The sequence below is a fragment of the Nannobrachium achirus genome, assembly GCF_963921795.1.
Source record: "Nannobrachium achirus genome assembly, chromosome: 18".
In the NCBI taxonomy this organism is placed as follows: Eukaryota; Metazoa; Chordata; class Actinopteri; order Myctophiformes; family Myctophidae; genus Nannobrachium; species Nannobrachium achirus.
Window position 1 is genome coordinate 38241202 of NC_137825.1, and position 144179 is coordinate 38385380.

Below are 144179 nucleotides of genomic sequence, written 5' to 3' on the forward strand. Positions count from 1 at the left end.
ATGAACTTAACATGATCCCTTCAATGGCATAAATTATTGAGGGCCTATTAGCGAATGAGAATGAAGGGAGATTGCGGGAGCTGAGTGTGGAGAACCAACGTGCTTGCCTAAACTTTGTGATGCATGCTCGTTAGCTCGTACCTTATGCACGTGTACACTGTGAATTCTCATTTTCGCCATACACAAAGCATCAAATTACCTAACGGCAGACTAATTGGTTGGGTTAAATGTAGTATTTTGACACCATCTGGTCTTCTATACATGGTTGTCCTTTCATATGTTTGCTTTATGCACTTATCTAGTCAGTGTGACAAAACTAGAACTAAGTAGTTTTTTGTCTACATAATAGCCTAGAACATAATTAGTGAGTGAAATAGTCACTCTTATGATTTTGAACACCAAGCCTCACTAAATCTGCATGTCCTACAAACTGAGGCAGTTGTCACGCTATTGTTTATTTCAGTGGTTCCCAAACTTTTTTAACCTGACTCGGCCAGATGGTTGCGGTATTGAGTTCACAAGTTAAGTTCACAATATTGTGAAGGTTGGTTAAAACTCTTTAGCTCGAGACCCAAAAGAAACAATTGGGACCAAAACTAGTAAAAATAGGCCTACTCTTAAACAACTTCAACTACGCGATCCATAAATATGTGTCAAAAAAATGGGTGACAAATGGGTCCCGACCCTATGGTCCCGACCCAGACCCACTGTTTGGGAACCAGTGGGTGATATCTAACATATAATTCACCAAATGTCTGAGTGAGTGTCTGAGTGAGTGTCTGAAACAGCGTTTCTCCTCAGTGGCTGGAGCAATTGATCTGAAATCGCATCACCATTAGCATATGAACACACCTGACACAACTGTGAAGCCCTTTTTTCACTTTCACAAATCGTTTAATTGATATTAATTTATTAGTGAATTAATTTTTCCCATTGACTTATAATGGGAATCGCAAAAACTCACATTCAATATTTTTTTTCTCGCAAACCATAGGGGCTACAGTTACAAAACTCTGAGAGGAGATTTATAATGATATCAAGGATTAAATAAAAAATAACTTTGTCAGTTGGCCTCATGGTGGCGCTATAACAGTCCACTTTACGTTTCGGCCTGTAACTCTTGAACCGTAGGTCGTAAAATTCTTTTTTCCCTGGATTCCTTGGGTCAATACGCATCTCCCCATATAGGCCCCGCCCATTTGCGTCAGGATAGATTTTCCGCCATTTTGAATTTTCTCCAAAACACACTTTTTGCTCCTTTTCCTACATATTTTCTTCAAATGTCACGAAAATGGATACACATGATCTCTGAACCCATGCAATGAACATAGTCAAGGGATATTTTGATAGTCCATACCGTTCGTTCGTAACGGGCTTCCAAAGTTAGCGGGAGGGGCCCGTTTTGCAAACAATAGCCATAAATCACAAACAAAACGTTGAGTCAACACTGAATTTCTGCCACAGGTTGCGGGTGGCTTACTCAACGAATCCCCAGAAGCATTTCCAATTCCACCCGTAGAGGGCGTCACAAACGCGCAAAACGTAACCGTTTCGTTCCAAAACGCGTTTTTCAGGCTGACCGACCCTCTCAAAAAGAAACACAGACTACTCTGCGGATGGTCTCACGGTCCAAACCGCTGCACACACACACACACACACACACACACACACACACACACACACACACACATAGCCATTAAACGAAACGGGTATTTCTTACATTGATGCTCCTACATATTATCATGCAAGTACCAGTTAAAGTTACTTTCCATCCCTCATATACCGTGTGCACAGTGCACATCCCATAACCCACACACTGCACATCATTTCGGAGCTCATATCTTTGAACGGGTAAGGACTAGTAGTGGTAATTCAGTGGTTCTCAAAGTGGATTCCAGGGACTCTGTGGGTTCCTTTATGGGGGGGTTTAAATTGACCCATACAAGTCTGTAACTCTGACAGTATACAAATGGAACCAAATGGACCCGATACATTTGTATAGTGTCAGAGTTAAGGGGAAACCTTGAAATGTGAAAGTTTGAGAAACACTGTAATGTAATTGACTGTGAGCATTGTCCTGAGTTATCTGCAGGGAGAGCGTTGGGCGTGGGTATCTGAGGCCGCCCCTCTCCTCCCTCACTGCAGCCCCAGATAAGAGAAAACAACGAGCAGCATGGTCACTAAACATTCTCACTCTCAGCTTTAGGGACACGCATGCACCGGCACAATGACTGACTCAAACTTGCCGTAAGTAACCACACTTTCAACATATTGTCAAGAAAAATGACAGATCAGTGCTTCTCAAAGTGGTTTCCAGGGACTCTCAGGGTTCATTGAGCGGGTTCCAAATGGACCCTTTTAGAGGTCTGTAGTAACTCTGAGGATGAACGGAACCAAATGAACCCGCATTTGGTCCATTGTGGGGGGGTCCATTCTCAGAGTTATGGGGGTCCTTATAATTAAAAGGTTTGAGAAGCATTGTTATAGATGATAGATCCATAAACAATTTTTGAAACACTAGGCGTGCAATCTAATTGCAATATTGATTAGTTAACAACATGAGTTGTTGGTATGAACTATCTTTAGTGATAAGAGTCTGACGGACGACAGCAGTGGGACGAAGAACACAAAGAAACCAAAGAAAGAATCTGCCTGGAGAAAAGAAGGACCACGAGACCCATTTGAGATGGTATGCATCTGTGTGTGTGTACCGGTATGTGTGTACTGTATGTGTGTGTGTGAGTGTGTTAGTGCGTGTGCACGTGTCTGTGAATAAAGGGCAGAATGGCACTTAACCTGACCAGGACTGTTTCCCCTAGGGGCCACCTGTAAGTAAGTAGCCTTAAGAATCAACGGTTCCTGAGCCATTTGACCTATAGGTCAGGAGCCTATCTCCTGTTTCTGTAGTGTGAGGCAGCTTGATGTGCTAGTACATACCCTGGACATGACACTAGTATGTCACAGGGTCTGACCCGCAGTCCAAAACTTGATGCCGAGTGCCAAGCAAACAAGCAGGGAGGCATTGAGTATACAATTTTACCAGTGTGGTATCAAGCACCGAAAATAGCCGACCTCCAAGCTCACAACACGTTGCGCTGAGCTTGGAGGTCTGCTGTTTTCAATATATGTTTTCTAGTACAGATGCCCCCCCAGCGCCTTCCTAGGAAGGTCCTCGATGCACGTCCCACTGGGAGGAGACCCCATGGCAGACCAAAGACCAGATGGAAGGATTATATCACCAAACTGGCTTGGGAACGCCTCTGTATACTCCCTGAGGGAGTGGAGGAAGTTGCTCGGGATAAGAAAATCTGGATGTCTCTCGCGAAACGATTCCGGATAAAGCGGTTGAAGATGGATGGATGGATGGACCCATACCCATTTCTCTTGCTGGGTACACACAACCCCAGCATCTGTTCTTGACTGCTATGCTTTACCTGCATTCTCTAACCATACCTTCCTCATGTGTTCTTATTCTGCACTAGCTGGGTAGTCTGCCTCAGGAGAAACAGCAGGAGATCCAGAAAGCCCTCCATCTCTTTGCGGCGGGCAACCTTCTGCCCAGAACTATGCAGGAGGCTGAAAGGCACACCTACCAGTTCTGGAGCACGCAACCTGTCCCTAAACTGGGTAAGGATCAACCACTGGGAGAAGGAGTATTAGTCTTTACATTAAAGTTAAGTTTGTGTTTCCTGACTTGACGATAACACATTTCTACAATCTCAGAATACAGGAGTTTGTGATCACATAATCTCATTGGCTAACCGACATGCCTGACTAACCACTTAAACCCTATATACTGTACTGTACGCGATAATGGAATCCATAGGATAGAGGCTGAATAAATTAGAATCTGGGGCTTGTGATTGACTGAATGGAGGTCAGAAGCGCTCCGCTGTGTTCACTTGGACCGCGCGGTGCCGCTCGATCGGCGGGTGTCTCGTGTGGCTCAAGGTCGCCTAAGACGGCGAGCCTCCGTCGTGGTCACCAAAAACAAGCGCTCCTTCCACAAGCGTCTCCTACGGATCCAAAATAGCAAACTGCACACTTGTAAACCAGGGTCTCCCAGGGCTCTATACTTTTTTCTTTGCCAAAAATAGCCAAATGTTCACGTGGTTAAACACACCAAACCCATACCTACATTTAACCACCTGTAAGATCGGCTTGGCTCCAGCTGTTCGTGCAATGCATCGTGGGTGTGCTCAAATTAATGGCGGTGCATGCTGGAATAATGCTCTAGTAGAAATGGGCCTACTCCAAAAGTTCTTGAATCAAAATGTCAGGATGGACTAAATATAGAAAAGACTCACCATACGTGTAGCCTCATCAACCTGTACCAATGTACATTTGGAAGTGTTGTCTGGTGTATTTCAGAGTTAGAAAATATGTCAGCATAGATGCTTTAATCTCCTTGATCAAACAAGACCTGGCTGGCTCTGTGTCCTCAGATGACAGTGATGTACTTAACTTTCCAATTTCCAATATCGGTACTTTTACTTCTACTCCACTTCATCTCTGATCCAAATATTGTACTTTTACTCAACTACAATGTTTTGAAAACTTTATTTACTAGTTACTTTGCAGGTATAAATTATAATGTTATAAAACATACATACACCACTTTAGCCCTATTTCATACCTTGGCTATTTGAAAATAGTGTCGTGATGCGACGTGTTGTGAGCTTGTAGATCTGCTTTTCTCAAACATTTTGTACTTTTACTTTTGGTACTTTAAGTACACTTTGATACCAACACTTTCATACTTTACTCAAGTACATTTTGAATTGTGGACTTTTACTTGTAACAGAGTACATCTACATCACAGTATTGATACTTTTACTGAAGTATAAAATGTGAGTACTTTTCCACCACTGCTCAGGTGACAGCATAACGTCCCATGGCCCCATAGAGGAGGGGAAGGCCAGTGTCCGCAAGGAGCCCTACTCTCTACCTGAAGGCTTCTCCTGGGACACGTTGGATCTGAGCAGCCCTGCTGTGGTGGGTTTACTGACAGTTAACCGTGACTCGTGTCACGGCAACCACACTTGCAAATGAATTATGTCCTTGTCCCCTTTATGTCCATATATGGAGATCCCTGATGGCATCAATATTAAGCCCCAATGTATTAGCCATATTAGTCTACAAGCTCATAATATCAGCTATTTAAAAAAGTGGTATAATTGATGAAAATCTTAACACAGATCTTCTTTTACTGTCCTCGGCCAAATACTGGGCTAAAAGAAATATGTTTTCATACTATCCCTACAGTCTGTCTGGCCCTCATCGGGCCATGATGAATTGTCAGACTATGTGACATTTATATTTTCTGATTTGTTCCTATCATCTTGTCCAAAGGCCATCTTCTACTACCTTTGGTGTAAAGACCGTTGACCTTCTTTCTTTCTTTATAACCTACAGTTCTTAGCCACTTAAACCCTCGATTCTTAGAGAAACGGACTTCAGTTACAACTTTACTTTTTCCATAGGTACAACAAATCTCTTCACCAAAAACAAACTACAAGCTCACAACGCTTTGTATAGATCTATTTTTGGCTAATGTTTCCCCTGGAATATGCTGGGGTTCAAGTGGTTAGTTCATTTGGAATACAACAAAATAGATGGCACAGTTTTTGTTTTCATGGCCATGTTGGTGATTTAATAGAACAGAGCCTACAGAGGTTACCAAACCTTTCCATGCAATGATCCCCAAATAGCATCTGGCTGCATATTTATTTGTTTTATTGAAAAATTTGAAAGAATACTGACATTTTGACAATAAAGACATGCCCTAGACTCCTGGCTTAACTTGGTTAAAGTGGCACAGTAATCTTGAATTGAAATTATCCTTTCCTTTTTCTTTTTATGATTTCTCTCTTTTCCATTCGGCCCCCCTGGCAGCACCCCTCTGCTCCCACCTTGAAGAGCACTGTTTTAGAACACCTGACGCAAGCGTCAATAGCCAGGATTAAAAAGACAAGGACCCATCTCAATGCTTCTCTTCCTCTGTCATTCAGTGCAACAACGTGCGTCAGTAGCACAGACAAGGAGCCATCTCAATGCCTCTCATCTTCTGTCTTTCAGCTGAAAGAGCTGTGCTCTCTACTGAATGAAAACTACATGGAAGAGGATGACAACACTATCAGATATGATTTCTCTCCTGAGTACCTGCAATGGTAAAATTCAAGCATTAACACTTTCTCTTTTTACAATTTACGATTTGGGCATTTAGCAGATTCAAAGTGACTCAAGTGCAAGAAAAAAATGCCACAAACCCTTATCAATATGACAGGGTAATGGGCACATGAATAGAGTGCAAAGAAAACTATTTTGTAGCCTATACTTCAAATAAACTTGTAAACATCAAACCTAGCATCTGTCTAATGAAGATGCTCTCTAAATAACATTCTTATGTTTGTGTGCACGCAAAGCAATCTAAATAACGTGCTAGGGGGTGAGGTGGAGTCTGAAGAGGAGGGTTTGTGGGATGAACACACTGTGTTAGCTGATCTAAGTGAGTGTTGGGTTGGATTATATCCTGAACGTAGGCTGGTGCCATGCCTTTGATTAGCTTGTAAAGCAACCAGACACTAGTGAAGGGAACGCAGAAGGATGAGACTTTTTGTATTTACTTTTCTTTTTTTCCTTTCAAAGGAAGGCTGCATGCTGCTTCAGCACCACACTAATATACTGTGTATATATATATATATATATATCCCTGTGGGGAGGGAGCAGCCTCCATAAGTCTTCCAAATGTCCCAATTTTTAATAACGGCACTGTTATGTCCTTTTGGTTACATTTGAGCATTTTACTGTTAATGAGATACGGTACAACCAGTCAACCACCAACTTTTTGAATGCAAAAACACTTCTAACTTATAGAACATTAACATTGTCTAACATTGTTCAAAGTGTTGTTGAATGTCAAACAATGATTTTGCCATCTCTTGAGACCGAATGGGTTTCCTCCAGATCAGGCCTATTGTGGCTCAAAGGCCCCACATCCCACTAAGACTTATTGAAGTTCTTAGGTCGCAGAAATTCATGAAAAATATATTTTGAAGGAAATGTTTCAAAATAAAGGGTGTGCATCTTGTAGAAATGACTGACAGACAATCTGAACAAAGATTTAGATATCAAAGTTGTGTGACCTAATCCCAGGAAGTAGCTAGTAGGCACAGATGTTTAGAAAAACGTATGGCAACATTACCTTTGTTCCCACCAGATGTTCATCAGCAAATCACCACTTAAGCCTATATCAGAGTCCAGGGTGAAGAGCTATTCACTTCACCGCTGTGTAGTTTTATAGCTATCACCTAAAAATACATAACAAAGCCTAGGTGATAGCTAGGAAACTACAACGAGGTGAAGTGAATAGCTCTTCACCCTGGACTCTGTGAGCCTTTAGACCCTCTATACTGAGTCCGCACTGTACGTAGCCTCTTTTTTCAATAGACTATGATGACTAAACTTAATCAAAGAAATTGCTGCCAAAACAAAGACTGCCTTCCTCTCCAGGGCTCTGCAGTCTCCTGGCTGGCTGGCCCAGTGGTACTGTGGGGTGAGAGTCAACAGCAACAAGAAGCTGGTGGGCTTCATCGCTGCCGTTCCTGCTAATGTCCGCATATATGAGACGTGAGTACTGAAGTCTGACGTCATTTACACATACTTGCAGTGGCGTAAAGTAACTAAGTACATTTACTTAAGTAATGTACTTAAGTACATAAACCACTGTAGCCCTATTTTATACGTTAGCAATTTGAAAATAGCAGATCTACAAGCTGTGAGCTTGTAGATCGGCTATTTTCAAACATATTGTACTTTTACTTTTGGTACTTTAGTTTAAGTACATTTTGATGCCAAAACTTTCGTACTTTTACTCAAGTACATTTTGAATATGAGACTTGTACTTGTAACAGAGTAGGCCTATATGTCTACACTGTGGCATTGCTACTTTTAAGTTCAGTATACAAAAACAATCAGAGTACTTCTTCCACCACTGTCCATGCAGTAGTACCCATAACAACAGGATGACAAAAATATGACAGTGACTGTTCCTGTGTAGTGCTTTCTGCTTGTAAATGCCTCAAAAACGTAAACCCCAGAGGCAGGTGTCCTGACAGAATGTGTTCTAGTCGTGTAAAGTAACTTAAAATTTTTAGGTATTTGTACTTTTTCAAATTTCCAATACTTGGATCAAAAATATTGTACTTTTACCCTACTACATTAGCTAATAGTTACTTTGTAGATTTATATGTTTTGTTACTAAACATACATACACTTCAAGCTCACAATGCGTTGCAAAGCGACGCATTGTGAGCTTGTAGACCTGCTTTTTTCAAAAGATTTTTATACATTTGAAAACGTCTGAAAAAGGACATTCTGCATAATGAGTACTTTCTACTTTTAGTACTTTAAGTAGCCTACATTCTTATACCAATACTTTTGTACTTCTACTCAAGTACATTTTGAATTCCTGACTTTTACTTGTAAAAGAGTATTTCTACATTGCAATATTGGTACTTTTACTTATACAAAACGTGAGTACATTTTCCCACCACTGATGCGTTGCCAGGGAGAGGAGAGTGGCACAGGTCAACTTCCTGTGCGTCCACAAGAAGCTGCGCATGAAGAGGATGAGTCCGGTCCTGATCCGAGAGCTCACCAGGCGGGTCAACCTGCAGGGCGTCTACCAGGCCGTCTACACAGCTGACGGAGTCCTGCCCTCACCAACGGCCACTGGCAGGTATAGGCAGGCTATTGCAGGGGTGCCATGACAGCAGTCCAGGGGTGCCGGGAGATCATTTGATAATATTTGGAATTTATTTGGACACTTGAAAAAATATTATTTAGTATAATTTTAAACTTGAAGTACAAAGTTATTTTCAGTCAGTTCTAAACAAAATGGCTATTATCTCAACGTTTTCCTCGCAACATAATCACTAAAATATCGTCATCGCGAGGTGTTGTGTGCTTGTAGATCTGCTGTACATTTGCTGTACATTTTATAGATGATAAATACAAAACGAACGGTTTTGGACATATAAGGTTTCCACCTGATGACGACGATATGCTATAAATATAAGGTACTGGGAGTGAAAATTATAATGTAGGGGTGCTTCGGATTAAAAAAAATATTTATGGTGTGCCCTGAGACAAAAAAGTTTGGGAACCCCTGGGCTGTACACAGGAACATCCTCTGTGTTCATTTCATTCAAAGCAGTGCATGGTCTCTGACCCATTTTCATGGGTCTCAAATAAATATCCACACATTTTTATATATTTTTTTTTGCATTTCGTAATTTATTTTTATATAAAAAGCTGACAACGCGACACGTTGTGAGATTGCACATCGGCTATTTTAAGGTTTACTGGGGTTTTTTGGGGTCTCAGATGAAACTGTTTGGGAATCAGTGATTTGATGCAATCCTTAACTTACCCGGGATTCAAACACGGGTCCCCATCCCCCTCGCAAGCGCTGACATTTGAGCTACTGTATGCAAAGCCTGTTTGTGCAGAGGATAAACTCGGGGGTCATCTAGCCTGGGATCCCTTCACTTTTTGGGATTTGATCCGGTCGGGACCGGAAACCACTCTACGTCATGTTGTAGTCCGAAACCACTCTACGTCATGTTGTAGTCCGAAACCACTCTACGTCATGTTGTAGTCCGAAACCACTCTACGTCATGTTGTAGTCCTAGACGGACTACACTTTGTCTAATGTCAAACATAGAATTTTGACAAAAATGTCAACCACAAGCCAACATGGCGATGACCCCTGGATAAACTGCACTTCGACCTTCATATAATACCACTTTTCAGCTATAGTATGGTCCTACCCGATCACAGGCTCAACATTTTTGAATAGAAGAGACCTAGGCCTACTACAAACACCACATTGGGGTTAACTGTATTATTTGTAGTAACATACTCTACCATGCAGGTTGGTTAAAATAACATTATATTTACCAAAATAACTGAATAAATGAACCATAATTATACAGTGAAGGAGCTGGTTCAAATCAGGAGGTTTGGAATGATTAGCATTCATTCATTCAGTTCAATCAAATCAAAGTGCAAACTGATACTGGAGTATCCAGAACTTTACACAGTGATTGAAAGAATAATAATGCATATTCTAATCATTCTGCTCATGGGTTTCAATTCCGCCGCTCTGCACCAAATTAAATATGAAAATAGCAAGAGTCCTTGTCCTAATGTGCATTTGGTTCGAGGTCGTTGACATACAAAAACGTATTTGGGATTCTCTGCAAAGCTTTATGAATAAATTGTAACCATTTCGACACCTTGTGCATGAACAGATGTCTATAGTGTACTAATTAGGCTGCATAGCCCAAAGAGCACTGTATTTGTGTGTGTGTGTGTGTGTGTGTGTGTGTGTGTGTGTGTGTGTGTGTGCGTGCGTGCGTGCGTGCGTGCGTGCGTGCGTGCGCGTAATTAGGCTACATAGCCCAAAGAGCACTAATCTGTGTCTTGTGTGTTTGTTTGTGTGTGTGTGTGTGTGTGTGTGTGTGTGTGTGTGTGTGTGTGTGTGTGTGTGTGTGTGTTTTAGATACTGCCTTCGTTCTCTGAACCCGCGTAAATTGATGGACGTAAACTACCCAGGTCAACCACAGACCATGGCCCTGCAGAGAGCTCTCAAACTCAACCGCTTGCCTGAGGTTTGCTTACAGTGCCACCTTGTGGCAAAATGCATTTCACTACACACAGGCATATCAGGCTTGTTCCTATTTGGTATCAAAGACAAGTAAAGTAAAACCATAGAGTTATAATAAGAAGAGTAAAATGCATACAATAACTGACAAATGGCGGAAATACTGAAGTAGACACCTACACAAATCATGGCAGTATAGATGTTTTTTGTCAAATCTACAGATTTTAGTTACTTTTTAGTTCATTTTTTTCTACAGGCATATTGACCAGGCCTTATTTACCTTCTTTTCCTATATGCTGCCTCGGTCGAAAGTCTAACTTTGTTTTTCTGTGTTTTTTTCAAATACCTCACAGTAAAAACATATCCGTGCCATGTTTGCGCTCCTCCTCTGACACAGGTGACCAAGACGCCGGGCCTGCGCTGCATGACGAGGCAGGATGCTCCTGGCGTACATTCTCTCCTCCAGGGAAACCTCCAGAAGTTCCACCTGAGTCCCATCTTGTCTCTGCAGGAAGTAGAGCACTGTTTTTTACCAAGGGAGAATGTGATTGACACCTATGTTGTGGAGGTTTGTCAGTGCCTTTGTTCAAATACACTGATTAAAAACCTAAACACAAGTGTCTAAAAGCCCCATTACGGGGCTATGAAGGTCCTTACTCCCAACTGGACCAGTTTGGTCTGGAATGATAATTGCTAATTGCCTAATTGCTAGACTAGAGGCAAGGCCCTGGGGTCAACTAAATCCATAGGCTTCATCCTCTGAGGAGCATGAAGGTAAACAGCCAATTCCATAGCAAAGCCAGAGGATTTAAGACAAGGGAGCAAAATGTGACAGACATACTGTAGCCATTCTTGGAGCCACGCCAAACAGATAGCTTGAAATTATTGCCTGCTCTGCTCTGGGTTTATAGTGTGGGTGGACTGAAATATTGGAATCCATAATCCAGCAACGGGGAAATATACAACTAACTAACTAACTAACTTACTAACTAACTAACTAACTAACTAACTAACTAACTAACTAACTAACTAACTAACTAACTAACTTACTAACTAACTAACTAACTACTATTAATTAGCATTTCTGTAAAACGCTCTAATGAGAGCTTGGGGAACATCTTGTGACATAATGTAGCTTTTGTTATTGACCAGTGGTGCTATATGTTTGCTACAATTACAATGCAAAGTTAAGCCATAATCTGGGATTTGAATTAAAGTGCTATTTTAACCAATCTGTATGGTAGGCCTATACAATAATACAATCCAATAACTCGCTGGTGTTGGGTAACACACCTTCTGTTTGACAATGTCAATACAATTATTTGAAGCAGACAGTGCACCGGATTGGTCTTGGACTTGGACCATGTTTATTGTAGTTCAGACATTGTTACGATTGCTTCTTTCTCTCTCTCCGAGAGAATCTGCATTCAAAGAAATTTGAATTTGAGGAACTCATTGAGACCTGGAAAACATTATTACGCATTATTACTTTAACCATTATTTTGTGCTTTAACTATAAAAAAAAAAAAAATCTTGACAATTTGTGCAGTCTTTGAATATATTTACCCGATTCTATAAATGTCTTCTAATTTCTTTTTGAAAAACTCATGTTTCTATCATCAGTGGCTCTCAAACCCTTTAGTGTCAAGGACCCCCAAAATTATAAGTAGCCTATTTGCCCATCTCAAAATATATTGTTCCACGGACCCCAGTAGCAAAGATTTGAGTTACAAATGGTTTGTTTTGAAAATGAAAAAATAAAAATAATAAGCTCAAGCTTGCAGCACGGCAGTCAGTGCCGCGCTGTGAGCTTGTAGATCTGCAGTCAGTGCCGCGCTGTGAGCTTGTAGATCTGCTATTTTTTAAGAGTTAAAGTATAAAACAATTCCAGGTCTAAAGGGTTCAATGCAAAAGCAAGGGGAAGGCAATTACCATCCACTGAGAATCCAAATAATGCCCCCTCCTCCTCCTCTCTCTCTCTGCTCCATGTGTCCAAACAGGGCAGTGATGGCATCCTGACAGACGTGGTGAGTTTCTACACTGAGTCCAGCACGGTGCTGAACCACCCGGTGCACAGCAGCCTGAAGGCAGCTCATCTCCTCTACTGGGTGTCCACTGCTACACCCCTGCTCAGTCTCATGGAGGACACACTGGTTCTGGCCAAAACTGTAAGTGTGTGTGTGTGTGTGTGTGTGTGTGTGTGTGTGTGTGTGTGCGCGCGTGCGTGCGTGCGTGCGTGCGTGCGTGCGTGCGTGCTTGCGTGCGTGCGTGCGTGTGTGTGTGCGCGCGCGTGCGTGCGGCAATTAATTCATCGAGCACATGATGATGATTCAAGGTTGTGAATGAATAAACCCATTTCAAGAAAGGCCATAGTAATGCAGCGTGCTTAAATAGCCGCTGTGTAAAGCATAACTGCACCCCTGCGTGTGATCACTGTAGACACTGATGCTGTGTAGCTGTACATGTACACAGTAAAATCCTCAGTGTTCAATTAACAGTATTGATTATACTGTACACCAGGGTTCCCCAATAGGCGGCCCACGGGCCATTTGTGGCCCGTGGGGGGCTACTTTCTGGCCCCCACCAACCCCAGTAATAATGGTGGTATAAGAGCAGCAACAACACTAGTATATCGTCATTGTCGGGTGGAAAACCTGTATCTCAAAATGTGTACGTTCTTTCGCAAAGTAAAGCTCTGCTTCATCACACAAGGCCGCCGCACAAAAGTAGTGATCTATTCTACACTAGCAGATCTACAAGCAGATCTACAGCAGATCTACAAGCACACAACGCCTCGCGGTGCGAGGCGTTTTCACTAGTTTAAATCATTTTTAAAACCAGTAAGGCTCCCTAATCGGGAGATAAGCGACCGTAGGTCACTTATCTCCACAAATAGGGCAAAAATGTGTTTTGCCAAAATCTTCCTGATCCATGTTAATGACATGAGTGTAGACATACTGTGTAGTGATTTTCGTGATTGTAGGGCAAAATCTGTAGGAGCAGTGTCCAAAAATGTGTTTTTAAAAATCGGCCTGGAGGTGGCGCTATATGGGACAGATTCATGTTGATGGGATGAGTGTAGACATACTGTGTACCGATTTGCGTGATTTTAGGGCGGAAATTGTAGGAGCAGTGTCCAAAAATGTGTTTTGCAAGAATCGGCCTCATGGTGGCGCTAGAAGAGGGCCATGTGAGAAATGAGGGGTGGGGTCTCCGCGCCGGCAAGGCGGACGAATAGGTACCGGCCCCGGCTGTCCCGGTCGCTCCTAGCCGGAGTTACGGCATTTTATGTGAGCTGCAGTGTAGGGGGTCCTCCACTGGGGGCGCCACCACTTTTGCATTTTGGACATACAAGATTTTCACCCGACAACGACGATATCTGAACTGTCACTGGAGTAGCGAGAACGCCACCGTTGCCCCCTGCAATGTTGTGGCCCTCGGCTTGGTACCCTAGACATAATTTGGCCCTTGGGGAAAACTAATTGGGGAACCCTGCTGTACACTAATACACATGGGAAGGCAATAGAAGTGCCAGTCTGATGACTTTAAATAACTTATTTTAATAGTAAATAGATTACATTTTTAAATAGTAAATACATTTTTTTAATTGAATTCATAATTTGCTAACAAAAGCCGTACCTAACATTCAAAATGTTTCCTTATCATATTCTAAGGCTGAGAATACAAAATGAGACATTTCATTTTAAAGATGATGTAAGTGATATGTTTTGTTTAAAGTATTATGGAGCGTAGAGAGCGTTCTTCTAACAGTGCTGAGTGCTTTTCCAATGTGACTAGCTCTTTAGTAAACAGAAAATATATTTTCAGGTTGTAATGGCAATTTAATCTGATCATCAGAGGGAACTCATGCAAGATGAAAACAAGTGAGATTGGAAGCAATGAAACAAATAATGAGCAGACACAATTGGGAACTGAAACACAAGTTTATTTTTGTGTGTGTTCTCTCTCCTGATTGGATGAAATGTTTAACCCACGACATGGCTGCAGAGACAAGATAAGACAACAAATAAACCGTAATAAACATGTAATATCTCCCTCTTTGACAGAAAGGGTTTGACGTCTTCATAGCGCTGAATGTGATGGAGAACAGTGGCTTTCTAGAGGGGCTCAAGTTCAACGTCGGTGGCAAGAATTGCCACTATTATCTGTACAACTGGACATGTCCTAACATAGAGCCAGATAAGGTACAATATGAATACTGTAATATGTCAGCGACAAAGTGTCAAAATTCTACAGTGTTGAGCGTAGTTTTCAAACTTATCTGACTTTTTTTGAATATTGAGATTGTGCTAGAGATTGTGAAGTAAATGCTATAGTGGACTATTCAAGTTCATTGATGGATTTCAGACACCAGCAGTTAATTTAAATTTAAATATAATGTATTTGTTTTCCAGGTTGGTTTGCTGTTACCCAGGTAAATTCACACCTGAGAGAGGACCCAAAGGACGACTGGTGCAGCAAAACATCAAAATGTCTCAAGTTTTGACTTAAACTGCAATTTCCCTAGACACAGAGGATTGTAATACACACAGTTACAGTATGTGCATACAGAACTACAGTATCTCTCTGTTCCCCTCTCCCTCCTTTCTTGCACTCTCTCTCAAATAAAATAATACTTACTTATGCATGGGTAGTACACACACACACACACACACACACATGCACATTCACACACACACAAATAAATGAGACATAAGTAATTAATTAAACTTTACAGGAATGTAGTGCAAAACAAGTCTTACTGTCACACGCACACACATGCGTGCAAGCATGCACACACACACACACACACACACACACACACACACACACACACACACACACACACACACACACACACACACACACACACACACACACACACACACACACACACACACACACTGCCGTTTTACTCAAGAAGTGTTTTTTTTTCTTCTTCTCTTTAACCACTTAAGCCCTGTTTCAAATATGACCAAACTCCGAGCTTGCATATCTGTCATATTTTTGTAAAATGTGTGACATTTGAAATTCTTTACATGTTCAATATGTCTAACTTAAATTTGAAATTCTTTACATGTTCAATATGTCAAACGTTTCACCTATAATGACTTGCCTAAAATGGGGACACCGGGGTTAAAGTGGTTAATGATGCAGTCATTCGCGGAATGAGCTAAATAATTTCAAGATGCCATTGCATGCTTGAGTGCATTATGTGCACCCTGAAGCAGCATCCAGAGTGCTTGTAGTGGGGCCTTTGCCGAGTTAGATTTTACCCAAACATTGGCATATTGCTGCAACGGTGCCATTTTAGAACTGGTTTCTATAGCTTTTTACTAATGTATTCCAGTTAACTACTAGCCTACATCTCTACCAGGTTCAGCTCCTGTGAAACAAGAAAACACTGTATCTGACAGCAGCAGAATGCATTAAACACATTTTACATACACACTGTATGTGTGTGTGTGTGTGTGTGTGTGTGCGTGCGGGGAAAGTCCCGATCTGGCGAAGCCCGAACTGGCGAACAGGGGAAATGTCCCCTACCGTAGCGATCTGGCGGAAAAACAGTCATCGTTTTATTGTCTTAAACATGGCTCTGTTTTAAGGCATTTTTCGTAGTTATTGAGTGCTTGCGCATTGGTCTCGACTGTTGCCCGTGGCGTTATTGTAAATGACGCCGCAGCTCCAGGCGGAGCCGCTCGGTTGTCCACGACACTGCAAGCGGCGCGAAGGCCAGCGGACCTTGGTCCTGCTCTTCGCCCCCGAGCGCCGCAGGCGCGAGTGGCCGCGAAGAGCGAGTTACGAAGCCGTGGTGAATGCAATCGTTATATTTATGCCCAGGCCGTAAGGCCTGGGCAAGCGCACAATAAACGCTGTGTCCAGAAGGATTAAACGAAAAAGACGAAAAATATGCAGAAGGTTTTTTTTTCCATTTTTTTTTTTCGCCAGATCGCTACGGTAGGGGACATTTCCCCTGTTCGCCAGTTCGGGCTTCGCCAAAAAGGTACGTGCCCGTGCGTGCGTGCGTGCGTGCGTGCGTGTGTCCGTCGGACCGTCTGTGACTTGCAAAGATGGAAATGGGGATGACAGAAAGAAGAGAGGGAACAGGGATAATTGGATGGATGGATAAGTGTGTGTGTGCACATACATTGGTGCAAGAAATACTTTTCTAGACTTTGATATCTTCTAACCAGAGGCAAAAAACATGTCTTTTTAAAAAGTATTTCCCCACTTTCCCCAAGGCCTGCGAAATACCAAAGCTTCCAAGATGTGTTAAAGATTGGGACAATGACCCTTGGCAGGAGTAAACACATGCAACTGAGTAATTCATCCCAGCTCGGGGGTATGTGACGTCCCAGAACCACAACAACCCCCAACACATTATGTCCCCACATTACCCTGTTAAACAGTCAGGAGAAAGAGGAATGCTGCTGATAGGACCACATGCTGTGTCATTTTAGAGTTATTAAGTTATTACTGAATGTTATTCCCTCTCTTATCTTTTGAAGCACAGCAGCCTGCCTTATTTGCTCAACTCAATCCCCAAACATTTGCCTTTTTAAGGCTTGAGTTCTTAGCGGTGAGGTCGTCTAGAACTAATCTACTGTGCTACAATTGCTAACAAGGCTACATGGGAAAGCCATGACACATGGTATGGTTTAAGTTGTAAATCATAACTGCTCAAGACTTTGTTATACATGCAGCAGGAGGCGCTAAAATCCCATAACTACGATATGTTTTCATGTGAACTATGCATTGTGTGGTAGGCTACTGGCTTATCTTTGTATAAATGATTTGTGAACTTGGAATAACATTTGTAATGTTGGATTCTTAGAAATACATAAAATAAAATGAGAGAGAGAGAGAGAGAGAGAGAGAGAGAGAGGGGGGGGGGATAGGCAGGGGGGGTAGTGTGAGAGAGAGAGTTTAATGAAATAAGAACCAAGGTATTCACTAAAATAAATAGCCTAGTATAATTATACGTTTTATTTTAAAGAAAACCTTGAGGAAATAAATTCCATGGCCCTGGCAAGAGTGACATACAAAAATACATTAATTGAAACCATGAACAACACTTTCTTTATTTGGGCCAGGAAGCTCTGCAGCTGTTCACCCGTTATTTTGTCATGTGACTAAAACTTCCCATGGACAAAGATGCATACCATTTTGTATAGAGATCCAGTCAGTTCTAAAACAATTCACCAGTATTATGCAGATACTCAAAATGTGTTCATCACAAAATTGGCCCAAGTGAGCAGAATTCTCTTAAACTGCAAGCTTATTGAAAGTGTTTTGTCAAATGAATTAGACTAAATAAGTTCTACATATTTATAGGCCTATGGTTTATTTTTATATCTTGTGTTTTCTTTCGTCAATGTTTATGGTTTACTAATAGATACAGTACTAGTAGACTGCTTGCATTTAATTTAGCAGTCTACTAGTAAAACAAAACAGTGCCTATACGAACTTCAGTGTCGCGTGCACGATTTATGGTCAGGTGGTTTTTAGTTTGAGTCCTGTTCTAGGATGTTTCTTACATTTTACACATGGGTTAAATTAGATTTAATGGTACGTGGGGCATGGGTGTGCGTCGAACGCCCACACCCGAGCCCCTAAGTCAAAGTCCTCTTCCGCCCATCAGGAATCATAGGCTGCAGCTGCCCTTGGCTGGTACTACAAGAGATGTATAGGACCCTTCTGGGTGGCAGCACTCAGCAGTGGACAAACAGTTACACACATCATGCCTGCAATTTGACCAGTAGAACCAGGCCTGAAGTAATTGCGGAGAACTGGAGACCCCGATGTGGCCTGACCCCCACAAGGGCTCATCATGATTCATGACCATCTGAGCAGCCATCAGCTGGGTGAAGCTAAAAGGAATTTCCCTAGTTCCCACCAACCCACCCCCCACCAGGAGCTGTTGGACTTTGCTTCACTCCTCAGGTGCTTGCCAGCTGTTGTACAGTGGCCAATGGGCTGTGAGTAATAAGCCTAGCTTGCTGTCCTTATCCAGAGCTGATACTGCATACCATTCAGGGCGTTGACTAGGGGTTGACCTGTTCCAATTCAGTCCCAGACCCGTTTGAGGATAACATCGCTGGCACTCTCTCCACAGCCTCTGTCTGGGGGTCGATGGTTTCAGGGGGCTGCGAGAATAACACTGTCCCCGTCATTTCCTGTATCAGTGTCAGCTTGATGACTGATACCGTGTGTGTTCCATTCTTCCAGGCACTGGGGTGGCACCTACTATAACGTCATTCAGGTCACAGTTCTAGTGTAGCCTTTCAGCTTGGCCTATCTGTGATCACTGATCAGGCCATGATCCAGCAGAGCAGTGCACTCTTAGCGGGGCAGATAAATGCATTTTTGCACTAAAATACTTCACAAGTGGAAAGAAACCTAAAACTTTTCACAGGTACTCCTTAGGGGTTGTTCCTATGATAAAACACGTTAGACACTGAAAATCTAAATGGCTGCCATGTTTCCAAGATGGCTGCCTCTGAACAGTACGCCAGCCAGTTAATGTCCGATTTTCATAATATTAGAGTTGTTTTGTAGGTTTTAAAACATCATGAGTTCATTTATTACACTTTTAAAGCAGCCAGAATAACTTTTCTGACTTTTGGTTGGGGTCTTTCCTCACCTGGGACCCCCCAAACAGACCCCTGAGCTTATCTCAGTAATCGCTTTGCTCCTGCTCCAGAGCAATGTTAAATTAGATCATAACTGAAGCATTAAAGTTGTTGTAACTGTGCTCTGAAAGCAAAAATGAGTAGTAGCAAATACCCAGGGGTCTTCCACAGGGGGTCCGGATCCCCTAGGGGGTCCTCAGAGTTACTACAGGGGGCCTGCCGAATCTTGATGGGGAAGTTTTTTTTCTTTCTTTTTTTTTTATATATTTGAAACTGTTTTTATTAGTATTCTCAGTATTATTTATAACATTTGTGTGTTAGACAGACAGGTTCACAGGTGTTACTGCAGGGATTGCAAGAATTAAGGTATTGCAACTTCTCACTTTGGGCGCACAGTCTAACATGTCCATTTATTGCACTGCACTCACACTGACAACACAACACACACACACCTCTTTGTTATCGTCACCCCAAAACCCACACCCTATCCTCTTAAAGAGCTCACGGTCAATTGTACCCAAAGAAATTCACTACTATACATGTCCTCCCTAATAGTGTTGATAGTTTCCACTATAGCATTTGCAGGGAGGAGAGTGCAAGACAGGTTATTGTGAGCAGCTGCACCGTCCCTTGTAACCTGCTTTGCATTGCCTGGTTAATAAACCAGAACGAACACAACAACACCCCCTGGCGGTAGTGGTGTTGTAGTACGGTTTGGAACTGATCCATTGAGATTCTATTTCCTCAACCAGCTTCAAGGGTTGGCCAATCAGGGTTGTGTGCTTGGGGCACGTGGTTTGGGGCTCGCGTCACTAGGCTTTAGCCCGCCCCCCAGAAATGAAAGCTCTTCCTGAAATCCCAGACTCTCTTCCCAAAACGAAGTGTGATAGAGGCTGGCAACGCTAGGCAATGCTTTGCAAACACATTTGATGAGCTTTGCCTTTGCAGCAGGGAGGGCAAGAAACCTGACTGGAACATACCCTCCACTCTCTGAATTCCATCTATTTTTTCAATTGATGGAAGCTCAGGGCAATTTGTCAGGTATGACAAAGTAGGCATCATAATACGAGACCTTCATCAAGGGACATGATTTTGAGGAAGTGCAAACACATGAAGAGGCTGATACCCCGATTCCTTATCAAGTCCTTGCCTCCAGTACAAAAAAAGGAAATTGATATATTCGAGTGAGTTTAAGTTATTGGATGTTACAAATGTCAAGGGTTCCTTTGCGTACATAGTTTTTCAGGTGCTGACTGGGGAAGAACATTTGTTGGAATCACCAAAAAGACATGGGTCAATGCCTACTTGATGATGATGATGACCAAGCCATTAACCGCTTTAAGGACCTTGGCAAGAGCTTATAAATGGTGAGCTTCCATCAACATTGCAGTCGGAACATTTTGCATGCCATGTTTACAGTTCAAAAGGTCCAACAACCCTGGGATTACTCAGATGGGAACTATTTCTGTCAAAGAACTTGGAGGGTGAGATGCTACCTCCAACTCGTGCTGCACTGCTACCACATTACCTCCGTGCCAACTCCGTCACAATGCAGGATAAATCATACCTGACAAATTGCCCTGTGCTTCCACCAATCGAAGAAAATAGATGGAATTCAGAGAGTGGAGGGTTTATTCCAGGTTTCAGGTTTCTTGCTCTCCCTGCTCCAAAGGCAGTACTTGAGCTCATCAAATGTGTCTGCAAAGCAGGTTGTAAGGGACGGTGCATCTGCTCAAATAACCTGCCTTTCACTCTATGCTATGGTGGAGACTGTGTCAACACTAATAGGTTGGACATTGAAGATGATGATGATGATGAATATATATCCTGCATGTCTGAAATTACTGTATTGTAGTGAATCTCTTTGGGCGTAATTGACCATGGGCTCTATAAGAGGATAAGGTGAGGGTTTTGGGGTGACAATAACAAAGAGGTGTGTGTGTGTGTGTGTGTGTGTGTGTGTGTGTGTGTGTGTGTGTGTGTGTGTGTGTGTGTGTGTGTGTGTGTGTGTGTGTGTGTGTGTGTGTTGTCAGTGTGAGTGCAGTGCAATAAATGGAAATGTTGTTCTGTGAAAAGTTGCAATACCTTCATTATTGCAATCCAGTAACAGCTGTCAACCATAACTGCTTAACACAAAAACATTATAAATAATACTGAGAATACTAATAAACCATCACAGTACAATACATAAAACCAGGATACATAAAAACACTTCGAAGTTTAAAATGTAAAAAAAAAAAAGAAAAAAAAAAAGATTTGGCAGGCCCTGTAGTAGCTCTGAGGACCCCCCCAGGGGTCCCGGACCCCCCGTGGAAGACCTCTGTTATTTGTTACTAGTAATTTTTTTATTTCAGGGCATATTTCAGATCTAATTTAACATTGTTCTGGAGCAGGAGCAGAGCTAAATAGGCTCAGGGGTCTGTCTGGGGGGTCCCAGGTGAGGAAAGACCCCAATCAAAAGTCAGAAAGGTTATTATGGCTGCTTTAAAAGTGTAATAAATGAACTCAGGATGTTTTAAAACCTTCAAAACAACTCTAATATTATGAAAATTCGATATAAACTGTCTGGCTTACTGTAAAATATATCCGAAAAGGCGGCCATCTTTAAAACTGGCGGCCATTTTGAAAATTAAGTGTCTAATGTGATTTTTCTAAAGAATGACCCAAGAGGTACACTCTGTCAAATTTTGGTGCTTCTTTCCAGAACTGAAGTATTGTTCTCCTTAACTGCCCCGCTATCTGTCCTTGTCACAAGATGGCACTGTCTCGCCATCAAATGTGTCATCATCCATCCACTCAGTGTGTCTTATTCTGGTGTGGGGGGATTTGGAGCAAAGTTGACTCTGCCAGTTGTGCCTCTTGGAGAGCATCATAGAGTGTCTGTCAGGAAACCCAGGTCAGTGGCATAGGTTCCCAACAAACTCTCCTTTTCTCTCCTCATTCTGATAGTAGATTTGTGGCATCCTCTTGGTAGGTAGCCAAAAACCTCTGCTTTAAGTTTGCCATAAGGGAAGCAGCTTTTCTGTTCCACTAGGCAGATGTCTGACAGGAACTTTAGGACCTGGATGGACAAGATAGATATCTGGAGCCCATCTCTGTTGTAGCAGGGTAACTTGACACCTCCTCTGGTGGCATGCCACCACTGAGGTTGGTGGCTGGGAGCAGTGGATGCTTGTGAGTGACCCCCCTGGAGCTGCGGAGATGGCTTATCACCAGGGGTGCTTGGTGCCTGCAGGGAGTGGTAGCTGATGCGGCCCTGCCCTGGAGTGTACAGCGGTTGAGCCCATTAAACCGCTGTTGCCGTCTGTCTGCTGGCCTTGCCGACAGCCTTGCAGCAAGCAGTTATTCACTCTCTCAGTGGAGGAATAGTCTACAACACCCTTCTAGAAATGGTATCTCACTTCTCCTGGTGTTTTGCCCAGGTGGGCGTGGTTTTGAGGTTAGGGTTATGCATAGTGTTTGTGAGACTATAAGGTTAGGATTAAGGTTAGGTAGGTTTAGGCATAGTGTTTCTAGGTTATAAGCCTAGGGTTAAGGTTAGGTTTAGGCATAGTTTTGTGAGGTTACGGCTAGGGTTAGGTCTTGGTTTAGGCATTTAGCTATGCTCACCTGGGAGAAACTCCAAAGAAAGAGTTCTTGTTGCATGCTGCTGGCCTACCGCTAGTGACCCCTGGGGTGGAAGAATGTGCATTTCTCTCTTTTAATAGCTCGATTAATGGAGCCATCAGGTCAGAGAGAGGGGTTGCAGTATAGGCCTATAGCCTTGGGATCCAGGCATTTAATCATCACTGTCAGGCAGAAACCTTGTATCTCCAAGTTTCAAATGTGTATGTTTTTTCGTAAAGTAAAGCCCTGACATAGGCAGGGGCGGTTTTTATAAACTGGGGGCTCCCCACAAAGGTAGTAAAAGAGGCCCCCCCCCATGAGCGCGCGTGAAAAATAGATATGCGTGAAAAAAACAGTATGCGTGCGTGCGAAGTGCAGGAATTAAAAATGCCACCCTCCAACTCAATACCTATTCTGAAAAAGTGATGATTTAGCATGACAAGACGATGAACTTGACAAGACAATGAAGAGCAGAGGCAGAGGAAGCCTATTTGTTGTCATTATGGTTGGTTTTATACCTAACCACAATCATTTTGGATCTATTTGATTAATTTAAGAAGAGTACAGTAAGGTAGCCTATATAGAGTAGGCCTATATGTATATTTGTATACAGGACATATTTGATGCAGGAAAATAATTATTTTAATAACAATAAGGGAATATCAAAGAATAATAATACTTTTAAATTATATTTTAATTATTAATTATTTAATTTAATTTAAAGCAGCAATGACCGGGCCCTCGCAGCTCTACCCACGTCACAAGGGGCAACAGCCAATCAGAACTTAAGAGGGGACAGGACTAAGTTAAACCAATTAAGGTGAAGGACTCTTGATGAAGTCATATGACACCAGCCACAAGTCTGTACGACAAACGGTTCATGAGATATAGAGGCACTTCCTGTTTGGCGAAGGGCACTTCCTGTTTGGCGAAGGAAGCGCCAATTAAGGTTAAGGACTCTTAATCAAGTCATATGACACCAGCCCCGAGTCTGTACGACAAACGGTTCATGAGATATAGAGGCACTTCCTGTTTGGTGAAGGGCACTTCCTGTTTGGTGAAGGAAGTTTGATCTCTGTGTGAAACCTATTGACTCCAGTGAGCAGTTGGTCAATTCTTTAAACAATCATAACTTTTGACAGGAATGGGCTAGAGACTTACTTTTTTTTTCTAAATGCTCAGAATAATGAGCCCAGCAGGGGGCCCCCTCTGCCTTGGGGCTCTACGCAGTTGCGTAGTCTGCGTAGAGCAAATGCCCGCCCCTGGACATAGGCCTACACCCGACAACAACGATATATTCAATCTCCTTTTCATCTCCTCTTATTTTCCTCTTCTCCTCATCTTATGCTTCATTGTCTCTTTATCTTCCTCTCCTCTTCAACTTCATCATCTCATCTTCACCTTCATCTTCTCTCCATCATCATTCTATTCTTCTCCTCCTGTAAACTTGTTTTAGATTTTTGTGTTTGGATATTGTTCTGTGTGCACCCCAGGAACAATAGCTGTTGCCGGGTGTAAGATGATCCTAAACTCAAAACTCAAACTCAAACTCCTCGCCTGGCACCATCGCATTCTGCTTGCAGCTATATCATCTGCTTGGTTGTACCCATGGCTCATCACATTGTACAATATGTTACATATTATACTGTTGCAGCCAGCTACATTTATTATTGATTGCTCTGTTTTATTGTTGTATTTTTGTCTGGTCGCTACTCCCCCCGCAGTTTTGGTGGCACACACTTGGGCAATACTGTATGTCAATCGACCGGCTTCATCGGACACGTCTGGGTGCATTTTGCTAACAGATATGTACATTATTAGTGAATTATATATATATATATATATATATATATCCTATATATATATATATATATATATCCTATATATATATATAGGCTATATAGGCCGTTATATATATATGGTCTAGGCTATATAGGCCTATATATCTCTCTCTCTCTCTAACTCAAATCTCCATGCACGAGTAGCCTATTCAATAGAACAAAAGTCATTTTGAGGGTGAACCACTCCTTTAAGTTTACTTGAGGCTTACCTTACCGTAGGCTTACCTTTACACTCCATTACAATCTCAGAGGCAAATGTTGTACCCTACTTTTGTTACTTCGCTACACAACATTACTTTTCAGATTTGATTATTATTACAACACACATTAAACATGCCAGGATTATATTTTTGGGGGTATTTTGAATACACATTTGACTTTACTTGCAACAGAGTAGGCTATATTTACATTTTAGTATTGACATATTGACAAATAATAGACATTTGGCCTCCTATATCGCGGTAATGGCCCTCTGTGTGTAGCGTGAACATGAACCAATAATGCACGCTCAGCTACAAGGGGCGGGGTTTCAACTTTTGAAGTGAGTGTGCACTTACTACCTCAGTCAAAACGTTAGAGCAGCAGGAGGTGGTAGTGTTTATATAGCCTACTACTGTACCTTTGTTTTTGTCTGCTTGTGGAGCTTGCAGTGGTGCAAGGAATATATCGGAAAGTCTCTTGTCAAAGAGAAGTTTCCATATGTTTTTTGCTGAAGCCTGTCTTCTTCTCTCCCGCGGTTTGGACAACAACACAAAGCCTTGCTGTCTTCATCGCATGCTGTGTTGCATTTTTCCATTACCTTTATTTGTATTTTTTTCCTGAAATATAGCTTCACGTACGTCGTTTTTTCGAGCTGTTTGAACTGTCAGTCTGCGAAAACGATCAGTCCAGTCGCCACAGGTTTCCAGAACATCTTACTGCTTTTCACTATAGGGGGGAATGTTGTTTTGCTGAGCAACATCAGACGATTTCGGGTGAGTTGAAGTGAAGTTACATTGTGTGCATTCTATGTCATGTTGTTACTGTGTAACGACAAAACTGAAAGTGTGTTGTAAGTGTTACTACAGCGAAAACGTTTCCTGTTAAACTGGGCTGTGTTGACAGATGTGCTGATGCTCACTAAGTGATGTAAAGTAATCAAGTACATTTACTTAAAGGGACCAAGTGGAGCTTTAAGTATTGTAGGCCTACTTAAGTATAATTTGGAGTATTTTTTATTATTATTTTTTGCTTTACTGAAAACTTCAAATGGGACATTCTCCATAATGAGTACTTTTACTTTTTGTACTTTAAGTACATTTTGATGCCATTACCTTTGTACTTTTACTCAAGTACATTTTGAATTCCGGACTTTTACTTTGTATTTCTCTGTTGCAACATTGATACTTTTACTTAAGTAAAAATTGAGAGTACTTTTTCCACCACTGCTGTGATGCAGGGACGTGCTGGGCCCCTGATTCAGCCCGGGAAAAAGAGTTGCAGAGGCCCTCATTGCACGCTATAGAGAGAGATCTCTCTCTATAGCGCTGCTGCTGCTCAAAGATTTGCCATTTCAGATCATGACAAGTGACAAGCCAGTGGGCCAATTACATGAGTTATATTTCGTCGTTGTCGGGTGGAAACCTTGTATGTCCAAAACCGTTTGTTTTGTATTCATCATTTTAAAAATGATGTAAACTAGTGAAAACAGCCGATCTACAAGCACACAACGCCTCGCACCGCGAGGCGTTGTGTGCTTGTAGATCTGCTGTTTTCACTACTTTTGTGCAAACGGTTAAATTTTTTCCTAAATGGCCGGCCTGGACCTGCCGGGAATGAACCGGCCGTTCGGGAGTTGTCCCGCTTTTCCCAATGGCCAGCACGTCCCTGTGTGATGCTGATATAAAGTAGCCTATTATGGTGACGTTTTGTGACACATCAGCCACAACGGTATGACAACATTTAAACATGATTATTATGAAACTGCCTACACACCACTACACTACACTACACTACACTACACTACACTACACTACACACCCTCAGGAGCAGCTTCCTTCCCTAATCTGTCCAGTTCTTGACATAATGAATTGAACAAAAAGACAGTTCTTCCTTGGAGCTCTGATCTCCTCAAATTAAATCTCATGCCATTTTGAAGACATTTGATCCGATTTAGTGGGAGCCTTCTCAGCCCTCTTACTATAACAGTGGAAGTGACAGCTCTTCCATCACGCCAGCCAGCTGGTGTGCCAGTCTGTCTATTGTGGTGGTTCTCAATGTGGATTTCAGGGACTTTCTATAGGTTCCTTTATGGGGGTCTAAATCAACCCGTACAAGTCTGTAACTTTGACAGTGTACAAATGGAACCAAATGGACCCTAACAGGTCCATTTGGTTCCATTTGTACACTGTCAAAGTTAAGGGGAGACCTTCAGATTTCTACGTTTGAGAACCACTGGTCTATTGAATGCGTGTGTCTGCCATAGGCCTACCATGCTTGAATGCATGGGGCCATACGAGACTGAATGAGCCTCCACACGTCATACCAGCCAGGCTTATTGTTTAGCCCACCGTCCTTGGACTTGGCCCGTTGCCCGGAAGTGTTCTGGTTGACGGGGCCCAGTTGACCACGGCTCGCCTCCGCTCTTTCTTCAAGTGTGAGAGACCAAAAGCGCCCTGGCTGGGAGTGACTGGGGAGTCCCTCCACATGCAGGCAGTGACAGAGGGGAGCCGTTCAGGGAAGGTTTCTGCAAGACACCTGTGAAAACAATGGGATAAGAAGGCGAGAGGAGGGCTAAAGGCCAAACGAAACACGCTGAAATACTTTACAGACTGACAGAGTTACTGTAAACACTCATTTTGGTTTCTGGTGTGAAAAAGGGCTGTGGCGCGCACAGTGCCGCACACTCTCACTGGTGGCTGTACAGTGGGAATGGATTATGTGACTTGGCATGCAGCACACGGCACGCTGGAATCAAAGTCGTGTTTGTCTGTGTGTCAAGTCAACATGACACGGCACTGCAGCATGCAAAGAAATGCAAACTATACTTGCGTGGGCGACGGCATAAGCTTTGGAGATGGATAAAGCGCTGGACTCTTTGGACTGTGCAGACTCAGTGCTAGAGAATTTGAGGCGTGTGTATTTTTGCACCGCTGTGTGAGTGCGCGTTGTGAGGCATAGTTTGTTTGCCCACTATGTGATCACAGCTCTGCTTTGCCCTGTGTGGTCCTTGTCATTCTGTATATCAGGCCCTTTTGGCCACTTTCACCCTGGTTTCTTTTGGGGCATATTTTTAGGGGATTTGTTTTCCCCCTAAACAATCTCGGAAACTTTCAAAAAAAAGCACATCTACAAGCTCGAGTCTGCTATTTTGAAACATTTCTAATAGGTCATAACATACTGTAAGTGGTTTAAAGAGTTCATGTCCAGCATGAGTAATTGTATCCATTTTGGGGAAGGCCATTACACGAGTTACATAATTACATAATTTAATTGGCTTAAATATAAAAGGATCCAGTCTTGTAGGACTTTTAGGCCTAATCTTACTTATTATACTTCATAATGGACCATAATTTGCTTCCACTTTGAACTACAAATCATTGGAGCGTGAGTCAATATGTCATTATGGAACAGAGCGGGGTCAGTTCTCCATTCCTAAAAGTGCCATTCCTACCCACTGCCATTCCTACTGAGGTTAGGGTTAGGGTTTGGGTTAGGGTTTGGGTTAGGGTTAGGGTTAGGGTTTGGGTTAGGGTTAGGGTTAGGGTTAGGGTTAGGGATGGCAGTAGGAATGGCAGTGGGTAGGAATGGCAGTGGGTAGGAATGGCACTTTTAGGAATGGCAATGTGTACCCGAACAGAGCTCTTCCTGCCATGTTTCAGCAGAGGTCGACCAGGGCCGTGTCTCTGACAGTGGTCATGTCACAACGCCCCCCCCCCCCCCCCCCCCTGCTCCAACATGCCAGAACAGGGAGTGGTCCTCTCCTCTCCTCTCCTCTCCTCTCCTCTCCCCTCTTTGGACACACTTCCACTGCTCTTTTACCTGCCCTCTTTACACTGGACCGTGTAAAAGACCCCAAACAAAGAGACAGCGGCCCCATTGTCGTTGGGCAGTTGAGCGTTAGCGCTGGGAGTTAGTGGGTAAGTGTTGTCGTTCACCTGAACACGTAATGTCAGCCTCCGGCGGTGTTGGGTTGCCTAGCTGAGCTCTCTGCAGGCGTCTCATTACCAGAGGTGTCGCACCACATTCTGGGCCCTGGGTACAAGGATTCACTGCGAGGCCCCCCATGAATGTTCTTCACAGGGGGAACTGTGAACGCATTATTTTGTGCTTTAACTATTGAAAAATAGCAGATAAGCTCACAGCGCGGGCTGCGCGGCACCGAGTGCCGCCCTGCAAGCTTTTACATCTGCTATTTTTGAAAAATCATGAAAATGTGTGCAAGTTTTTGAATAGGCCTATTTCAAATACTTCTAAGGTTTTTTGTCAGCGGTGCTTTTTCATGTGAAGGACCCCCAAAATGATATGTATTTGGCCACGGACCCCCATCTCAAAACATTCCAGGGACCCCCCAGAAGCAGAATGTACAAATGTACGCTTAAAAGAATACATATATTTGAAGATTTGCACACATTTTCACAACTTTTTCAAAAATAGCAGATCTACAAGTTCGCAGCGCGGCACTCGGTGCCGCGATGTGAGCTTGTATATCTGCTATTTTTCAATAACTAAAGTATGAAATAATTAAGGCCCCTCTACCTTGGGCCCTAGTAACTCAGTCCCACTCCCCCCCCAGTTGTAACGCCCCTGCTCATTACTCAACACGCTGGGGGAAAGGCTGAGGAGGGCAGGAGGAGGAGGAGGAGGAGTGTGCTTTGGATCAGGGCTGCAGGCTCATTGGGAATATTGGAAGTTGGAACAGGTGATGTGTGCGAAGTGTTGCGTTACCACTTCAGCTGAAGAATGTAGCTGAGTCGACCAATGGCCATGACACTTTTCTTTTTTCCTGTTCCTCTTAATATGAACAGCTCATAAAAATGCATCTAGATCAAAGGATAAAAGCAATCAATGTGGAGTTCAAGGCTTTGTTCAGACCGAAGGCAAATATCACGTCAAACAGTACAGTTGTACATATAGGCCTACAATATGTCACAGTATCTTGAATAGGAATAATACTTATTCTACTAGTGTCCAAAGAGGTGCACAGGACTTTTTTCTTAGGCAAAGTAGGGCTAGTTGACTAAATAAAACGTGTTTTGAAATAACACAGACAGACCTCGTTGGAGCTACTCTTGCCACAGTCTGAGTCTGCAGAGCCAGTGCACTGCCATTTGTTTGGTGGCTTTTGTGTTTGACCTGTTTTTAACTGCTTTGTGAACGAAATGTTCGGCAGCTTTTATGTTAGACTTTTAACCTTTGCCACTTGGTAGATCTTAATAAGGCCTAAAGGCCTTCACTCTGTTGCCACACCTATTTGTATGTTTGTGGACAGTTTTTCAAACTCCTAGTTAAAAGACCAGTTTTTCTGTTATGCCATGTCATAAACCTAAGGGCTGTCGCTCACTCAACTGGGGAAATACAGTAAAATTCAGTGTTAATTTGTTCAGAGTTCAATTCGGAATTTTACTGTGTGTAGCCAACCTGTTGCAAGTGTGGTTTAGCCAAACGTTAATTGAGGGGATATAAACACTCCAACCTGGTCATTTAGAATTGTAATTCCGATTTATATGGGTAATTTATATGGGTAATTACACCATTTAATGAGCCACTGAGAGGAAGATACCTTGAAGCAAGGTTTGTTGTGCATCTTGCATAGGTAGCCTGGCATCACTTGGTGTTTGCTGAAGAATGTAAATCGAGTTTGCACCTGCATTTCATGGGTACATAGCATTTGTATCTCAGGGCAATAACAACAAAATGTTTACACTTTAAGCCTTCAGAGTGTGTGTGTGTGTGTGTGTGTGTGTGTGTGTGTGTGTGTGTGTGTGTGTATATACTGTATAAATCCCAGTTTTACTGGGTAGAGCAGACCAAAGAAATTGATGGTTGATCGGTCCAGTGGTTTCTGATATTAGCCCCGGACAAATGGACACTGGCTGGGAAATAGGGAAAAACAAAACATACTGTAGCAAAAACATTCGGTACTAATCTCCCCCTTTAAAGCAGTTATTGCAGGTCAGTGTTACAGAAGTTATCCACTGGGCCAGAAGAAGATTCTGTTATTCTTCCTTTGCTTTAAAGTTTTAACCTGTATTACATCTAGTACGTTTTTCTTTTTCCACAAACGGAAACCAAAAATGTAGGCTAGAGTGAAAGGCTATAAGCCAGGAAATCCACCCACTCACCTCCTCTCTCCTGGTCTCACCCGACTCTCCCCTCTCTCTCTCTCTCTCTCTCCTCGGCACTCAGCAGAGGCCGGTGTCTGCCGCCCCGCCAGGCAGTTCCACAGCACAAATATTTACTGTAGGGAGAGGGGATGTGACAACATGAGCAATTGGAACTCCCCAGAGAAGGGTGCTAGGGGTTAGGCGGAGGCTAATCTCTGTTAAAACATATTTATAAACCAGGATAGCAATTAGAGTGGCAGGTTTCCAGCATTGACACTCAAGATGTTAAACTGTAATATTTAGTCATCGACTGCACAGCCGGGGCCCATGCAGATGTCTTACACAAATATAAGTTTCACATTGCACATTGCTCAGGGTTGAATTTCATTGCACACCTGATTTTCATTTGTGAAGTATATATGCACTTCTTTTGTGGGCCACAAGAGACAAGCGTCACAAAGCCAGACCTTACTACGGTTCACTCGGTTTTAGCACATTGTTGGGGTGAAAAGCATTGGCTGAAAAACCATGATCAACTTCAAGTGTAGAGAGATAAGGCAGAAACAACTTCAAAGAGCATTTACTATGTAGTAACCAAACAGAATCTAGGAATCTAGGATCAGTCAAAGCAAAGGTTTGACGAGTGTCATTTTATATGTACTGTATGTTTCTCATATGCTTCTTGCTATTGTATCCAAATTGGACACAGGCAATATGAGGCAAAGATTGGGTTTGGGTGTATCAAGCAAGGGAGAGGGAACTGAGGTTAACAACTTATACCCTATATACTGTATTTTATACTTTCAAAAAGGTTTATCAGCTATAATGAGTTTGAAAGTGGGTTAAATGGTTACTTGCTCCATAGCTGAAACAGAATCTGCTGTTCCTCCATGAAACACCATTGGAGCCATACAGACTAATATCTTAGATCCGGGTAGACCAGATGTGGGGTGGGGGATTTCTAAAGCCTTCCGTTTGGACATGGAAGCACTAGTAATACAGATGTTGCGCAAGGTTTTCTTTCCATTGATCCATAAAACGGGTCCTCAAAAGTCCTCTCTGCAGAAGATGCCAACTGTCAACAGATCATATTATATATTTTTATGTTAGGTTTAATTCCTATTTGCTTTGTTTTCAGATAACAGCCACATGTTGTTCAAAATATGCAATGAGTTCAATGAGTTCTCAGGACCATCAGTGCCTTCCTTTAAAAACATGAGTTATACTGAGAATTAAGGCCTCATGTGGTCAGAGTGACATCAACAAATATCACCCTTGAAAACAGCGCTCTTACACAGTGAACATGCAAGCAGGGCTAACACCTGACGCAGATCTAGTGGCCATGCAAATGAGTGCTTGCAGCAAGGAAATGTCACATTCAGAGGGAGTAGCCCACTTTGACTTTGAACTGCTTTTCCCCACATATTTGCCTCAGCACAAGGCATTCATTTCAGAAGGCGTTACACTGTACTGATAGCCATAATCCTTAGTGAACTACCATGTGTGAGCAAGAAGGGTTTCTTAATTTGTGACATTTCAAAATAATCCATTTGTAGCATTTGTCAGTCTGTCCATTAAAACACTCAGACCAGCTTAGAGTATGTCAGTGCTGTTTGTCTTCCATTCAATGGTTAATTCCACCACTCTTAATACTGTCTCTCAGCTTTTAATACTGTACCCCCCACCCCCCGCAAAATGGGAGAAACTCCATACTCCCACATCCCCCACATTGGTCAAATTCCAGCTGTCCAGATGCTGTCCAGTGGATTGCCAGAGATCACGAGAGAAAGGGAGAGACCCCATATGACTTAGATTTAGTTTTTTGCCCCTCCTCCATTTGTTCAGTCAGTGTTTGGCCTTGTCTGTGATTGTGTCCCATTTCTCTCCATTTACATGTTACCCTATGCTTCTTTCTCACCACTTCCCCCACATCAACTCTCATCTGATGCGATGAGACGTTAAGCCTTTTTGAAGTTCAGTATTCTCCCACGGGTCCAGGGCGCAGTTACTTGGCCTAGTTACTTATAAAGTCGACCGTTGACAAGTGTAAAAGTCACATTAGATGGTCTTTAACAGAAGACACAGGACTTAAACTTGGGGTGCAAGAGTGATAGAGGCGATTACTGTCCTGTTTTTCATTCCAAAAATACAGTATATTGAGATTTATCTTTGTGTACAGTACACAATGTTTTCTAAAATAAAAGTTCATCTTTAATAGGCGTATATCTTTGATGGATCAGCACTCTGCACAGCCCCCACAACAACACCTTATTTAGTAATGTGAAATGCTTTGAAGACGCATATAGTACATAATAGTACATTGGTTGCGACCGTCAGGTCGCAGTTACTACCAAAACCTCCGGCTGTCTGTCAGTCTGTCCGTCAGTCTGTCTGTCAGTTTGTCAGTCTGTCCGTCACGTCACACTTTTCCCCAACTCATATCTCCGCCACCGTTGCCCCAATCCATGCCAAACTTTGCACACACACTCCTTGCCTGCCAATCCACAACCTCCACCCCACCAGGGACCCCTGGAGCTCCAGGGACCCCCTTCCGCCGCCGCCAAAAAGTGCAAAAATGACCACCCAAACGGGGCTGTTCACGGGGAATTCCCGGGGACCACCGACTCCTGGTGCTCCAGCATGGATGCCCCTAGTGGAGGACCCCCGCCACTGCAGCGCACATAAAATGCCGTAACTCGGGCTAGGAGCGACCGGGAGAGCCGGGGCCGGTACCCACGCGTCCGCCTCGGCGGCGCCAAGAGAGCCTTCAACATGAATCTGTCCCATATAGCACCACCATCTGGCCCATTTTTTTAAACACATTTTTGGACACTGCTCCTACAGATTTTGCCCTAAAATCACGCAAATCGGTACACAGTATGTCTACACTCATGTCATCAACATGGATCTGTCCCATATAGCGCCACCATCAGGCTGACTTTTTCAAAAACATCTTTGGACACTGCTCCGACAGATTTTGCCCTAAAATCACGTAAATCGGTACACAGTATGTCTACACTCATGTCATCAACATGGATCTGTCCCATATAGCGCCACCATCAGGCTGACTTTTTCAAAAACATCTTTGGACACTGCTCCGACAGATTTTGCCCTAATATAAAATCACGTAAATCGGTACACAGTATGTCTACACTCATGTCATATAGTATACTGCTGTACAACTGGACAACCGAATTTCCCCCTTGGGATAATAAAGGTATCTATCTATCTATCTATCTATCTATCTATCTATCTATCTATCTATCTATCTATCTATCTATCTATCTATCTATCTATCTATCTATCTATCTATCTATCTATCTATCTATCTATCTATCTATCTATCTATCTATCTATCTATTCATTGTTCACCTACCTACCTACCTATCTATCTATCTATCTATTCATAGTTCACCTACCTACCTACCTATCTATCTATCTATCTATCATCAACATGGATCTGTCCCATATAGCGCCACCATCTGGCCGATTTCTTTCGAACACATTTTTGGACACTGCTCCTACACATTTTGCGCTAAAATCACGCTGCGACCTGACGGTCGCTTATCTCCCGATTAGGGAGTCTTACTGGTACTATTTCTGTTTTTCATTTGTGCAAGGATGTCTTGTCTTGTCTTGCCTGCTGTGTAATCTCACTTTCCCAACGTAAGCTGCTAGCTTCTCTGGCAAATGGGCAGAACAGACTGCACTCCTGATGTGTTCAGGACCATGCACCTCCCCTCACATTGACTTAATATTGAACAAACAATATCGCGTCACAAATACTTGTCATGCCTGAGCCTGATGTGAATGCACTTTCAACATTAGCAACCAGAAAATGTATAAGAGAATATGGAACTTAAATCGTATAACTTATTATCTATACAGTTTATAATGCACCCATGCATGTAAAACATTTTATTTATTTATAATCTTTTTAGCTTATGTTTTTACACCACCACTGTTGTTGGCAAAGGAGAAAGATGAGTAGGGAGAGAAGTGCTTTGGTGAAAAAATTATAATCGAATCCAGTATTTTTATGAGCTGTTCAATACGTCCACAGAAATACTGTACTAAAACTTTCAACACTACAGTTTTTGGGGGGGATTCGATTTATAACATTAATATCCAATTATCATTATTTTGAAGGAAATAGGCTTGTGGCACTCCAAGTTTAAGAATTTATTGCTGCCGTTTGCAATCTGGCTTCTGTCCGAGTAGCAGACGTGATCTGGCTCTGACGGGGACCTGGTTTTCTCTTTCAGCTCTGTGCCCTGTATCGGTTTCAGGTCCAGGTTTTATATGTCTGTCAACAAATTACTTGGAATTGTTGTGATGGATGTCTAATGCTTAATTGCACCCTAATTGTTTGTCATGCATTTGTTTGAAGTAGAGACAGGCAATATTCGTCAAAGTCAGGTCTACGGGTTGGTTCTGCACATTTGCAGTTTAAAGTTATAATGACTTGGTTTGCGGTTTTTCGACACAACATTCAAAGTTGTACACCTCCTTCCCGGCTCCGGACGCGATAAAGATAACGATGATATGTCGGTGTTCACATCAATTATGACAGCGTTATCGTTGTGGTGTGGACTGTGGACACTGCCATCCACTTCAATTGAAAACAATATTATTTTTATCGTTATCATGCCCATTGCGAAAGGGCCTTTAAGGTGTCTGAAATAATTTCTTTAGTAAATTCTTCTTATCGGTGCTCTTTAAAATGCTTTTTTCTACCACTTTTTGTGGTCACATGTGTTCAGATACTGGTTTCTGATTGGCTTAAAACAGTGGTAAATCAGTCAACAACCTTGAGTTGGCTCATGGACCCCGCCCACTGTTGTGTTGCAATGATTGTAACTAAATAACCTTGCAAAGTTACAACTGTGTTTTCTTTCATTTATATGGTAGAAGTGGTAGAAAAGCAATTTAACATTCGAGGGTTGTGGGTTGTTGGCTGATTTACCACTGTTTCAGGGTTGTTTGGCTCTCGGCATCGCCTCATGCCACAACCCTGAAACAGTGGTAAATCAGCCAACAACCCACACCCTCTCATGGTAAATGGCTTACATTTGACAATTTGGGCCCGGGAGAGTGGGACCACCTGGTGATACATATCACAAGAAAACAAGACTGGAAGTACATGTGGAAATGCTTCAGAAAGTCTTTCAGCTTCTTGTTCCTCCTACCGCGATTGGCCCATCTTATCTGAAACACACACACACACACACACACACACACACACACACACACACACACACACACACACACACACACACACACACACACACACTGGACTTGTGTTGCATTGTGTGGTTGGTTGTGGTGGGAGCAGCACTGCAGCAGGATAACACTTGGTGTGGTATATCTGTAGCTACTACATCTGTCCCATTAAAAAGCCCTCTGAGTGTGTGTATCTGGCCTACATTAGCTCTCTGAACGCAATCCAACTTAGCACGCTTTGTGTGAGTGTGATTGTGTGTGTGTGTGTGCAGTGAGAGAGAGAGAGATTCCTGATCTGCCAGCCAGATAAACCCCACCCTTCCTCCAGTCCAACCTCCGTGATCATACACTGCAAAACCCAGTCCGTTTCAACCCTGATCAGTGTAAATATGGGTACCACCACGGACCCTTATGGGTCCATATTGACACTCTCTCTTAACGCCCCTTTACTTGCTTGTTTGCGTTCTCGTGTGCGTCATGTTTAATGGCTTCTTTTTGAATGCAGAAAGCCGGAAGGCTGGGACAAAGAAAGACTATAAAACAAAAACAACCTCTGGGTTAAAGGGGGAACAAAACCTTTCTCTTTCTGTCTCTTAGGGGGTTATTACACGAGGAGGACGAGTCTCTCTCTCTGTTTATCTCTCTCTTTCGCTTATGACGCGCGCACACGCGCGCACACACACACACACACACTGTTATTCTGTTACAAACGCTCAACGCAAAACACAATAATCATGTGAACTTTTGGTTGACATTAGCTATTAGCTGACTGTGTGGAGTAAGTAAGATTAATAATAATTATAAGCATGGTTGGTTTCTCCACATTGCAGTGAGATGTACTGTAGTAGACATGTAATGGGTCTGCTGTTCATGCTCTGCTCATTACAGTGGGGTCACCTTTGGGTGACACAGACTCCAGGCATGAGTAGACCAGGGGGTTGTAATGTCAACCGCCTTATGGATGACTGGCTTCAGTCAGCACAGGGCTTCTGGTAAAAGCTTTCTGTGTGTGTGTGTGTGTGTGTGTGTGTGTGTGTGTGTGTGTGTGTGTGTGTGTGTGTGTGTGTGTGTGTGTGTGTGTGCGTGCGCGTGTGCGCGCGTGTGTGTGTGTCATATAATAATAGATTTGGCCAATGTTTCCCAAACAATGGGCAGGGGCCCATTTTTTACGTTACCTACAGGCTACAACACATTTTCTTTTTATTATTTCAAGAAATGTTCTATATAAATATATAAAACATGTCGAATTTCAGGGGGGTGAAATGTTCCATATTAACTAATTAATATTTTCAATATTTTACTTTTTTTGAATGGCAGATCCTCAAGCTCACGGCTATTTTCAGTATTAAATAGAGCTTAAGTGATTAATTGTTGTCCCGGGGAGACGGCAAAATTCTCCCTTTTGGGTCTCGAACTAAAACGTTTGGGAAACACTGGATTAGTCTCTGGCCCCATTTCCGCCCCATCTTCCTCTTATTTCTTTTTTTGCTGCAGCAGCAGCAGCAGCAGACCCCTAAGACCCTCACCACCAGGCTAGGCCTCTTGGCACCCTGGAGACACATGACATGCTCCACAAAACCACCTCATCCACCGCCCACAAAAGCCTCCCTTTCTCTCCAGCCATCTCTCCCTGCTTCTGCCAAACCCCCCTTGGAGAAGCAGTTGTCTCCAATCCCCACCACCACTACCACACCATCCCTCTTATCTAATCTTGATACTCTAGTAGTCTACCCCATAGAGTTATATTTTTATATAACTATGCTCTGCTTTCCCCCTCTACCAACCCCAGTTTTCCCAGCAACTTCCTCCTCTGCGCTCCCTACTAGGGGTGCAACAGTTAATGAAACTATTTTGGGCCTGTCATCTGAGGAAAACATTTCCAAAAAACTCTCCAAAATAACCTATGATGTTAGATTCGGCTATTACATTGTAAATGGATTGACCTCATCAATTAGTGTTTGGGCAAATTGGGCCTGGTAAATTTGACATGCTATTTACTGTAGGTCTCCCTACTTTTGCTGGTAAATCACCCTTTAACCACTTAAACCCTATACTTTGTGGGCCGGTGTCCCCCAGGGCTCTGTACTATAAGCCCCCTCCTATTATTATTCAAAATCGGGTGTAAAATACCCCTTAATCGGTTAATTGATTCAAAATAGATACTGTATGTAAAACAATGCTGTACCAATGTTAAAGCAACTTCCCGATTAATACATTAATTGGAATGGTAATTGCTAAGAAAATAATCGATAGTTGCAGCTCTAATCCGCACTCTCCGCTTTCATCTTCCTCATCTCTCTCTCCATCCATGCTCTACCCTTCCCTCACCCTCACCAGCTCAGCCAATCAGGGAGAACTTGAGTCATGATAATACAGCGTTTCAGCATCATTAGTGGAAACGCAACGCTCCTGTGTACTGCGACAAATCGCACTATTAGTCGAGGCACCGCTTCAGCAGTGCAGAGTGGAAATGCTGTACGATTGCTATTAGTATTAAAACCCTGTCTTCATTCTCCTACGGTTGCAAGCAAGGCCCTTAAATGAGACTGCAGTAAGTGCAGCAAAATGGCTTTATAATGAGAAACATGTTGGCCTCTCATTACGCGGTCTATTACTGTAAGAGGGTGGTTTGAAGAAATGCACAATATAAGGCCCGCCTCTTGTTTTTCAGTGTTTCCGGACGTGTTTTGCCTTGGCTGAATTAATGAATACTTGTAATGGGTCTAAGTCGCCGCTTAGCACATGCAGAAGTCAGATATGGTTATTGGATTAGGAGCTGATGACCCATAACCAAGCCTGTCTCTGACTGGATGGTCACATGACCTGCCTGATGCAGGCAGACATGCACACACAGACACACAGACACAGACACCAGATAGGCCACACAGACACTTTCTCCCACAGCAAAAGGGATATCACATTCCTCTTGTGTCATTCCCGTCAAAAGCATTTTGAAAAGGCAAAGGTAAGGATGTGTTTTCATTTAAGTCCACGCAGCATTCCTTTTACATTACAACAGCTTTGGGGATACTACGTGCAAGAAAATATCAATCCATTTGGATTCTCGATATTAATGTTTTTCTTTTTAACTCATATTGGCAAATGTTAATTCCTTTGCTCAGATTACATAAAAGTAGTGCTATGGTGCTGCTGATGTATGCTACAGAGACTCAAATAAGTTAATACTCTGCATTTTACTTTGCATGCAAGTATGGGCAACATACACTATCGATATTATATCAATATTGTGATATGACGAGACTAGATATTCGTTATGTGCTGTTTTCTGAATTTGCAGTACCTGACAAATATTAGTTGCCTTTATCCACTTAGTTATTATATTACTGATTTAAAAAAACTTCTATTATTTACATGTAAGTCCAGTATGTGTGTTGCATAATGTGTGCAATCTGCATGAAGTCAGTATTGCCACAATATCGATATTGAGGTATTTGATCATAAATATTACATTTTGTCCATATCACTCAGCACATGCATGCAAGTAAGAATCTACTTGTCATAATGCTTCCTAAGGATTTCCAAACATCAATTCCCTTAGAACTTTCACAGCAGAGACTGTTGGTCTTGCTGTTTTGTACAGGCTAGTCCCAGTTGTCCTACGCCCAGTTGTCCAACGTCCAAGTTGTCCTACTGTGTCCCAGTTGTCCTACTGTAGCCTGGCTGTATGGGCTAGTCCGCGAACAGACTGTAAAGCAAGCGATCTTCATCCCATTCATGCGTTTATCGTGCGCTTGCCCAGGCCTTACGGCCTGGGCATAAATATAACGATTGCATTCACCACGGCTTCGTAACTGACGCGGCGCTCCGCCGGCCGCACGGCCCTGGCCCGCTCTTCGCGGGCACTCGCGCCTGCGGCACTCGGGCGCGAAGAGCAGGACCAAGGTCCACTGGCCTTCGCGCCGCTTGCAATGTCGTGGACAATAATTACAGTCGGACGTTGGACAACTGGGACGTTGGAGTAGCTGTAAGCTTGCCGCCTAACCAGACAGCAGCGCGCTTCGCCCAATTTCGAACTGCCAGGCTACAGTAGGACAACTGGGACACAGTAGGACAACTGGGACGTTGGACAACTTGGATTTTCCCGTTTTGTACTGACACCTGAGTTTCTCACTATGGGAAATACTTTCCACTCTCCACCCTCCTCTCTAGGAAGAATGTGTGTCAGGAGCTGGCTGTGTCCTTACACAGCTCTTCTCTGAATGCAAAGGAAAGGAAATCTAATTTCTGGCTGTCTTTAACCACTTAAGCACTACAACATATAGCAAAAATTGGTGCTCTACAACAGTGGTTCCCAAACAGTCACGGCTCAAGTAAAAATTTATTTTCCTACTTTTAAAAAGTATATATATATATATATATATATATATATATATATATATATATCAAAATATGTGTTTATATACATATTAAGGCATACAAATACACCTAAGCAATGCCATAAATAATTAAAAAATATAAGTAGTGAAAATAGCCAATCTACAAGCTTTGTGCCGTGTTGTAGATCTGCAATTTTCACTAGTTTGGGTCCCATGTAAACGTCTAATTTCTCTTTTGGGTCTTGAGCTCTGACCATTGCTCTACAAGGTCAGACAGTAACACTTGCAGATCTGCCATTTTGAAAACCTCTCAAATAAATTAAAACATTTGAACATGTTTGGCTTTGCCATCATCCAATTTTCAGATGATGCCATCTTTTTGTAGCCTTGGCTGTAATATTAAGCTGGCTGTATCCTTACACACTATTTCACACCATTTCTGTAAGTGTGAAATGCAAACGTTGTTGAAAACTGGGTTGGGATGAGGTGTGCTGCCTGTAAGCTCAGCGATGAGACGCATTGATACCTCTACTGTCGGCAGTTGCTTCTAGTTACTGTAGATTGTCTTTGTTGCTTTAGTGCTGCGACCCCTATCCCTTCTGTGAGATCTGTGTTCCGAGGCCGCGTTGAAAGGAAATGTGTCTCTGATAAGACCTTAATAACAGCCTACATACAACTGCACTCATCTCTTGTCCATAAGTGGTGCTGCAGGCGAAAGGGTCTGTTTATTCAAGCTCAAGTCTTGGCATTAATTTTAGAACAATACAAGAGGAGGAACCCTTTAGAATATCGATACAGGCGCGTCCTTTGCGCTCTGATGATCTTGGGGTGTTGCCTCTGCATTCCCGCTGAGCTTTCTTGCACAGACACGCGATTTCTGAAGGAATCCGGAGACTAATAGACTGCAGGTCGGTTTGGCCCCCTGAGGCAGCTTTTTGAGCGGTGGTAGCCGCTCCTGTGATTCGCTTTCAAGATGTTACTGGCCGTGTATGTCTGTCGCCTGCCGTGTATGTCTGTCGCCTGCCGTGTATGTCTGTCGCCGGCCATACCTCTCCTGACCACACACACAGACCACACACACACACACACGTTAAAGGAGGGGCGCTATTGAGCAGGGCAGGCAGACAACACTCTCTCTCTCTCTCTCTCTCTCTCTCCCTCTCTCTCTCTCTCTCTCTCTCTCTCACACACACACACACACACACACACACACACACACAGCGCAACGGTGGGGGCTTGAGTGTGGGGAACACGCACCACTGAGGCAGACAACACTCTCTCTCTCTCTCTCTCTCTCTCTCTCTCTCTCTCTCTCTCTCTCTCTCTCTCTCTCTCTCTCTCTCTCTCTCTCTCTCTCTCTCTCTCTCTCACACACACACACACACACACACACACACACACACACACACACAGCGCAACGGTGGGGGCTTGAGTGTGGGGAACACGCACCACTGAGGCAGACAACACACTCTCTCTCTCTCTCTCTCTCTCTCTCACGCGTTGGTCAGGGACGTGCAGAGAATGTTAAGAGAGGCAGGGGCTGACATTTCTAAAAGGGCCCTTTGGTGGACAATTCTCTCTTAAAAGGGCAGGGGCTCAAGCCCCGTTTGATGTCTGTGTGCACGTGCCTGACGACTGGCGTTGGTAAAAGCAAGAGCAGTATCATCGCATCGTCTATGCGAAGCGTGGAACAACCACGATGTGAGACGAGCAATTATAATCACACCAATGGATTATGTTTTCGTTTGAACCAAATTAGGTAGTCTACAGAGGGACGGAGGGAGTTTTACCGTGAACGTGGCTGCGTGCAGGCAGACTCGTTAGAGAAGAAATCCATGCTTTACACAGTGTTTTCGGTGGAGAAGTCTCGTAAACAGTCTGCCTTCCCGTCCCTACCAAATGAGTCGCCCGTTTCAGCTTGACTCGTTATCATTCTGAATCAATTAATGTTACATTGTGTGAAACGTGAGCACGTTTAACTCAAGAGGCAAAGCACTGTCTGCTAGGCGGAGGACGGTCAGTGTAGGGAAAGTTCAGTAGCTGGAGGTTTATTCTTCGCTGTATGTCGGTGTCGCTAAACAAGCACCCTTTTAATTAATCTACAAGCCCACAACCTATTGGATCAGTGACGCATTGTGGACTTTTAGATCAGCCCACTTTTGCAGCGACGAATGGAGACTTCTGCCTCGCGAGACCAGCCACATTTTAACGTTACACGCGAGAAGTGCTGCAGATTTGTTGTTTTAATTAAATATAAATTAATTCGAAGCTCTAGGGGTTGGTGGGTAAACCACCGCTCAGTTCACACGGGTGTGATTTTGACTATAGGGCTTGTCCTGCTAGGAGGAGAATGAACCCTTGAACTCATGTTTAAGAGCATACTCTCCACAGGGGTCAGTGTATGGTAGTGTTTTCATTCCCCCACTGTGAACTCTAATGCTTCTCGTATATAGAGAGTGACACCAGTGGGCTGTGAGTAATGAGGATGGGGTCAGTAGGTGGACATGGAGTCTGTTGGGTTCTTACTTCCCCATTTCTTCCCTTCTTTTTGAACTTTCTGACTTCCCCATTTCTTCCCTTCTTTTTCATATTCCAAGTTTAACTCTCAAGAGTTTTGCAGTTCAGCTTGACTCAGTCCTGACTCACTATACTCTCCATTAACAAGATCAGACTGAACTTTGCCCGGAGTCTGTGACAGGTTCAATTGGACCAATCTGCTATCATTTACACATGGCTTCTAAATCTAAATATCAAAGTCTCCATCTCAAGATGTTCGCCATTAGTGAATTTGCCACAGCTGTTGTTGTATCACCAAACAGAACATGTTGTTTACATTTTTGCAAACTTTCAACCTGGTGGAGCTGGGGTGATGTTGATGAAACTTAACCTAAACCTTTTTGTTGGCTAGAACTTTCTGGCATTTTTGGGAGAGACTAAACTTGAGAGCTTCTGCTTTCAATACATTCTCTGCATGAGGGTTGAGTTATGAGGTTTTGACCACACAGTGTTGTAACACCCGCCAGTTGACCTGCTGGTGTTCAGATCAAGGCTTGTATTTGTAACAGGTCAAAAAGATAAGGGCAATTTAGATAAACTATAGGACCTGGCCATATGGAGCTCAGTCTTCTTTGAATGGTGTCGGGTAATGCAACCTCTCTCGGTTACGTCTTGATTTATTCTTGGTAGTGCACACCTACTCTACATTGTGAGCTTGTAGACCAGCTAGTTGTTGTGTGCGGCCCCCACGCGCGCATCTAAGTATAACTCAGGCTTAGAGTTAGCCCTATATAGTAGAAAGCTTGAGTTATTTAGCTGGTAAGAAATGCAAGTCTACACAGGGAGAGCCAAGATTGTTGGCCAGCATAGCGGGTGGTCTTTGCAGGGGAAAGAAAACAAATAACAGACTGCCAAGGAGCTCTCGTACCTCAGAGAGTACAGGACGCATAATAACTTAGACACTCGTTTCGGCGTGAGAGGGAAACATGCCCCTTGATCCCGCCCCGAAGCGATGTCCTCGCCCATCCTTTCCCTCGAGAAATCTTTGGACAATTGCCCAGATTAGGAGTACAATACCATGATTAATTGAGCCTTTATGAAATAGGATATGGTGCGCCCTCGGGAAGTGACACACTTGGCCGTTATTGGGACAGAGCTTCCTCTCATGGTCTGTAACAGTTCCCCAGGGCAGCCGAGAGGCCGGAGAGCAAAACCGAGCTCTTCAAAACAGAGGGTTTGGTTTGTTTACATGTCCCCAGAATCCACATTTCCAATATGAGCTAACTGGTAAACTGTCAGGCTTGCGTTTGTGGAAAATGAAGTCATGAATTGTTAAAAGAGAGCCCTGTGTAAAACGATTATGTTCCCAGATGACCTTTATCAAGTGGCCTGTCCACCAACAAAACCGCAATTAAGTGTTGCGCCGACTGCCACGGTACATCTGTCAGAAACATCAGGGTCCATGAGATGCTGATGGAAATGGATGAGGTCTGCTGCGCTGTAAAAGTTTTACTTTCTAAAAGTGCCTTCAAACATCTGCTTGTGCTGGAACATTGCTTGTGGCTCACAGACACACAAGGCCTCGTTGAGAGCTCGCTGTGTGCCTTCTGGCCCTGCATGTTTCCACTTGTTCCAACCGGCCCTTCTTCTCAAGAACTAACCATAAAAAGGTAAAGAGAAAACAAAACAAATGTCTTCGGGTGAGTTCACCATTCCCTGATAGGGGTGATGATTTCTCACGTATGACTCACAGCCTTGGGTTTCCCGCCCCCCCACCCACCCACCCACCCTTGTTCGCTTGCAATAACAGAGGCAGCTTCCAAACAAAGCAGCATTTTTAGTTTTGGATCTGCGCGATCACGCTTTGGCACACCACTCTGTGCTCCTTTTATAGGTAATATGACTTGGGTAGGTGAACTGTGGCAAACTCTTTTTTTTGCCCTGAAATCCACATCCAACCTCGGGAACCTTTGCCTTCATAAGGAAGTGTACATGTTTTGCTTTGGAGTGAAATTCAGCAAAGGTACTGTACAGATGACGCCACTGGTTATTAATGCCTCGGAGCATGGCTGCTCTTGTTGCTCTCTCAAGTCAATGTTAGCTTAAAATATGTTTGGATATTCTCTCACCTTGCCCTGGGCCTAAACACTAATTGATTGATGAGGACAATCCATTTAAATAGTAAATTCAGATTGACCTGCAATTAGTGAATTGATTGATGCAATTAGTGTTTGGGCCCGGTAAAGTTGACATGCTATTTACTGTAGGTCTCCCTACTTTTGCTGGTAAATTACCCTTTAACCACTTTACTTAGTTGTCCGGAGTCCCCCAGGGCTCTTTACTAGGCCCCCTCCTGTTTTCACTCTACACTATCTACAGTACAAGCTCTTCAGTGTGTTGCTACGCGATGCATTGTGAGCTTGCAGATCTGCTATTTTTAAATCTGTGGAACAGATTTTATTAAAGACGTGCGATTGTGGTGAGACATTCAGGCGACCTAGGCGACCTATTTGCCTATTGGCTGTCCCCATGTCACATGGTAACCGAGCTAGTTTCATGATTGGGAGCGGCCTTGTGCTGTTCTGGCGCTGTTCTTCTTCTCGAGTTTGGAAAAAAAGGATCCGTTCCGTTTCCTGCCTGAGCCAGATGCGAGCAGTCCTTTGTTGTCCCTGCTTAGTCCCTGCTTAGCATTGACTTAACATTGTCATGATCGTAAAACTATCTAGTTTTAACGTTCAGAACGTTTTCTTTTTGGACAATAAAAACATTGACAGCCAGGGGGAAAAAAATCCATGAAGGACACGGAATGCAATCGTTCACTCGCCGTTGGAAAATTTAGTTATTAGACTATTCTGGATGTGTGGCTAACGGCTAACGCTAACGTTAGCTAGCGCTAGCTGCAGGCTAACGCAGGCATGTTATACACAATTACTCATGGAATAAACTCATGGAATAAATCACGTAATAAATTCACTTCAACCTCGTGTTGAGCAGTTAAACCTATTTGCTACGTACGTCTACAAAAACGTTCATATTTCAAAGATAAAGTTCTTACTGAAGTCTCACAGATGTCACAGTATGGTACGCTCAAGCAGAATTACCTGTATCTTTCGTATTGTTTAATAAACAGCATTTTAATCCGATCAGACGTCATTTTCTGTTGTTTTTCAGCCATGCGAACCCATCGGTTGCGAGGTGTACTGCACTTAGATACATTAATACCTTTTTAAGGAAACGACGACCGATCGGATTAAAATGCTCCTCTTTAAATAATACGATCATTACGGGACATTCTGCTGGAGCGTACCCTATGGTGACATCCGTGAGCCTTCACTAAGCAATTTATCTTTGTAATCTGACCGTTTGTGTAGACGTACGTAGCAAATTGGTTAAACTGCTCAACAGCAGATTGTGTTGAATTCACGGTTGGCGCAGCGTAGCGTCTTTACATTTAGCCCAATAATGCTAATCTACATCAATAACTAAAGTTTAAAACATACATAAACCACTTTAGCCCTATGTTATACCAAGGCTATTTGAAAATAGCCGATCTACAAGCTCACAACGCATTGCGGTGCGACGCGTTGTGAGCTTGTAGATCTGCTATTTTCAAACATTTTGTACTTTTACTTTTGGTACTTTAAGTACATTTGGATACCAATACTTTTGTACTTTTACTCAAGTACATTTTTAATTCTGGACTTTTACTTGTAACAGAGGGATTCTACATTGCAGAATTGATACTTTTACTTAATTATAAAAATGTAGGTACTTTTTCCACCACTGTGTAAACGTTTGTGTTCTCATGCCAATAAAGCTTCTTTGAATTGAAGATTGAATTGAAGATTGCTCCCCATGTGGCGGAGTACACAATAATGGTAAATAAAGTAGCTTACTCTAAAATAATCCATCCATCCATCCATCCATCTTCAACCGCTTATCCAGCATCGGGTCACTGGGCTGGGGTAACAGTTCCAACTGAGATTTCTAGAGTTCCTTAACACATTGACCGCCATTTTAACATACCTCCGTACTCCCACCTGCCATTCGTCTCCATAGACTTCCATGTAATTGGGTGTGCACGGATCATGCACACCCATGCCTAGATAATGCACCACGTGTGTCCACATTGCTCACAGCTTTCAAACAAAAAAATCCGAATGGAAATCCGTTCAGGCATTCATGAGATAACAGCCACTATGTTTAACAAAGATGGCTGCCAAAATGGCTGCCATGCTTGAAAGATGGGGTTGCTATGGGGATTAAACATGCAATTTCGCGATTGCTATCATGCCTACTCCATTTTTTGGGGTCCAAACATTTTTTTGAAAAAAAAAATTTTTTGAAAAATTTTTTTTTTTTTTTTTTTTTTTTTTTTTAATTCTCGGGACTATCGGGCCTGGCGGGGAAAGACATTGGAATAATCTCGGGACTATCGGGCCTGGCAGGGAATGAGTTAATAATAATAATTAAAATAAACAATACTAAGTAATGATTATAAATAAAGTTTAAAACATACATAAACCACTTTAGCCCTATGTTATACCAAGGCTATTTGAAAATAGCCGATCTACAAGCTCACAACGCATTGCGGTGCGACGCGTTGTGAGCTTGTAGATCTGCTATTTTCAAACATTTTGTACTTTTACTTTTGGTACTTTAAGTACATTTGGATACCAATACTTTTGTACTTTTACTCAAGTACATTTTTAATTCTGGACTTTTACTTGTAACAGAGGGATTCTACATTGCAGAATTGATACTTTTACTTAATTATAAAAATGTAGGTACTTTTTCCACCACTGTGTAAACGTTTGTGTTCTCATGCCAATAAAGCTTCTTTGAATTGAAGATTGAATTGAAGATTGCTCCCCATGTGGCGGAGTACACAATAATGGTAAATAAAGTAACTTACTCTAAAATAATCCATCCATCCATCCATCCATCTTCAACCGCTTATCCAGCATCGGGTCACTGGGCTGGGGTAACAGTTCCAACTGAGATTTCTAGAGTTCCTTAATAATAATAATTAAAATAAACAATACTAAGTAATGATTATAATTGCGACCGCTAGGTCGCAGTTACTATGAAAACCTCCACCGCCTGTCTGTCTGTCCGTCAGTCTGTCTGTCTGTCACGTCACATCACACTTTTTTGCCCCTATCCATGTGAAATTTTCCACACACAATCCTTGTCTGCCAATCCACAACCTCCACCCTTCCAGGGACCCCCGCAGCTCCAGGGACCCCCGCCAAATTTTTTAAAACACATTTTTGAATACTGCTCCTACAGTTTTTGCCCTAAAATCACACAAATCGCTACACAGTATGTCTACACTTATCTCATCGACATGGATCTGTCCCATATAGCGCCACCATCAGGTCGATTTTTTAACACATTTTTGGACCTAAACCTTTTTTTTCTAATTTTTTTTTTTTTTCAAACTTTTTTTTTTTTCAAAAATTTTTTTTTACAAACTTTTTTTTACACTAAAACGAGCACACAGATTTTATATTGACTGTGTCAATTCTTGTTTTTCTGAACCATGTCCCTCGATCACGCTTGAAAAAAAGATTGAATACAGTATATTGAAGGCAAAACAATAAAGCTAAACAGAGATGCACAACTGCACCACATGCAATGGGGCTAAACTTTGACCTTTGTTTCGAAAAAAAATAAAAAAAAATAAGAGAATGAATAATTATAATAAATCAACCCTTCCTTCAATTCATCATCCAAGTTTGAACAAATTGGGAGTAGGAAAACTGTCACTATGGCTGACAAACAAACAAATTAAACAAACAAACAGACGCTGGTGATTACAATACAACCGCTCCGCTGGGTACGCCGATTGTAATTGTTTCTGTCCATTTCCAATTAGAGACCTTGAACAATGAAAGAGGTCCTGTTCTATGAAAGAGCCGTTGTTATTCTCCTGTTGAAAAGAAGTACAGCTGTCTGTGGCCTTCACAAAATGATACACTTTTTGCAGTTGCACACATGCAGTTCTATCAGATCCACACAAATCTTTGGATATTATCGTTTATAGCATCTGTAGTTGTAATTTTTACCTTTGGTTGCAATATAGTTATTATGATAAAACAACATTCTTCCACGGCAGACACCAAATTTCTCTTTCGGGTCTCGAGCTGAAAATGTTTGAGAACCCTGGTCTGCACAAAGTAAAACTTTATCCTGGGTTGAAACACCCCCACCCCTGTACCTACATTGACTGGACTAAACATTATTCATTTCAACAATTGTGTTTTAAAACTAAATCATCGTGTTTGTCTGTTCCCCCTACTTTCCCTGTCTAAGATCAGAGCAAATAAAAACAAGAGACATGGAAGAAGAAAGACTAGATAGACATGGGTGCATAATGCTGGGTTTCATCAGCTGCATGTCTGCAGACTTTTTAGAGAGAGTTCCTGTACTCAATACAAGCCTGTGAGAATCTTGAGCATGCCTGACTCTTTATGCTGCCTGTGTGTGTGTGTGTGTGTGTGTGTGTGTGTGTGTGTGTGTGTGTGTGTGTGTGTGTGTGTGTGTGTGTGTGTGTGTGTGTGTGTGTGTGTGTGTACAACACATTGTGTGTGTACGCACAACACATTTTTGGACCTAAACTTTTTTTTTTTCTAAATTTTTCTTTTTCAAACTTTTTTTTTTTTTCAAAAAAAAAATGTTTTTCAAACTTTTTTTTACACTAACGTCAACACACCAATCCACAGATTTTATATTGACTGTGTGTCAATTCTTGTTGTACTATATACTGTAAGTGAATTCCATGCTCTTCCAGTGCTTCTCCTATAGCAGTGTTTATTTTAGAAACCGGGACCACATACAGTATGGGTGAGAAACACTGTCTATAAGGGTGTGTTCACACTGTCTGAATGTTGGGAAGAAAAAGCACTGCCTAGAGCGCCTTTTCTGCTGAAAATGAAAGACGTGGTGACATCCTCCGCCTCCCCGACAGCGGTATGGGGAAGATCACAACCTCGTCTAGGAGCTCTGTCTGGATGAAGCTCATTTTAAAGCTTACTTCAGTCAGGCTAACCAAAGGGCAAATTTGAAGGCCTGGTGGCTGAGCCAGCAATCTTGAGACGGCAGACACGATTTATCATGATGATCGGCAGATAAAAAGTGGTGCATGTCATATTGTGCATTCATCAAAAAGTTAAACTGTTACCGACTTTTGAAGGCGCAATGTTCTGCCAATAATCGCACACTGACTGGCCATTTGTCTGCCTTTGTCTTTTCGTGGTGGTCTTTTTGGTCATTTCTCACAGGCTATTTTAGTTTAAAAGAGGATGTATGATCACACCCTTAGACACCACAAGGCTTAGAACCAGACCCAGACAAGGTGCACTTGTCTGCTAGAATAACAGTTTGTGGTTTTACGGCATCCATTCTATCCAAACTGTCGCGACCTGGGAGACAGCGTGGTTCCTCACTGTCTAGCTAAATGCTGTTGTGTTAGGCTGAGGAGGGCTCGGTGAGGTCAAGGTGATGGCATGCACTCACATACACATGCACACACAGACATCTAAGGGGGCTTGAGCCCCTGACCTTTCACCTGTATGTAAAAAACTGCCCTCTCCAGACCATGAATGCAGCATTTACTATGGAGAAAGAACTGCAAATGCCCCCTTTCCATGTCCTACAGCATTCACAAGAAGTGTCTTTTCCGAACTCTCCTGAACTTGAATGCAGCATTTTATGTTGAAACAATATGTCCTCGGTGTAGAAATCCATGGTGTACGCTGCATCTCCAGTAGCTAAAGCTAAAGAGTGCAGGGTTGCACACCGAAAATAACTGACAACTTAAGCTACAAGCTCACAACACGTCGCAGCGCAAACGCGTTGTAAGCTTGTAGATCAGCTTGTAGATTTCGCTGAGATTTCAGCCCCTTCCCCTCTAACATCCCCTGCACGTCCCTGCACACACACATGCACAGACGTGTCATGACACGCACTGATTTCCTGTGTAATATTTCCACACCATATTTCTTTTTTTTCCCAGTGAAACAAGACTGTGGATTATTGTGGCTAGGGTTTTTATGAGCCAGCAGGTAGTTAGTAGAGGCTTCAGGAGATTTGTGGGAGGCTGTCATCATTACAACACTGGCTTCCTTGGACTGAGTTCATTTAATCTGCCTTATGATGACACCAGCTCTCCTTTAGCTCCCTTCTTCCCTTAACACACCCCTCTCGTCTCCTCCTTCTCCATTTTCTCTCCTCACCTCTTTTCTACACAAATCGCTGTTGGGTGGACACCTCATATGTCCAAAAGCGCTACTTTTCCGGAAAGCGTTTGTTCCGATGGATCCCACGTAGTTACGTATTATTTAATCAGATTTGGAGATTTGGTAGAGAGTGAAAAAAAGACTGTTTCAAGTACATATATTTATTCTAAGTGCGTTTTATCAATAGAAGGTTTAAGTGGTACCGGCGGATATACAGCTCGGCAAATAAAAGGTGAATTGATCCCAGTGCATGGACGGAGGACGATTTCACCATACATTTAATCTCCACGATACGATTATCGTTTTTTTATCACGATAAACGATATTATCGCTTATCGTCCCATCCCTAAGCAGAACTGCAAGCTCATGTGTTGACAAAGTGTACGATGAAGTAGGCAGTATAGGCATTCATTTCCAGAAAGAAAAACTTAAAAAAGAACTTTAAGTTGAAATGTGGAGATACAAGGTTTCTGCCCGCAATGTTCTCCCGACACTCTCCTCTAGTTTCTCCAATAGCGCGCGTATGTATGCCCCCCCCCCCAAACCCAGATGTGCCGAATTAACCCTTGCCCTCTACTGTAGAAATCCCTGAGGGACACGTTAAGGCCCCCCCCCCCACCACCATCACCCCCCCCCCACCCTGCCCCACTTATATAAACATTCCTCCGTCCATGCATTGACTCTGTCTCTCAGCTCCTCCAGGCAGGGTGTCCAGAGGGCAGTGTGGCTCCATAGGTATCGTTAACATATTTGTGCCGTGAGACGGCCTTTATAGAAAACCCCCCACCTTTGCGCTTTGTCTTTACTATGTGGAGCGAGCGGGACTGCACTTGCATAATCTTTTTCTTTTTTATTGCTGTTGTCAGCTCGGCGCTGTGTGTGTTTAAGTGGGTCTCTTCTACGACTGCGGGACCTCTCCAGTCAGTATCATGCAGTCCATAACCTGTGGTTTTCTCTGTGCTGCGTTAGCTCATCGCTCTGTTCTGGTTGTAGTAAAAGCACCAGCGTTACGTGACTGGATGACGTTCAAGTTGCGATTTAAGGTCTGAGGCACCGGCCTCCAATTAAGAAGGGGAAGGGGGGAAAAAAGGATGATTATAGTACTTTTTTTTACATGCCCCCCCACCCTCTCTGACCCTCCTTCCATGGCTCCCAGTGGGTGGATTACACTGAGGTTACATGAGAGTCTCAGTGCGGTGATCATCCCAGGTCTGGGGCAGGCTCATTTTTGAGCAGATCTAGATGACATCATCATCACAAGCAGTGGTGTAAAGCAACTAAGCACATTTACTCAAGTACTGTACTTGAGTACAATTTTGAGGTATTCTTACTTTACTGGAGTATTTCTAATTGTCAGTACTTTTACTTCTACTCCACTACATCTCTGAGGCAAATATTGTACTTTCACTGCAATTATTTGAAAACCTTAGTTACTAGTTACTTGTATTTCTACAGTGCTGTAAAGTAAAACATTAGCATACTCTTTCCAGTACTGGGGGCAGGCTCATCTTTGAGTGGATCTAACTGACATCATCCTCACAAGGGGGGTTTGTTAGTCAGAGCAGGATATTTGCTGAGCTTGGCTTGAACCTCCATCTCCTAGGCACTTACATGTAATTTCCATTGCAATGACCCCCAGGCTGAAGCAGTATATGTATGCATATCCCGGACCCACAGATTTATAGCTCTGGAAAGGTTTTGAGAGCCCATTGTATGGGATTTTGTGATGCTGATCCACACACTAATGCTTTTGGCCTGTTTTGTTTTGCAGCACCGGAATGACTTGGACGAAGTGAGACCTTGAGCTGCAGGGAAGAGCCACTCCAAAGCCACTTTGTCTGCTCCCTCATCTGGACAGTTAAGATAACTGACTTGGGATCTGCTCAGTTTGGCTAAGTCGGGTCCAGACTCCTCTGGAACTCTGGCTATATTTGAATAGAGGGGACGGCAGAATGGATGGTGTAGATACCCTACAGAGCTCCGCCCTGGAGACCAAGGCTGAACGAATCGCCCGCTACAAGGCCGAGAGGAGGAGGGAGCTCGCGGAGCGCTACGGCAACTCGGAGGAGTTCACCTCCAAATATGTCCGCAGGGACAGGAAAATCGGTGATTCATCCGAAACGGGCCCTTCACTGACCAAGGAGAAGGAGAAGTCGGAGGATAATGGATCAGAACACACTCACACCAGGAGGGGCCCCAGGAGCAAAGCTGCAGAAGTGGCAGCGCAAGCTGACGGCGGGTCCTCCGCGGATGTAGATTTATCCTCGAAAGCCGAATCGGCCTCCGCTGTGAAGTTGTCCTCCCATAACAGGTGAGTCTAGTCATATATAATCTCTCTAGACCAAATTAGGAAGCACATGCCTTGACGTTAGGGAGAGTGTGTACAGTTAAGTGTTCAAATGAATCAAGACTGAATAAATCAGCCTGACTTCCTTGGATATTGAAAACTTCAAGCGAAGGGTAGTTGGCTCTGATGAATAAGTGAGGCCAGGGATCTCTACACGGTACAAATCCAGATTCCAGGGTACAATAGACCCTTCGTGCATCTGGCTGGTGCATTCAAAGAGCCCATAGATAGTAGTACCATCACCTCTTTGAAGTAAACACCACTTCTAACATTTCCAAAATTGGCCATGACTCAGCAGCGCAGGACTGCCATGTTTTTCTTTTGCACAACGCCATGTTTGGCTGTTATGACATGACAAACGAGGTGCCTGTTTTGGGTTAATTTACAGCCATCAGGAGGAGGAATCTGAATGTTTAACATATTCCAGAGTTGCAAACAAGAGTTGTAGGTCTAGTGAGCGTTATACTGGGAAGACTTTTTCTCTCTTATGCCTGATTTATACTGTAGTTGCTCACTGGTGTTGTGCACTGAAAATAGCCGGTCTACAAGCTCACAATGTGTTTCGGTGCGACCCGTTGTGAGCTTGCAGATCGGCTATATTTGGTGCACGACACCCGTGCACATCCCATACATACATCAGGCCTTAATAGTGGCAAGGAATGCCCTGAGTCCTGTTCATGGATAACGCAAAACATGTCCTATCCTGGGTTCAGGGATGTTTTCTCTGCTGTAATGGAGCTGGGGATTGTGCTGAGTGCACTCCGCCAGGCTTGTCTCGTCCTGACAAGCTCCCCGAGGGGAGCGAGGGAGAGATTTCAATGTGCACACTGCATTGGAGGAGAGAGCCAATGAGAATGTGATGAGGGTTTGGATGTGCCTCGACACAATGCTCTTAGCAAATGTTCATGCCCCGTACTTATTGAAGCAAGATAAGTCTGACTGGCGTGCTGGCAGATCCCATCGACCTTTTACGTTATTAGATTGGGAAAGACGTGCCTTTGTGTTGTTGCGGCAATGTTTCGAAATTAATTGTTGTTTGACATGTTACTGCAGGTCTCGGCTTTCGGGGCATTGCAGCATTTCTTATCTTTCGTGTAATTTTTCACAGCAGTAGAGGTTAGTTGGTTTTGGCTCCATCTTTGCTCGGGTTTTGCTTCTTGGTTTGACGTTAACCACTTTCAACCAGGCATCTCTATTTTTGGTCATTAAAGGTGAAACTAACATGACAATTATTTTGGTAAGATAAAAGAGTGTTTAGGGTCAAACTACAAGGAATATAATAACATGTTCTATTGCTTAAATTGATGTTTGTATGCTATTCCATAAAACCCTCGATCTCGGATATTTCCTAAAAAGCAAAGCGTGCATGCATGTGTGTGTGTTCTCAGGTCTATCTACCATCCTACTGTCATTAGATCAATAAACACCAGTTGTTATGATGCTGTTGTACTTGATTCCCCAGAGTCAAATTTCAGATTAAGCCTCAATCTGAAATTTCTTCAACTGGCTGGCTGTACAGTATGTAGAACAGCAAAATTTAATTTATAATTCTAGATATTGTGCTAATTGTTTCATTTGTTCACAGTGGTTGAGTTGAGGACTCCTTTCGTGCTGTTTCATAAATCAAGGCCTAAAAGAAACGTGCGTAGTATGATAATAACCTTTTGGCTAAATAACATTGTTTCCATGTCTTATATGTTCTCTAATTTTGGTACTAGCGATTGTCTTACTATGGTGGCCCACTTCTGTTTAAAGGAAGTATTCACACATCCACTAAATTTCGGATGCAGGTGTGCTGGACAGCGAAAAGTGAAGCGAATATGAAAACACTATTTTCATGAACAAAAACTCCCACACACTGCTCTTGCTCAGCAGCCTGTTTTTCTTTAATTTGACAGGCATTTCTGTCCCACTGGACCTTCATCAAGGGTGTCTTAACCTCTATTGAAAGATTATTTGTGAAAGCTTTGTTGTGGTGTCATAGTGTAAAGGTACATAGACGACGGACGCGCTGACAGAGAACAGAAAGGCGACGGCTGACGCGTCTGTCACTTCAGGCTCCACAGGCCAGGCCAGTCCTGTTGTTGACGTTGTGACATGGCCTATTTTAGACTGCCAACCGCACACGCCTGTTACTTCTCTCTAGACACGTTATGTAACATACATGTATCTGGACACTTAAGCGTCAACTGTCAAATGCATGCTTATGTTAAATAAGAGTTAAATTATCATGGAGAATTTTACTGTGCATAGTGCATACATTATAGATTCCTTTTTATAGTCTAGGTATTCAAATGCGATGAAAGGCACATTAAGCAAATGTGAACATGGTCTGATGGTAATGACACTTTTTTTACTACTAAAATAATGTAATACTTGAATTGAAAGTAGAAAGGTATCCACTCATGTATTTGGAGTGCATAGTCATAGATACAGCAGGTAGGGTACACACAAACAAACAAATAGTCAAGTAGCCAGCACAGTTTGTTGCAGTGTCACTCTCAAGGTCATGTCATTTTACCCACATTCACTGAACGCTGTGTGACGGCATGTTGTGTCTGTCTGGAATGGGGACAGCGTTAAGGAAGCCGGTGACAATTTCTCTTGGCGATAATGGAAACGCATCAGGAAATGGGCTTATCTGCCAACAGACAGGCATCCTGGCCCTCACCCATTTACAGTCGCATTCAAGAATATCATTCTTGTGTGGTTTTCCTTGACATGCATCGTAGCACAATAAATATTTACACATGTAAAGACGTTAGTACGCGCTTGACAACAGCCTCAACATTTCTCATACTTCAAAGGTTTTCAGAAGTTGTAGTTTCAGACAGTCAGGCCGTGTGTGTGTGTGTGTGTGTGTGTGTGTGTGTGTGTGTGTGTGTGTGTGTGTGTGTGTGTGTGTGTGTGTGTGTGTGTGTGTGTGTGTGTGTGTGTGTGTGTGTGTGTGTGTGTGTGTGTGTGTGTGTGTGTGTGTGCGAGCGACATGCGTGCATGCATGTGTGTGTGTTCTCAGGTCTATCTACCATCCTACTGTCATTAGATCAATAAACACCAGTTGTTATGATGCTGTTGTACTTGATTCCCCAGAGTCAAATGCCTCCAATGGTATTTTCAGCTAATTGCTGTTTACTTGTCTTATAGTCTGTACAGTATGTTTCTAAAACAAAGCTGTACAGTACAATACCTGCCCCTTAAAAGGAAGCACATTTCCCAGACTTCACCAAGCAAATTGGAGACAAATGGTCGCCACCGCATAACTGCAGACATGAGAGAAATGCCACAATGTTTAGAAACATCTTGTATGCATGTAGCCCTCTTGCAAATTTCTACCACTATTCCACTAACACAATATTCTGCTGTGTGTGTGTGTGTGTGTGTGTGTGTGTGTGTGTGTGTGTGTGTGTGTGTGTGTGTGTGTGTGTGTGTGTGTGTGTGTGTGTGTGTGTGTGTGTGTGTGTGTGTGTCTGTGTCTGTGTCTGTGTCTGTGTGAGTGTGTGTGTGGTAAATGGTAAATTGTGCATTTATATAGCGCCTTTATCCAACTCTTCGGGAACCCTCTCTGTAACTGTTCTAAGACTGCAACTCTACCTCTGAGCTACAAACAAACACTGCTTCTCGATTAATTCGATTAAACCACAATTTCCTAGCCCTAGTGTTACATCATCTCTGAGAGATGGAGGGAGTTTACCGCACGTGCGTGCGTGCGTGCAATAAATGACACAATGACACATGACTTCCTCTCCCTCCTCTTCCTCCACTGTCCTTCACTCTTCATTACTCTCTCTTTCATCCCCCCGTCTCTCTTTGTGCTCGTCCTCTCTCTCTTCCTCGCCCTCCCCATTGTTCCCTCCACTGTTGTCTTTGTATTTGTCCGTTTATCTTTTACTCCCCAGTGAGCTCAGACGGTTAGCGTGGAGCTGATCCGCGCCGCGGCCTCCCATCCTCTTCAGCCGGCGGCGGACAGAGTGGGGGGGGGGGGGGGGGGGGGTTAGCCCCCACGATTAGCTATGGGGGATCTCAGAGGGGCGTGGCCTGGCTTAGAGGCGTGAACTTCTGAGACCCAGGCAGCGAACACACTGAGCCAGGGGCAGGCCTGCACTGTAGGGTTCTGAGCCTGTGTTTATGTGGTCAGGAAGCATTAATCTGGCAGCATATCGTTGCTGTTGAGCAGAAACCTCTAATATCGTCATATTGAAACTTTTTGTGTTTTTTCCGTAAATGAATGCCCTACTGAATGCCATACTACAGCCTCACACATCTGCAAGCTCAAAACGGGTGGGATACCGGCGCGAAACCGGCGCGCTTTGAGCTTGCTACTTTCGCCTTTTTTTACATAGGCATTTTTATAGGTTAGCATGGCATAGTATTGCATTGTGGGTTTCTTTTAGCTTTTGTGTGGCATTAATGAAGTATGTTTCACGTTGTTAAGAAATGGTCAATTCAGGTCCAAATCATTCCCATATCAGGTTAACACATCGATATCAAGCGAGGACACCCCCCGACTCACTGACCCTTGACCTCAACCAGCTGTCCACCCCGGCACTCCATTGTGTTTAAAGCAGGCCTCGCCCCGTCCCTTGTGTTACATCACTGTGCCCACCCCCACCCTCCCATCCTCCCTGGGCAGCTGCGCTCCCATCACATCCATATTTAATGCTTATTACTCAGAGATGAATGGCTGTCCCCAAATGGTACACACACACACACACACACACAAGCGCTGCTGTTACATCACTGCCTGCGGGGGGGCTGGGGAGGGGGGCTAGAGAGCAGAACGTAGACTTGATAATTAGTGTAACGGTAGAGGCTGTAGTGAGCTCGTCCTGAGAGGCACGGGGTAAGTGGCGTTCTGCAGCCCGGGCTTGTGCCTTTTGTTTGTCACCTCGTTGTGTGCGCTCACTCGTCAAGCATTCTGTCAGCTTGCTGGATCCCAGGGTAGCTGAGGTGTGTGTGTGTGTGTGTGTGTGTGTGCGCGTGTGTGTGCGTGCTATGTGTGTGTGCGTGTGCCCACACCTGCAAACCTCCGTGATCAGTAGTCATAACATCCATGCCACCTCCTGTCTTTAAAATTGTGACCTCATTTGATCCTCTCTCTCTCTCTCTGTCTCTCTGTCTCTCTCTCTCTCTCTGTCTCTCTTCCAGGCTGCTGGAAGCTGGCGTCTTGGAAGAGCCCAAGGGTAAGAGCTCTCCTCTTTCACTACACACTCAAACCGCTCCATTGTGGCTGTATGGCCTGACACTCCTTTATGTCACAGCTCTTTGTAGCATCCCGTGTTCGCGCAAACACAAGGATTTATTACCCATGTTCAGATCACATGCCGGGGCTATAGACGTTTCCGATACTCGTCCTGCTGAAAGATGAATGAAAGCAAATAAGGAATGTTATTTTGCTCTTGGCCCTCTCTTTGTTCAGTGGGGTTTTAACGTTAGTGAGTGCTTCTTCGCCTTAACCCTGAGTTATACTTGGAGGGGGGCACACCAAAAATAGACGATCTACAAGCTCACCACACGTCGCACTTCGATGCTTTGTTAGCTTGTAGCTCCAGCGTGCAACTAAGTATGAATACGGCTTTAGGGGGGTGTTTTGTGTGTGTGTGTGTGTCTGTGTGAGAGAGAGAGAAAGAGAGAGAGAGAGAGAGAAGCAAGGATGCTGTGCAGCAGAGATTGTGCTGGCTCATGAATGGGGCATGTTTGTTTAATGGCTACTGAGTCAGAGGTTGTGCATGCTGTACAGTAGGTGACATGCTAGGCACTTATCAGATGCTCTCATCCAGAGCCACTTATCAATGTGCAAGGAGCATGAACACTAATAGTCAAACAACAACAACAACAACAACAACAGGGTAAGTCGTAGAGTAAATAGACTGATAAAACAGGTATGCGTTGATTACAGCATGTATCTACATGCTTGTGCGGCTGCGTTACTTGCGTGAATTGCATGCACTTGGGTGTCATAGTATTTGCATGAATGTTTTGTTTTGACAAGTATATCATTCCTAGTAGGACAACTGACATTACCATGGACAAACATTACTTGCTCTGACAGAGAGAGGAGGAAATTACTATTTGGCAGCACATCGGCCACTAGCTACCGTCCTGATTTCACAATCAAACGCCTGAGCTTATAGCCTGCTTATCTGCCTGATTATCTACAGTATGTCCCTGCTTTCCTGTCTCTGCATTTGTTGTAGTCTGTATCATAAAGTCTGTCTATTGTACTGCCTGCCTGTCTGAACTGATTATCCACCCTCACATCTACTGTAGTCGTCAGTCTCTCTGGCTGCCTGCCTGTCTACTTGCCAGCCTTCCTGCCTCCATGTCTGCCTGCCTATTGATCCAATTCACTGCCCTCATATCTGATTGCCCACCTAAGAGCTGGTCTGCCTCTCTAGCTGACTGACTGCTGGCTTGCCTGCTAGCCTGCCTATCCGTCTCTTTATGTACTGTATATGCCTGCACGCATTTCTAACACAAGCCTGTCCAGGTTTCCATCCTGCTCGACTGACTGGCTGCCGGCAGGTCTGTCTGAGTGTCTGCCTGCTTGTCAGGATGAATTCAAATCATCGTGGCCGTCACGTCACGCCACAGAGTGTGTATGTGAATGTGTTGTGACAGATGAGAGTGACAGAGAGACACGAGGATGATGCAGACTTTGTATTCGTTACACGTTGCAGGAGGGGACAGTGTAAACAAACAGGTTAAATTGTGTCGAGTAATGTTGTCCTATTCGCGCAACAATGTTACAAACCTTTCTTTGACCTCTGTTTAAACCAAGAAGTCTGGCAGAAGTCATAATGATTTTCAGTGGAATTAGATTTTCTGAGTGAGCAGCAGGTAATAACTCTTTGTTTAGGAAGGAAATATTATGTTGATTATATACATGTACACGGTATACAGTATATGTTATATATTGTCCATTATTTTACATTTTTTTGAAGACATCATTATCCAGATTTTTAACAACTTTCAACCTGACATCCCCTATGAAAAGTCTTCCAGAAAGCTTGTAGAAAGGCTATTTGTGAAAAAATAATTAATAGGGCTTAAGTGGATAAATAAGATGAAGGTCAATATTGTTTTTGCTTGTAAGACATTAATCAAATCTGTTTTCTATCTATTTTTCTGCATTTATTGAGAGACAGGGAGAGACATGCAGTAAAGGTCGCCGGTAACAGGACTCGAACCCACGGCACGCTGTCAGGCTACTTTAGAGCCTAGGTGTTCGGACCACTTTGCCAGTGGCCTGGGGCCACTTTTTTTTATACATATACAGTATAAGGGGCACGGTGGCGCAGTGGTTAGCGCTTCGGCTCACAGCTAGAAGGTCCTGGGTTCGATTCCTGCCAGGGGACGCTGTGGGTGCTGGGGGCGTGTTTCTCCCTCCACGTCATCAGCGCCCACACCCTAGGTGGGGTCGGCGATAGGGCCTTTCTGAGTGGAGTTTGCATGTTCTCCCTGTGTCTCCTAGGGTTGATACCCTCACAAAACATGCAGTAATCCTGGTCTCAATAATGCCTCCCCCTGGCCAGCTGGGGCGCTTGATGGAGGGGAAAGGAACTGGTTGGAATAACGTGTTCCTTCCACGCGCTACGTCCATCCCAGGGAAATCCCCCCCTGTCAGGTGAAAAGAAACAACTTGGGCTACTCATGCATTGAAGGAAGCTTGAGGTCAGTCCGTTGTCTCCCCAGGCGCGGCAGAGGGAGAGCAGAGCCCAGGATTACATAGGCAATTGGCTCTGGGTGAAAATCGGTTGCAAAATCGTGGGATAAAAATTATAGAAAGAAAAAAAATACATATACAGTATATATCGGTCAAAATATCTGTTATCGGTGGACTAGGACTCTTCCTAAATGGTTTTGAGCAGGAAGGAATGAATCCCACATTCCTGAAGTTAAAAGACATTCTACTTTAGTCAGCTGGGGGAAAAACAACTCTCTGTAATCAATGCCACAGTTTGTAATCCTGTTGTTGTGAGAACTGAAGTTTGCTAGGGGCTGCACCTTCCACATGGGCCCGGGAACATAGTATATTATCCCCCTAGGCATATGGACCACCAGCACAGCCAATCACTTGTGGTGAGGAAAGGTGAAAAGTTTAGAGAGAACCCTAGAGCCGTGGGTTTACAGAGGCCCACAAAGATGCTGTTGTTTATACTGTTTACAGTTTAATAAATATTGTTGTGATGATGATGTATTATCATGGGGCCCAGAGCGCCTAACAACCTCCCTGTACAGTATTCTCTCATGCTGAGACGTCATATTAATTTGTAATCTCGTTTAAGAATCTGGACTTGATTTCACGGAATATAGGCCCACCGCAAACTGTTGATATAGGCAATCAGGGTTAGAAACATGATGGGGCACAATGATTATATTACCATGTTGATGGGTTTATTCCATTGTTTATCATTCTTTAAACCATAGAAATGAATGTATAGAATGGACATTCCGTTCGTACAGCAGCGCCGTACTTACGTATCAGACAGGGAAACTCGATATTGTTGCCGTCGGGCAGAAACCTCTTATCTCCCATATTTCATATCCCAACAATGTTTTTCGTAAATCCATGCCCTGCTACAAAGAGGGTTAAACAAAATTATGGAAAATGGCAATATAGTAATACAATAATGTAATAAAATGTTATTCAACGGTTTTGGACATAAAAGGTTTCCGCCCGACGGCGACGATATGAAGATACATTGGTTATGGTATCCATATACTGTAGCAATAAGTAGGATGTTTGTGTCGTTGTGACGTCCCTATTATCTAGAGTCACCCCAGTAATGATCACCAGCTGCCACAGTGGCTAGAAAAGTATCCACTAAACTGACCAGCTTAAATTCCCATCCTGGGAAAGAGAAGCGGAGGAAGTGGAACAAAACATTGAAAAGACAGTGAGCGGAAGAAGGGAAAGTTCGGCCATTGTGTCTGTGTGTGTGTGTGTGTGTGTGTGTGTGTGTGTGTGTGTGTGTGTGTGTGTGTGTGTGTGTGTGTGTGTGTGTGTGTGTGTGTGTGTGTGTGTGTGTGTGTGTGTGTGTGTGTGTGTGTGTGTGTGTGTGTGTGTGTGTGTGTGTGTGTATCTTGTGTTGGCAAGATGTTTGTACTTTTCCTCAGGATTGGCAGGGTCCACAGTGTTTTCTAGCCAACACTGGCCTCATAGTTGCATCAGGAGTTTCCCCCGAACCCTCAACTGTGTTGGGGTGTGCGCGTGTGTGTGTGTGTGCAGTCTGTGCACACTGTGCGCTCACAATAAACTGGCACACATGCATTTCCACTTAAGTTTTTACGTTTTGTTTTCTCCACCACACAAATGCAACAATGCCATGATTCTTAACCACCACACTGACTGAGGTTTTCTGTTGTTTGAAGAGGCACACCGTGCTGCATCACAACGCATATATTAATTATATTAACAATAACAATTCACAATGTGGGATCCGGGAACCCGTTACCCCCAGGGGTCCTTAAGGGAGTTCCAAATGAGCAACAGCTTAAATATTCTCTTATTGGGGGTCCCTGGCACTGGGGCTGCGGCCAAATGCATATCAATCAGCATTGTGTATATTCACACTGGCCATGTTGCTATTTACATCATATTCAGCGGGTGGGATAGGTTGGGACTGACGGCGTGGGGCAAAATGACCGCCTTTTAAATATGATCAGTTTAGACTTCATCTGCTCATAAATCCAATAGCAACCAATGGGTGTTGATATAGTTCCATACCAGCAGGCCCAGTGTGGGAGGCAGGCACAGCGCGGTACTTTACTGTACGTGTACTGCAGAAAAACTCTTTCTGCACCATCCAAACGGAGAGCACAAATATAACGAGGGCAGAAAATCCCCCGAGGCTGCCGGATAAATGTTCACATCAGCAAGAAACTGCCACTGCGCTGCTCACCAAACCCCTCCACTCTAATCCAGAGGTGGAACCGAGGCCCGTTCCCTCGAGATGGGCCGGGAGCGCTTTGGGAACAGTCATCAGTAATCCTGAGAGGAGGGTTTTTCCAGAGTCTCTCCTTTTATTTTATTTCTGATACTGTATATCTCCTCTAGCCGTTTGGGAGGACAATGTGAAGTGGACTTGGACTCGGTTCAAAACCAGAAGAGTAGGCTCTCGAGTGGAACCTCCAGGCTCCGATGCGTGATGATCATCCCAAAGTAAATCATGCCGAGTTTTGGACAGCGGGGGATACGGGGGGGAAGATTAGGCAAACGTGCTGTAGCCTTCAAAAACCCGTCTTCAAAAAGCTCTTTATTGGAAAAGGGATTTTCTTATTTTTTAATGTTTTTTTGTTTAGACGTGCCATTGTATTCAGGAGAGAGGGAGGAACACTGGGCCTGCAACAATAAAATCTGATTTAGTAGCAGAGAGTGAAATAGGCCTTGTTGACTTTTCTCTTTGCCGTTGTTTTGAATTAGCATAAATTATCCTGCCTGTTTCCATTCGGTTTCCGTGGAGGAGACAATGACATGGAGCGCTGATCCTAGGATTCATTATAGGGAGTTTCTGCGGAAACTGATGACTTGTGTAACAAATTATAATCTTATCTCTCTCTCTCTCTCACTCCTCTTTCTAAAGTATGTCTTAATTTCTCTCTCTCTCTCTCTCTCTCTCTCTCTCTCTCTCTCTCTCTCTCTCTCTCTCTCTCTCTCCCTCTCCCTCCCCCCCAGTACCTCAACCTCACTCTTAAAAAGGAAACGACTGTATCCCACCATTAAATTCCCCAGACTGTGAATGACAGTGGAGCCCACAGAATTAATTCTGAATCCTTTGACAAAGCCTCGACAGTGATCTCCCTGCATCCTATAGCCCCCACCACCCCCCCCAACCCCCTTTCATTTCCCTCTGTGATCCAAAAGACACCTGCAAGGCATTGGGTCTTGCGAAATGGTTTTAGGAAAAGCCGAGTGGGAGATGATATTATATGAGAGTTCTCCATTTGGGTGTTTTTTCAAGCTTGTGTGGGAAAGTCCAGTTTATCTGCGGAGCTCTCAGAGGGTTTTATCACAGAACAGGTGGTGTCTGGATGACAATCTCCCACTCTGACGATAGCGTGTCCTCACGGCGAGATCGGGGTGTCAGTGAGTTAGTGAGTGCGCTTGCCATGAGCATGTCACTGCTGTCGGGTGCAAACCATATATGTCCAAAGCGGTTACTTTTCAGGATAAAAAAAAAAGAAAATAACTATTTACATGCTCAAAACATGTCGCGATGCAATGCGTGTTGAGCTTGTAGATCAATTTCGGGGTACTTTTGTATATGACACAGTAGCATGACAAAGTAGGACACTGATTTAAGAAAAAAAAACATATAAAGTTAAAATATGGAGATGCAAGGTTTCTGCCTGACAGCAGCGATCCGAGGTAGTTTTGATAAGACACATCTGCAGATTCTGCACGGCCCAGGTTTCATTCAATCTCATTCATATATGTCTGCTTGTAGATCTGCTATTTTCACTCGTTTTGTGCAACAGTCTTGTATGATGAAGCAGGGCTTTACTTTACGAAAAAACGTACACATTTGAAACTTGGAGATACAAGGTTTCTCCAATGTTCTAATTCACATTGGAGGATTTTGTGTGTGGTTGACCTGATCTGACACCACCATCTCCCAAATGATAAAAAAAGACAGGTTCAGGCACATACGCACGCACACGTGCGCACGCACACACACACACACACACACACACACACACACACACACACACACACACACACACACACACACACACACACACACACACACACAGCCACAGCCTATTATCCTACTCTCATATAAGGTAATACTATACCCGGCTGTTCTGACATAGTACAATACTCTGCACTAATGAAAGGAAAAACACTCATGTAACCCTTATCAACCCTGGCGTGTGTGTGTGTGTGTGTGTGTCACAGTTGACAGGCGGACTGCTGATTCAGCCAAGGGAAGCGTAGCTGCCAAGATGTCTGTTTCTAAGGTAGGGTATTTTACATTCTTACCCCATTGTCCACAAATTCACTGTTGCATGTTTAAATATGTGTGTCTGTCTGTGTGTGCGCGCACGAGCACACAACCTTGAGTCAGTGTTTCTCTTTCGTGTGTGGGTGTGTGCTTTCCTCCTGTGCTTACATACTTGCGCCGAACGCCCCAGTCGTGTTCCCTGTGCTTACAGTCCGTCTCGTAGCTGTCACACGCACGTCGGGCGATCTGCTGGCAGTTTAAGACGTGCACCAAAACCTCAACTGGAACATCAGGCTGAAGGTTTGACAGCAGCGTGCAAACAGACCTGGTCTACATGCTTTCAGGAAGGTTTTGACAAAAACCTTCGTGTCGTGTGAACGTCGTGTGAACGTCGAATCCCAGCATCCCTCCGGTGTGATTTCCTCCATGGTTTCCCGTCCATCTGGATTACCCCCCTCCGATATTACTCCATTAATAACAAATTGAGCCGTTCCATAAAGCCCCTCAGTATGTGCTCTCGCCTGCACCTGGGTCCACACTTTTGCCAAAGTCCTCCACATGTAGTTTTGTCCTCGGAGGCCCGAGGCTGCAGTGGAAAGAAAGCTAAAACTCAGAATGCTGGAAGGCACGCTCTCTCAAGGACAAAATGTAGAAAATGTTTGCATACCTCCAAGTATTGTTTTTTGAAAGCGTTTAGATTATTATTATTTTTTAACCAAGTAGCATAGTATTTGCCCTTCGCAGGGCATTTAATGAGCAGGAGTGGTCAGGCTGATTCTTAGTTGTAACAGATGTACGTACATGGCTGTACTGTATGTGACTTGGCCCTTCACAGACCAGGAGCAGTGCCAAGGGTTGGCCAAGTGGACCCAGATGGCTCCCACAAAGAACCTATTGCTCCATCTTCTTTCTTTCTTTCTTTCTTTCTTTCTTTCTTTCTTTCTTTCTTTCTTTCTTTCTTGCTTTCTTTCTTGCTTTCTTTCTTGCTTTCTTGTTTTCTTTCTCTCTTGCTGTCTTGCTTTTTCACTTTCTTTCTTTCTTGTTTCCTTTTGCTCTCTCGGTCTTTCAGTCTTTCTCACTGTCTTTCTTTCTATCTCTCTTTCTCTCTTTTTCTTTCTCTTTTTTATTCTCTATCTTTCCCTCGTGGAAGTGAGACTTAAGAACAGCCGTGATAAATTGTCAGAGACCCTGTCATCACTCGCCCCTGATGTACTCATTTCTCCTCCATGCGGTCCCCGGTGAAGGCCAATGACTCAGCATCTCCTGCAGGAGAGATTTGGTAGAAAGTGAGGTCAGGGGCCTCTGTTGTATAAATCACACTAAAGTCATATAGTACGTATGTAGTATGTCTTCCTCCCAGTGCTGATTAATGCTGCGTGCAGACAGAATAATTCCATTGTGTCTGCTGAACAAAGACACTCAAGCTCATTCATTTTTGTAGGATTACTGTCTTCAATTCTTCCTGCCTCTACTCTCAAATCAATCATATCTATCGTCACTTGAATAACGGTTTAAAATAGTCTGGTTTATCGTTTGTGTTATCATTTTCAAAGACTGTAGAAGCCTAGCTGCTTAACTAACCAGGAAAAAAGTACCGCTTTTATTTTCTTGAAGTTTTGGTGCCGTGTTTTAGTGGAAAATGGTGGTAACTGTATTCTCTGTATGTTTTGAGTGTTTTGGGTCATAATTCATTCCGTTTATTGCAAATTTTGTATTTGATGGATTGCACTTGTATGTTTTTTACCAACTTTGATTTTAATGCTTCAATGGAAAATCCAATAAAAGAAAATGGTGGATATATCATCAGGGAGAAAAGCCCCTCATGTGATTTCTATTGCTACATAGTAAAATCTGCAGCTTTGATTGAACTCTCAGAGGTCCTTTTCTCTTTTGTCTGGTCTTTTCCCATTCCTTTCTCCAGTGTCTGTATAATGACTTAATCTAACTAGACCCTTTTACCACAGAGACTGCACTAAAAGTATACAACAGATGGCGGTTTCCATTTTCTTTTCAATCTGCTATTACGTTAAGCTCGGTATCCCCCCCAAAAATCAAATCTCTTAAATCAATGTTGTGTCCCAATTACTGTACTCTCCTGTCCAAGTAACAATATGTTCAAGCCCCCCTATTTGATTTAGACTGGACAGGCAATCATACTGTATGACTTTGAGGACTGAGCGAGTCACTGTTTACCTTTGGGGACAGTAAAAAAAGAAGAAAAAAAAACATTATGGCATTTCCCTTGAGGAGCCTAGTTAATGTGGAAAATACCCACAATGCCCCTCTCTGTCATTTTTTTTAGGCTTTCTGTATTTGCTCAGGGTGGGTTGATTGCATGCATGCTCTCGCAAGCCTTGGAGTTGTCAAGTGCAACCACAGTCTCACACTTAAGGCCATGATGGACGACATTGGACCTGCCAGGGTTTAAGTGACTTGCTCAATGGATCATCCCCTCTAGTTTCTTGAGGGAGGTAAAAGTGCTAGGCCCTTGCTCCAAGAGTCCGATGCAAGTCTTTATCGGTTGACAGTTTTAACGCGTCCCGGAAAACGCAGGAATCCAACTTTGTTCGCTTGAGAAAATGACGCAGCATCGCAGCCACTCGTCGGATGGCAGTCTCAGAGTAGGTTTCTGGTGTGCAAGAGGTCATAGAAAAGCATGTCTTCTTTTTACATGTTCTTGTTTATATGCAAAAGGGATCTCATCTGACTGTGTGTACAAGGGCTTTCCTTTTACTCATCGACACTTGGTTCCTTAACCAGCGGCGTTCACGTCACACAATTTATTATCTTAACCACTTAACCCATTTAAAACGGGTACACATTATTGTGTATCATTATTTTATGCTTTAACCATTGAAAAATAGCAGATATACAAGCTCACATGCGAGCTTGTAGATCTGCTATTTTTGAAAAATCTTGAAAAATAGAATTTTGACCCGATTCTATAAGTGTCTTTTGAATCCTTCTAAGAGTTTTTGAAAAACCTATGTTTCTATGTCAGCAATCTGGCCAGCCATCGTCAAAGAAAAGGTCCTTTTCACTTAAAGGGGAAGACCACCCATTTTCAATATTGAACTATGTCATTAATATACCTTAGAGGAGTTGTGTGGAAATAGAAAAAAAGTTCCACCTCTTCTGTGTTGCCTAGAACTGGAAGATTGATTTTGGGGTTTGTATTGTAAAGTACAATGGTGTGATGTCATCAAGTTGTACTTTACAATACAAACCCCAAAATCAATCCTCCAGTTCTAGGAAACACAGAAGGGGGGGGGGGACTTCTTTTTCTATTTCCACACAACTCCTCTAAGGTATATTAATGACATAGTTCAATATTGAAAATGGGTGGTCTTCCCCTTTAAATGGAGCTCAGTTAGTCTGTTCTTGAGAGACTACTATGTCAGTGGTTCTCAAACTTTTTCATGTGAAGGACCCGGTTTGGCCACGGGCCCCCATCTCAAAATATTTAGTTCCAGGGACCCCCCAGAAGCAAAATTTGAGTTAGAAATGTTCGCTTTGAAAATACATATTGAAAGATTTGCACACATTTTCACAACTTTTTCAAAAATAGCAGATCTAGTGCCGCGCTGTGGGCTTGTATATCTGCTATTTTTCACTGGTTAAAGCATTCAATAACCCTAACCCTAAATGGGCCTGTGGCCTTTCATCTCTTTTCTGCCTTCTGTAGGAGCAGGAGAAGACGGAGCAGGGAAGCAGCGTTCGGCATGAAGATGAAGACGGAGTGCACTCTCATCCTGTGACCAGTAAGGAGGACCCAGTGTCTTCCAGGTGGGTACACTGCAAAATGTGGAGTCTAATTCCGGCATTGGGGAAACAAATAGCCCCATTTTTACGGGTCCATTTGAGTCAGGTTTTTTTACCCCATGGAGTGAAACTGACACTCTGGAATTTACTGCGTGGGGTCGCTCATATGATTAGCCAGATGACCTAATATCTGGACCCATTATAATTCACTTTGACAGGTTTGAAAAATGATCACATTATTCAGTTAGGAGAATTACTGTAAATTGCACACACTGCAAGCTTGTAGATCTGCTATTTTTGAAAAATCTACCCTAACCCTAACTTGTGCACGTCTTTGAATATTTTGACCCGATACTATAAGTGTCTTCTGAATCCTTCTAAGGTTTTTTGAAAAATCTATGTTTCTGTGTCAGTAGTGTTCAAACCTTTTCATGTGAAGGACCCCCAAAATTATATTTATTTGGCCACGGACCCCCATCTCAAAATATCTAGTTCCAGGGACCACCCAGAAGCAAAATTTGAGTTACAAATGTCCGCTGAAAAGGTAATATGATTAGCCAGATTACCTAATATCTGGACCCATTATAATTCACTTTGACAGGTTTGAAAAATGATCACATTATTCAGTTAGGAGAATTACTGTAAATTGTATTTACTGAGGTGTTCCAGGATGGGTCTTTTGGAAGTCTAATTACATATTGAGTCATTTCAGCAGAATATTTTGGCTCTGGTATATTGCGTATGGCACAGTTAAAGCACAGGGACTGAAATGTTTAGACTTTAAGGTGGACACACAGACTGCACTGTACATAAATAAGGCTGTGGATGGATGGAGAACAAATAATTAAAGGCCATCTGAAAAGGTAATGAAAACCTATGGAGAGATTAACCAGATAAACCTGCAGAGCAATGCTGCAGCACACGCGGACGCATGCGCGCGTGGGTGCGCGTACACACACACACACACACACACACACACACACACACACACACACACACACACACACACACACACACACACACACACACACACACACAACCAAGTTGTAGCCATGGACATGGTGATGAAAACCAGAGTGAAGTTAATAGTTGCAGTGCAAGCCGCCAAACTGTATTTAGCACTCTGTCCACAGCCGTGGGCGTGCGTGCACACGCACAGTACAGTACACGTCTCAGAAGTTTCTTTATGAGTTCCAGAAGTTAAGGGAGATTACATAGTATCTGTACATCTAGAATGTGAATGCCTGTGTGTACTCGCATTGTCTTGAGTTAACCCTAGGTTATCAGCAGCAGCCATCTATCACTGAGTCATGTCCACCCACGCTTGGGGGTTGCTTGTGTGTGTGTGTGTGTGTGTGTGTGTGTGTGTGTGTGTGTGTGTGTGTGTGTGTGTGTGTGTGTGTGTGTGTGTGTGTGTGTGTGTGTGTGTGTGTGTGTGTGTGTGTGTGTGTGTGTGTGTGTGTGTGTGTGTGTGTGTGTGTGTGTGTGTGTGTGTGTGTGTGTGTGTGTGTGCGCGTGTGCGCGTGCGTGTGTACACTAGATGTATGACAGAATGCATGCCAGTCTGTTTACCTATTTGGAATTTTTAACCTGTCCTCAAACTACAGCCTCCAGTCCACAAACACACACTTATGACTCACAAGAAAAACAAGCTCCAATTTAGATAAGATAAGATGCCTATTTTTATTGTATTATGTTGTATAAATGGTTCGATGCATTTATCAGTTTGCGTTCACTTCACATCTGTTATCATTACGTTCTGTTTTCTCATTGTTCCATAGTACATTTAGCTTGATGAAATCAAATGTACACTGTAAGTGAATTATGTTTTCAAAGAACCGGTTGGTTTCTGTTGTTGGGTTGTATAGTACGTCACTCCACTTTTATCACTGTCGCTGCATTGTCGCCATCAAAGCATTTCACAAATGCCATTGTCTGTTGCCATCTCTGTCTCTCTCCCTTAACCCTTTCTGTGCCTCTCTTTGTTTTTGTTGATACTCTAGCCTTTCAAGGACTTCCAAAAAGGAGGAGAGGGAAGAGGAAGAACCCAGCGACAAGACATCGCGGAGGGAGAACTCTTCCACTGTGGAGGAAGAGGAGAAGGTTGGCCTTTATGTGTTGTTTGAACATGTATTCAAAGGGCTATCAAAAGATTTAGGGGGGGAACATTTCGGAGAAGCCGAGAGCCTCCTGAAAGATATTGCTTACGATCAGATGGGATAGACGTCATTTGTTGGTTTGGAGCAAAAATCGCATTTTGGAACAAAGATTCTCGTATGGAAAAATGAGTAAGGGAAATAAGAGAGACGCAGTCTACAGACTAGAGTCTGATCTCATGGTTTCATGTGTGGAAAGATCTCATACTTAATAGCTGTGGTCTTGCAGTTCTCAAAACACTTACTCATCCCCTTTCCACATAACACAGTAACGTTTTGGGGGGGCTTTCTCTTAGGTCATATTTGATGCATAGTTGCAAAATGGACACACTGGTGCTGCATTTCATATCCTGTATGCTGTCCACTACTTCCTTTAACTGTCCTCACTTGTTATGCCGAGAACCCACAGGTCTTAACAAGCGTTGAAGGCCAAGTACAGGCAGTCAGGCACACACACATACTCACATAGTATTAAACCATTTAGACCGGGTACGCATTGATACACATTATTCTATGCTTTAACTATTAAAAATAGCAGATATACAAGCTCACAGCACGGCACCGAGTGCCACGCTGCGAGCTTGTAGATCTGCTATTTTTGAAAAATCTTGAAAACTTGTGCACGTCTTTGAGTATTTTGTGTCTTCTGAATCCTTCTAAGGTTTTTTGAAAAACCTATGTTTCTGTGTCAGTGGTGCTCAAACTCTTTCATGTGAAGGACCCCCAAAATTATATTTATTTGGCCACGGACCCCCATCTCAAAACATCTAGTTACAAGGACCCCCCAGAAGCAAAATTTGAGTTACAAATGTCCGCTTAAAATATATATTTTTTCAAAGATTAGCACACATTTTCATGACTTTTCAAAAATAGCAGATCTAGCTTGTATATCTGATATTTTTCACTAGCTAAAATATAAAATAATTCCAGACCCCTCCACCTTGGGCCCTATTAACTCAGTCCCACTTTCCCCCCTTTGTGGTGCCCCTGCTGAGAACCCAAACAGGTCTTAACAAGTGTTGAAGGCCAAGTACAGGCAGTCACACATACTCACATAGTATATTAAATCCAACACCAACACACATGTTCTCAGACATGTTCTGGTGTTTTTGTCAGTATAAAGCCGACCACCTGGTCACTCCTGCACTTTCACTCCCAGCTGACTCCCCCCCTCCCCCCCACTGAGAACCCTGTTGTCACCCAGCCTAATTACAACATTATCTCATTTTAAACACAGCATGGTGTGTCTATCAAATAACAACTCATTGCAGCCATTTCCAACCTGTTGCCTGGCCCCACTTATGTGTGGGTAGTGTGTGTGAATAATACAAGTGTTCCCCCAAATAATTGGCAAAAACACTTAAGATTTCAATGAAAATATAACATTAATATTAAAACTTAAATGTGTAGGAGCCTACCAGGGTTCTATTTGTATTTCCACTGATTTATTGGGTTAATTGATTGGTGATTGATGGAGGCACTTCATTGGCACCTCATGGATGGCTGTGTCGCTGTGGGTGGCCTCCAGCGGTTATAAAATGATGCCGCTCACTCTCATTGCTGGTTTGATCATTTGGAAGGCAGGGTGAGCTGGGAGAGACATATTTTGTTTACCGTGCTTTCGCCGCACTATAGCACTTTTACATTTTCTCCATTTGCTCATTGTTAATCTATTGACCCATATTTATTGAATATACATGTATTGGAAATTGTATATTGTAATAATTGGTCACTGAAATTATAAGTAAATCATTTAAAAACATATGAGCAATTGTTTCGATGTGAGTGATCTTAGTTTTGCGCGTCTACAGTTTTTATCTCCCAGCCTTAGCCTGGCGGCTGATTAATTATTGCGGTTACTATCAGCCACTTCAACATGTATTGATGTATGATAAAATTAAATTCAAACAAGCTTTATTGGCATGAGAAAACATTACATTACCAAAGCAAGTGTCAAACAGTACAGTATTTATTGTAGAACACATTCATGCTTATTTTACATTTGTCTATTTGCGTGTCTGCCTGAATAGTACATCACATTTGTTTACTCTGAGTACTCTCTCTCTCTCTCACACACAGACACAGACACAGACACACACACACACACACACACACACACACACACACACACACACACACACACACACACACACACACACACACACACACACACACACACACACACCAGACCTACAATCTCTCTTCAACATAATAACAGTGAAACACCACGTTGGAATGCAGTCACCTACTCAACAGTGGTAGATGTAATCAACGCCTGTGTGTGTGCTCGCGCATTGCTCCAGTCTTGGAAGGAGAGTTGCCTTGGGGGCAGAGGGGCGATGTTGATTGAATAGTATTGCATAGCACTGAGTATATGCTGAGTACTACTATAGTGCTTATCCAGAGTGACTTCCCCAATGCAAGATTGGAGTAAGTAGCATGAACCCTATTCAACAAAATGACAGGGTAAATGGTCCAGTAAGTAGAGTGCAAACAAAGAAAACAAAACTTAGTGACACCAGTACCATTAAGTGAGTGGATGCATTCCAACGTATCGACTCACCGCTATTATCTATTGATTCACTCATGGACACAAGGGAACAAAGACGGTTAATCTTTATCTCTCCGCCTCTGCTCTCCAGCCCTCGTCTCCTCAACCCTCCGACAGAACTCACCGCTTCTCAAAGGACAGATTCTCCTCTCCGCCGCCCTCCCCTCCCAGCCAGCCGCCGCCGCTGCAGCGCCAAGACTCCGGGCCTCGGGGCATCAAGGGAATCCTCAAGAAGAGCCGCTCCACCAGCATGGAGTCGGACCACAGCGAGGGGTCGACGACCCCCGAGGGCGGCCCGCTCTCCCAGCAGCCCACCGTCCTCGCCCTCGGCCACTGCCACGCAGAGGACAAACAGGAGGAACCGGGGGAGCAAGAGGAGGTGGGCGAGGAGGAGGAGGAGGAGGAGGAGGAGGAGATGGAAGAAGAGGAGAAAGGCGAGGAGGAAAGGGATGAAGATTTGACGCTAATGGAAGACAGCACTGACGGCGGGAGCTTCAGCCTTCCCGGGGAGGTCAGTGGCGGCAGCAGCAGCGGCGACAGCCTGGAGGAGACGCGGAGCCCCTCTCCCGACGAGAGCCTGGAGGAGGAGAGCACCTCCCTGGAGAAGACGCCGTCCGCGTCCGAGGACGGCGACGAGACGGAGGGCAGCCTGGACGGAAGCATGAGCTCCGCGCTCAAACACAGGTCAGCACACAACACTATTTTATCTGCAAGGAAAGGGGCATCTACAAATTAACAAACATAAAGGAAGTACGTTTTTTTTTTTATCTTTTTTTTTTATTATGTATAATAAAAAAAATTATGAGGTAAACTGATAGGATTGATTAGGATTGTTTGTTTGTTTTTGGTTTTGTTCCCTCCCAATTTTTGCTTTATCTTTTGATCGATTGTATACTTTATTATGGTAGTCAAAACTGTAAACGGCACGGAGGAGCAGTAAAACACTTAGGGCCCTATTATGATCCAGGTCTTATGCTTTATGCCTTAACTTCTTTGACTTTTTTTACTATTTTGTTTTTGTTTTTTAAATATTTCAAATAGCTGATCTGCAAGTTCACAACGTGCAGATGTAGATCAGCATTTGAAGTATTTAAAAATGTTTTTCAAAATAGTGAAAAAAAGGTAAAGAGCTTAAGGCACAAGGCATAAGACCTGGATCATAATAGGGCCCATAGGCTAAAAGGATAACACCAAAAGGTCCTGGGGACTTGTTTCCATTGTGCCTAAGCCAAACAGTATATCCCTCTTTCCCAGGCTTTTGCTTGACATTTGCAGAAGGTTCCATCTCCTGTGGGGGGGCTTCTCTGAGCATGAGTGGTTGGAAGTTTCTCTGAGATCACAGGCAAACAGATCTCTCCCCAAATGAAGGCTTCTGGAACCCGTCCAAATTTGCAAGGAACTTCAGAGCCAGCTCAAAGCCATTCAACAGCCATTCAACAAAGGGAATTATCCCAAATCAATCTGATATACTGAGTAATGAAAAGACATACTGTACATCAGGGGTTTTCAAAGTGGGTGACGGGGCACAAGATCATTTGATAATATTTGGAATTTATTTGGACACTTGAAAAAATATTTAGTATCATTTTAAACTTGAAGTACAAAGTTATTTTCAGTCAGTTCTAACCAAAATGGCTATTATCTCAACGTTTTCCTCGCAACATAATCATTAAAATATCGTCACTGTCAGGCAGAGACCTCTGTCGCACAAAACTAGTGAAAACAGCTGATCTACAAGCACACAACGCCTCGCGATGCGAGGCGTTGTGTGCTTGTAGATCTGCTGTTTTAACTAGTTTAGTACATTTTATAGCTGATTAATATAAAACGTTTTTGGACATACAAGGTTTTTGTCGGGTGGAAGCATATCGTCGTTGTCAACGACGTTATGCTATAAATATAAGGTGCTGGGAGTTAAAATTATAATGTAATGGTGCCTCGGATTAAAAGAATATTCATGGGGTGCCCTGAGACAAAAAGGTTTGGGAACCCCTGCTGTACATACTGTAGGAGGGCTGTCTAGAAGTGAAAAACAAAAAACAAAGCAAGGGCACATTTGACTTTGACTGGACAGAGCTAACGTGTCTGTTTCCCTGCTCTCCTTGCAGAATGTCAGAGTTAACTGGCGGAGACGAGGACTGGAAGAGCAAACTGAAGAAGCCCAAGCCTACAGAAGTGGTCCAGAAGTCCCTGGCTGATCGCTTCAACCAGCTTCATGACGCAGAGAACGCCTGGAAGAAAAAGGTATAGACCCAACCCTTGTAATTGATGTGTGGTGGAATAGCCACCATTAATAGCAGGGTTAATACAAGCTATGATATAAAGCAGTGGTTCTCAAACTTTGAGATTTGAAGGTCTCCCATTAGCTTTTCCATTTGTAAACTGTCAAAGTTACAGACTTTTAAGGGTCAATTTAGACCCCCCATTAAGGAACCTAGAGAGTCCCTGAAGTACACTTTGAGAACCACTGATATAAAGTATAAGAAGTCAACGAGACACTTCACATTTACATTTTATCTTGAATACGCATTTCATTGCAAAACCGCTCAATGTGCAACATGAGCGCAATAAAATTGCAAAAGTGCTACTGAGGGACAAATCAATCAAATCAGTCAAAATGGACAATTTTCTAATTAAAAAAGTGCTTGGTTTTGGTCCTTTTGTGAAGTAGTAGACCATAGTCTGTGGGAGGCATGATAGAATGATGTATGCACAGGGGTGCCTCTCATGTTATTCAGACACTGATGACTCCCGACCACATGTCGAGGCTTCCCCACAGTTTAGCGCGTAGGGGGAATGAATGAGTCATTGCTGGTGATGAGGGGAGGCTGACTGTGTACAGGAACACAGAGAGAGAGAGAGAGAGGGGTACGCTTTTCTCCCCTCCTCTCGCTGAATCAGCTTGTTTTGCTCCCCGAGCGGGAGGAGGTTGGGGCGGGGTTGGGTAGGAAGGACTTTGGGGGTGGAGGACTTGTAAAAGAAGGAGGATTTGGGAGTGGCGTTGATGCCAAATCCAGAGATCCGCAGCTTAAGGCCTCTCTCCCAGCGAGGGGAGCGCGCCTCCGCCCCATAAAAATAAATCCCACACTACGCTGCACCGCGTACCTCCACCACCGCCACACTGGTGTTTTGGGTGTTCTCTGTGGCCACATCTGCTGCATGGGCTGTTCCTCACCCTCCGTTACTATTTCACCAAGGAATGCCTTCTCTTTTTAAAGCTCTCTCTCTCTCTCTCTCTCTCTCTCTCTCTCTCTCTCTCTCTCTCTCTCTCTCTCTCTCTCTCTCTCACTCTCTCTCTCTCTCTCTCTCAGGGGCGTCACAGGGGGGGGGGACTGAGTTACTACAGTATGGCCCAAGGTTGAGGGGCCTTAATTATTTTATACTCTAGCTATTGAAAAATACCAGATATACAAGCTCACAGCACGGCACCGAGTGCCACGCTGCGAGCTTGTAGATCTGCTATTTGAAAAGTCATGAAAATGTGTGCACATTTTTGAATACAGTATATGTATTTTTGGAGCGGTGAAAGCGCTCCCAATAGACAGGTATGTCCGTGGGTATGTGGGTGGCTGGCTGGGTGGGTGGCTGGCTGGGTGGCTGGCTGGCCATGTCCGTAGCCTGGCAATACCTTGAGTGGCCACACACAACACACTAGTTAAAGGAGGGGCGCTGTTTTGTGCAGGCCAGGCACACTCACCACTCACTCACAGGCACAGTTTACTCACTCACTCACTCACTCACTCACATAGGGTACAGCTGCTCAAATTCACCGCTCCACTTCGAACCGAGGTTTGATTTTTTTAAGCGAACATTTGTAACTCAAATGTTGCTTCTGGGGGGTCCCTGGAACGAAATATTTTAAGATGGGAGTCCATGGCCAGATACATATCATTTTGGGGGTCCTTCACGTGAAAGGGTTTGAGCACAGCTGACATAGAAACATAGGTTTTTCAAAAAATCTTAGAAAGATTTGAAATATTCAAAGACTTGCACACATTTTCACGATTTTTCAAAAATAGCAGATTTAGAAGCTTGCAGGGCGCGCTGTGAGCTTGTATATCTGCTATTTTTCAATAGTAAAGCACAAAATAATGCGCAATAATGCGTTCCCAGTCTAAACGGGTTAAACCCCCTCCCCCTATGAAGAACATTCATCTGGGGCCCGCAGTGAATCCTTGTACCCAGGGCCCAGAATTTGGTGCGACACCCCTGCTCCTGCTATCTGTTTCTTATTCAGAGCTCACTGGCAAGCTGCACACAATCCTCCCATGACCAAGCTTTCTTTTTAAATGGGATGTTACGTTTAAGGCGCATCATGTCACGTTTATTTACTCTACGTGAGAGGACGTACCCCTTCTTGGCTTGATGTCGAGCGAGATCAGCGATTCTCTTGGGGGCTTTTGGTTTGGGCTCATCTGCCTTCCAATGATGACCTAACCTTAGGATAAATCCGCTCGTACTCTGGAAAATGGCACATCTTAAGCGTTTGCACACAGCAAAAAAATTCCAAACAAATCCCTGCAAATTGTTCACTGAATACCGAAAGATGATGTCATTTTATATCTGTACTGGCTGTCTCCTTTATGACAAATCCAACGCTAAAACCATAAACTCAGCACTATTCCACTCACAGCACCAAAAATTGCTCCTTGGGTACGCCTGGGGAAAGGCCAAGCTCGCTTCCAAAATGTCTGCGGATTTGTTCCTTCAATCTGTCCAAGATCATTGCCAGTGTCATTGGTCCGGAACGCACAGGGCTCTGTAGCTGCTACTGAAGTCCGCAGAGATTAGCGAACTTGGATGATGAGCACTGCAGATAAGACATGCTTTGGCAAACGATGTGAATGCTGCAGTGGTGCCCTCAGATGTTGGTCATTCACTTGCATGAAAATAATAATTTAGCAGGTATTGTACCCAGTTATTTCTTAGTTTAGGCATTTGTTTTTGCTTGCAGAATTGATTGATCGCCAAAAAGAAAAGCACATATTTGAGTGAATTGATTTGTCCTTCACAATGCAACTTGTTGCGTTGGGATCTGTTGCCCCTGCATCCCTCTGTAACAGTGGTTCTCAAAGTGGATTTCAGGGACTCTCTAGGTTCCTTTATGGAGGTCTAAATTGACCCTTACAAGTCTGTAACTTTGACTGTGTACAAATGGAACCAAATGGTTCCATTTGTACACTGTCAAAGTTAAGGGGAGACCCTCAAATGTCAAAGTTTGAGATCCACTGCTCTGCAACAAGAAGGATCTCACATTTAGGAAAGCGCATCGGTTTTTTCACATTAAGGACAAGCTGAAGCCTGGTCTCGCACACAAAGCTGAGGCGCAGCAGATGTTATCGTTCTTCAGTGGATGTCCGGGGGAGCGGAGGACTGCATGGCACGCACCATGGCCACCTTCTCCCACCCGCCCCAGATGTTTCCCGTTACCCCTTTCTACGTCTTTTTCTTTTCACAACTCGTACGTTTCATTGAAGCGAGGCCTTGTTATTGGAAATTATATTCCCCAAAAATGTGGGTGTTTTTCCTTTTGAGCGACAGCTGTTTATAATAAGCCGTCACTTTTTGGGGGGTTTTTGCTGGCAACCTGAAGCTTTATCACACACTTTACGTCAAGTCATGCTAATGCTCGTGCAGCCCGGGGGGAGAAGAATGAATCTCGTTCGCTTAAACCGTGTGCAAGTCATGCTCCAGGTATGAGAGTCACGCTCACTGGAAATGTGCCTGACATCTGTCCATGGTGCTGCTCACAGCACAAATGGAATGACTATTACTTTTTTTTTCTGCCCTTTTTTTCTCCCAACTGGCCTGAGTACAATAACGGTGACCTCATTGCTCTATTATTCACAATCCCCCTGTAAGCCATGAGAACCAATTGTTGTCCCGGCCTGCAGGTCCCCTTTGGGCACTGCCAGCCAGCAGAACTTGAGACGGCTGGTTGGAAATGATGTCCCTTGTGTGTTGCTTCCCGGGAAATGTCTTGGAGATAATGCACTTACGGGTGGGGGGAGGGGGAGGGGGGGGGGGGGGGCATATACACAGGTCTAATGGCGATGTGTGCCAGAGGCCTCTCGCTATTTTTAAAGGGACAGTTTGCGGTATCATTTGCCCATTCATGTTCAAGAGTTGTTTCTGTGGTAGAGCCAGCGTTAGGTAACCTGACTCCGCCAGATGGTGGCAGCAGTGCGTACCGCCCTTCCTTACCATCTGAGACCGCTCGGGGAGAGTTGATAACACTCGTAAAGTCCCAGGGCGGACGAATCAGCGGCAGCTACGGGCGGGCTCTGAGGGGCTCTGAGCCAATAGAGTGTGACTGCAGACCACGTGGAAACCCAGGAGGCGGATTCCGGGTGTAACGTCATGCAGACAGGCCAATATGATTGGTTGGAGTTGGCACTCCCAGACTGTGATAGACAGACGGCCCCATCCAATCACCTGCTAAAGAACTTGAAAAAATGGCCCGCCTCCTACATCGGTTTGGTTGGAATGAATCCAGACGGTAAAAGCAGGGCGGTATGCAGGCATACTCACTGCTGCCACCATCTGGCGCAGTCAGGTTAAGCATTAGGCCATGTTGTGCCAATTTTGTACTAATAATGCATGGTCTAATTTGTTTCCCCCTCCCTTACGTATACCCAGAGTATGTCCGTATATAGTTTTTGTAATTAAACATTGCCCCTTGTTTCCGTTAATCATGTTCACAGTAGCCATTTCGCGCTTCAATCATGGCTACTAGTAGCCTGGTTTCCAGCCTGTTTGTGCTCCGTTCGGCGATTTGTTTTCTCTCTCCGCACTACAGTCTGGGGAGGATTCATTTGACTCGTATTTCAGGGACAAGTTGTGACGTAGGCGTCGTCGTTGCTTATTGGATGTTGTTCCAACGAATCAGAGTAGGCTTAAGGTAGCTACGTCATCAACCAGCCAATACAGACTGGTGTATTTGTCCTGCCCCACAAAAAAGAACAATCGGAAGCCGCAGTGGCTGGAGAGCCACGTGGTGTTGTTCCAACAAATCTAAGCTGCGTCTGGTGTGTTTGACATGACAGACATGACTAAAGACCAATAAGAAGCTGTGGTTGGACTCCACTGAGTTCTATGTCCCACCCCCCCTTGGAGATAGGCTCCTTTCCAGACTGTGATGCGTAGAGACAATACAAAATGTGGAACGGAGCGAACAGGCTGGAAACCAGGCTAGGCTACTAGGGTTTCCAACCTTAGTAGTATGATGTAAACGTGGGATGGCCACAGTGTACAAAAGTATAGACAATTCCTTTCAGTTTTGGATGGTCAAATTCTGGTCTTTCCCTTTCTTTGTAGTTCTTTGTTAAATTAACACGTAAGGAGTTTACAGTGTATGTTTCAAAAGACGCCCCTCCGTTGTGTCTTTGATCTACCCATGCTGGAAATCCTCTCTCTTCAGCTGGGTCTCTCTGGGATGGATCTCTAAGCTGCCCTCCTGTTCTTTTCCCCGCATCATTTCTCTCCCTCTCTCTCTTCCTTCCTCCCTCCTCTCCTCTTCCTCTCCAGCCCTACCTCACCCTTCCTCCTCTTTTTTCCCCCAGTTTCCTTCCTTTCCTCTCCAGGCTCTACCTTATATACCCTTTTGACTTTGCCACCCACCCGTCAACCTATGCTAGTCTCTTCAGGTGAGTGTGAGTGTGCCTGTGTGTACTGTGGTTCTCAACCTTTGGGTCGGGACCCCCAGGAGAGATCCCCACCAGGATAGATGACACATGAGTCCCCAGAGTTCAGTGAAGTGACAATTTATGGGGTTTTGAGACCATTTTGATACCGGGAAAAAAAACATTACTGCGTCAAAAATAATCAACAAACATATTGTCAAATAATATAAGAAAGAAGTTTACGAAAATAGCTGATATACAAGCTCACAATGTCTTCGCGTTGCGAGCTCAAATTAAAATAATATTTGAACGGGGGACCTTCCCGGTCCCATTAGGATTATTTTGGCGGGTCACAGCCTGAAAAGGTTGAGAACCACCGCTCTAAGTAAATGTGTCTGCTGCATGTACAGTATATACCTTTTTTGCATGGTCTTCCTTGACATGAGCTTTTTCTTTCTGTCTTCTCTCTGTATCCGAGCTGCGGTGATCACTCTCGTCCCGAACTCGGGGACACCTCCTCAGCGTTGACAACACATTTTGCTCTCACTACACGGTTGCGGTTGGATGGTAGATGTATCTGTGTCTGTGGTTTGGCCCACGGCACTGCCTGTAGAGAGGCAGGGTAGAGTAAAGTGGTTTCCTGTGGGTGTTTTTGAGGCCCAGACGAGTGGAGTGCCTCTACTCGGCTCTCCTCTCCTCTCCTCTCTTGTCTCTGGGGTCCTGTCAGGCCAAGGTATTTCCCCTCTCTGATAGACTCCAGAACTGAGCTGCTGGCTTTAAATGGGGGGCTTCTCGGCAGTGCGCGTGTGTGTGTGTGTGTGTGTGTGTGTGTGTGTGTGTGTGTGTGTGTGTGTGTGTGTGTGTGTGTGTGTGTGTGTGTGTGTGTGTGTGTGTGTGTGTGTGTGTGTGTGTGTGTGTGTGTGTGTGTGTGTGTGTGTGTGTGTGTGTGTGTGTGTGTGCGCGTGCGCGTGTGCGTGTGTGTGCCTTAGAGATAGTGGGCATGATAATGGACACTCCAAGGTACTGCATGTGTTCATCTATTTTTGATAGGACTGAAAACACACACCACACCAATCCTATAACCGTGTGGCTGTTATAGGATTACAATATTTACCTGCATGCCCTGCAGTCTCTGTGATGTCACAGTATCACAGTATTTTGATTTTGATATAGGTATTACACTGTGCGTGCATGCATTGCACACATGGGAGGGAAGAGAAAAAGTGGAAGCCTGATGTCGGTCTATACTATTTGCTCACTGCTGCATGTTCTTGCATTCATGTATGGTCAAACCAGCACTTAAGATTCCTCAGACCTATTATGACAATTGAAGTTAAATCGAGTTAAACTGAAAGAAGCCAGTCATGAAGCAGAGGAATATCTCTGCCAGCATCTAGTACTGTGGACCTACTGTATACAGGGGCCTGGATTGTGTTTGACTATACACATTTGTGTGCAAGTTGCATTTAGTTGACAATTTCATCCCGAGTAGTACTATTAATGGACACATTGGTTGTTGTTGCAGGTATCAAACTTGTGATATTTCTATTCCACGATAGTCCCTCAAACCACTAGTTTTATGGCTAGTTGGCCACCAGACCAGCTTTTGGCTCCTTTACAGTACTTTTTAACAACACTGTTTGGGGGCCAGTCGAGCCAATAGATAATTGATTTTCATAAAATCTCAGGCAGTTGACTTGTGATAATCACTTTGCTCTGACTATGCCCACGTTTTTTCTTTCTATCTTTCTTTCTTTTTTCTTTTGTTTTTTTGTTTTTTAAATGAATGCCCTACTTCGTCATACTACAGAGTCTCACAAAAGTAGCACAAATAGCAGATCTACAAGCTCAGAACTTGGCGCATACTTTTTAATTTGAATCCCGAAAAGTAATAGTCTAGTTTTTCCACCCGACAGCAAAGACAACTTATGAGTTCATCTTTTCCTAAGGTCCTCTGAAGAGAACAGTTTCTTATAACGTATTATACAGCTTATATGCAGAAAGAATCGTAGCCTTATGGTCTACATAAATTATTTATAAAAAAAAATATATATATATATATACTGTATATATTGAGTCTCTAGAAGACGGTAGTATTATTTTCATTTGGTGAAGCCAAGACCTGTTACTAATCATGAAAAGTGACGCTGATTTTCTTTAGTAAAACCACTTTAATGGTGCGGGGCTTACTGTTGTCACGCTGCTCTCGATCGGCGATGACAACGCGGGTTTAGCGGTGGATTCATCGCCTAATCCGTCGCCGTGGCCTCTTGTCACGCCGCTGACATCTTTGACTGTTTACGCTGCCTCTTCAGAGCGCTGTGTGAGAGAGAGCAGACCTCCCCAGATCAACAGTCTCAGCAGCCACACTTTGATGAGAGCTTCTGAGAGAGCAGCTAGGCCCTCCGTCACACCCATCCATCACATGGCTGTCCTGCTCTCCCATTTAGGAGCTTGTAGATCTGCTAATTTTGAAAAATCGTGGAAACGTTTGCACATCTTTTAATATATATATTTTTTTCAAGGCAAACTTTTGTAAACTCAAATCTTTGCTACTCGGGGGTCCCTGGAACAACATACTTTGAGATGGGGGTCCTGGCCAAATACCTATAATTTTGTACATTTATAGAATCAGGTCAATATATTCAAAGACTTGCACACATTTTATCGTTTTTTCAAAAGTAGCAGATCTACAAGCTCGCAGTGAGTGCGGCACTCGGAGCTTGTATATTTGCTATTTTTCACTAGTTAAAGCATAAAATAATGTTTAGGCCTTTGAATGTCTTCTAAATCAGTGGTTCTCAAACTTTTTTGTGCCAAGGACGCCAAAAATGATATGAATTTGGCTATTTCTGTCTGACACTGTAGTAGTATGATGAATAGGGCATTAAAATATGTAGTTAAGAGGTTTATTAACTACAGGGACAATATGTACATACTGTACATAATGTGCTATTGTGGAACACACACAGCCATACACACACTTCAACCATTTCTTGCCGTTAGCCAGCTTTTTGCATTAAAAATAGCCGATCTACAAGCTGACAACGTGTTGCGTCAAGACAAGTTACCCAGCTTGTTGGCTTGAAAGTCTCTTATTTCTTTTATATAAAATGAAGCTTAGAACTGTTCTTCACCACATCTTCCCCATTGTTTCGTTTGTTTGCAGTGGGGGAGCCATGTGTTTTACATTTCTCCAGAGACAATTAGCGAAATGGTTAGAGCAAAATGTGTCATTATATTCCCCATTAATCAAAACAACAGAACGCATATCTGTCTCCTCTGTGGTTGCTGCTTGCGTCCAGGCCGTCTGGTTCAGGAATCGGCAGGCCTGGTACATTAGATCAGATGAATAACTTGTCGTTGGCGAAGGAGTAAACGATAGCAGCCGCTCTAAATCCATCCAGGGCCAGTAAAAATGCGTTGTGGACATTTAACAGTGGAATATATCATTAATGACTGCGAAACTGCTCCTGGGCTGCAGTGGGAACCGGGGGCCTCCGGAGCACGGCCATGGTAATTCATTTTTAATGGTGGAATTCAGGTGCAGAAACATCAGGCTGAGTAAATCACTGTGAAAAATCGCCACAGACGCGTGTGTGATGGATGAACCAAGTCCACAGTTATGTTTTTGGGGGTATTTTTTTGTTTTTTCTCTCTCTCTGTTTTTCTACGGAGACCCAAAGTAGATCATGTTTTTGCTCTTAAGAATGAGTCTTGACTGATGAAGTAGTACAGAGTTTGGGGTTGTTTTTTTCTCTCATAAATATACATGTCCAGAAATCAGCAGATCTCTGTCATGTTGTTACGTTACGTCTTTCCTTCCTTCAGTCCCAGCAGACAGCAGTCTTTGCTTTGTGTTTGTGGACCTTTGTGTCGCTCTGAGCCGCCCTGCTGTCTCTCAGTAAATAAAATGAAAAGTGGATGTGGATGGGCCATTACTGACTGCATTTGTTCATGTGCCTGTTCTGTTTAGTAAACTTGTGCTTTGTGTAACCACTTGTTTAACCACATAAGCCCAATATACAATCTGCTTCAAATAACTTTCCTGACATTGTCAACCACCCTACTACCCGACACCAGGGTCTAAAGTTCTCAATGGAAGAGTAGGCAGACCACCTCCAAAACTGCAGATGTGCTACCAGACAGATTGGCTAAAATGATGTTTTATTCACTAAAATGAGTCCCGGATTGTATCTTTGCAGTTTGCATCGGTAACACTAAGCGAAGCAGCGATGACAGTGCTAGTAAGAGTAATTGATGTCATGTTGTGCTGGCTGTGTCAGAAGTCCAGTGCGGATGTGGAGACCAAGATGTCGCTGGCAGACAGGATGAAGATCCTGCAGGAGAAGGAAGAGGCGTGGAAGAGCAGAGGGAAAGGAGCCGCCAATGACTCCACTCAGTTCACCGTAGCTGGACGCATGGCCAAGAGAGGTAGAGCACATTTTCTAAAATAGCGGAAATGGCTTATCTACAAGCTCACGACGCGTTGTGAGCTTATAGATCGGCTATTTCCACTATCAATGTTATTTTTTAAGAATAAAGTTGTCAAATACAGTATGTCAGTCATTTATTTGTATATTTAGGTTATGTGTCATATCTGCCATGTGCAACTTGTAAGCCTACAAGCCAAACAGAAATGTAATTGTCAAAGAAATCGTTAATCGCAATTATTTGAGTGACAATTAATCGTCACGTAAAATGTCATAATCGTGACAGCCCTATGTGTCTCTAGTCTACAAGTAGGAGATGTCTGCGCGCTTCAGCCAGCAGTTGTTGGTAGAAGGACTCGTTGGTGCTCAACAAGGACAAACTATATCAAAAAGACATATTACCTGGGCACTTCAAAAAAGACTACCCAAATAAAAAAGATGGAGCACTCAACTGGTCTGCACGTTCATTTATTAGAGCGACAGGGTGTCTCTAGTCTATTGTATCTCTCTCTCTTTCTCTCTCATTCACTGTGTCATTATCTGTGCATCAGTGTGTTCTATTCAACATGGACCAGTGATGCGGACCAGAGTGGTTACTGTATGTTTACTACTAATGAGTAGTACATCCTTGCAGTGCTCTTTACAGGCCTGCGGACATTTAAACTACACAGCACTATGCGGCAGATAGTGAGTCATAATATGATGACAACAGGAAGTAACAGGACATCACGGTGGCCATAGCAGAGTGGGCAGAGAGGCCTTCTGGGAGTCATAACTGTCCCCAGTTCAACCCATGGTCCGCCCAGTCTATGAAGTGTCCTGTTCTGCAGATGCTCTATTAATAGTTAGGATGGGTAACTGGAGAGGACACATTTCACAATGAGCAAATGAATAGTAAAATACCCCAAAAGGTGGTATTATTATGTTATTATTGCTATTATTACAGATCAGCCAATGAAAGCATGTCATCATTATACTTTGTCAGTGCCATGGAAGTTTATTGTTGGTTAGCGTATGTCAATCCTAAGAGCAAACAACGAATGCCAGAATTGACCTGTGCCGATGTATACAGGCCTAATTCTGGGCCTAATTCCCAACATACAGTACCATCTGTAATGTGAGGCACCCTATCGACAAAGGCAATGATATACAATGATCGTCCAAAGAAACAGCTCAGAGTGATGTTGTTGTTGTGTTCCACCAGGGCTGGTTTCAGACGAGTCTCCTCTCATCCACCTCAAGAAGTCTTCTGCCACACCTGTAAAGCCACAAGAAGGTACTGGGATATTTTTATGGATATGCATAAAATTGAAAATGCTATCATATACAGTAATTGTTGGAAAATACACATCGTTGCCGTAGGATGGAAACCTGTTCCTTTTTCATTACAGAAAATAGTGAAAATAGAAGATTTACAAGCTCACAACGCGTCATAGCTTGTAGATTGGGAATTGTACAATTTGCTAAATGTGTTAAAGTATTTGCCAACACAACTCTGTTGCCTGGTTCTTGCTTGCACAGAGATCTCCACTAGAAGTGATGTCAAGGTGGAAGGGGACAAAAGGCTGGACAAGCTCGAGTCCTTCCTGGACAAACTCCATAATAAAGGTACTGTATTGTATTGCTTTTGAAATCACTTTCAGTGAAAGGACATTCTAGTGAACTCAATTTCACATCCACTTTTGGCTTTCACATCCATGTAGCCTCTTTCCGAAGTTCAAGTTGCTTTATTTTCCGGGCAGAAACGACAGGAGTGATTCGTGTCAGTAAAGATTTACTTCATATTACACCATCAAACGTATTGCTGAGCAGGAGTTACAGCCAACAGATATGTACTGTATATAATATATTCAACTTCTTCTTTACCACACACTGTCCTTCTAATTCAGTGGTTATCATGGTGTATGTGTTGTTAATACACTATACTGACTTTGAATTGGCAAACTTTCACCCAGATTATCCAATTAAACCCTATGCTTGGTTCCTCAGTCCCTCAGGGCTATACTATTGACTTTACTTTACTTTAGAGTCTAGACATTCAATTTCTTCGCGGGAAATAGCAGATCTACAAGCTCACTATGTGTTGTGTTGTGTCGTGACACATTGTGAGCTTGTAGATCTGCTATTTTTGGTGAAAGTTTACCCCCCAATACAGATGCTGGGGTTTTTTAAGTGGTTAAAACATACAGTATGAAGCCGCAGTTTTGGAAGGGCAGTGGTTCTCAAAGTGGATTTCAGGGACTCTCTAGGTTCCTTTATGGGGGTCTAAATTGACCCCCACGAGTCTGTAACTTTGACAGCTTACAAATGTATTTGTACACTGTCGAAGTTAAGGGGAGACCTTCAGAAGTTTGAGAAGCACAGTTCAAGGGCATTCTCAGTGACACTTCCTCCTTGCTGGGTGGGTCAGGCATGGGTCCCAGCAAGACGTCCACCATCGAGGTGACGGCAGAGACGGAGAAGGAGGTGATGACCCTGGACGACGAGGAAACCTTCGGCAGCTTCTACAAGGCCGTCTCCCCCACGGCACTCAACTCCAGTATCACTATGACAGAGGAGGACCTGGGCCAGATTACTCCTGGTACCCCAATGTAGGTTCATGATGATCATTCAAATGCATACCCCAATGTAGATTAATGATAATTCAAATACGTTCCCCAATGTAGGTTCATGATGATCATTCAAATGCATACCCCAATGTAGGTTCATGATGATCATTCAAATACATACCCCAATGTAGGTTCATGATGATCATTCAAATACATACCCCAATGTAGGTTCATGATTGAACAATTCAAACAAATGCCCAGTTATCGTGAAAAAAGTGTAAATTAAAAGGAACAACAGTAATGACCAACCAGGTCTTATTATCAAAGCAAGTTGGCCCAAATCAAAATTCAGTAGGAAAAATGAATCACTATCATCACTATCACTATCTCACATTTTTCCTTTCTTATTTGACAAGTTGGCCAATGTTTGACCAGTATTTATAGTTTCTTTGTCTTTTCTTTTCTGAGTTATTAAAAAGTTCTTTATGTGGGGGGTCCCGACCCATGTATGGAGTATGGATTTATGTATGTTTTGGAAAAACACATTTTTGCCCTATTTGTGGAGATAAGTGACCTACGGTCGCTTATCTCCCGATTAGGGAGTCTTACTGGTGTGTGTGTGTGTGTGTGTGTGTGTGTGTGTGTGTGTGTGTGTGTGTGTGTGTGTGTGTGTGTGTGTGTGTGTGTGTGTGTGTGTGTGTGTGTGTGTGTGTGTGTGTGTGTGTGTGTGTGTGTGTGTGTGTGTGTGTGTGTGTGTGTGTGTGTGTGTTCAGGCTGACCTCAGCTGTAACGGAGCACAAACGGGCCGTGCGTCCGGCCAGGAGGAACCAGGGCTCCAGGAACCCTCTGAGGGCCCTGGCCGCCCGCAACGACATCCGCCAGGTCTACACCGAGCAGAGGCTCAACGTGGCCACCGTGGAGACCAAGAGGATACAAGTGGAGAGGAGTAAGACTTCCCTGCATCGCATTTTTGTTATGTTGTTGTCAGGCAGAAACCTCATATCTCCATATTTAATCATTTCGTAAATGTACATACTACAGCGTCACACAAAAGCATCAATAGTTGCAGATCCGCAAGCTCGAAACGTTTTGAGCTTGTAGATCTGCTACTTTTGTTACTTTCGAATTTGAATCCTGAAAACGTAACAGTTTTGGACATACTGTATGAGGTTTCCACCTGACAGAGACAATAATAATATATTGCCAAATCTCAAGACACTTTAAATAATAAAAGCACAGACAGACACTCGGTGGGAGGGTGGCCATCTGCCTTGGCCGTGCTTGTAGGGGGGGTCAATCCAAAGTTGTCATGTGACCTTAGATTTCATGTGACCTAAGATTTCAAACCATATGCCTGCAGTTATTTGGCAAAGACGTATGATCATTCAGAGGAATGAATATGCACTCGACAAAGTGTTTTCAGAATTCAATCTGGTGTATGACAGACACGTCATTATTCCTTCTTGACTCAGTTCTCATTGCGTCGAAAAGTCACTCTGACCCGGGTCGCACCGCAGAGGCTTACAACAACAGGAAATGACGACTACAGATTACTCACATGAAAGAAGAAATTAAAACCACTTCCCTTTCTCTCCTTATCTATACTAGGCTTATTCCAGGGCTTGTTCACTCATACTTTCTCACAGTAGGATCTTACATTATTAGCTACATAGTGACGAACACAATGCTAATGTATCGATGACCCCAGAAGGAAAGGGCTCAGTCAGAGCTCTATGGTGTGTACTGTATGTAACTGCATGTGATGAATCATTCTCAGGTGTGGATAATAACACCTAAGAACACCCTCTATTAGGTGTCTCTCTAACCTCTGGGTCACAGACCCATTTTTATGGTTCAAGTAAATATCCTTCTATCCTTGTTTCTTTCGTATAAAGAATATTGTGTGTGTGTGTGTGTGTGTGTGTGTGTGTGTGTGTGTGTGTGTGTGTGTGTGTGTGTGTGTGTGTGTGTGTGTGTGTGTGTGTGTGTGTGTGTGTGTGTGTGAGTGGATTTAGATGGCATTTCTAGAATTGTTCTGGGAAGACAATACACCTATATTTTGGGTCTTGGCTGAAAAGGTTTGCTCCAACCACTGCTCTAGTCTAAACCACTCTTGTCTCCTATCTTATGCAGTGGCAAAGCACTCCAAGTCCAACTTGGCCGATGTGGCCTTGGCCGGCCTGGCCAGCAAGGAGAACTTCCGCAAGGTGTCCCTGCGCAGCGTGAAGTCCACTGAGGTTGTGACCAACAACAGCACGCTTCCCTTCAACAAGCTCATGCTCATCCGCATCAAAGGTCAGAGCGAGAGGCAGTGGACATTGTGTATGATGGATGTCAGTGACTGAGAAAACCTGGCTTCTAAAGGCCAATACATGTAAAGGCCAATACATACAGTATACAGTACATACTGAAGTGCCCTTGGGCAAGGCACTGAACCCCCAACTGCCCCAGTGGAGTTGCTCAGTGGCCGACAGTATAAGACTGTGGTTGCACAGGGCAGCTCCCAGGTGTGTGTGTGTAGCAGGTTGTTACTGAAAAAGGGAATTAGTTCTCAGCAAACATCCCCTAGGTAGATAAAAAAATGTCATGTTCCCTCCGACTTTCGAGGCTTTCCGATCTATAGTTTGCAGAGTTCAGACATCTGGAGGTGCACGAGTTCCGAGGAAAGGTTCTGAGGCCGGCCATCTGAAGTTCGGAATTACATCATTTTATAGTTATATATATATCACCTGCCTTTCCAAAGAAAAATGTGGACGTTGGAGGGAGCTTAAGGGCTTGATACACTTGATATGTCGTAGAGCGGATATTTTTGGTGTGTGACACCGTGTGAGCAACCAAGTATAAACCCAACTTCAGCTTTAATATCTATGTGCTCCCTTTCATCTGTGAACTGTTATGACAGGGTTGTAATTACGTCATCTACCACTGTTGCATTCCAGATAATGATTGATGTCCTGGTAAAAAATTAAAATAAAAATCCCCACGTTTTTCTACAGAAGTTTTGTCATTTCAATATTCCTCTGTGTTCGTTTCAAAATATTTCTCCAGGCCATTTCTTGGCAATTCCCTATCTGTGACTAATGATATCTGTCAGCGCCTGTGGACATGTGGATCACTTAACCCAAAGCGTCACTTTAGCTTTTAACCCCTTTAACCATCTTTATATTACAAAAGAGTAAGTGATCTACTTCCGGGTCATGTATCGCTAACTTAAATACCAAACCACTTGGCCAAGATGTACTACATATGTACTAAATATAGCTTAAAAATTCAAACACCCATGTCACCTTTGCAAGATGTCGTTTCCAAACCTCTGTATACAGTTGTATTCGTTATTACCCTCATATTTTGCCTCTGTATAAAATAGTCCGCCGGTCAAATATGTCCGACCGGAAACGTGTGCTGCGGCACAATAGTTCCGCCACAATAGTTCCGCCACAATAGTTCCCCCGTTTTTTTTTTTTTACTTTTTTTTTCTTCTTTTTTTTAACTAGATGTGAGCGGCCCGAAGGGCCGCGACCCTCTAGTTATTTTATACTTAAGCTATTCAAAAATAGCAGATCTACAAGCTCAACTTTTTTTTTTAAATCATGCAAATTTGCGCTAATCGTTGAATGTAGGCTCAGGGGTGAGATGCCGTGTGCTCGGTTGGGCTCGGCGAGCCCAGACTTATTTAACTGCACGCACGCGCGCCTCACATGCACGCACATGAATCATCACGTCACAAATTCAGAGGGGCACCACTTCTAAAATCCATATCACACCACTGTGTAGGCTATATATATTTTTAAAGTGAAAATTTGTAACTGGAATCTTTCTTTCTCTGGGTCCCTGGAACAAAACATATTTTGACATGAAAAAGTTTGAGCGCCACTGATATAGAAATATAGAAAATACTGGTTTTAGTGGGTTAAAATGAGTGTAGGTGTGTGTTCTCACGGCGGGGTGTGTGTGTGTGTGTGTGTGTGTGTGTGTGTGTGTGTGTGTGTGTGTGTGTGTGTGTGTGTGTGTGTGTGTGTGTGTGTGTGTGTGTGTGTGTGTGTGTGTGTGTGTGTGTGTGTGTGTGTGTGTGTGTGTGTGTGTGTGTGTGTGTGTGTGTGTGTGTGTGGCGTGCAGGTCGGAGGCACGTGCAGGTCCGGCTGGTGGAGCCCACGGCCCGCTCTCTGAACAGCGGCGACTGCTTCCTACTCATCACTCCCAAGCAGTGCTTCCTGTGGAGCGGCGAGTTTGCCAACGTCATCGAGAAAGCAAAGGTGCTTTTCACTCTTAAAGACGTAGTGAAATGAAACCTATGTTTTTCACATCTTTTAGAGCACACCCCCGTGGTCATGAGGACATATCTATCAATAGATGTGAAAATACATTTGATTTTTGTGTATTCTTATATCAAAAGTCCCTAAAATTCTATTTTTAATTACTTAAGCATGATGCGTGATGACATCGATAGGCCTTAATGAATATACATTTATCTTGATTTCATTCACCTGCTAAGTTCCCACACCTTGTGTTCTTCTTGATTTTAAATGAGGGAGACACGATTGGGCTGCTACATTCTTTATCCAACTCAAGATGATGGCCAAACGGAGCATTACTCATTTGAAACTCAAACAGTACATTCAAATATGTATCTGAAAACATTGAGGTGAGAAACAAGCAGAGTGGCAAGACAAACATGCTTCCCTCTCTCTCCCTGGGGCTGTGTGAGATGCAGGATGCAAACACAGCATTGCCACGCCATTTCTTTAAAGCCTGATGTGTACTACAATTATTAACAACAATTATTTTTAAAGTATCATAACTGTTATCATAAAAAAAATCCAACGATATCCTGGCTCAAAGTGTAGAGTGTGTGTTTGTGTGTCCAGGCGTCAGAGATGGCATCGTTTGTGCAGGCAAAGAGAGACCTGGGTTGTAAAGCGCCCCAGGTGACCGTCCTGGAGGAGGGCATCAACACAGACAGCAGATGGGCCAAAGAGTTCTGGGCTCTGCTGGGAGGAAAGACCCAGTATGAAGGTACTGACACACTCACATCTGTGTTGTAAGGACGCTTTTTTTATATAAGAAGTGTTAACCAAAAAGATTATTCGAAAACTGCATAGCAGGGTTCCCCGATTAGTTTACCCCAAGGGCACAACATTGCAGGGGGCGACGGTGGTGTTCCCGCTACTCCAGCGACAGTTCAGATATCGTCGTTGTCGGGTGAAAATCTTGTATGTCCAAAACCGTTCGTTTTGCATTTATCATTTTAAAAACGATTTAGTGAAAACAGCCGATTTACAAGCACACAACGCCTCGCGGTGCGAGGCGTTGTGTGCTTGTAGATCTGCTGTTTTCACTACTTTTGTGCGACGGCCTTGTATGATGAAGCAGGGCTTTACTTTGTGAAAGAACGTACACATTTTGAGATACGAGGTTTCCACCCAACAATGACGATATACTAGTGTTGTTGCTGTTCTTATACCACCATTATTACTGGGGTTGGTGGGGGCCAGAGAGTAGCCCCCCGTGGGCCGCAAATGGCTATTGGGGAACCCTGCTGTATAGTATGGTACGGTGTATGTGTTTCATGCCATTGGAATACTGCTAGCTACAGTACAAGTTAATTCCAGTGGAGTCCAAGGCTAAGTAGTATTCCAGTGGAATATGTCTAGTTCCAACTAAGCTCACACGCTATGTTTGCAGAAAATTGCGCTTTGAGGTTTGACTGAGAAATACTGATACATTAAGCCAGGATAGCTGAATTTATGATAGCTGACGTAGATGGTAGGTGTAAAAACGTCTCATGCGTACGCACTCGCGGGAGCGTGCGCGCACACACACACACACACACACACACACACACACACACACACACACACACACACACACACACACACACACACACAGAGTTCAGGTTATTGGCATCCACACATTTTGACAGATATATTGCCATAGTGGTGGTGCAGTCCCATTGCTGGTATAGCCCATGTCACACACACCATATGTGGATCGCATCATCACTTAAACACATATGGACCACCCAAAGAACCTTTTTATAGTATATGGCAATACTCCTATAACGCTATAAACAGACACAGACCCACAAGTAAAGAACATTTAGCTCACTCTCTAGCGGCCCCTCCGGCTCCTTTTTTTAGCTATCTTACTCAAAGGATAACAAATCCATCTTGCTCTGTCTGATGCCTTTATCATTTTATTAAAGGTGCAGTCATTTATTTTTTAAGTGATTTTGTTGGTTAAAATAAGTGTTAAAACACTATATTGTGATAGCAATCATTGCTATAGTATGTGTTTATCTCTCCAGCTCTTTTAGTAAACAGAAAATGCTTTTTCAGGGCGGGATACCGATTTTATCCAATCAGGAGAGACAAATAATACAACACACCCTGATAAAGAAGTGAAATTACTCTCTTCTTTGCGATGATAGAAATAAATGACCAGACAAAATTGGAACTGGAACACATTCATTTAAGCTGATAAATCTGGGTGTTCACTCCTGATTGACTGACATTTGGCAACCCACCTGCAATTTTTTTTTTTTTGAAATAATAATTAAAAACAAAAAAGAATTACAGGACCAATAAAAACGTGTCCGCGACCCACAAATGGGTCCCGACGCACTGTTTGGGAAACAGTTATTTAGACTGCCTTTACATGTTTTAACCTGTGTGTACATCAGGGGCCGGGGAGCCAGAGGAGGATGAGCTGTATGAGAGCGGGGTGTTGGACTCCAACGGCGTCTACAGACTCATGGGAGACAAGCTGGTCCCTCACCAGGACGCCTGGGCCGCCATCCCCAGTGTCTCCCTGCTCAACTCCAAAGAGGTAACTTACTACACCTCTGATTCTTCTTACCCCCCAGTTTGATGAGCACTAGGCCACGGACCCCCATTTTATACCATTTTCGAGCAGTCCATCTAACCGCTCTTACATCTGGCTTTGTCTGTACAGTATGTATGTACGTACAGTATATATGTATGTCCGTATGGAGCTTCATAAAAGGCACCGCTCACACTGGGTCCACGATCTACACTGTAAAATCTCACAGTGCTTATTTAACTCTGAGAGTGTACAAATGGAACCAAATTTGTCTCATACAGGATGCTAGGTTAACAGCATGAAATAGTTTTTCTTCCAGCTGCCAAACAGAGCAGGAATGATCCACTCTTCCACCACTCATTCACCTTTTCCATCTTTCCACCTTCCCCGATCTTCCACCGGGCCGCTCCTCTCTTCATCCCCCACCTCAGGTGCTGGTGTTTGACTTCGGCAGTGAGGTGTACGTGTGGACTGGGAAAGAAGTGTCCCTGAGTGACAGGAAGGTGGCGGTCAGACTGGGCAAGCAGCTGTACAGCGGCAGCTACGACTACAGCGACTGCCGGGTCAACCCTCTGGACGCCTCTGTCACCAATAACCACGTCCCACGGTGAGTCCCAATGTCCACTTTGTGGGGCAGACATATGACTGTAGTACCCGCTTAGAACCCATTAAGACCTGAGGCCCTTTCTACCAATGCCTTCTAAATTTTATGCATTGTGAGCTTGTAGATAAGCTTTTTAATCTAGGTATATATTTTGGAATGTTTTGAAATCTTAAAAAACTAAAAGATTCACTTAGAATGACATGCCCAAAACCGGGACGCCAAGTTGAAAGTGGTTAATTTAATAAAGAATAAAGTGTTTCATACTGTAAAGTATTTTGTGGTCTTAGTGTTTTGGATATCAATTAGATATTTTTGGTTAAGACTATTATATGTATAAGACTGGGGAGCATATTTAAATGGTGGGAATGCCTGTTTTCACCCGGAGACCATACATTTATGTCTCTGTGATAGCATGGTAATCTATGAAACTGAAGCTATGGAAAGGTGCCTCTGAGGAGTGTTTTTACCAAGTTTTCATTTGCTGGCCTCTAGTGGGAATAGTGTATCATTACAGCTCTCACATTGTTCTGGTCCTCATGAGGAAATGGTTAGGGGTAATTGATTTTTTTGGGGCTAACCCTAAGAAATTATGGTTACAATTAGGTTAGAGGTTGAGGTTAGGATTAAAGGGATATTTCACAAAAAAAAATAAAAATGGTAATTTTATCGTCCAATCAGGCTTTTATGAACACTGTGGACAGTTTTTAATTTGCTTAATTCAATATTTAGATATTTGATATAAATGGTATCAGGCCCTCCTCCTCCAGGACCTGATAATGGGTAATAAAATGTGTTTTCAATTGGTGTGTATGGGGAGGGGTCCTGAGAAGGGCCTGATAACATTTACATCAAATATCTAAATATTGAATCAAGCAAATTAAAAACTGTCCAGGGTGTTCATAAAAGCCTGATTGGACGATAAAATGACAAAAAAGTGAAATATCCCTTTAAGTTAGACTAGCATTAGAAATGGCATTAGTATTTATTTATTTGAATGAATTGAATTGCTTTTGATGTCCCCACAAAGATGGTAAAACAAGAGTGTGCGTCTGTGTGTGTGTGTCTCTCTCTCTCTCCAGGCAGGGGGAGGGGCGTCCCAGCTGGGCTCTGTTTGGCAGGCTGTCAGAGCACAACGAGACGGCGCTGTTCAGAGAGAAGTTCCTGGACTGGGCTGAGAGGAAGAAGGAGGAGGCGGCCCTGGCTGAGGAAGTGAAGGTACGCCTCAAAACCCTCAGTCCCTAATTGAACCCTGGCAGAGTCACAATGGACCCACCACATCCTGGAAAATTCACGTTGTAGTTTAATTTAGTTTTTTTTTAGAAATGTTTCAGCTTCTATTTAGATTGACCTTTATTGGTCCTGTAAGGGAAAGTCAGTCACCAGTGGCAGCACAGTAGTTACAGATACAGAGGAAAGCACTGTACTCGAGGGGCAAATTCATACATGCAATTAACACATAATTAATGATGAACCCATTCACTCATTAATCATGAATTTATCATGAACTCATCATTAAGGTCATGTTCAATCACTTTGACTTAACCAACTGTCGTTCAAAGACCCTCCTCGCTACTCCTACCTGCCTATGAGCATAGAAGTGGAACTGGAATAACATCCTTAACTAATAATAATATTACACTTTGCTAAGTTCGCCATAGGTTAATGGCGAGGACCAGGAATTAATGATGAATTAATGTATGCGTTTATCATTAATTAATCATTAATTAAGCGTTAATTACGTGTATGAATTAGCCCCCTCAAGTAATGTGTTACAGAGGAGAGAAAGGTGCTGTCGGGTACAGCTGGGAGCAGCGACCCGATGACTAAAGATCAACCATGGAGAAAAAGAAGAGGACTAAAAAAAACACTGTGACTCAAGCTGATGCCAAGCGTGGCCAACGGGTCAGGAGTCACAAGAAAAAATGAGAAGAAGTAAAGAAGAGAGTGGAAAAGAACTGCTGCACACTCCTCCAACAAGTCTGCTCTCGCGAGTGCCGCATAATGCTCTTACATAATACTACTGATGAATAACCATAATTAATTTTCTGTCCGTCTTATTATTTGTCCCTATTTACATGCTTTTAAATGCCCGTTGTGTTTTTAAATGCCTCATAATGCCTTATGTAAAGAACATTGAGTTGCCTTTGTGTTTTAATTGTGTTATACAAATAAACCTGCCTCGCCTCACCTTACCTAACCTAACCCTACCCTTACTTACTTGATTAATGTACTATAAATACTGTAGGTATATTTTGTCTTGGCTTGAAACCAAACCAAGTCCCAATCATTGTTCTAGTGCTGGTTGTAGGATGAAAATAATTATTTATTTTCATGTACTGTAGGTGGAAATTATCTTTCTATGGTGGCTCAACTCTGCTTTGCAGCAAACAAATGTGATTAGGGCTGCAATGCATAAATATCGATCTTTTATACAAATTGACTAAATTAGTTAGTGTGTTTAACAACTTAACCCCTGTAATGTGTTAAACAAATGGCGATCTTTGTGCTAATGCCAATTAAGCCAATTAAGTCCTCCCTCTGCTTATCACTACTGTTGAACCTACTGGCTCACCTACTGGCTCAAAAAGTAAAATATACATTAGATATGTGCTAATATCTAATGTATATTTTACTTTTTTATTTATCTATCTATCGATCTATTACATTGATGAATTTGATTTGTTCATTCACAGTCATGGTCAAGTTGGCTTGTGACGAAGATATATATTATCATGATTGATTATGTGTGACGTTATTAACAGTAGATTATGCTCATCTTATTATAGTCAACTATGTGCTACGATATGCCTTATGATACATTATGATATTTGATAGTGTAAATGCTATTGTTTTGGTAAAGCCTATCTTGTTATGGTGCAGCTTGTCCTCGACGTTTTGAAGCAGCCACAGTATAACTATGTGTCTGACCTGTGCCTCTGGGCAGAACTACCTTACCACTGACTTGAGTGTAACTGTACTTCTGACCATGATATCATGTTCCATAAACCTAACAACCACCACCTAGAACGTTGTCTTGTCTTCTAATTGCCTTATCGATCATTGATTGATCGGAATTCCACGACAATTGACAATATCTGAATATGCCCTCTCTCTCTCTCTACCGTACGTGTGTGTGCTGCTCAGAGTCCGGTCAGCCTGGTCCACCAGTCCTCGGTGGACCTGGAGCTGCGGCCGTGCGACGCCAAGGCCCTGCTGGACAACGAGCCGCCGGCGGTCCGGACGGCGCTGGAGGGCGTGGACGTGCAGCGTGGCCACGGCCTGGTGAGGACAAGGATGGGACGATAAGCGATGTTACACTCACAATAAACGTATCGTGGAGATTTAGATCTGTCGTGAAATTATCCCTTGTCATGCACTGGGATCAATTCACCTTTTATTTGCAGAGCTGCATATCTGGTACCACTTAAACCCTCTATAATTGGTCAAATTATAGAGGGTTTGTACTTGATACTAAGGCTGGGGGATATTAGTTGCGACGCGTTGTGAGCTTGTAGATCGGCTATTTTTTGGCAAATGATCCGCCTCAGGATAATAATGGATGTTGGGGGAAATTTTGATTATCGCGATGATATGGTACATCGCAATATCTTTGGTCACGATAATGGCGACATGAATGTTTTATATGGTCCCATCCCTAGGTTCGTACAGAGGACGGCCGGCAGGCGGAGCTGAGCACCGTGCGGGTGGATGCCTGGCACATCCGCGAGCACGGCGAGGAGGCCCTCGCCCAGGAGAGCCTGGGCCAGCTCCATGAGGGAGACGCCTACGTCATCCGCTGGACCTACTCCGTCACCACCGTGGGTGAGTTAGATCCCGCTGAGACCCGGCCGAGGCCACTCCCACAAAACGTCTTCTAAAATCTAAAAAAGTTTTCTGAAACGCATACTCTATGTTGCTGTAATAATATTCAGTGGTTCTCAAACTTTTTTATGTCGGGAACCACCCCAAAATTATGTGTGTTTGGCCGTGGACCCCCATCTCAAAAGGTTTAGTTCCAGTTGCGAAGTTAGTTACAAATGTTTGCTTTAAAATGTATATATATTCAAGATTTGCACACAGTTTGACGATTTCTTTAAAATAGCAGATCTACGAGCTTGTATATCTGCTATTTTTGAATGGCCAAAGTATAAAATAATGGTGAAAGTGGTTAAAAATCGAAAGTGACACAGATGCCTTCCAGGTTCAAATGAAGTATTACAGTATGTGGCGTGCTGCATGCGTCGCGCCGCAGCTTCAGGGCCTGCGGTTCACCGTAGGGTAATGATGTGCAAAACGATGGTAAATAAATGCCCTGTCACAGAGTTTTCTGAATGCAAACTGACATCTTGAGAGTGATTCATACGCGGCTGTCAGAGACATTTAATTTAAAAATATTTCATCTCATAATATGGAACAACGGTAATCAGTCCCGTTTTGGTGAAGCTGTAAATGGCACATGTCCTATTTTTTATCTCTAAACAGATTATTCAATGAGAATTGGATTGATTATCTGTCTATCGTTTTGATAAATCGTTTATCCCTTATTTGGCATTCCAACCCCCTTGTGTTTTTGTAGACAGGCAACAGGAAAGTTAAAAGGCAGTGTATTTCTTCACTGACAGGCAGAAACCTTGTATCTCTTTTTTTTCTGATCTACAAGCACACAACGCCTCGGTTTTGGACATACAAGGTTTCCACCCGAAAACGACGATTTGCAACACAGGAGGGACTCAATCTAATGACTGAAAAGCACTGCGCTTACAATGCAGTGTCAGCAGGTAGAGCTGCTATTTTCGGTGCATGACACCTGCACACAACTAAGTATAGTGTAAAGCAGGCTATAGAACAGCAGGGGGTGCATGGAGACAGGGCCTTTACCACTGTATTATCTCTGGGTGTCCAGAACTGCTTTTGATCTACTCTGGCTGTGCTCGTGTTGTCTCTCTCAGTGGGGAAGCGCCAGAAGCCGGGGGAGTTGAGTGTTGGTACGCCGGGCAGGGAGAGGAGCGCCTGTTTCTTCTGGCAGGGCCGCCAGTCCAGTGTCAGCGAGAAGGGAACGTCAGCTCTCATGACGGTGGAACTGGGCAACCACAGAGGGTCACAGGTGAGTGTGACTGTAGCATCTAGCGAGTACAATATTGTTTAATTAAATGTATATGATCTCATTATGGAATCTGCCACTCCTGTCCTGAGGCATGACACATACACTAAAATGTTATTAATTAATTAGTGTGGTTCCTCTGCAGGGCAAACATGATTATAGTACTTGTCAGACTATATTACCATTCATCCATCTTTCTAGATATACTATATTTTGCAGCTCTACTCCTCCCACAGTTTTGGTGGCACGCACTTGGGCCATAATTTATGTCTAATTGATCGGCTTCATCGGGACACGCAGGGGAGCATTTTGCTAAGAGAGACGTTGTATATAGTTTAATTTATATACATTTTCTCCATTGACTTTAATTCAAAAGTAAACTTTTCCCAAATATGGAGATGACTGACATCATAGACCACATTAGACTGACACAGTATGTCCATATATGGGCATTCCAAGATATGGGCTTAATATTGATGACATCAGGGATAAAAGGGACAAGGACTGACACAGAGCTCACCATTATATTGTCGTTGTCGGGTGGAAACCTTGTATGTCCAAGACCGTTTGTTTTGTATTTATCATTTTAAAAATGAGTTAAACTAGTGAAAACAGACGATCTACAAGCACACAACGCCTCGCACCGCGAGGCGTTGTGTGCTTGTAGATCTGCTGTTTTCACTACTTTTGTGCGACAGCCTTTTCTGATGAAGCAGGGCTTTACTTAGTGAAAAAACGAGGTTTCTGCTCGACAGTGACGATATGGCCATTAATGTATTAGTGAATACATTTTCCTATTGAATTGAATGGGGAAAATTCAAATGGTAAGATGGAATTCACTTGCAAGTGTGACTCGCGTCACGGCAATCACAATATTCAGTTGCATCTTCTAGTTTTATTTGAACTCATCAGTGACACTGAGACACCCAGTAATGGCTTTGGGTCAGCAGCTAATTGGTGTTTGTCTTTCTCCCTCTATGTGTGTTGCTGCTGCTGCTGTCCAGGTGCTAGTGAGTCAGGGGAAGGAACCTCCATGCTTCCTCCAGCTCTTCCAGGGAGGCCTGGTCATCCACAAGGGCAGCAGAGAGGACAATACCAACAACAGAGGTACAATAAAAATAGTAATAATAAAACCAGTAAGACGCCTAAGGGCGACATGCCATGTCTTGGCCATCTGGCCAGTGATGTATATCGGACCAGTTACCCATATATGGAGAGCCCTGGTACCCATATATGGAGATCCATGTGCTGTATATGGAGATATGCTGAGACCCCAAACATGCTTTCTCAGTTATTCGTTATGTGGAAGTCCTATGACGTCTATGACATCTGACATCATACATACAACCCCTTTTATGCCCATATACTGTATGGACATCACTGTCTGTAGAACCAGCCACAGAGATATGGGCTGTCTTGGGCATATATGGATTCTGTTAGTGTGGTATTTGACTGATGTGGCCTTCATATATGGCCATTCCCATATGAAGTCCTGTTAGATATGGGCTTAATATTGATGACATCAGGGATCTCCATACAGTATATGGCATAGTGATGTCAGAGCTTCAAACCTGACACAGATGGAGACAAGATGTGCCGTTTCTCATACTAAACTGCGACCTACGGTCACAATAATCCTTTGTGTCAAGTGATTAATGAACACTGAGGATTTTACTTTGTGAGCTCCAATTCACTGCACTACAGCGCTCTGATTAAGAACAGTTTCACAACCTAAATAAATCATATTCTCCTCTGGAGTCTGTGTTCTTGACACTTTACGGCCACAACAAGTGGATCAAATAGGTGGTATTTAATTTAGAGGAAAAAAATTAAAGGGAGCTACAGTTCACGTCCTTCTTGTTTGCCTTTAATCTACCTTATCTTATTATCATTACCTTTTATTTACAGTATGTCAGACAGCCGCATGTAAACGGAACCATTCTTTAGGTCCAGATTCATCTAATCCTGTCTCCACAATGCCCACTTTTCCAGGAGGCTGGAGATTGTTTTGTGTCCGTGGCGAGGCAGCGGTAGAAGCCTCTCTGGTGGAGGTGGACTGCCTCAGTGCCAGCCTACGTTCCCGTGCCAGCCTGGTGCTGCTCGGCTCTCACAAGAGCCAGCTGTACCTGTGGCACGGCTGTAAGGCCCATGCCAGTGCCAGGCAGGTCGCCAACAGGGCTGTGGAGAAGCTGACTCAGAGGTAAGTCACCCGGGTGGATAGATGGGGCTGAGCCATATTATGGACGAAATCAAATATCACGCTACTTTGACCAAATGCCTCTACAGATTTTGAGACGATAATATCATATTGTGAGTCGTGACTATGTCTTGTTTTGTTTTGTGTAAAAAAAAAGGAGAGAATAGCTGATCTACATACAAGCTCACAATGTGTCTTGATGCAACACGTTGTGAAGGTTCTAGATCGACTTGTTTTGTATGAAATAGGCTTACAGTAAGTTATTCAAACCAGTAATAGACAACACATGCCACATGAGTCATGAAAATATTACAATATGTAGTCTCATATCACAAATTCACAATGGATATCGTCACTGTCGGGCAGAAACCTTGTATCTCCAAGTTTCAAATTTGTATGTTTTTTTTTCTTCTTTTTTTCGTAAATTAAAGCCCTACATCATACAAGTGTCGCACAAAAGTAGTGAAAATAGCAGATCTACAAGCACAATGCCTCGCGGTGCTTGTAGATCGACTATTTTCACTATTTTAAATTGGAAGGTTTTGGACAAGCTTTCCACACGACAACGACAATATAATATTGTTATATTGCCGAGTATATTGTCCTAAATATATGTGGATGGATGAGTCAGTGGTCAGGGATCAGCAGATGGAGCTCCAGTAACACGTGCACACGTTGTGTCCGGTATGTTTGTCTGTGTGGGTGCCCGTGCCAGGTGTCCCTCAGAGCTTGACCTGAGCGCCAGCAGCAGGCTGAAGGTGGAGGAGGTGGAGGAAGGCTCTGAGCCGGCCGAGTTCTGGAAGGCTCTGGGTCAACAGGACAAGAAGGCTTACGACTGCATGCTGCAAGGTAACGGCTGTGCCAACGTATACGGGCTACTTCACTTTGACTTGAAGCACATTGAGCTTACAATTAAAAAAAGAGAACCTGCGTTTCTTTTTTTCCTATTGCATACTTAGCTGTATCAATCAACAGATTCATATTTAACGACTTGGGCTCGGTGTCTTGCAGAAGACCGTTGTGTCGGAGCTTCCGTCTAACAATTACAGTTCGTCTTTAGTGGCTCTACAGAAGCCTCAGTTTCGTCACCAACTTCTGGCAATGCATCAGATACTTGCATACCGCTAATGACGAGCCATTAGTGGCACTTGAGAGGCTAATGCTTTAATGTAATCACTGGTTGCAGATCCGGGGAAGTACAATTACACGCCCCGCCTGTTCAAGTTCAGTGCCAGCTCCGGGGTGTTCTCAGCGGAGGAGCAGCTGAGTTCAGCCCGGGTGGCGGAGGGCGTCATGGCCATGCCCTTCCTGCAGGACCACCTATACTCAGCGGAGCAGCCAGGTACTGCATTTATCCATTATTGTCTTTAGTGTGTGTTCTATTGATTACTTAACTATTGAAAAATAGCAGATATACAAGCTCACAGCGCGGCACCGAGTGCCGCGCTGCGAGCTTGTAGATCTGCTATTTTTGAAAAATCGTGAAAATTATAATTTTGACCCGATTCTACAAGTGTCTTTTGAATCCTTCTAAGGCTTTTTGAAAAACCTATGTTTATATGTCAGCTATCTGGCTGGCCATCGTCAAAGAAAAGGTCCTTTTCACTTAACTGGAGCTCAGTTAGTCTGTTCTTGAGAGACTACTATGTCAGAGGTTCTCAAACCTTTTCATGTGAAGGACCCCCAAAATTATATTTATTTGGCCACGGACCCCCATCTCAAAATATTTAGTTCCAGGGACCACCCAGAAGCTAAATTTGAGTTGCAAACGTTCGCTTTGAAAATACATTATATTCAATGATATACACTCAAAACACTTGAGCTAGTTCATCTGTAACGAGAGGACCACAATGGGAATAACAAGTCTTCATTGTGTTTTTATCCTCCATTGTTTTTAACGCTCCAAGTATCTTCTGTTCCGAGGTTCCTAGCAGTCAAATGAAACTGAACTCTCTCTCTCTTCATGATATCCTCTGTGTCCCAGCCCTGTTCCTGCTGGACAACCGCATGGAGGTGTACCTGTGGAACGGCTGGCAGCCTGACGACACCCAGTGCACCGGCTCTGCCAAGATGCGCTGGGACAACCAGAGGAAGTGTGCCATGGAGACTGTGCTGCAGTACTGCAAAGGTCAGAGGAGGAATTAAAGGCAGGGTTCCCACGGTCATGAAATTCCTGGAAATATTTTGAAATTAGAAAAAAAAATAGCTATGCATTGTCTTTGGTTATTGATTTTGTTAATACCTCTGAAATGATAAATTAAACGTTGGCCAAATTGTCAAATATTAGAGGCAGAAATTTTGAAAATAGCCGATCTAAATGCTCACAACGCCTCGTAACGCGAGGCGTGAGCATGTAGATCTGCTATTTTCACAATAGAAACGTGTTATACAAAATTCCTCAACTCTTAGTGCTCAGGTCCCCAGTTAAAATATGATTATTTCGGGGGTCACAGCCTGAAAAGGTTGAGAACCACTGGCATACACTACCTGTCTTTGGGCATTGCGCATACAGTAGGAGTAAGCGACTTGTTATTGAGCTGAATTATTGTTATATAGTCCTGGAAATTGGGTTAAATATTATGGAAAAGGTTTGGAAATTAATTGGTAAAAATGTGTGGGAACCCTGTAAAGGGGGTCATGATGTTATTTTCAAAATACTAACTCTGTACTTTATATGGAGGTACAGGCTTCCTCTGCTTTGGCAATAACAGAATTCCCATACAAAATATTTTATAATTAAACAAATGGCAGCCCCATGCTAATATCGTACAAAGTGAACTGCTGAGTTTTGATGAAATGCTTTGAATTAACTTAAGTAATTCAACCATTTCCCTTTGCTTCATCAACTGGGAACAAAGTAACAATCTTACTTTGTTCCCAGTCGTTCCCAGTCTCATCTAACCAAGAGGTTTACAGTAAGAAAATATTGATGAATCCTAAACCTTTATAAATAAGACGTTCATACAGCACACAGGGCTTAAGCACAGATTTGTGCTCATAATGTGTACACTATCAGTGAATGAGGCCTATTGGCATTTAAATAGAAACCTGGGTAGATGTTGTTAATTAATACATTTTTGTTTGATGTGCTTGTGTGTGGATTGCAGAGAAGAACCCACGGCGCCCTCCTCAGGCCTACCTTATCACAGCAGGCTGTGAACCTCTCACCTTCACAAATATCTTCCCCCACTGGGAGAAAGTCCCTAACATCACTACACAGGTACGACACTCCTCTCCAGTTAAAATCATTATGAAAGAGAAACCCAGGTTTATTCCAGGCACTAGTTTATTTTCTCTGCACTCTTATTTATGTGACTATTAAACGCCTATATACAGTACTTCATCGACCAAAGTCCCCCTGGTGTCTATAACTGGTCCCCTCCTTCCCCCGTTACCCTCAAGGGTCCATTTAACATTGTATTTGTTTTGTTTTTATAGTGTAGACATTGGTAGCTGTGGTCATGTTCAAAGGGTGCTTGAGCTCCTGCCCTTTTACCTCTCTGTAAAAGGTCAAGGTCATCAGACCATGAATAAGTACAGAAAAATAGCCTATATTTTCACCAAAAGGCCCTTTCAGACCCTGCCTCTTTAACATTCTCTCAACGTCCCTGTATGACAAAGTATCAAGGCTTAAGACTGGTTGATTGGGACCTAACTGTGTGTGTGTGTGTGTGTGTGTGTGTGTGTGTGTGTGTGTGTGTGTGTGTGTGTGTGTGTGTGTGTGTGTGTGTGTGTGTGTGTGTGTGTGTGTGTGTGTGTGTGTGTGTGTGTGTGTGTGTGTGTGTGTGTGTGTGTGTGTGTGTGTGTGTGTGTGTGTGTGCGCGCGCGCAGCAGGCAGAGGGCTCCAAGAACAAGGTGGTCTTGGTGAAGGAGGCTCTGTCCAAGCTGAGCAAGCTGCAGTACTCCATAGAGGAGCTGACCGGCAAGCCCCTGCCAGAGGGAGTGGACCCTCTGCGTCTGGAGGACTACCTCTCTGACGACGACTTCAAGGTGAACAGAATGGGGCTGTTAAGTATGACATCATTTTGTAGGCAGAGGAGAATTTCTGCCCCCAGTTTCCGTGAATCTTTTTACTATTTTTACTATTTACACATTTTTCTTCTCTTTGTTGTTGAAAGGAAAGTGTTAGAATTATACTTTAGTCGTTATTTTTTAGTCGTTGTTTTTTGAAATAGCGAGGAACAGAAAATGCTCTGGGGGCAGATTCTCCTCTGCCTACAAAATGATGTCACGGCTTAAAAGCCCCATACCACCTTTTGTTTTTGAAGCGGTGAAAGCCGCTTCCAAGGAGTGGCTTTGTCTGTGGCTTTGTCCGTACATGTTTTTTCGAGGATTCCCATAGATTCTCAAGGAGTGGCTTTGTCTGTCCCGTACATGTCCCGTACATGTCCCGTGCATGCAGAATTGAGGATTGGTCAAGCTTCACGTGACAATTTGGCCCTCCAAGCAAAATCATTCAGAATTCATAAAAATATAGAACTAAAGCACATAGAAAGTATAGATCTAGAACACAGAATGTATAGATCTAGAACACAGATTTCATAGCTCTAGAACACATAGAATAAAAATTCACCGCTTCACTTCGAACCGAGGTATGAATTTTTACATGCACTAACGATTCAGGTGTGAGTGAGAGACCCGGCGTGTTTAAAGCCCAGTTTAGACCAATGATTTACATTGAGACGAAGCCCACCTGAGGCACATTTTGAATAGTTGGACAATAAGTCATCACATTCAGGCCAGGGGAGATATTGCACTATGAGCTTCAGACATTGCCAACCACCAGGTATCGTAACGGATATCAGGGTCTGACTTTCTCAATGTTAGAGTAGGAACTAGCAAGACCACCTGCAACCACTGCTAGTTATGTTGTATACCATTGAGATTGGTTAAAATGTTTTATTCTTGCCTGGTTAAAACCAGACCGAACACTGACAATTGCACAACACAGACCGTGTTGTAGTATGGTCTGGCCCCGATCCATTGAGATTCTATTTCCTCAAACAGCTTTTAGGGTTGGCCAATCAGGGTTGTATGCTTGGGGCACGTGGTTTATGTAGGCTTGGGGCACGTGGTTTGGAGCAAACCCCAGAAATGTAAACTCTTCCTGAAATCCCAGACTCTCTTCCCAAAACGAAGTGTGTGATAGAGGTTTTATTCATTAAAACGTATATGTTCCAAATTGCAGCTTTAATCCACCAAAGCCCCCCAAAAATGCTGCGTCATAAAACAATGGTGGGCCAGGCAATGACGCTTATTGTCTTCTTGATTAATGTTTTGCAGAAACTTCTTGAGATGAGTCGAGTGGAGTTCAACGCTCTGCCAAACTGGAAACAGAAGAACTTGAAGAAAAGCAAGGACCTGTTTTAAAATGTGTTTTTGTACACAAACCAAAAAAGGAGAATTAAAAGGTCTAACTTTAACTTGTTATTTTTATTGTTTTTATCCCAAGGAAAGTTATGGATTTCTCCCACCCATCTTGTAAAGAAAGGGAAAAAAAACATTGTACATTTAGGTTACATTAAGTTCTATAGCATTTAAATGCCATACTGTAGCCAATCATTATGTGCAATTGTCAACTTTTGGCAGCAACATTTTTCTAAAATGGTTATGTAACTATATTTACCCCCGCATTATAAATATGTAATATACTATAAATGTAATTTCTCTTATGTTTACTCTTTTGTGGGAAAGTGTTTATGTGTAAAAATGTCATGCTTTTATTGATGAACTTAGGGAGTTATTCAAACACTATGCAGATGATGCCATTGTAGAAATCCCACTTTGGACTGTTGTTGGATCCGTAAGGGTCCTTTTGGTTACAAATGGATACATTAACACTGAGGAGTTTAGTGAGTAATAATAATAATAATGATGAAAATAATGTATTTGTATAGCACCTTTCATACAAAACATGCATCTCAATATGCTTTACATTAAAGAGATTTTTACATTTTGAACTGACTAAAGGACTCAAACTAGAAAAACATCTTTTGGAAGAAGAAAACAAGACAAACTTAAAAAAGGAATCTGATAAAAGTCTGTATGTAAAGCAGACTATCACAAGGTACAAGGAGTGATCTGTTAAGTAGTTGGATGAGAGGCTGTTTTGCTTTACATAATATAACATACAATGTTGAAGAAAAGGATTGTTTGCAGTACAATGGAAGCATACTGTAATATACCGGGGTGAATGCATGAAGAGGGATGTCTATAATGTATATCATCATTGTACTCTATAGCCTAGCCTCTCTCAAGACTACAAACTTTCAACAATCTTTAGTGAGATGACCTCAGATATGATACACAGATCATGAGAATCCATAACTAAAACACTCAGCCCTTTTTGTTTAAAGGGTGAGACAAGTTCACTGTGTTAAAGTGCAGAACATGACCAGGATGTGTCGTTAACCCCATGCAGTATTAATTTTGCAAAGACTTTTGTAAATACAAAAAAAAAAAGAAACGGTTTAGAATCTAGTCTTCTATCCTTGTAACAGACCCTTTATTGTTCTAAAAGCCTTTTCATGTCAAGGATCCTCACTTTTATATGTATTTAGCAGCAGACCCCATCTCAAAAGTCGTGCCATAGACCCCCTGAAGAAAAGATTGCTTTTTAAACATTTCCAAGATTTTCCAAATATTTTCAGATATAGCAGATCTACCATGCTGTGAGCGGCTATTTTTGAAAAGCCAGAGCATACAATATGGTTAAAGTAGTTGAAATGATTGTGACGCTGTATTAACAAATGTTGCTGGGGACCCCTTAGAACCCCTCCAAGGACCCCTGGATGTCCCCGGAACCCCACTTTGAGAACCACAGTCATAAAGAATGAATTTGTGATTGCCTGTGTGCCACTGATGGCAATCATCTACAAACTGCCTCAATTATTTCTCCGTACAGCGGTGTCACTCGCTGAAAGTAACTGGTTTTCGGCAAGTGACAGGTGACAGATCGCATGACGAATAATCGAGGCTTAAGACTGGTTGACTGGGACCAAACTAACCGTGTGTGTGTGTGTGTGTGTGTGTGTGTGTGTGTGTGTGTGTGTGTGTGTGTGTGTGTGTGTGTGTGTAAATGTAATGTGTTCAATTATGTGTACGGTATAAGCTGCCTTTAACCAAAGCTCAAAGCTCAGTTGTGTAGTGCAAAACCTATGCTCTGTGGATTACAGTATGTTACTCTATGAAACATTTTGTCAATGAAATTGTTATCAATCTGTTTGTATAAAACTCTCCGTAGGACTCACTGATGGTGAGAAAACATCACATTGCATATTTCTTTTCTAATATATGAGATGTGATAAATGACATGTTGTGAGCATTTATTTATTTACTTCAGTGTTCTATTTTATATTTACATGGTGGATGTGGCCTCATGAGATGCCATTGATGCTTTGAATGTGATCAGAAGAAATGTCTATGGGCATCAGCAAAACACTTTATTTTGGAAGTCTGTCTGGGAAACGTTTTCCTCAAAGAGACATGGTAGATTTCAATGTGATGAGCATGACAATGCTGACAATTCATGGGTTGCATTTGTAGTCCTACCGGCCATGTTGAGGACCAACACAGGTGTTCTGATTGGTGAAGAACATAGTTCTGTGCTAATCAGAAACATTGAAAAACCTGTGTTGGTCCTCAACATGGCCGTTTAGGACTACAAATGCAACCCATGAATAATATTGCCGCTATCGGGTGGAAACCCATCATGTCCAAAACTGTTACTTTTCAGGATTCAAATAAACCTGCAAAAGTAGCAGATCTGCAAGCTCGAAACGCGATGCGTTTTGTGCTTGTTGATGCTACCATTCATGCTTTTGCGTGATGCTGTAGTATGATCAAGTAAAGCATTACATTTAAGAAAAAAAATATGGCGATACTGTAAGACATTTATTTTCATGATATGTTTTTGGGCTTTTACACCTTTACTGATAGGACAGTATGAGTAGACTGACAGGAAATGGGGAGAGAGATGGGGAGTGACACAGCAAAGGTAATCGGGATCGGGAATCGAACCAGCGACACACTATCAGGTTACACTGAGCCTATGGCTATGACTAGTAGGCCAGCAGGCACCCCAACATCAGTGTGGATTCTCTTAATTATTGTTGTAGTTGTCATGCTTGGCATGGACAGACGTTTTAGTATTGGCCCTCATGCAGTCTGCAGCCCCAAAACCTCAAATTCAATAAAGGTCTGGTCTGGACAAATGAAGACAAATTTTGAAAAAGATATGCACCCTGCACTCTATCAACGATTCTTCCCTGGCCAAAATGAGTGTTTTCATAATGATGACATATGCTGGTGTGGTGTGAACAAATGCAGAACAGAAGGCAGAGTGGGTGTTTTCACCTAGACCCTCTCCAGGGGTTCCCAAAAGGTAGATTGTGATCTACCAGTAGGCCTAGATCACAAAGGCTGTACGGGTAGACCACAATCACCACATGACCCTAAAAATACTAATTAAAACATATTTATAAACTAAGCTCACAAAACTCCTCTTTTTGGCCACTTGAGTTAAGGTGACTTGATTGATTGACATCAAGAAGGGCTTAATTGTCAGCTCCCTTCACGGCTTCTAGGCAAACTCAACTCTCAATGCAATCAATGCTTTGTTTTCAAGTGTTGCGTGCAAACATCAGTAGCATTACAAAGTTATTCCATACAATACAGAATGGGTGGAAGACACATGTTCCCCCCACAAAAGGGATGTAACAAAGGCAAGAACTCTCAGACATAAACTAGCACATGGAACACAAGTCAATATTAATATATGTCATGTCAGCATGCAACCAATAGGGTGTGCTGTCTGTCCAAGTTTGACATTTATTTACCCCCAATCCTGCTCAATAATGTGGTACAAATGAACAGATGGAGTGTAAAACTGAATCATAAAAAGTCATACTCATGAGAGAGCTGCACAGCATTCCAGTTAACTCTTATCCAGTCATGGACAGCATACTGCAGAACTTGGAAATGTCTGTGACATTGTGTCAAAGGAATGTATGAATATTGCCTTGCATGGCCTTGACTCATATCATACATAGTAATAGCTGTTTTTGAATAATGTTCGCCTGCTCAGCCAGGAGACAGCCCATAGGTCCATCAGGTGCCAAGGTCCACTGATGTTAATTCTATCCGATGCTTTCTCTCCTCTCTGTCTCTCTCTCTCTTCTTCTTCTTCTTCTTCTTCTTCTTCTTCTTCTCCTCACACACACACACACACACACACACACACACACAGAGGCCCGTATTAGTCTGAGACTGCCACAGACATGTAGCCTGAATGAACAATTTGCCCAGGCCACAGGCACCCAGACTGATGAAACACACACAGGACTTGCAACAATATTTTATGACCGCCTGTTCCTTGGTCCCATGACCAATTAATGTGCTGTCCACGTTAAGCCCTTAGCCTATGTGATTCCCAGCTTACTGACTAGTGCTGGCGAGAAGAAAGGTACGTCACTGCTCTCTTTCCTACTGTTGTAGCCAGGGTTGGAGTTCGATAGCCGATTCTAGTCAAACAAATCGTTTATTGATTATTTTCATCCCATATCTGAATCCTTGCGTTTGCTCTCCCTCGCGTGTACAAAAAAGAACCCTATAGAACAAAAAAGACCCTCAAATAATCTTTCAAAACAATTGACACCCTGCCTAATAGAGGTTGTGAGCTGCCTTTTGACCTTAAAGCTTAAAGGTGATGTGAGTGAAAGGCCACGGAGTCACCAACATCAGTAGGGCTCATCATGTCATCTCAAAATTAGATAATGAGGTAAATTGTCTGTAAAATTGATATTATGGCCTGAGGGTGGCCCTCACGGGGTCAATTAAATAGTTATGGTTCATCTTCTGGGGAGCATGAATACACTTCCAATTTCATGGCAATCCATTTTTTTTAATAATGATATAAGGTGCACAGCCAGTAGGCCTAATGTAGGCACAGTGGTGGAAAAAGTACAACATCTTTTTAAGTAAAGTATCAATAATGCAATAGAAGAAAGTAGTCATTGTGCAGAAATTTCCAGAGTTTATAAAGAGCAATTAAACTGAGCCTGTAGATCGTCTATTTTCAAAAGGCCGAAATGTATAGGGCTGAAGAAGTGGTTCATGTATGTTTTGTAATTATAATACAACATCTACAACTCAAGTTTCCAAATAATTGTAGTGGAGTAAAAGTATATTTACCTCTGAGATGTAATGGAGTAGAAGTAAAAGTAGGCTACTGAAAGTTGGAAATACCCCAGTAAAGTACCTCAAAATGTTACTTAAGTACAATGCTTGAGTAAATGTACTAGTTACACTCACACTACACCACTGAGTGTAGGCCTAAATCTTGTATGGGACCAAACAACATGTCTTTACGGCTGAAATGTAAAGATTTGTTTTTATTTCCTTTACTGATAAGAAAGTAGACTGACAGGAAATGGGGAGAGACGCAGCAAAAGTCATTGGGATAGGGATTCAAACCCACAACACACCAGGCACCAGAGCCTATAGTGTGTGCCAGCGGCTACGTCATTGTAGTCCTTAGCGGCCATTTCTTGGGTAAAAACACAGGTGTTTCAATTGTTTGATTGCATAGAACTAATGTTATAGTACTCTATTCAGAACACCTGTGTAAGGCTGTGTTTACCCTAGCTCTGGTCCGTTAGTGGAGTTCTCCCTAACGCTATGTTCCTCTACCTCCGTATTCCTTGGCAAAACCGGAAAACCCCGCCGTCTGGTCCAAAAATAACAAAAACTGTTTCGCCCCTCATCAAACCGAAGGTATCAGTGGACAGTTGAAAGCTTACTCTACTTAGTGGAAGAGGTCTGAGCCCCCCACCACACGATTACAATACATTTCTAGGGCAAAATGAAAAATATTCCACCGGATGGAAACGCTCGTCCTGGTTTTTACGAAACAGCGCTTCCAACGTCACAGAGTTGAATAACACCCAGTGAGACTAATGCTCTGTGTAATTCGGTCCTCTGACCTGCGCGGCAGTAGTGAGTTGGCACCTTGATGGCGACGACAAATAGTGAAAAACGAGAAGAAATGTAGTCTCCATCCGGTAGAATATTTTTCATTTTGCCCTAGAAATGTATTTTAATCGTGTGGTGGGGGGCTCAGACCACGTCCACTAAGTAGAGTAAGCTTTCAACTGTCCACTGATACCTTTGGTTTGATGAGGGGCGAAACAGTTTTTGAGCGGTGGTCACAACGCTCCTATACGTGGCCGTGTGTGTGGGTCTGTCTGTCTCCGTGTCTGTCTGTCTGTCTGTAGCCTGCAGTAACCTTTTCTGACCACACATGTTAAGGGAGGGGCGCTGTTGCACACACACACACACACACACACACACACACACACACACACACACACACACACACACACACGCACACACACACACACACCACCGCTCAGTTCACACGAGTGTGATTTTTGTTATTTTCGGACCAGACGGTTTTCCGGTTTTGCCAAGGAATACGGAGGTAGAGGAACATAGCGTTAGGGAGAACTCCACTAACGCTATGGACCAGAGCTATGTTTACCCAAGAAATGGCCGCTCTTAGAACTACATTTGGCACACCCTATATACTCCTGGACCACTAGGTCAGCAGGCGCCCTACAGCTGACAATCCTGACATTATTACACCATCCTTAGATTCCCCACCACCAGTAGCTGTGTTTAAAATAAAATAAAGAAACTATATGCCAAACACAGGCAACACTGATGCCATTTCCAAGGCAGATGGCGAGAAGCGGCTGGTTCGTTTATTTATTATCAACCTCATCCTGGAGGATTAATCACCTGCATCACTCTGCCTTCTGGCTCAGGTGTCACATTGGCCCACTACACAGCCGACATGCAGCCCAACAATGAAGCTGCTAATACATGCCAGATTAGACTAGAGTAATAATAGGATGGCTCCGAGGTTATGGGGGGTGTAGCAGAGCAGGGAGTAAGGGAGATGGGGATTTTGTTTTTTCCCAGCTTTGATCTTTGATTCCATTTCGCTCTAAAATATTCTGGCGTATCACTCATTATTCTGCATTAATGGAAAGCTACATTACCAAAAATAAACTTGAAAAGAATTCTGCAGCCGCTGTGATTTTGTCTCAGTTGAGACTTGTCTTGTCTTGTCTTGTCTTGTCTTGTCAAGCTATTTGAAATGTTCCCTGTTCCGTTTTCTTGTTTCTATGCTCCTTTCTGTTACAGCTGCATCTCGTTTGTAATCACCCCTTGTGTGTATATTTGTTGTCCCCCCCAGTCAGTCCTTTTGTTGCATCATTGTCTTGTGTTATGTTTCTGTTTGAGGGTTGTCTTTGTTTTTTAAAATATATATGTTTTTTTTTCTTCTTTTCTTTAGATGTGGCACAAAAAAACAACAATGTCAGCTTGACTGTGAACATAACACAATGGTGATATAAAAAAGGAACTGAGCATCTCAAAGAACAAAGAAGCCATTCTTTCCTTTTTTCAGATTTTTTGACATAATACAAAAAAAAGTGAGAGATGTCTTTGTTAGCTGTGTCAGCCACATTAAAACATCCAGTCTTGGGTTTTTGATCGCTACCTCTCACTCGCTGTGCTGCACGTGACACTTCGCAGCTCCAAGTTCTCCAACCACAATGGTCTGGACCCAACAGACAGCACCCAGCTACCCAACCTGCCTTCTCCTGGTGAGTCCTGGGGTGTTCCAGTGGACAAAATTGACGCACACATTGAGGGGCCTCTAGGCAACACAGCGACTTTCAATTTCACTTATACCCATAGGTGGCACAACAAATTCCGACATGCTGCCATTCCGACATCCCCCCATTCCGACACTGACCCTATAACCTCTATGGAAGTGTCGCCACTAGGACAATTACAAGTCAATGTCGGAATGGCATCATGTCGGAATGGAGAGCGCCCCCCGTACTGTATCTCTCCTTCACTGTACTGTAAAGTCCCATTCCTATGACACATTGGACTGGGAGGAATATGTCAGTCCTACGTCTCATTACTCCGACAACGTGGCTACGCGTGCGGTTATAGGGTTTAGGGTTATATAGGGTCGGAACAACGCTATGCACCGCATGGGACGTGCCTTAATTGTTCTGGCAGTTGTACTCCTTTTTTTTGTTGAAACCGGAACGTTTGGTCACCGTAACCTTTCTTTTCCTGTCCCATCAGTGGAAGAACGCCCCCGGGCCAGGGTTGTTCTTTGTGTATTACATCGTCTCTGTCAGGCGGAAACCTCATATATCCAAAACTTAAACACAGCTAAAGTAGCAGATACCCAAGCTCAAAATGTGTTACTTTGCAACGCGTTTCAAGCTTGTGGATCTGCTACTTTTGATGCTTTTGACGCACAGTAGTATGATCAAGTAGGACATTAATTTACTAAAAAACACCAAACTGTTTGAATTATGAAGATTAGAGGTTTCTGCCCAACAGCAATGATATGTTCCCTGTTCTATTTCCTTAGTTCTGTTCTGTTCCAGCTGCGTCTCGTCTCTAATCACCACTCATGTGTATCAAATTGTTCCCAGGTCAGTTCTTGTGGTGTTTTCTGTTCGTTTTGAGAGCCGTCTTGACCTGCACTGTTTCGCTGTCATGCACTTGGGTCCTCGACACACCAGCATTCTGACAATGTAAGTTTAAAATAAATATCCCACATTTGTCCTTCATTATATTCCATATATATTTCATATGGCCCAGATCAGGGCCCATTTGAAAATCTCAAAAACGTTTGTGGCTCACGACATTTTTAGCTGACAGAACCCTCACTATAAACCCCAGGACAACACTCCACTCGTCCTAGACTCCTCGTCCTCCTGGCCCCCAAAACTCCCCATTGCAATTAGAACTGCAGACACACTCCCTAGCTTTTGCTGTGATCTAAAGACTCACCTCTTCAGGCTCTTCCTTAGCCCATAGCACTTACCATATATATATATATATATATATATATATATATATATATATTTTTTATGTTTATTTTATTTTATATGTTTTTTTATTTTATAAAGTTTTTACTGAATAGGTGCTTGCATGGTCTACCTATACGTTCTTAGATTACTATGTATATGCATTTGATGCATTGATGTTGATGTGTTGATGTACTACCTTGCTTATTGTAAGTAACTCTGATTAAGAGTAGGCTATAACATGCCTAAATGCCTAAATTGTAAATTCTAACTCAATTCTTTGCTTATGGAGGAGGTCCCTGGCACAACATATTTTTTAGATGGGGGGTCCGCAGCCAAATGTATAGTTTTGGGGGTCCTTGACAAACACTTTTGAGAACCCCTGGTCCAGACCCTAAGGCATACCAAACTGGGGGTCCTCGAAATGAAAAGAGTTTGAGAATCATTGAGTAGGCTATAAGTATAGGTCTGCAGGTTGTCATGTATGTTAATACATACATGCCACCCATTGTAACCCATTTTCCTTCTAATGACGTTCTTCCATTGTGAGATGTCCTAATGACGTCTGTCTGTGAAAGAACACGCTTAGAACACAAGGACGAGTGAGTGAGTCACTAACGGCCTGTAAGAAAAAGAAATGCTTGTTTTTATGCGAGAAATACAAGGCCTTGGGAAGAAAAAAATCAAATAATCATTGTTGACTGTGCAGCCAGCAGACAACATTGGTTCGAAACAATCCGTCAGTGACCTTGGGTGTGTGTGTGTGTGTGTGTGTGTGTGTGTGTGTGTGTGTGTGTGTGTGTGTGTGTGTGTGTGTGTGTGTGTGTGTGTGTGTGTGTGTGTGTGTGTGTGTGTGTGTGTGTTTGTGTGCGCATGTGCGCTTGCGCGCGCACGCATGTGCGCTTGCGTGTGTGGGAGAGAGAGTGAGAGAGAAGTACAATTTACAAATTAGGCATTTAGCAGACGCTCTTAATCCAGAGCGATTTACAATGAGCAAGGACAGCACAAGGTAATACAGCAAATGCATATAAATTGTAATCTAAAAATGAAGGTAAACCAATAACCTATCACCATGTAGAATAACAAAAACAATAATCTGTACATTGAAGCTACCGGTATACACACTATACAGCAGGGGTCTTCAATGTTTTCAGGCCAAGGACCCCCTAGTTGAGAGAGAGATGAAGCAGGGACCCCCACAACCTGTTCACTGATTCCATATAGTTTCATTGTTTGACAGCACAATCATCAGTGTATTTTGGATTCATGTCAATTTGTGTTTTCAGATATTTAACCACCTGAACCGTCAAAAAAACTTGACCTTTCACTCTGCACTTAGTCTGCTCTTTTTCCCCTCTACACCAAAGCTCTTTGCCGAAAATAGCCGTTCTACAAGCTCACAGCGCTTTGCAGCACGAGGCGTTGTGAGCTTGTAGATCTGCTATTTTTGGCTAAAGTTCTCAGAATATGGACACTAGGGTTCAAGTGGTTAATATAAAAAAGGAGAAAAAAATACATTCTATCACTCAAAGATTTGGAGGACCCCCTGTAGTAACTCCGGGGACCCCCTAGGGTTCCTGGACCCCCTGTTGAAGACCCCTGCACTATAGGATCTAAATTACATTTTCACCTTTGCATAAAGCCTGCAAGATCGCCGGGTCTAGGGCCACAGTAAGTGCCACAGTAAGTGCTATGGGGTAAGTGGGTACAATCAGCAGTGCTAATGTTTGTAATCATTCTTGGTATTTGGCTCCTCTCCCAACAGAGTGAGATCTGCACGTTGCATCTCCACACTTTAATCATTGCTCCTCTCCCCACAGAGTGAGATCTCAGATCTGCATGCTGCATCTCCACGCTAGAACTTGGCACGGGGTTCCATCCTGCAGCTCGGCTCGGCTCGGCTCATTTGTGCTCTATACTCTTCCCTCGGAGACGGGATTAGCTTCCTATTTGCTCTATTACCATGTTGGAAGGTATGTATTGATTGCTCCCGTCATTAAGATCCATATCTGGCACACAGCAAAAAGGCTTTCCCTGCTTACTTTTTCTGGCAGAGGGCGATGAATGATTCATCCTTAATGAATTCTTCTGTTTGTGTCTAATTGTTCTGGGAATGGCACTAAAGGGCTGTCCACACCCGGAATTACAAAGAGAGTTAGAAATGTGCACTGCGGGAGAGGGAAGAAAGAAACCCCAAGAGGGCTCATATGAAGACTTCCCCTAATAAAAACAACACAAAAATCACTGTCATATGAAAAACTGTAAACTAAACAAAACAAGAAAGAGACAAAAAAAAAGTTTAGTTAAGGGCAAGAATTGGGAATTGAAAGTTGTCTCTGAAAGCCTAATTATTTAGTTTTGATAAGAGGCTTTTTATAGGACCATTAACCCATTTTCAACTGTATCTTCATGTCCTTATTTATGCTCATTAAGATGGCACAATTTCCATGTACTCATTCTGCATCTTATTGATGGGCTATGGATGTCTATGGACACTTCAGAAACCGGCCTTGTGCCGACCAATGACATAATTGATGAGGATGACAGGCTAATTGAAGCTATGGCATTTATTTTCCTGGAATGCTGAACTAGAAGCCATTGTTCTAGCATTAATGTTATATTAAACGTTTGAAATGGTATAACCTGCCTACCGGTGCTGGCAGGTTTCCAAACTGTCCACAACCCTCCTCCGAGACACAGAGCGAGTAGACAGAAATGGTGCCATCTTATAATGAGCATTAGTGAGGACCAATTATATAAAGATATGTTGAAAATCGGTGAAGTGATCCTTTAAGTCCTTTTTTAAATTAAATAGAAATGTGCGGTGTACATAATTTAGTCCTAAAAAAGCCATATGGAGATCTGATTAATTTTTTTTATCATTATAATTTTTTTGGGGCCCAAATGCATATACCGGTACATGAACATAATATTGCATCTGCCAAAAGGATAAAAGACAAACCAGCCTGAGAGCTTAATTCCATTGTGTATACTTCCTTTGAGTGCAAATCTGTGTGACTGAGTGCCATATGCTGCTGGGGGGATACAGAACAATAGACTCAATTATACAATTTAAAAGTGATAGTAGCATGTATTTGTTTTGGATTCAAATGGTCTCATTTGAATCGTGTTTAAAGACCCCTACTCTATGGCATGGGTTCTCAAAGTGGAGTCCAGAGACCCCAGAGGTCCTTGGTGGGGTTCCAGTTCCCCATAATTTAGATTTTTTTTTTTTTTTTTTTTCCAATGTATTTTCTCTTCTGTTCTGGGGGTCCCTGCCACAAGACATTTACACAGAATGTCGGTGTGAACTGCAGATCTACAAGCTCACTATGTGTCACATAGTGAGCTTGTAGCCACTAACTTGAGCCACATCCCAGTGGGGAAAAAAAGCATATTTTTCCTTCTCAAACTCTTAAGGTATTTCCAAGAGGTTGTGTTGAGCATAAATGTCCTCTGTGATCCTGTACGCCTCAGAGATGAGCGGTACTGTGATTCTACACAGTATGCTGAGGTGAAAGGGGTTTGCTGTCAGCTTCTATCAAGCACAGCTGCAACAGCGAGCATTTGTTTTGTTTGCTTCAGATCAGCGGGGACTGTATCTCTAGGCAACAGATGGTGACAAATTTGGCCATTTAACTACAGCTAAACAAACACCTGCAAACAAAGACCCTCTCTCTCACACACACACACACACAGTTGCTAAAGCATCATAAACACATACAGTACACAGAAACAAACTCTTCCACTAAACCAGTAGTTCAACAACATCTGAGCGGCTGCTGTGTTAAGTGGACAGATGGGTGGGCCGAGAAAGCTTAATGAGATTTTCAAGCAGTGGTGGAAAAAGTAGGCCTACTCCATTTTATTTACTAAAAGTAAAAGTATCAATATTACAATGTAGAAATACTCTGTTACAAGTACCTGCCCCGGAATTCAACCTTTACATCAATAAAAGTACAAAGGTATTCATGGGTTGCATTTGTAGTCCTACACCAGCCATGTTGAGGACCAACACAGGTGTTCTGATTGGCGTACCACAGAACATTAGTTCAATGCCAAACAGACAAATTGAAACACCTGTGTTAGTCCTCAACATGGCCGTTTAGGACTACAAATACAACCCATGAATTGATATCAAAATGTACTTAAAGTACCAAAAGTAAAAGTACTCATTATGCAGAATGTCCCATTTTAAGTTTTCAAACGTATGCAAATCTTTTTAAAATAGCAGATCTACAAGCTCACAATGCTTCGCGATTGAGCTTGCATGAGCATGTATGTTTTGTAATAATAGGCTAATCAAGATCTACAAAGTAACTAGTGACTAAAGTTTGCAAATAATTGTAGTGAAGTAAAAGTACAATATTCGTATACGAGATGTGGTGGAGTAGAAGTAAAAGTATTTGAAATTGGAATTACTCAAGTAAAGTACAAATAACTCAAAATTGTACTTAAGTAGCCTACAGTATTTACACCACTGTTTTCACGTGGGCCGTGGTGCGAAAAAACGATGCACTGAACCTCAGCTGTCTGATTCTAACTCCAACGTGGATCTTTTCGTAAGTGTAACCCTTAACCAAAAGAGATCACGCACACACACACACGCACACACACACACACATACGCACACCCCTTATACCCACACCTTATATCCATATCCCCCCCTCCCCCGTGAAACAGACAGGTGCCACCGCATGCATACAGAGGCGTACCTCTCCCCTGTGACAAAAGCCCGTCTGTATTGACCATGACATCAGCCCTCCTTTCCTGAGGGGGACGAGAGGGGAGCCGAGGCTGACAGGCTGATTGAGAGACCTCTCCGCCTCTCTCGTAGCGGACCACCATGCAGCCGGTTTATCATCTCCCTGGTTATTCTGTCCGTCTGTCAGACAGGGAGGGGAAAGTAATTTGGGCTAGGCCTTGACCACACTGAAGGATTTTTGGGGATGGGAGGGAGGGAGAAAGAGGGAGGAAGATAGAGAGACAGAGAGAGACGGGGAGAGAGAGAGAGAGAGAGAGAGAGAGACAGAGACAGAGAGAGACGGGGAGAGAGAGAGAGAGAGAGAGAAAGAGAGAGAGAGATATGATAAAACGCATTGATGTAAGGAAGAGAGCGAGCTCTTTAAGATTGATTGCGGGTGAATTATCACAACAGGCCGTTTATTTGACCTCGTCTTCATCAAACTCCTTCTCTTTGGATGACAGATGAAGGTCGTTATGTGACTCCACAGTTGAACTGCTGTATAAGCATGTTGCTGGAGGTGCTGGAGTGGTTCTCAAAGTAAGGTCCGGGGAGCCCCGGGGGTCCTTGAGGGAGTTCCAGGTGGCCCCCATGCAGTTAAACCAGTCTTAACCATCTATTTTATTGAAGAATAGGCGATTTGCACGTTTGTAGATTTTTTTTTTTTTTAAGAATTTTGAAATTTTTGAATTTTGAAATCTAAAATAAATAAATAAGGATTTTCCTAAATCTAAGATTTTGAAGAATTTAGTTTTTTACAGAGTCCTCTCTTATGGGGTTCCCTGGCACAAAATATTTCCAGATGGGGGTCCGCGGCCAGATCTTACAATAAATGTGAGAAATTCGGGCTGCCGAGCTTCTAGTGCATATTCATTTGGGGGCCCTTGTCATGAAAACCTGGACTGAGCCTTAATTTCATTCCTCTTTGTGACAAGAAAAGCCCAAGCCTGAGACATTCTGGGACAGCCAGGGATTTGTCTCAACTTTCACGAGACGTGTGGGCTGATGCGCTGGGCAAGTGGGGTTCTGAAATCCTTTTACGCTATCACATTTCTGGTAAACAAAAGGCCCAAAATACCAGTAACATTGTAAGACCTTCAGGCTTCACCCATAAAACCCAGGAAGGGAGTGGTACAGTACAAGCAAGCAGTCATTTCTTCATCAGGATAACACCAAGTCATTATACTGTATATCTCAAGGAGTAATTGCACTCGTCTCAAGGAGTGAATTGAAACTCAATGAGTAATTGCACACACATCTATTGTGATAATGAATTACTGAACCCATTTTTCCTCAGTGCTAATCTGCACTGTAATTTCTCAATTTCCTCCCCTTACTCGAAGGCTAATTGCTGTTAGTTTACATTAAAAGCTAATGTTTCTCTTCTGGTGTCTTGGATTTGTTGAAGCTGTGGCATCGTTAGCCAGGCACTGTATTTGCTTAACTGTCTTGCTTTTAAATTAATGTTCTTGTCAAGAGGATACTGTCTGTGCTCTGTGAGTAAAAACAGAAACACAGCAATTTGTTTTTCAGTGTTCCCATGAGACAAGAAGGACAAGCGTCTCTTGCTTCCTTTGCTAATGTGGGCCCAAAGCCCTTAAAAATGCTATGAAAACAAACTTGAGTTGAGTCAAGAATCAGAATCTTAAACTACACCCCTACCCCCACCACCAGTAATGCTACTAGCCCTGCATCCTGAGTCCCTGACTCATATTTTTAATAAAGGACTCATTAAACTAAGCATCCCTGCATCCCCAGGATGCATACAACACTATCCTTCCTGCTATCAATCATTTCACTGCACCAGCTGAACTGCACGTGGTGGAGTCTCCACAGCTGTGCGTTCTGGCATTATTGAAGAGATGATTGAGATCATCTTGTAAATCCATGCTTCTGTCCTTTATCAACTACATACAAGTAGCTATTTGCCACTATTTGTTTAAATTAAAGTCCTTTTTGATGTTTTCGCCGTTGATACATAAAGCATGTCTCGTCGTGGGACCCATTACATTGAAAACCTAGCAACATCACTGCACCACCCCTGTTCCTCTAGTCTACAGCAAACCTTTTCACCGAACTGCTTTGTGAGCTTGTACTTCTATTTCCAATGAATCTTTGGCTATAGCCAGGGTGCATGTGGTTGATGAACAGTTGCTACATTACAACTTCAGGCATTGACACTAAGGCTTGCCCACCTGCCCCCGGCAGGTAAATAAAACCTTCGGGCAGGTGGAGTTTGCTTTCAGGTTGCCCGACCGGGCAAGTGTTTGAGAGGGAACACAACAGTCTCTGTAAACACTACACAAGATATCTGTCTAAACACCTGAACGTGGCCAGAGCTCTGTCTTCTGGTCTGTGGAATGTAAAATAAGAGCATTGTTTACCTATCACGGTTGCTACACTTGTGTGTAGCACAAATATAAAATAAGTGTGAACCATAGTCCTATTCAATCATAGTATGTAGGTAGGATAAAAATGTATGTATGATTTTTTTATTTTATTATTATTATTATTATTACCCCCCTTATTATTATTATTATCACACAGCCTCAGAAAGTAAAACTAAATAAGTGTTAAACTGAACAGTAATAAAAAATGTACTTATCATTTTATTACTTTTCGGGCAAGTGGGCAAAACCTTTGGGCAAGTAGAACATGACCTGTACTTGCCCGACGGGCAAGTGCCTCTGAGACCATAGTGTCAACCCCTGTGTAATAAACCATTGTATTGTGCACTTTAAACTGTGAGCTTCATAAATGTACTACAAATGTTCAGTAGTCTACACTGCGGTAACATAGAATGGTGTTTTGACCATACTAAATGCTTTTAAGGGTGTGACAGTACATAACCGGGTTGGCATACAAACAGACATCTTTTAATTTGAGGATAACTTCAGCCATATACATTTGTATGGTCTTAACCACAAACAAACCTATATTGTTTCTTAGTGAAACAGACCTGAGTTGCAACTGTACTTGGACTGCTTTTTTCCATGAAACAGACCTGAGTTGCAACTGTACTTGGACCGCTTTTTTCCCTCACACCAAATCACTTTGCCAAAAATAGCCGATCTACAAGCTCAAATCTTTCAGATTGGCTATTTTTAGCTACTGTTCCCCTCAGAATATGGTTAAAAAGCTTTATAGTTCTACAGTGTTTTCTTGCACATGGTCCACCACACCAGAGTGCCAAGAGTATAATGTTATTTATCTTCCAAAGTCATTTGAATTCTGCCAGGAGGATGTATGTATGGTACTTGAATAGAATGCAAGCCGATCTGAGCCTGTATTGTCCCTGGCTGCATTGTTTAAATAGGTTGGCAAGCACCAACATGGTGGCAACCTAAATCCCGCAGAGAGCACTGTAAAAACCAGCAGTGTTAATTTAACCCTGGGAGTGTACACATTGAACCAAATGGACCTATTTGTACACTCTCTGAGGATTTGTGCTGAGAGCCATCCACGTGATCGATGCATTTATGTTTAAGGCATTTATCATCAGTTAAATGTAAATGAGAGTGACTTTCAGTTTGCTGAATATGTAAATCGTCAACATTTCTTTCTGTCTGTCATTCAGTGTTACAGTATATGAGTTTTAAAAAAAATGACCTCAGTTGAAACAAGTCATAAGCTTTTGTGAGTGTATCCTTTTAGTTGACCTTGTACCAGTGAACTGTACTGTCATGAAACTGTACCTTTTCCTATGCAAACGTCTAATAAAGTCTTCAATCAATCAATTATAAGCAGCTAATTGTAATGAGTACAGTGTCAATGCCAGAGTATCTTGCATATAGCCTATTCCACAATTGCAGAATGCTGACCTGAATCATTAGAACATTGTGGGTGCCAACAAAATATGAGTGAACTGTAAGGACGGAAATGGCGGTTGATAGGTTGGTTGGTCAATCTCATATACGGAATGTGATGAAACTTGCTATGTGCACCCAAGCCATTTGGGGGACCCCATGACCTTTCCTATGGCATTATCCTCAGGCCAAATCAACTTCGCACATAAGATATCTCATAATGTAATTGGCAGATTGCAAGATCCACTTTTAAAATGATAAACCCACACACATGCACGCGCACGTACGTACGTACACACACACACACACACACACACACACACACACACACACACACACACACACACACACACACACACACACACACACACACACACACACAAATAGTAGTTTTCCATTCTTTTACATTAATTCTTTATTTCTTTTAAGCCCCATGTGTGAGTACGCCAATTTGGGTCTCTTCAATCCAATTTGACCTGGCTGTGTTGAATTGGAGCTGCATTGGATTTTATTTATGGAGTGGAGCTTTTTAGACTTTCACGTCTCGTATCAATGTATTTGAGGAATGATAAATGTTTGAATGGAGTTACTTTATATTTAAACTCTATTCTAGATGGTGTTTAACAGCATTAAAACCCATCTGTCTTTTGAGCGGTGCCTGGTGTATAGTCAGTGAACCACAGATGTTTGTGTGTCATCATCTGCATACAATATTAATGTGTCTTCATGTCAGCAAAAAGAACGCTTATTTACATAAATATTTTATGATGGCTCTACAAAAATGAAACAAGCAATTCCCTTGCGACTTATTAATCTATACTGAAGGTCTCTCCATCAGCCCGGACACCATCCCATGACCTTGCTTGAGATCCCATTATCTGACAACCTCTATAACAAATTATTATAATCAAAAGTCAAGTGCTCCATGCCCATAGTAGAACACGCATAGTAGAGTCTCTTCCCAGCCATGCGTGATAGTGCTTATACAATATTGGTTGAGAGTGGGCTGAATACATTTAACCAAACTGTTTGATATTATTTATCTCTTTTCACAGCTTCAAGAAATTTTAGCTGTGCACTTGAGTAGATAGATAGGCCTTTAATGATCCTGTGGGGGGGATTCAGTATAGCCATAGCCTATACTGTAAGATATTCTACAAATTAGACACTCGGATGATTTTAAATAATATTACATTATTCATTCTGTAAGATAACACATATCAAAGGCTGATGGGAACTGGAGCTGAATGCAATAGTGGATGAGGACACCTGAGATGTCACCGCGGCTGGGAGACAGTGGTGGGACGTAAACTAAGCATTTACTGAAGTACTTTACTGTACTCTATAGTACTAGTGTATTGTTTGTTTTCTGTTATTGTGGGGAAAGCTATATAGCAGAGCGACAAGCTCACAACGCATTGCAACGCAGCGCGTTGTGAGCTTGTCGCTCAGGTATTTTCTGTGAAAGCTTTCCCCGCAATACGGATGCTGGGTTTATGTGGTTAAGTAAAATTGTGAGGTATTTACTTTTACTTTACTTCAGTAGTTCCATTTCTCAGTACTTTATACTTCTGCTTAACTACATTCTAGTGATTCTACTACTTCAGAGGCAATCCTTTTTACTCCATTTATTTGACAACTTCATAGACGGATCATAGATTATTGTTTACAAAACATACATATGCAATTCATCCCTACTTTATACTTTGGTTAATTAAAAAAAAAGTGACTTGCCTTGCAGAGTCTTGGGCACACAAAATGTGAAAACCATTGTGTTACTACTATCTGTTTACAAATTAAGTGAAAAGTACCTACTGTAGCTGTATTTAAATCCTCTGTACTACCGGTAGTAGTCTCGCGTGGCCAGACTGTTGCCTCCGCGATTTGGTCAAATGCTCCCGGCATACAGTCTGGCAGACGGAAATAGAAACGGTGAGTGCGAGATGAAGCGGAAGTGAAGCCCCCACGTCACTTCCGTTTCAGTCTCACATCACACATATTTATCATTATATAAATAAAAATCATATAAGCATGTTTAGCTTGCTGCTTAGCAGAAATGACATTTTAAAATATATTGTTTTGAACGTTAATGCCCGTTTTCGATACTCGCCGTTCGGGAGCTGCTGTTCCAGACTCTATATAGCATTCAGAGATTGTGGAATAGTTGTCTGGCTACGTGAGACTATACCGGTAGTAACATGGCCCTGAGTTGGCTCTGTACTTGGTGTACTTTCTTTTACCTCTACACCAAATCTCTTCGCCAAAAATAGCCAATCTACAAGTTCACAATGTGTTGTGTGACGCACTGTGAGCTTTGTAGATTGGCTATTTGTGGCGAATGTTCCCCCCAGAATCGGGATGCTAGGGTTCTAGTGGCTAAAACTTGAGGATGCAAGCAGATTTTACCTGATTAATTCAAAAACATAACTGTACTGCACCTACAATAAGTAGGGCCATTATAGAATATACAAGGGGAACGGCAAGCTCAGCAGCATTCATCAGGGGTACCTCTGTAGAAAGGAAAAGAGTCCAGACCGTGGCAGACAGCAGCTGAATAACAAGGCGTTTTTTATTCAGCGTAGTAGAAGAAAATGGAAAAATGTCAAGTTACTTCATTTGAACTAACGCATTCTTGACTTTGGCTAGGTAATTAAAAGCATTCAGATCAGCTTCTTTCAGCCCACAATATACTGTACAAGTAGGCTACATGTTTGGCATTGCATGAAAAATAGAAAATGTACCTTTTCAATATAGGTTGTAAAGACATTATTATTTCATACACATAGCGTACATAGAGTACCCAGAGCATTCCACATTCTGCTCAGTGCTGGACCCTTGTTCGATGGTCTGTAAAACTCTGTCTCGCTATACACTGTGCATATTAAAAAAGACCCCTTTTTTATGAGTGACATTGACGATATTGTGGACATATAGTGTTCTCTCATAAATTTCTCATACGTGCACAGAGCAGAGTAACCAGGCAAGTGCACACGTAGACATCAAAGGGGGCTTGAGCCCCTGCCCCTTTATCTATCTGTAAAAAGTGCCCTCTCCAGACCATGAATGCAGTTCTTACTATGGTGAAAGAAATGCAAATGCCCTCTTTCCATGCCATCCCTGAAGGCAGCATTCAAGAGAATTTCCTGAACTTGAATGCAGCATCTTATAATTATTGAAAGAATTGCCCTCTCTGTAGAAATCCATGCTGTACGCCACATCTCCAGTATTGACTTGATTATGCTTAGTTCATTGTGGTATCTATCAAGCACCGAAAATAGCCGACCTCCAAGCTCACAACGCGTCGCGCTGCGACGCGTTGTGAGCTTGGAGGTCTGCTATTTTCGATATTTCCACCAAAAGGCCCTTTCAGAATTTTCAGCCCCTGCCTCTCTGACATTCTCTGCACGTCCCTGGCTGACACTCTCCTCGCTCCCTCTGAATAAAAAGGGTCCTCCTCCTGCATACAGGAGGGGTAGCGATGGAAAGTAGCCTCAGGAGAGGAGTCAATCTGCATACACATGAAACACTCCACCCCCACCAACACTTTTTCTTCATCTTCTCGAAAGCTTGAAATCCCGTTGATCACGGCGTCCCATCTAACACGCAGATTAGGCCGGTGTTTCGCCACCTGGGGCCCGTGTCCCCCTTGGGGGTCTCGCGTGTGTGCTTTTGTGTATGAGATGAGATGAGGGTCTCAGATTTTCTTTATAACGTGGTGGGCTTCTCGACTAAAGAGCTTGGCAACCGCTGGATTATGCCACACTTTGACAAGGTGAAAACGCTGCCGCAGCATTGTGGCCTGACCTTGGGGTTGTGCTGATACAGAGTGTCGTGCAAAAAACAAACCCAGTTCCTCGCCAAGAAGGGGGCAAATCACCGGGGAGGCTGTAAAGCAGCGGGGAAGCAGCTTTTGCTCATAACCCCTTGTCAACAGGGTCACGGGATCAATGATGCAAGGTGTATGGCTGATGGTTTTATGGAGGGAACCTCCCACCCACTTGATGACAGTGGTGGATTCCTTTTTTATACAATAAGTAAATACCAACACCACAATATAAAAAATACTCTGTTACAAGTACAATGCCTGTAATAACATTTTACTTGAGTAAAGGTACAAATGTATTGGCAGCAGTACTCAAATGTTTTGAAATCTGTCAAGCGTTTTCGATTGATTGATTGATTGAATGCGTTATTAGTCAGAAACATGAACAGCACGTGGCACAGTAATGTATTAAAGCTAAAAGGATGACAAAAAAAGGTCCTGGTGACTTGTTTCCAATTGGGTCCTATGTATTCCATTCATCAACAAGCTCAGTGGATCTACAAACTCACGGTGGGTCGCATCCGCTATTTTCAAACAGACAAAGTGTAAAATTGGTAGGTGTATGTTTTGAAATAGTCTATATCTGTAATGTAACTATATCTAAAGTAAATTTGCCTGCCTCTATGAAGTATTGAAAAATGGAAATACTCATACCTCAAAATTGTACCTGAAGTACAGCACCTTAGTAAATGTATTTGGTTACTTCCCATCACTTCTTGGTGGTGGATGGAAATGCTAGGATCATGGTTGATCCTAGCTTTATTTTCCAAGTAATAAAGTCCCAATCCTCCCAGACAGTTATAACCTACGACAGGAAGGTGAGAGGAAAATTAAATTGCGCCTGCAGCGAGCACCTGGGAGAAAGCGTCTCTGTTTCTGGAAGAAAATTGAGTTTCTCACAGAATATTATCGATGTTTTGTCACATTTATTAGACGCACTGTGATATACAGTGCTGTGAAAGAACAAAGGATCTGTGCACAAGAGGCAAATTTTCCACGGAACATCGCTTGATCATTATCTCTCCGACTATATTATGAAAGACATAATGAAACGAATCTCTGAATGGATATATATTCTTTCTTTGTTGGTTTTGTCAGAATGACAAACACATCACAGGGACTTCAAAGGGTGCCTGACTGCTCACAGAAATGAAAGCACTCTGAGTGAAGGAAATGAAGATATTCTGGGCGTGCATTTGTTTGTGCATGTGTGGTGTTGCCATGTCTGCTTATTATTAAGTGACTTTGGGCACTTTGGGCTTGCTTGTAAGCCTTGCTTGTTTTTGCCTTCCTTTTTTATAGTGTATTTTGGCTTATTTGAGCTTGCTTCCAATTGAATTTGTGCTTGACCCCCAAATTAATGTGTTTGTTTGTAAATAATACATAGCGCAGACCCCGATCTGAAAATAGACCCCCATACAAGATTTTTTTTTTTTCTTTGAAGATTATTTTTGAAAATAGTAGATCTTTAAGCACACAATGCTGTGTGCTTGTAGGTCGGCTTTTTTTCAAGTAGCCAATATACAGTATCTAGGTTTATAGTGTTGCGTCTTTTGGGCTTGTTTTCATAGACATGGTTTGTTTATTTCTCTCGCAAAATCTGGCAACGCTGGTTTGACGGGGAAAGGAGTAATGGCTTGTGTGAAGAACAAGACAGAGCTCTTTGATGTTGTGCAATTAAAGTTTGACTATGATGTTAGTTTTCGTATTCAAACAGCTCTTGAGTATTCATATCCCTGCTTGAGGGGAAACAATGTTCCGCACAATATGTTAATTAATTATTTTTGAATGTCTGTTTTTGCATGTGTGTGTGTGTGTGTGAATCTTTGTGTCTACATTCTGTGTATTTGTGCAATGTCATCACGCAGCATTGTGCTCATAATGTGTGTGTAAGTAAGTAGTACATGAGTGGTTGCACAAATGGCAGTTTATCTCGATCCGTTCCTGCACGTGTATGGGTGCACTGAAGCATGCATGCTGAACGTATAGCTAATTGATTCAACTGCTTGACTTCACTGCTTCTGTCTCCCAGCAGTCCAGATGAGTTAGTTAATTGCTTGGTTACTTGGTTGGTTGGTTAGTGAGAGAGTGAGTGAGTTACAGTGGTTCTCAACCAGTGGTGCGGGGACCACCAGTGGTCCCTGAGAGGGTTCCAGGTGGTCCCCAGCTACTAAATGATGGAGAGTTGGTAACCAAATGGACCCTTATAGATCTTTAACTTTTGAGCGTGTCAAATTAAACCAAATGGACCCTTCACAGGTCCATCAGGTTTCATTTTTTACTCTCAAGAGTTGAATTATTGTTAAACATCTGCAATTACAATTTACAATTAGAATGTAGAAGAATTGTTATTTTTTTCAATGTTTGCCTATTATCTCGCCTATTGGTATCAATACAGTATGGAATTCTGGACAAAATCTCAACAAAATACAACAAATACAACAAAATATAAAAGGTTTTGTCAATAGAATGGTGGTCTGTGGCTCAAATGCTGAATAAACTAGAACTGCACTCTGTCGAGGTGCCTTGTGCACAAGTAGGCCATGTATGGGCTACTTGTGCAGAGCCCGCCATGAGGTGTAGAGCGCGCCATGAGATGCAGAGCGCACCATGAGGTGTGCTCACCACTGGCATCACCACTGGCGATGCCAATGACATGACCACTGCCTGGCATCACCACTGGCGATACCAATGACATCACCACTGGCATCACCAGATATGCTGGTCCCTCATTGGCTAGTAATGATGACATTGGCAGAAATGCTGGTCCCTGATTGGGTTACGGGCTTAAACAAAGGAGGACACCGACATACATACTTACGTTACCTTTGGGAACGTAAGCTGTAGCCTAACGTCCAATTCCCTTGCGCAAGTAATAATGGACCTTGATATGAAAAGGGTTGAAAACCTCTGAGTTAGTTGGTGAGTGACCGAGTTGATGAGTGAGTTAGTGTGTTAGTTTGTGAGTTAGTTAGCGCCCAAGCACAGCTCTAGACTTCCATTACACCCTGGTCCCTGACACACCACATTTATCACCATTACACTATCACCATCACTAACCCCTGTAGTAAGGGAAAGTTAGCCTATTGCTAGACCAATCTGGGAACTAAATCTAAATCACTAGCTTTCTTCACAAATGTGTTCATAAAGGTGTCTACTATCACCTCTGAACTTTGTCAAACCCAACTCCCTTGACATAATTTGTGGGAGCCAATCAAAGTTATTGGGTATCCTGAGGGCCTGGGATTAAAGGGGGAAAAATAAAGAATGGCCAATATGAACGTATGAGGTGTGTAATGTGGGTATTTTTGGGCTGCTGAATCCATTCCAACCATTTGTTTTCAGTTAAAATGACTCCTTGGCCATAAAATAGGCCACACCTACTTTTGTGTGTCCATGAGACATATAATATTGGCAATAAAACAAAAAGTTGGAGTAGGGTTTGAATTCATGAAAACTATACAAGATCGGGTGGGTAAGCACACATCATGACACACAGGATAACATGATACAATCTGACATGGAACACTCAAACAGGGTTTAAAACATAGGGACTAACAGGACACAGGTGAACTCGAATGACATGATTGGCTAAGCCTTAGCCAATTAGGCCTTTTTTATGGCCAAGGAGTAATTCTTACTGATAACTAATGGTTGGAATGGATTCAGCAGCCCAAAAATACCCTAACTACACACCTCATATGTTCATATTGGACATTTTTTATTTTTCCCCCTTTAATCCCAGGCCCTGGGTATCCCGATAACCCCGACTTTGATTGGCTCCCACAAAGTATGTCAAGGGAGTTGGGTTTGACAAAGTTCAGAGGTGATAGTAGACACCTTTATGAACACATTTGTGAAGAAAGCTAGTGATCTAGATTTAGTTCCCAGATTGGTCCAGCAATAGGCTAACTTTCCCTTACTACTGTCATTGGGAATCACTCTAACCGGGAGACAACACTGCAACATAACGATGATATGTTTTTGATCATTGTGTTTTCAAGTCGGGGAGAGTCTGATAAGGGAAACCATTTGGAACAATTCGGTGTAGTACTTTTTAGCAGCGGCCTCGATCAATCAAGCTCACCAGTGAAAAACACGGTGCGTTCGCTGATCAAGCAAACGTCTGGGGCTTCCCTGTGAGTGATGATTTCAAAGAGTGTATAAATCAACATGCAACAGAAAGCTCGATGCCCTCTGCGATTCCAAACATCAACCAAGGCATAAAGCCAGAGCATTTCACAGAAACTTTGTTCGTCAAATGAAAAACAGCTCCAGCTCATCTGACTGACTGGCTGATGTTGCTAACAATAAAAACCCAAACATATATATCATCACTGTAAGGCAGAAACCTCTTATCTCCATATTCTAACTTTTTGTGTTTTTTCGTGAATCAACGCCCTACTTGATCATACTACACTGTCACACAAATCATGAACACCACATGTCTTTTCTTTGCAATTAGCCACGCACATTCCCTCAACACATAGCCATACATGCCACTTAAAATCTTAACATCTACCTGCACATGGGCCTCTTCTAGCGCCACCATGAGGTTGCTTTTTGCACTCTCTTATCTCTGGCACCGTTGCCCCTATCCATGCCAAACTTTGCACACACACTCACTCCTTGGCTGGCAAACCACAACCTCCGCCCCTACATGCCCCTCTTCTAGCGCCACCATCAGGTTGCATTTTGCAGACTCTTATCTCCGGCACCGTTGCCCCTATCTATGCCAAAACTGTATTTTTTTTCCCGATTAGGGAGTCTTACTGCCAGTTACTGGTCATACTACAGTGTCACACAAAAGTATCAAAATAGCAGATACACAAGCTTGAAACGCAGTGTGATACATGGCGTAAAACTTGGCGTAAAACATGTAGATCTGCTACTTTCGCCATTCTTTTATTTGAATCCTGAAATGTAACAGTTTTGGATGTAGGAGGTTTCCACCCGGCAGAGACGATTTAACAGGGGGATAGGCTTATTACTCAATGGAGCGCATGATGACACACAAGGACACACGTTTCTCCACTCCCACTATCTCAAGGAAAGTAGGAAAGTTCCCGGTTTGATCTCGGTTTGATCCCGGCATTCTGTCAAAGTGTCCTTGAACAAAACAGCTTCACTTCTCCCCAGGTGCTACTTAGAGCCCGACCGATACCACTTTTTCCGATATCCGATGTTGGAGAGTGCTAGAGCACCGATACCGATACCGATGTTTTGTAAAAATCATTTTTTATTCATTTAAGATCATTTAATTGACTGCACGCCCCTCGGATAAATGGTCAGATTATTGCTTTTTTTGTGCTTTTCATGTCAAACTTTGAGTTTGGTCGCAGTTATCAATTTCTATTGCTTGTTGGATAATAATACTCTTTTAATTTGGGGGTTCTGCTGTGTTTTGTCTTGTTTATGAATTAATATGTGTCTTTTATCCACTCTGCTGGATAATTCTGGTATTGCCCACACATAGGCCTATATAACTCAGGGTTTCATGCTCTATCCGCAGACACGTTACAGACAATTTATATATCGGATATCGGTGGAATAATTCACCGATACCGATACCGATACCGATACCGATTGCTCCAAAACGACCGATATATCGAATTCAGGCTCTACTAGATGGCTGACACAATCCTCCCTCTAAATCAGTGGTTCCCAAACTTTTCCATGCTACCCCCAAATAGCCATATCCTTGCCCCAAAAGCTTCTGAAAAATAATCTTTGGCAGAACGCCTAAAAAAACAAACAAACAAAAAAATCTTTTATTTTTTTCTTTCTTTTTTAAATACATATTTTCCCCCAGGCATCATCCCCTGAGGGCCATGGCCCCCACATTGAAAACCACAGGCCTATATTGAAGATGCTCCATCTTAACTCTCCCCACGCTTTGAACGTTAACGTTCGCCCCATTTTTTACAGAACCTCGATGCCAATACGGCGCTCGTTCGTTCGTTCGTCTGATGACTGTAAGCTGATGAGGGGTCGCGCGGCCGTGTACTGTAAACACATTTTCCGCGGTGATGGTGTAAAAAATCCATTATGCGTTACATCAACGGAGAACAATTCACTTCCTTGTTGATTTCCTCTGGCTGTAAGGCTCTGTGGCCAGTGACTGGTCTTCTTCTTCTTCAACACATAACAGGCAAATTCACATTCATTCTCGCATGACGCCGCCCTCTGCTGCCTGGCAGACCAAAGTGCACTATTGCACAATAAAAAAAAATAAAAAAAAATAAAAAATAAATGTCTGTCTATCTACTATAACGTCGCAAAGGTAAGCCGCTTTTTGATGGCACCAGACCCAATAAATAAATAAATAATCTGGCAGTAGGAGAGTTAAGGTGCATTTATACTCCCGTAGTACGAAGACGCATGTGTGCGCATTGGAAAGCGATGCACGCATATCGGCTCCCTTATGTACTTTACATCTTCAGTATACAGAGCATCAACCAATTAAAATAAATGAATAAGTAAATAGAAATTCATTGACAGATTTAGGTGATACGCCTGGAAACTTAACATGCACTTTTAAACTGAGGCGCTGTAGCCTGACGTTGTGTTCCCTCTGCTGCCTTTCGTCTTGGCTGTGTGCCGTTTGATGTGTCCGCATAGATTAAAGTTCTCAGTCGCCGCGACTGATTACGCGTTGAAAGCTTGCAGATATAGGCTATCATATTCTCGGTCATTAGTTATTTTAAGATTAAAGAGTATTTGAAGTGGTCAAAATAGACATAGAATATATCTTCCAGAAAACCCTAATGATCTCGCATATTTCGTAAAAGCACAGATTCTGGCTGGCTGTATGTGGCTATACCAAAACATGTATTATTTAATTCTGCAGTGCTACTGTAGTATTTGGTTCCCGTTCACGCTGTTTCACAAATCGCAGATTAGGATTTAGGCCTACCTTAATGTTTCAGTTGTGAAACTTTATTTTTGCTTTAATCCGTGTGTCCGTCTTGCGGCGGATCACTAGGCCTATTGTCCTGTGCAGTCAGTTCCTCTGCACATCCCTATAGCCCTGGGGCTTAATGCAGAGGACAGATTAAAACGTATAGTACGTAGGCTAGGGGGCAGAGAGCCCCTGATTGTGTTAGTCTATGTAACGTTATGTTGATGGGGCTTTAGATGGATAAAGTGTGGGTATGGCATTGGAGGCATGGAGAGTCCAATATGGAAGATAAGAAAGGTAAAAAGGTTGCAGAACAAAGGAAAGACGTATAGAGGGGGCCTGAAATGGAAGGGTACAGGAAAGGAACAGAAAACGAGAGAAAACTTGCTGACTGAAAAAGCGGCTGAGTACTACGAGCACATGATCCACTGCCGACAAGAGTGCTTCCCTGACCTCAGCAGGGAAGCATTTTAACCCATTAAGACCTGAGGCTGTGTCTACAAATGCCTTCTAAATCAGTAGTTCTCACACTTTTGAGATTTTTCTAAAATTTAAAAAATATAAAATGATGTAGCCTATTTTTTGTGAAGAAATGTGGTGTAAAAAAAACAACAACAGGCAGGCAGAAGAAAAGCGGTCCAAGCAGGCACGTGCACACATAGACATCAAAGGGGGCTTGAGCCCCTGTCCTTTTATCCGTGTGTAAAAAAGTGCCCTCTCCCGACCATGAATGCAGTTTTTACTACGGTGAAAGAAGTGCAAATATATTTTCACCAAAAGGCCCTTTTCGAAATTTCAGCCCCTGCCTCTTTTACATTCTCTGCACGTCCCTGGGTCCAAGAATAAAGCCAACTGGGGTCCAATGTTTACTACGTCAGGGTTTAAGTGGCTCAAATGTCATGAATACTTCCTGATCTCCCTGCATGAAATGGTATACTGTTTGACTGTGTATCAGTGTATTGTTTATATTCAAAAACGGAATGGATTGTAAGAGAGAGAGAGAGGGAGAGAAAGGAGGAAGAGAGAGGGGGAGAGATAATAGGAGGGAGGGAGAGAGGAGATAAAGGGGTGAACACTGGGAAAGAGGATGCAGAAAGAGAGGGCTCAAAGAGTAAAGGGATTTGGCTCTTTCTTGGAATCAGTGCATTGTGTGCATGCAGGTGTGTGTGTGTGTGTGTGTGTGTGTGTGTGTGTGTGTGTGTGTGTGTGTGTGTGTGTGTGTGTGTGTGTGTGTGTGTGTGTGTGTGTGTGTGTGTGCGTGCGTGCGTGCGTGCGTGCGTGCGTGCGTGCGTGCGTGCGTGCGTGCGTGCGTGCGTGCGTGCGTGCGTGCGCGCGCGCGCGCGCGCGCGCGCTCATGTTAGAGCTTCTAACAAAACAGCTTCCTTGAACAAAACAGCTTCACTTCTCCCCAGGTGCTACTTAGAGCCCGACCGATACCACTTTTTCCGATATCCGATGTTGGAGAGTGCTAGAGCACCGATACCGATACCGATGTTTTGTAAAAATCATTTTTTATTCATTTAAGATCATTTAATTGACTGCACGCCCCTCGGATAAATGGTCAGATTATTGCTTTTTTTGTGCTTTTCATGTCAAACTTTGAGTTTGGTCGCAGTTATCAATTTCTATTGCTTGTTGGATAATAATACTCTTTTAATTTGGGGGTTCTGCTGTGTTTTGTCTTGTTTATGAATTAATATGTGTCTTTTATCCACTCTGCTGGATAATTCTGGTATTGCCCACACATAGGCCTATATAACTCAGGGTTTCATGCTCTATCCGCAGACACGTTACAGACAATTTATATATCGGATATCGGTGGAATAATTCACCGATACCGATACCGATACCGATACCGATTGCTCCAAAACGACCGATATATCGAATTCAGGCTCTACTAGATGGCTGACACAATCCTCCCTCTAAATCAGTGGTTCCCAAACTTTTCCATGCTACCCCCAAATAGCCATATCCTTGCCCCAAAAGCTTCTGAAAAATAATCTTTGGCAGAACGCCTAAAAAAACAAACAAACAAAAAAATCTTTTATTTTTTTCTTTCTTTTTTAAATACATATTTTCCCCCAGGCATCATCCCCTGAGGGCCATGGCCCCCACATTGAAAACCACAGGCCTATATTGAAGATGCTCCATCTTAACTCTCCCCACGCTTTGAACGTTAACGTTCGCCCCATTTTTTACAGAACCTCGATGCCAATACGGCGCTCGTTCGTTCGTTCGTCTGATGACTGTAAGCTGATGAGGGGTCGCGCGGCCGTGTACTGTAAACACATTTTCCGCGGTGATGGTGTAAAAAATCCATTATGCGTTACATCAACGGAGAACAATTCACTTCCTTGTTGATTTCCTCTGGCTGTAAGGCTCTGTGGCCAGTGACTGGTCTTCTTCTTCTTCAACACATAACAGGCAAATTCACATTCATTCTCGCATGACGCCGCCCTCTGCTGCCTGGCAGACCAAAGTGCACTATTGCACAATAAAAAAAAATAAAAAAAAATAAAAAATAAATGTCTGTCTATCTACTATAACGTCGCAAAGGTAAGCCGCTTTTTGATGGCACCAGACCCAATAAATAAATAAATAATCTGGCAGTAGGAGAGTTAAGGTCCATTTATACTCCCGTAGTACGAAGACGCATGTGTGCGCATTGGAAAGCGATGCACGCATATCGGCTCCCTTATGTACTTTACATCTTCAGTATACAGAGCATCAACCAATTAAAATAAATGAATAAGTAAATAGAAATTCATTGACAGATTTAGGTGATACGCCTGGAAACTTAACATGCACTTTTAAACTGAGGCGCTGTAGCCTGACGTTGTGTTCCCTCTGCTGCCTTTCGTCTTGGCTGTGTGCCGTTTGATGTGTCCGCATAGATTAAAGTTCTCAGTCGCCGCGACTGATTACGCGTTGAAAGCTTGCAGATATAGGCTATCATATTCTCGGTCATTAGTTATTTTAAGATTAAAGAGTATTTGAAGTGGTCAAAATAGACATAGAATATATCTTCCAGAAAACCCTAATGATCTCGCATATTTCGTAAAAGCACAGATTCTGGCTGGCTGTATGTGGCTATACCAAAACATGTATTATTTAATTCTGCAGTGCTACTGTAGTATTTGGTTCCCGTTCACGCTGTTTCACAAATCGCAGATTAGGATTTAGGCCTACCTTAATGTTTCAGTTGTGAAACTTTATTTTTGCTTTAATCCGTGTGTCCGTCTTGCGGCGGATCACTAGGCCTATTGTCCTGTGCAGTCAGTTCCTCTGCACATCCCTATAGCCCTGGGGCTTAATGCAGAGGACAGATTAAAACGTATAGTACGTAGGCTAGGGGGCAGAGAGCCCCTGATTGTGTTAGTCTATGTAACGTTATGTTGATGGGGCTTTAGATGGATAAAGTGTGGGTATGGCATTGGAGGCATGGGGGGTCCAATATGGAAGATAAGAAAGGTAAAAAGGTTGCAGAACAAAGGAAAGATATATAGAGGGGGCCTGAAGGAAGGGTACAGGAAGGGAACGGAAAACGAGAGAAAATTGCTGACTGAAAAAGCGGCTTTGGAAAAATGGCTGAGTACTACGAGCACATGATCCACTGCCGACAAGATTGCTTCCCTGACCTCAGCAGGGAAGCATTTTAACCCATTAGGACCTGAGGATGTGCCTACAAATGCCTTCTAAATCAGTAGTTCTCACACTTTCAAGATTTTTCTAAAATTTTAAAAATATAAAATGATGTAGCCTATTTTTTGTGAAGAAATGTGGTGTAAAATAAACAACAGGCAGGCAGAAGAAAGCGGTCCAAGCAGGCGCGTGCACACATAGACATCAAAGGGGGCTTGAGCCCCTGCCCCTTTATCCGTGTGTAAAAAAGTGCCCTCTCCAGACCATGAATGCAGTTTTTACTAGGGTGAAATGCAAATGCCCTCATTCCATGATGCCATACCAATCAAGAGAATTGCCTTGTCCAAACTCTGACGTGAATGCAACATCTTATGTTGAAATAATTCCCCTCTCTGTGTAGAAATCAAACATCGAAAATAGCCGACCTCCAAGCTCAGGAGGTTTGCTATTTTCGATATTTTCACCAAAAGGCCCTTTTCGAAATTTCAGCCCCTGCCTCTTTGACATTCTCTGCACGTCCCTGGGTCCAAGAATAAAGCCAACTCTGGGGTCCATGTTTACTACGTCAGGGTTTAAGTGGCTCAAATGTCATGAATACTTCCTGATCTCCCTGCATGAAATGGTATACTGTTTATTGACTGTGTATCAGTGTATTGTTTATATTCAAAAACGGAATGGATTGTAAGAGAGAGAGAGAGGGAGAGAAAGGAGGAAGAGAGAGGGGGAGAGATAATAGGAGGGAGGGAGAGAGGAGATAAAGGGGTGAACACTGGGAAAGAGGATGCATGATTTCTTGGAATCAGTGCATTGTGTGCATGCAGGATTTGTGTGTGTGTGTGTGTGTGTGTGTGTGTGTGTGTGTGTGTGTGTGTGTGTGTGTGTGTGTGTGTGTGTGTGTGTGTGTGTGTGTGTGTGTGTGTGCGTGTGCGCTCATGTTAGAGTGTGTGTGTGGTGGGAAGGGAATTGGACAAAGGTAACGTAAATACAAAAGCAATTTCACAGCATCTGCCTGGAAGGATGAGTTTGCAAAAACCCCAACATGGATAGAGGGATACGCTTGATAAAAATAAAAGCCTTTCAAAATTGGTGGGGAAAAATAAATGAATAAAATGAAAGGAAATAAGAAGGAAAATAAACTAAAAGAAAAAAGAATTGTTGATCTAAATTGTTTGGAAAAGCGGGGGGAAAAAAATACTTAAAGGTGACCGTGAAGGCTTACAAAGACATGAGAGTGTACTGTATGGGAACCACAGCCTTTCTCCTATACCTTGTACGCCAAAACACTTATTATTTCAGGAAATGGCGTTCTTTGAGCTTGCATTGTTATTTCAGCAATTATTTGGCTGTTGTACAATGAAAAAAGAAGAAAAAAAAGAAGAGCTTAAATGGTCAATCAAACACATTTTGTCATTACACACCTGGAGCGATGTGAGTAAACGCCACGGAAATGCATTGCGAGTATGCGACACGAGAGTGTGTGTAGCCGTCACAAACTCGAGACTCCTGAATGGCTGCCCTCCACACTCTCATACTGTATCTAGTATCAGGGTCTTGAGCTCTACCGTGTTGTTAGCTAAGTTGTCGCGCCGCAGTGCATCTACGTACTGTGGTACTTTCCTGGCTTTGCCTTGGGTTGGCTCCCATAGTGTCAGTTTGCTTGCCACTAGTTCTGGGTGCCTGACGTAGTGCCCTGCCCTGCCCATCCTTCTCTCTCTGACTTTGTGACCCGTGGTAGGTCCCCATAGAGACACCTAGTGCCATTCGTATCATTATACACTCCACCTTTCCTGTTGTGCTGTGATGATCCATGTCTCAGCCCCATACAGCAGTACTGACTCCACTGTAGCTACGAACAGCCGCCCCTTGAGGTCTGAATTCCACATACTCCTCATCCCATGCAGGGTATTCCAGGCAGGTTCCATTGAAGCAGCCCAGGCCCTAAGATGTTTGAAGCCCTTGAATGCCTCGAGCAGTGGCAATGGCTTTGTCCTGTGTTAACTGTAAAATGTAGTTTTCTTGGCATTGAGCTTGAGGCCGATCTTCCTGCACTCCATTTCCACTGGCAGTAGTAGTTCACTTCCTTTCTCTGCTGTATCCCAGATTAGGGCAATGTCATCTGCGTTGTCGAGGTCAGTTATCATGATGGGGTGTACTCGCCTTGACTTCCTTGGGACCAGCGTGAACTCCTCTCTGCCATTGAGGTCACAATGCCTCGCGTTGTGATCCCGTATATTGGCCATTTTCACAATATTTATCTGTGGAAGCAAATCAAACAAAATGTTTGGCCTTGTCTCCTACATTCCAAGTGCTTGTCAGGATGACATCTCCCCAGTTCAAATATAATTTGGGGGTGTCACAAGGGGGGGGGGGGGGGTGGGGGGGTGGGACTGAGTTACTAGGGCCCAAGGTGGAGGGGCCTTCATTATTTTATACTTTAGCTATTGAAAAATAGCAGATATACAAGCTCACAGCTGCGCTGCGAGCTTGTAGATCTGCAATTTTTTTGAAACATCGTAAAAATGTGTGCAAATCTTTGAATATAATGTATTTTTTAAGCAAACATTTGTAACTCAAATTCTGCTTCTGGCGGGACCCTGGAACTAAATGATTTGAGATGGGGGTCCGTGGCTAAATACATATCTACAAGCTCGCATCGCGGCACTTAGGCCCAGAATTTGGTGCGACACCCCTGCCCTGCCCTCAGCTCCTCACTACAACACGGTTATTCTCTCTGGTGAACTGATCCTTAATGCAGCCTAGAGAGGGAATAAACCCCTTATCAAGCCTAGAGCCACCATCCAATTACAGACACAATAGGACGAGAAGCAGGCCAATCATTGCCTGACACTGGTCAGAGAAGATAACTAGGATGTTAGTGAGTTTGTGTGAGGGATCTTCACGGTGTAGATTTCCCTCTAGAGGCTGATTTGTACTTTAGTAGCGCGCCTCTGTCACATGCCTAAAATAGCAGATCTACAAGCTGATGCCGTGGCGAGCTGCGACACTGAAGTGCTATTTTTGGCACATGACAAACATGGCTGGCATGCTGGAGTATCACTCGGGCCTGTGAGGGGACAGGAAAATGCCTCTTCAAAGAGAGCTTCATTTGAAACCGAGACACGCACCATTAAAATAAACCCCATTCTAATGGATATTGTGAAAACTGAAACTCAGTGTGGAACGTAAATGAGTCTATATTATTATGACCCTCGATCAGAATCCTTCAGCGCTGTGTTTATGTATGAATGGACTTTTCAAGTGCACATCAGGTCAGCATATTTATTTCTTTATTTATGCCAAATCCGAATGGAGTAACTGACATTAATAAAATCAAATGACCTAAGGTAGATTGAATCTGCCCTCAGCTATTACATTTTAACAACCGGGGACAGACCAGGTGTCTGTCGAGGGAGAGAGAAAGGAATTGGAACTTGGAGGAGGAGGATATTGTCGTTGTCGGGTGGAAACCTTGTATGTCCAAAACTGTTTTGTGTTTATCACTTTTTTTAAATGATTTATAGTAATGAAAATAGCTGAACTACAAGCACAAAAGGCCTCGCTCCGCAAGGCCTTGTGTGCTTGTAGATCTGCTATTTTCACTAGTCTTGTGTGACAGTCTTGTATGATGAAGCAGGGCTTTCCGTACAAAAAAAAAAGTGAAACTAGGAGATTATGAGGTTTCTGCCCGACAGAGACGATATGATTGAAAGGCGTTAGAATAATCAAGAGGAAGAAAGAAAAGAGAAAGTAGAGAGGTGTGTGGGAGGAATGATGATGGCATACAAACACAGAAACAAAGAGGCTGATGGAAGAAGGGGAAGATATTATGGATGCTTGCAGAACATGTGAAGATTGCTGGAACAAGGGACAAAATATATGCATACTGTATACACGTTATTTCCTCAGTATCTAAAATACAC

The 144179-nt window shown here is 43.0% G+C and overlaps 2 protein-coding genes across 3 annotated transcripts; both read left to right on the forward strand.

The window, feature by feature from the left end:
• Positions 1–2217: 2217 nt before the first annotated feature.
• Positions 2218–15159, forward strand: LOC308303784 (glycylpeptide N-tetradecanoyltransferase 1-like). The gene is made up of 12 exons (XM_080748278.1): positions 2218–2247; positions 2587–2689; positions 3483–3627; positions 4877–4995; positions 6079–6170; positions 7513–7629; positions 8570–8740; positions 10568–10676; positions 11067–11237; positions 12670–12837; positions 14737–14874; positions 15085–15159. Exons 1-12 carry the CDS (start codon positions 2228–2230, stop codon positions 15106–15108), a joined length of 1377 nt encoding a protein of 458 aa, XP_080604404.1. The 5' UTR covers positions 2218–2227; the 3' UTR covers positions 15109–15159.
• Positions 15160–25333: 10174 nt separating this feature from the next.
• On the forward strand, positions 25334–110591 carry LOC308303427 (supervillin-like). 2 transcript variants are annotated; one of them, XM_080747788.1, is made up of 30 exons: positions 25334–25723; positions 53125–53664; positions 58846–58880; positions 65600–65661; positions 69331–69431; positions 71411–71510; positions 74206–74798; positions 76223–76358; positions 86023–86170; positions 87374–87445; positions 87691–87777; positions 88580–88760; positions 89492–89664; positions 90852–91013; positions 92835–92971; positions 93584–93731; positions 95398–95543; positions 95969–96144; positions 97221–97356; positions 99286–99423; positions 99801–99963; positions 101091–101245; positions 102247–102349; positions 103235–103442; positions 104155–104288; positions 104626–104781; positions 105424–105567; positions 106547–106659; positions 107271–107429; positions 108723–110591. In XM_080747788.1, exons 2-30 carry the CDS (start codon positions 53306–53308, stop codon positions 108807–108809), a joined length of 4512 nt encoding a protein of 1503 aa, XP_080603914.1. In that variant the 5' UTR covers positions 25334–25723; positions 53125–53305; the 3' UTR covers positions 108810–110591. The 2 variants fall into 2 exon arrangements, with proteins under 2 accessions (XP_080603914.1, XP_080603915.1); XM_080747789.1 differs by having other exon boundaries at positions 107274–107429.
• Positions 110592–144179: the final 33588 nt, after the last annotated feature.

What these genes read in the sequence shown, in the direction of transcription:
- LOC308303784 (XM_080748278.1), top strand. Translation starts at nt 2,228, where the DNA reads ATGACTGACTCAAACTTGCC. An exon ending in AACTCAACCGCTTGCCTGAG is followed by an intron (nt 10,677 to 11,066) that starts GTTTGCTTACAG and finishes CCTCTGACACAG; the next exon opens with GTGACCAAGACGCCGGGCCT. An exon ending in CACTGGTTCTGGCCAAAACT is followed by an intron (nt 12,838 to 14,736) that starts GTAAGTGTGTGT and finishes CCTCTTTGACAG; the next exon opens with AAAGGGTTTGACGTCTTCAT.
- LOC308303427 (XM_080747788.1), top strand. Translation starts at nt 53,306, where the DNA reads ATGGATGGTGTAGATACCCTACAGAGCTCCGCCCTGGAGACCAAGGCT. An exon ending in CTGTGGAGGAAGAGGAGAAG is followed by an intron (nt 71,511 to 74,205) that starts GTTGGCCTTTAT and finishes TCTGCTCTCCAG; the next exon opens with CCCTCGTCTCCTCAACCCTC. An exon ending in TGGACGCATGGCCAAGAGAG is followed by an intron (nt 86,171 to 87,373) that starts GTAGAGCACATT and finishes GTGTTCCACCAG; the next exon opens with GGCTGGTTTCAGACGAGTCT.